The sequence below is a fragment of the Monodelphis domestica genome, chromosome 4, assembly GCF_027887165.1.
Source record: "Monodelphis domestica isolate mMonDom1 chromosome 4, mMonDom1.pri, whole genome shotgun sequence".
Taxonomy (NCBI): Eukaryota; Metazoa; Chordata; class Mammalia; order Didelphimorphia; family Didelphidae; genus Monodelphis; species Monodelphis domestica.
The window spans coordinates 162,402,950-162,547,128 of record NC_077230.1 but is presented as its reverse complement, the minus strand read 5'-3'; the positions used below and the strand labels follow the sequence as shown (position 1 = coordinate 162,547,128).

At 36.2% G+C, this 144,179-nt stretch overlaps 2 protein-coding genes across 2 annotated transcripts; one reads left to right on the top strand and one right to left on the bottom strand.

The window, feature by feature from the left end:
- The first annotated feature begins 25,486 nt into the window (after positions 1-25,486).
- ERMN (ermin) lies at positions 25,487-33,050 on the top strand. The gene is made up of 3 exons (XM_001373422.5): positions 25,487-26,002; positions 26,413-26,490; positions 29,379-33,050. Exons 1-3 carry the CDS (start codon positions 25,759-25,761, stop codon positions 29,924-29,926), a joined length of 870 nt encoding a protein of 289 aa, XP_001373459.3. The 5' UTR covers positions 25,487-25,758; the 3' UTR covers positions 29,927-33,050.
- A 2,185-nt stretch (positions 33,051-35,235) lies between these two features.
- On the bottom strand, positions 35,236-111,507 carry GALNT5 (polypeptide N-acetylgalactosaminyltransferase 5). The gene is made up of 10 exons (XM_056793884.1): positions 109,690-111,507; positions 84,062-84,228; positions 80,729-80,848; positions 78,317-78,452; positions 76,058-76,177; positions 71,496-71,613; positions 70,389-70,712; positions 60,737-60,817; positions 58,196-58,357; positions 35,236-42,428 (listed from the first exon to the last, which is right to left on the bottom strand). The coding sequence occupies exons 1-10, from the start codon at positions 111,150-111,152 to the stop codon at positions 42,288-42,290; spliced, it is 2,832 nt and encodes a 943-aa protein (XP_056649862.1). The 5' UTR covers positions 111,153-111,507; the 3' UTR covers positions 35,236-42,287.
- Between the last annotated feature and the right edge of the window lie 32,672 nt (positions 111,508-144,179).

The window sequence follows — 144,179 nt, the reverse complement described above, 5'->3', positions numbered from 1 at the left end:
TCTTTGGACTGGACTAAATTACTACATTTTATATAATTATAATTTCAAATAGTGAAAATTCAACTACCCAAAACCTCTAAATATAATTCATTATTTACTCTAATCAGGACCTAGTTATATTGGGAAATAAATATAGGTGATAAACAAGAGGATATCAATATAATTTTTAAAGCAATGGACACCCTAATTCTCTGAATGAATCCTATTGCCTTTGGTTCTCTGACAATTGCTGTGGAACCTTACCTATGGTTCTTTATGTCTGAAGTTCTGACTCACTACATGTTTTTGATCAGTTGCTTCACTAAAAATAACATTACTAGCCCAGACCTTGGATATTCATCATTCTTCTGATTCCTGACCCTGAGTGCTCTGCCCAAGGAAGCCAGATCCTAGTTTATCACAAAATGTATATGACTATCAAAATAAAATCTGATGCTGTAAAGAACCCTATTACACAGGAACCCAGAATATAAGATCAATGAACCAAGGTAAGGTAGATGTGCTCAAATAGGTATTGGAAAGATGAAACATCAATATTTTGAGTGTCAGTGAACTTAAATGGCTGGGAATGAAATTTGAATGTACATGAGCTACTATGGGCAAGAATCCCTTAGGAGAAATGGAGTAGTTCTCATAATCAATAAAAGGGTCAGAAAAGCCATACTGGGATATGATCTCAAAAATGACAAAATGATAACTGTTCAAATCCAAGGCAAACTTGTCACCATCATAGCAATACAAGTCTATGCTCCAACAACTAATGCTGAAGGGGTCAAAGTTGATAAGTTCTTTGAAGATCTTCAAACAGAAATAATACCAAAAAAAAAAGACATCACTCATTATAGAAGATCAGCATGCTGAAGTAGGAAATCAAAAAATCATTAGAATAATGGGCAAGTTTGGCCTTGGAGTAAAAAATGAAATAGTGTAGAGACTAATGGATCTTTGTCAAGATAATCTACTGGTCAGAACAAAGATTCTTTTTCAACAACTGAAAAGGCAGCTCTTCATACACATAGGTATCACCAGATTGCCAGTATCAAAATCAGGTTGATTATATTCTTTGCAGCCATAGGTAGAGAAACTCTATCCAGTCAGTTAAAACAAGACCTGGAGCTGTCTCAGATCATGAGCTTCTTATTATAAAATTCAGACTTAAATTGAAAAAAGTAGGGAAAACCCTCTGAACATATAGTTTCATTTGTTGCTCTCTTTCATATTTGAAGAGTACCAAAACAGGATCATTATATTGGTATCAATGTATAGTGTTGGACTATTGCTGATTAGACCAATGCACACTTGGAAGGCTCTACCACAAGTCAGGCACAAAGAACTCGTATGAATATTTAAGTTGGAGATGTCTCTATTTTGCAGGTCTCATGCTCCTTTTGAGCTTCTGAAATTCTGCTTTGATTATGATGTGAGCACACCATATTGGATGATTCTGTACCAGTGTCTTTCATGTCTCACAATTGATACCTTCAGAGTGTCTTTGTAGCACTTCTGAACTCTGTGTGAGTACTTGCCTAGTGTGAGTTCCTGGTAAACTAGTCTTTTAGGCAAACATGTCTGACCTTCAAACAAAGTGGCCAGCCAGTCAGAGCTGCAATTTCTGCAATGGAGTTTGAATGCTTGGCAGTTCAGCTCCAGAAAGAACATCAGTGTCTAATATCTTATCTTACCAGGCAATTTTCAGAATATTCCTAAAACAATCCAAATGGAAGTGATTCAGTTTCCTGGTAGGGTATTGTTATACTGTACAGGTTTCATAGGCAAGCAACAATGAAGTCAGCATAATGGCTCAGTAGACCTTCAATTTGGTAGGCAGCCTAAAACCTCTTCTCTCCAATACTTTCCTTTGGAACTTCCTAAACACTAACCTAGCTCTGGCAATATCTTTCTCAACCTCATTGTCTATATGTACGTTGATGAAACTATATTACCAAGGTAAATGGACTTATCTACAGCACTCAAACATTATCCATTTGCTGGAACCAATGTTTCTACATATGGATGGTGTGGTGCTTTCTAGTGGAGGACCTCTATTTCCTTGCTATTAATCATCAGCCCAAAAAATCAAACAGTAGAGAATCAATCCATATTCTGTTGCATCTCAGAGGCTACACTGAGTGCACAATCATCTGCAAATAGAAAGCCATACACCAGCTCTCCTTCCACTTCAGTCTTGGCTTGTAGCCATTTCAAGTTAAATAATTTATCATCAGTGTGGTAGTTGACCTTGATGCTGTTTTCATTCTCATTGAAGATCAGATTACGAGTCTTTTATTGCAAAACTCGGACTTAAATTGAAGTAGTGAAAACCATCAGACCATATAGATATGATGTAAATAACATCCCTATGAATATGAAGGAGGAACAATGAATATATTAGATTGGAAAAGATCAGTTTATGCCCTATTTTTAAAGAAGGACAATGACAAAGAATATTCAAATTATGAAACAATTGTTCTCATTTCACATACCGGTAAGGTTATGCTTAAGACTCTGCAAGCTAGATTTCAGTGATATGTGAACTGAGAATTACAAGAAGACCAGGGTAGTTTTTGAAGAGACAGAGGAACTTAGAGTCCAAATGACCAACATTTGCTGGATTATGGAAAAAGAAGGGGAGTTCCAGAAAAACAAACAAACAAACAAACAAACATCTACTTCTGCTTCATTTACTACACTAAAACCTTTGATTGTGTGGTTCACAACAAAATGAATCAAGTCATTAGAAAGACAGGAGTGCCAATCATCTTATTTGTCTCCTTAGCACCATGTAGGCTGGCTATGAAGCAATAGTTAGAAACAAACATGGAACAACTGATTGGTTTAAGATTGGAAATAGAACAAGATTGTATATTATCACCTTATTCATTTATCTTATATGCAGAGTGCATCATGTGAAATGCTGGGCTGGATGAATCAAAAGTAAGAATTAAAGTTGCCAGGAGAAGTATCAACAATTTCAGATATGAAGACAGTACCACTCTGATGACAAAGTGAAGAATATCAAGAAACCTCTAGATGAAATGAAAGAGGAGAGTATAAAAGCTGGCTTGGAGCTTAACATAAATACAACTACCAAGATCTTGTCCACTGGTCCCATCAGTTCCTAGAAAATAGAGTAAGAAAAAATGGAAGCAGTGTCAGATTTTATATTCTTGAGTTGAAAGATCACTGTAGATAATGATAGCTACCATGCCAAAAAAAAAATACTTGCTCCTTGGAAGGAAAGTAAGACAACTCTGGGCAGCATACTGAAAAGTAGAGCATCACTTTGCTGACAAAGTTTCATCAAGTTAAAGTTATGATTTTTCCAATAGCAATGTATGACTGTAACAGTTGAACTATAAGGAATGCTAAGAACACAGAATTGATGCTTTTGATTGGGTACTTGGAGAAGAATTTTGAGAGTCCCTTAGACAGCAAAGAGATGAAATCAGTCAATACTTAAAGAAATTAATTCAGACTATTTACTGGAAGACCAAATACTGAAGCCAAAACTTAAATGTTTTGGCCACATAGTGAGAAGGCACTGGGAAAGACTTTGATATAGGGAGACATTGAAGGCAAAAGGAAAAGGTATGGTAGAGGATGAGATGGATAAATAGTATCATGGATATGAGTATGAACTTGGACAAACTTTGAAAGATAGTGGAGGATGGTCCATGGGGTCATGAACAATTGGACATGACTTAACAATAAGCATGTGTATATTTATATGTATAGATACATCCACACACATGCATTCCAGGTATATATATATATATATATATGTGTGTGTGTGTGTGTGTGTAATTATACACATACACATATATTGACATATTCATACCTGTATACATGTGTACACATAACTGGAATGTGTATAGATATGTCAATATACATGTGTGTACACTGTGAATCTTAAAAATGCTCAGACTCTACTTTAGAAGATTTGGTTAAGCTATTCCCCATTTTAAACAATGGAGGTACTTTGTCAGGAATGTATTGAGAACTTTAAAATTACTCCACCCTGCTCAGACAGTGCCTTAGGGGAAGATAAAGTTGCAAATTCTTGATTGAACAATGAAAAGTCCCCAACTCATACTTATAGTAAAGCTAGAACCTTAAGCTAGGTCTATTTTTAGATCTAATACAAAAGGGTACTAAGTACCTATAAAGGTTAAATTAATCACTAAAAGGTCAAGCAACTTACAAAAGGCAAGCTTAACAAAAGAGGTGTGAAGTTTTAGTCTATCCAGAGAAAGTGAGAACTAAAGAGTGGTGAGAACTAAGAATGGGCAGTCCTGTGAAAAAGCGTCTTCTGTGATTGGTAGATGTGAAAATTTAGGGGAGGTGACACAAGAGAAAATTTCTTTAAAAGGAGAATTCAGTTCAGTTTTTTTGGTAGTTCAGTTTGGAAGCTGAATTGGAGGAGGTCAGGAGTTCAGAGGAGGGTCTCTGAACTCAGTTCAGGAGTTGAGGATTTCAGTGAAGGATTGGAGCTTGCTTGGGACGATCTTGTGGTGAGTGAAAAAGAATGACTAGTCTCCCTTAAGGCTCTTTTTCTTTCTTTCTTGGCCTAGGCCCTTTCTACTACTACTACTACTACTACTCTCTCTCTCTCTCTCTCTCTCTCTCTCTCTCTCTCTCTCTCTCTCTCCCTCTCTCTCCCCCTTTAATTCCTTCATTTGTATTAATTAAAATCTCCATAAAACAAAGCTGACTTGGGTATTTTCATATTTGGGAATTTTTCCCATGGTGACCACTTAAATCAAGACACTAACAGTATCTTTACAGTTTGACCAAAAGCTTTACAGTTTTGGCAATTCACAGGCTTGGAAAACCACATTTTCATGGTTAAAATACACACATACAAACATTTTACATACATGTGAAACCTGAGCAGTAGATGGAAAAAGTCTGACATCATATGCAAAGTTCTAGACCTAAAGTGCCCAAACTCTGTAATGGAATGGGGGAGATGCCCTCTTTGTTCACTTCTTGAAAGCTAAACTTGGTCATTATAATTTCACAACATTCAGTTTTAACTTTTTTTGTTCTTTTCATGTACATTGTTGTAGTCATTGTGAATGTCATTCTCCATATAAAATTTCCTATATTTCCCTGTATCAATCACAGTCATCATTTCCTACAGTAGTGCCATATTCCATAATATCCATATACCACAATTTGTTTAGTCAGTCTCCAATGAATGGGCATCTAACTTATTACCATTTTTCTACTTCTAAAGGTATTGCTATAAATATTTTGGTGTATATGAGGCCTTGACTGGTCATCAAGGAGATTCTCTTCTTCAGAATTAGGAAGAATTTGTGATGACTGGAGATAGATAACAAGAGACAAAAAAGTGTGTCTGGATATTCCTGAATCCATGTCCAGTATTCTTTCAAACTAGGTCACATTGCACTCCTTAAGTGTATGGTATGAGAATTATTATTCCCTGTCTAAAGATAAAACTGAAATTAAGACTAAGAATCATAGCATGTGTGAGCTATAGAGGATCTTACTGATCATCCTGTCCAGCAATAGACTATCTGTCCTTTGTGTCTAGAATGGACTTTCTCTTCACCTCCATTTCTTAGAAACTCTAATTCCGCCCATAGGTTAGTTCAAGTTCAGATGTCCCCTTCCATGTGATGGGGTCTAAACCTGGGACCTCAAAGAGTCCCTAGATATAAATAGATTTAGGGACTCCTAGATGGGAAAAATATTACATCTTTATTTTCCCTAACTTCTAACTGAGATTGAGAATTTCCTTCAATGACTTAGTAATGTTATTCTAAGGGGGATCCCTAAGCTTCATCAGACTGCTAAGGGGGTTCATGATGTCTAAAAAGTTAAGAATCTCTGATCCATATGAAGCCTTTTACTCCACCCCTTTCAAATATCTCATATCTATTTTGTATAGGTACAATGTCAACACTTGGCTAGACTGTAAGTTCCTGGGGGGGCAATGACTTATTTGTTATTTTTTTTTTGTATATAATAAATGATTATTGATCAATCAAAAAAATAATGTATCCAAGAACTTTCTCCAATTCAGTAGCATGTAGGATTTTGGAAGCAAGTCTTCTTCAAAGCCTAAGGATCTTTTCACTCTTCCACAGTGCTTAGGCTCAGACTAATGAGGCTGGAGCACAAAAAGTAGCTAAGAAAGAACCCAAAGGAAAATTTAGCTATATCTTTGCCACATCAGTACAAAGGCTTATTTTTCCTTTTTTTTTTTAAAAAAAATAACTCTGCCAGCCTTAACTCTCTATTGCATTCTAGAAAAAGTATTAGCCAGTAAATAGATGATTGTGTTGGGTTGTGCAATATCCTGCTGCCCTCTTTAGTGTGGCGGACAAGCAGATTTTTAACATATTAAATAGTTTAGCTATCAGATTGTTTTCTCATGATGAACAGCAATGGATTAGAACAATCCTTGTTTCTCTGCCCTTGAGGCACATACTCTGTTTAACTAAAGAAATATTGAGCCCTCAGCTTGTCTCAGCCTGAGGCAGCTCTTTCTCCTCTGACAGTGCTTCCTCACAGCGCAGGTTAGTTTGGGTGAAAACATTGGGCCTAGTGATGAGACAATGACTCATACCTGAGTCAGGAATGGGAAGTTGAGTCATAGAATAGCATCCCCTTTGAGCACTGTTCAAATGGGAATATGGATTCTTTTGAGAGTTGGTGGTTGATCCTATACTGTTATTAATGTCACGGGAGCTAACCATGGTGGTATTTTGCTAAACTTACTGAGGGATGTTGCCATGGCCTGTTATCCATAGCTACTTGAAGGCATGTTATCACCTGTCTGCAGGTGGCAGTCTTCCGTTGAGATTCATATACTTTTCTACCATGCAACTGGGGGCAAAGTACGACTACAACTTTGGTCTCAAGCTTTTGGTATGTGATTAAAATAAATCCACCATTCTTGGGAAGGGAGAGGGTAGGAACTGGGTCAAGTAAAGATCTTAAGATGTATCTAATGGCCAAATTCCTACACTGGATAATTGCCTTCTTTCCAAACTTCATGTAATCTGAGTCCTACCTCCCCCCACCTCCTACCCCTAAAGCCAGTATTTCTCTTATGCACCTAGCAAATGACAGAGTTGGCACTCCAAACTAAATCTTATTCTTTCCATTAAGCCACATTGCCCTGGGTCACACCAAGCCAGGATTAAATTCCGGTAGCACACACTGAATGTAGTGTCAGTTTCCATGAACTTTATAGCTAATAATATATTAAATAATATATCCAGGACCAGTGATTTCCTCAGGATAGGAATGTGAACGCCCTCTACTGATGGGGATTGTAATTGATCTTTTATTTATCCTCTTAGAGACTTGCCAGAATTTCAGAGGGGCTGTGACTTGCCCTTGGTCATGCAGCTATTTTCAAGTAAGATTTGAACTCGTCTTCACCAAGTCTAACAATCTAGTTGCTATGCCACATTGCTTAGGAGAATGAAGGAAGTATATTTAATTTCTACCTTAAGCTGTCTTGGAAGTGAGCAATCTAATCACCAAGTGGAGTTTTATCATCCATTTGTTTGCACAACATTGCCCCCCTCCCACTAGAAGTCAGGAAACCTCCATCAACTGTCAGATATCTTTCTCTCAGGCCAAACACAAACTCTTTAAGCAGGATCCTAATATGTCTGAAGATTTATTTCACCCACTGAGAGCAACTGAGGTTTCTCTTGCTTAGCCTGTGATGAATTTTATCTCAACTAAATTATCCTAGGCATCCTAGGAGACATCACATTTGTTCACATTCATATCACTGTCACCTTCTTGGAGAAGCAGTGACTCACAGCAGGGCTATATTTTTTAAAGGAAAAATGTGTTTAATTATTTTGCTTGCCTGTATCCCTTGAATAACAACATGTTGTCTTAAACTCCTGGTGACATTCAAAATAGCTTGAGAGGCATGATGACGGCAGTGATATTACTTTCACCGAGATCCTTTCCTCTAGATGGATTATAAAATGCTTTCAAACTACAAAAAGATGTGTATGCATAAGCAATGACTAATATTATAAATATACACATACATAAACATACAGAGGTACTCTTTTATCCAGTTAACTTGTCGATCAGATCTCTTTGAATATAGAAACCCCCATACTCTCCCTCCTCTTAAATAAATGAAGACAAATTCCACTCTTGAGGACAGATTGGCAGTTGTCTGCCAGCAAGCTCCTATAGAGATTAGAGTAACAATATCCCTGATGAAACCAGGTACATTAAATCTTACTAATGATGACTAAGACAGTGAAACAGCTTGGTTTTATTTGTTGTTTCCCTTTTCTTTACCATTAAAATTGCTCTGAAAAGCTTAAAATACCTGGAGTCATATCCTATACATCTAACAGTATAAATTTGTTCTCAGAAAATAACTGTAGGTTTAACAATGTTACTGGGCAGGTGTCAAAGGGAACAATGTTGAGCTTTTCCTTTGACTGAACTCGAATCTACATCTTGTATATTGACAATGATGACAGTAAGAATGTAACCTCAATTTCAAGCCTGGGCATTTGCTTAAGATGCTTTATTGGTGAAGAGGATTGGTTAATGCTCTGTGGATGTATAGAGGTGGAACTGTAGAGAAGAGAACTGTGCTGTGGTTCCAGACTCTCTTGTGGGAGAGAGCCTTTGGGAAACAGCCAACATGTAGAAGAGCAGCATCTCCACAGCACAGAGAGGATAGCAGGCTAACATTGTAGTTGTCTGTCTTACTAAATGTTGCTCATCTAGGAGAAATGATTTTTAGATTCAATCCACTTTGCTGGTCTCTATGCCTCAACAGGGATGGGGTGTTCCAAGGTATATTTGAAGGTCCCTGTCAAATGCTACTCACATAGATCAGTCAATGAATAAACATTTATTAAACACGACTATGAGTTAGGTGCTGTTCTAGATGCTGAGGATACAAAAAGAGGTAAAAGACAGACTCTGTCCTCAACTAGCTCACAAATAACTCATTAATCTAAGCCCTTTGCAAATAAAAATCAGAACAGTTACTCAGATTTGAATATACCAGAAAATATAGAGTGAACAATATCTCAGCTGATCAAAGACAGATAGAGTCTCTAATCTCTTCTGGAGTGATGGGGAGGGAGATTCTCCAAAGTCTTTAGTGAAGCAAGCTGGAAATCAGGGACATGTTCAATGTGTGCGTTCCTCTACCTATCAAATTCTCAAAGTCCTTCTCTCTCTTCTTTCATATAAGACTGCATCTAATCCTGCTTTTTTTTTTGTAACTTGTTACTATCTGTAAAACCACATGTAAGTCCTTTAACCTCTCAAAGCCTCAGTTTCGTCAGATGTAAAAATGTAGATAATCAAACTTGTACTCTTACCTTTTAAGTTTCTTGTAGGGCTTAAATGAAATAATGTATGTAAAAAGCTTCACAAACCATGAGATGTAATATAAACTAATCAGCAAGCATTCATTAAGTACCTACTATGTGCCAGGCATGGTTGAGTGGATAGAGCACTAGGCCTGGAGTCAGGAAGGACTGAGTTCAAATCTGGGCTCAGACATTTACTACCTGTGTCACCCTGGGCAAGCTAATTTCTGTTTTCTTTAATTCATTGGAGAAAGAAATGGCAAATCGCTCCCAAACCTTTGCCAATAAAACCCTACCGAGTATATGGAACACAGGGTCACAAAGAATCAGATACTACTGAGCAACATGTGCCAGGCACTATGGTAGGTTCTGGGGACACAAATAATAAAAAAAAAATCCCTACTCTCAAAAGCTTACAATAATAATCCTTTAAAACTTCAAGAATCTTAGCTACTAAATCTAAAGGTCTTTACTCAATCCCCATCCTTCTTGACCTTTCTGTAGCCTTTGATTCTGTTAATCAACCTCTCTGTAGCTTTTAGTGACACTGCTCTCTTCTTCTCTTACCTGCCTAAATTTTCTTTCTCAGTTTTTTATCCAAGATCCACCTCTGGGTCACATACACTAGGATGTGCATCTCAATTCTGGATGTTTACTACAGGTCTGTTTTGTGTCCTTTCTCTTATCCCAATATACCACCTTCCTTAGTGATCTCATCTTCTCTCAGAGGTTCAATTTTACCTATAAGATGATTTTCAGATCCAAATACATCCTTCTTCTTTTTCTATATCACCAATTTCCATTTAGAAATCTCAAATTAGATGTTCCATAAGCAACTCAAACTCAACATGGCCCCAAAAGAACTCATTGTCATCTCCTTATCCCACCTCTACCTCCATACCTTTCCTACTTTTGTTTCCCTGTTATCGTCAAAGTCACTCCCATTCTCTCCAGTTACTCAAATTTTCCAACCTTGGAATCATCCTTAACTCTTCACTTAGACTTACTCCCTACCCCCCCATATCTAAAATGTTGCCAAGTCTTATTTCTACCTTTGTAACATCTTTTCTATATGTGCTTTTCTTTCTCATACCACTGGCACCCTGGTGTAGTTCCCCCTCATCTCATACTTCAGTCACTGTTATATCCTTATGGTTGGTGTCTCTGCTGAGTCTCACCCCATTCCCACTCCACCGTCACTTAGTTATCAAAGTGATTTTTCTAAAACATAGCTCTGACCATGTTATTCCTTACTTAATAAAATTTAGTGGGTCTTTGTTATCTCCAAGATCAAATAAAACCTTTTGGCTTTTAAAACCCTTCACAACATGGCCCCATCCTACCTTTCCAGGCTTCTCACTCTTTATTCTCTCCCATAATCTCTATGATTTAAATATAATCAATATCTATTTCCATGAATCATATGCATCACACATTGAGTTGACCTTTTGGTTGTTCCTCACAAGTGATATTCCATCCTCTGATTTAGTCAGTGTCTTTTCATTCTTACCTGGAATGCCTCCACTCTCCACCTCTGCCTCCTGGCTTCCATTAAGACTTCTCTTAAATGCTACTTTTTATTGTGATCTTACTAGTTTCTCCTCCCCATCTTGCTTCCCCATCCCCAGGCATTCCCTCTGAGATTGGCTTTTTTTATACTGTAAATTGTTTTATGTTTAACTTCTCAAGTTGTATCTCCAGTTATAATATGAGTCTCTTAAGATTAGTGACCTTGTTTTAGCCTATCTTTGTGCTCAAGTCTGGCACATAAACCTACAAGTTTGTTGACTTCATGATTTTACTGGCATAAGAACTCCTATTAGTGATGAAAATTACCATTCTTAAATAAAACTGTTGTCTAATTGTTCTGGCTGAAAAATTCAATGACCCACAATCAACTTGGTGATTAGCTTTTCAAAAATATATATATATACCGGTTCAAGAATCTCTATCTCCAATCTTAGACAATAATAATAGCAGTTCATGCTTATAGATCCTTTAAGATTCATGGGGCTATTTTCCTCATATAAATGTTGTATGGTAAGTAGGCCAAAGATATTGCCCCCATTTTAGAGATGAGGAAATCAAGACTCGGAGAATATGAATGACTTTCCCAGGATGGCACAGGTAATAAACATTAGAGCCAGGATTTAAGCCAAGATGTGTCAGCTATGCTGCGTCCTTATTATACTTACTACATAGAAGTTTTTATTGTCCTCTTTCTCCCTCATCCCCAGATTATAAGCGTTTTAAGGTAAGTACTATTCATTTTTAGCTTCATGTCACTCAACCCAAACATGGAAACATATAAATAAATATGTGGTAACCCTAAAATAAATATTTGCTGAATTGAAATGAATTGACTTCTTATAATTCTCATACATTTGTATTCAGTGCTCAGAAATAATGATAATTTTAGATGTGATGGTGATAAATGATTTGATTTTTCAGATAAGAAAATCTTGGAATTATAGGAGTAGTGTAATGAAAGAGTTCTCTATTTGAAGCCACATCAACTAGATTCAGAGTTATGCTCTGGTACTTGCTATTCATGTGACCTTTGACAAATCACTTATTCTCTCCAATGCTCAGTTTTCTCTCTTGTAAAATAAGGAATATTGGTCTACATGATCTCCAGCCTTCCTACCTTAAATCTGTTATCTTCCTGTCTCTGACTAGAGTCTTGACTCTAGATAATTTGCACCGGAAATATTAAATATTTGAGGAATTTTATGACTTAGTCACATTTTTGGAGAAATCTTGCCTTTCTACATTTCACCTATTCTAATATATCTTCAGACAGCTAAGTGGTGCCATGGAAAGAGCACTAGGTCTGGAGTTCAGAAGACCTAAGTTCAAATCTGATCTCAGACACTTACTAGTTATGTGATTCTGAGCAACTCACTTAACCCTATTTGTCTCGTTTGTAAAATGAGCGGTAGAAGGAAAGGGCAAAACATTCCAATTTCTTTGCCAAAGAAACCCCCAACTGGGGTTATGATGAAACTGATACAACTGAAATGACTGAACAATGACAATGTAACTTCAATTTCACTACTTTCTTGGTTTCAGTGATGTCCCTAAGAAAAGACTGGTGAAAGAAGTACACCTTTGTATCATTAAGTCTTCTTTGTCTCACTCTTCCTGCCAAATCCCAACACCATAGGAAAGATGTGATGACATTTTAATTTAATATAAATAACCTTTAGGGGAGGGTTGAATAAATATCTGGACAAAGACTGGGCATAGAAAAACACAAAATGTATCAGAAATTACTTTGGACTGGCCTGGTACTAGTGATACTAGCTCACTGGTACTATTCAAATTTTTAGGCAATTTCCACCATGTTCAATGATTTCATTGATTTCCTGGGGGCAGCTATGAACATTAGCAAATACTGGGATCAAATGAAAATAGAAATGACTACAATATGGCCAATGGCTCCTGCTTGCTGTGGGTCTCTTATGATGTCATGGCATGTCTATACCACTCTAAGAACACTACCCAAACTTATCAAGGGCAAGGATAACATCAGTAACAACACAAACAGCAAGCTAGACAAAGTATTCTCACAGATGGAAGCCATTACAGAAATGTACAAGGACTTTATGGCAAAGATGGAGAAACTGGGGATGAGGAAAGATTCTATAACAGAGACTAACATTCACACTGACAAAGACAAGAACATGGTCACTGAGATAGTAACAAAAACATCTCTGACTGTAGGAATTTGCACAGAGAAATTAATGGTAGATACCCAGACCAATATAGAACCAATACAAACTGAGGGAGCTGCAAAGGCAAAAAAGATCATGCCTCTCAGGGATTTTGCAAATGTTACACAAGATTCAGGGATCCTTCATATGAAAATTCATAAATCTTCCACTGCACAGGATTTAGAAACCCGCCAGAAGAGAATTCCCTGTTTCTGCAACAAACCTTTCAAATGTTTGCGTGAGCTGAAAAGGGCATTCAAACTTTTTGAACCTAGCTTCGAGGATGTAGAAATTTTACTTGGGGAACTTTTTAGACCACAAAAACAGGCCCAATTCCAAAAAAAAAAAAAGACCAGGGAAGATGAGAATTTAACCAGCTGGCTGGAATTTCATATTGTGGCATATTCCTGGCCCCAGAACCTGACTTATGTAAGAAAAGCTTGTGAAGATCTTCCCGAGGCAATAAAATCATTCTGTGTTTGCCCAAATGCATAGGGGAAATTTGAAAGGATTAGGCAGGACCAAAAAGAGCATCCCTCAGTTTACCTGGATAGGCTACTGGAAAATGCTGAGACAAGATAGCACACAAGCCATACCCCATTTCAAAAGGCAGTTCCTATGGGAATGTAATTCTACTCTTAGAAACTTCTACAGACATTACTGCCCCCAATTTGAATCACTTTCACTATAAGAATTATGTGATTCAGCCACATACCTACACCACAAACACACAGAACTGCAGAGGAAGAAGGAACACTTATAGCAAAAATTAGAGGGGACAAAAGAGACATTGAGACAAAAGGAAATAGAGGAGGTCAAGAATTTAGCAACAATTGGGACTTTCCCACAAAAGAGGTCCCCAATACCAACAAAAGGGGCTTGCTAGGAAATGCTTCCTTTGCAATAGAATTAGGCACATAGACATATTTTGCCCTATGAAATCACGTTATGATCAGGGAAACATCAAGGGATCACAATACAACAACTGGTCATACTATCAAAACAGGGGATACGAAAAGAACCAAAACAGAGAAAATGCATATTATAATTCATACAAGTCAAAGTGCTGTGATCATTGCATATTAAAAAACCGAAATGTTCCTGATCTCAAAACAATGCAAAGACTTATCAATGATGGAACAAAGCCCAAGTATTCGACCGTAAGGGAAATTTCCAGAATACCTTATGAAGTCCGGAAATAGTAATACTTAGTGCAAAAAGAGTAAAGGGATGGAAAACAGGGGTTGTCACACCATAGAGGATACTAAAAGAATTGTTGGTGGGAGAAATAGAGTCTAGAGAGGGAGAAATAGAGTCTGGATTGGGAGAAATAAAAAACGAGAACTTAAAACATAGGGAAAAAGAAAACTGGAGAGAGAGTTACAATCAAACATATTAGACATGAAGAACAAAATATTTGATATATATAGGGGCACAGAAGAGAGCAATGGGAAGAATAGAGAACAAATCAAGAAATACTTAGAAAATTTCCTGATATGCAAATATGGATTGGGAATAAGGAACACAGCCATTCTAACTAACTAACAAGTCATTCAGTCAAATCCTGCATCACAAAAGACATATGACCAATGCCAAACCTTTCACTCATTCTCCAAACCCTAGAGGGATGGGAACAAGCAAAAAGCACAGGACAGCCCAAGAAAAATCCAGTTACAGATTCTAACACACAAAAATCCATACCCACAAATCCTGAAGTGCAAGGGCAGGCTTCTGTACAGAGGGAACCAAAGGAGAGTAAACAAAAATCCAACTTAGATCCTAGAGCAAAAGATTTCTTTTCCAAAGCAATAGCTGATTTACAACATTCAGATAACAACATAGAATCAAACATTAATCCTAAACCATCACAAGGGATCACTGAGAAGAATGGGAAAGGGAAAAGCATTGTTCAAAATCCATACCATAAGGACATGTTGTCCCACAGACCAGCAACTTCCATAAACTCCAGGGAGATGGGTGAGGGAGAAATGAAACAAGACCAAACAGCTATACACTCTCTAAGAAGCTCTAACACTGAAAGCATTCAAAAGCAAGTAGTACCTTTATCACACTCTGGGACAGAAAGCCAGAAGGGTCCAAAACTGGATAAGTTATCACACAAATGATCTTATATGGGGCTCAAACACAAATGTACAGGAGGATACATCTGCAACATCATTCCACACAGACAAAAATCAAATCACAATAACTTCACAAGAAGGGGTAGAGAATCAAGATCTAATAGAAGTGGAAACAGATTTGTAAACAGATTTGAAAACTGAAGCCATGGGTCTGAATCAAGAAATCACTGAACAAGAATTATGTCAAGGCATGAATCACACAGAATCATTAAATACAATACTACCAGTTTTGCGAAGCTATTATAATCAAGAACCCTATGTGTGGATAAAAGTTGGAACAAAAGTACAAAGCTTTGCTTGATACTGGGGCAACAAGGTCTGTTCTCAAGTCATTCCCAGGGAACAGCACTATACATGGGTCTGTGACAGTAGCTGGGGCTACTGGGGAAATGCAAAGGGTTCCAAAATTTGAACCAAAGATGGTAAAGCTAGGTCTTTTATCGACTGATCACACCTTCCTACTAATACCTAGATTCCGGGATAATCTTTTGGGGAGGGACTTTCTATGCAAAATTAGGGAGACTATTCAGTGTGTGCAATCAGAGAAAGTCTATTTGCATCTACCCAAGCAATCATCAAAACACTATCCACTTCTATTCTTGGGGCAATTAGATGAAACACCTGATCAGCTGCACATTGACAATCCAATGTTTGAAATCCCCAAAGACATACCAAAGGGCATATGGGATAGACATGCAAATGATGTAGGAAGAATTAAATCACCAGTGAAAATTGAGGTGAAAGAGGGAACACTCCCCCAAATCCCTCAATATAAACTGAGCAAAGAGGACACAAAGAGCATTGCTTCAATCGTAGAGAGTTTATAGGAACAAGACATACTAAGACCTACAATCTCAGAATATAATAGTCCGATTAGCAAGCAAGCAATCAAGCAATCAAGAAGAACAAAACAATACCCATTGAACTTCCAAAAAACTTTTTTTTTACTAAATTAGAGAAAACTATAACAAAGTTCATTTGGAAGAACAAAAGATCAAGGATATCCAGGGAAATGATGAAAAAAAAATGCAAAGCAAGGTGGCCTTGCAGTCCCAGATCTCAAACTATACTATAAAGCAGTGATCATCAAAACAATTTGGTATTGACTAAGAGACAGAAAGGAGGATCAGTGGAATAGACTTGGGGTAAGTGAACTCAGCAAGACAGTCCATGAAAAACCCAAAGATCCCAGCCTTTGGGACAAAAATTCACTATTTGATAAAAACTGCTGGAAAAATTGGAATACAGTGTGGGAGAATTTAGCCTTGGATCAACACCTCACACCCTACACCAAGATGAACTCAGAATGGCTGAATGACTTGAACATAAAGAAGGAAACTATAAATAAACTATGTGAACACAGAATAGTATACATGTCAGACCTTTGGGAAGGGAAAGATTTTAAAACCAAGCAAGACTTAGAAAGAGTCACAAAATGTAAAATCAATAATTTTGATTATATCAAACTAAAAAGTTTTTGTACAAACAAAACCAATGTAACCAAAATTAGAAGGGAAATAACAAATTGGGAAACAGTCTTCATAAAAAAACTTCTGACAAAGGTCTAATTACTCAAATTTATAAAGAACTAAATCAATTGTACAAAAAATCAAGCCATTCTCCAATTGATAAATGGGCAAGGGACACGAATAGGCAATTTTCAGTCAAAGAAATCAAAACCATTAATAAGCACATGAAAAAGTGTTCTAAATCTCTTATAATTAGAGAGATACAAATCAAAACAATTCTGAGGTACCACCTCACACCTAGCAGATTGGCTAACATGACAGCAATGGAAAGTAAGGAATGCTGGAGGGGATGTGGCAAAGTGGGGACATTAATTCATTTCTGGTGGAGTTGTGAATTGATCCAACCATTCTGGAGGACAATTTGGAACTATGCCCAAAGGGCACTAAAAGACTTTCTGCCTTTTGACCCAGTCATAGCACTGCTGGGTTTGTACCCCAAAGAGATAATAAGGAAAAAAGAATTGTACATGAATATTCATAGCTGTGCTCTTTGTGGTGGCAAAAAATTGGAAAATGAGGGGTTGCCCTTCAGTTGGGGAATGGCTGAACAAATTATGGTATATACTGGTGAAGGAATATGTTTGTGCTTAAAGGAATAATGAACTGGAGGAATTCCATGTGAACTGGAATGACCTCCAGGAATTGATGCAGAGTGAGAGGAGTAGAACCAGGAGAACAATGTACACAGACACACTGTGGTACAATCAAATGTAATGGACTTCTCCATTAGTGGCAATGCAGTGATCCAGAACAACTTGGAGATATATAGGAGAAAGAACACTATCTATATTCAGAGGAAAAACTGTGAGAGTAGAAACATGGAAGAAAAACAACTGCTTGATTACATGGGTCGAGGGGGATATGACTGGGGATGTAGACTCTAAATGAACATCCTAAGGAATCACCAACAACATGGAAATAGGTTCTGATCAAGGACACATGTAATACCCAATGAAATTGAGCATCAGCTGCAGGAAGGGTGGGTGGAGGGGAGGGTGGGAAATAAGGTGATTATTGTAACCAAGACATAATGGTCTAAATTGACTAAATAAATTAATTAAAATTTAAAAATAAAGAACAAAACAACACTTGATGGAAAAAAAACATATGGAGAGTTGTGCAATATCTCAGGGAGATCAATAATTTCATAAAAAAGCCCCACACAATCACTCTATCCCCTAGTGCTATCATAGCAGAGATCCCTAGTTCATCTAACTGGTATACTGGCATGGACCTGGTCAACACATATTTTATGGCCCCCCTCTCAAAGGAAAATCTTTTCATTCCAATGGGGGGGGGGATCAAACTCTGCTGGACTCATTTAGTCCAGGGCTGTACTGAAAGTGCATCAATATTTTGCCATCTTTTGAAAAGAATCATAGAATTAATTGCAGGGGATTAATGGAAGAATAAAGGGCTCATTACATCTACAGGGAAACAAATAGCTTATGGGGAAATTTATATCACAACTCTTAGATGCACTTATGTTGTCAAAAGAATTAGCTATAATCCACTGCAAGAGTCACTCCTTTGGCAAAGATAAGATATCCTAGGGGAATAACAGGGCTGACATAACAACAAAATTTGCAGCTAGTTTTGGTCCCATACATATGCTAAACTTCCCTCTAGTTGAAAAGCAAGATATCACACAGGCTTACAAGGAAGGAGAGATTCAGTCATGGAAACAACAATTGGGAGCAAAACTAGTGAATAGGATCTGGATAGCAGAAGGAGGGAAACCCATTTTGCCCAGGATATTATACTACCATCGCTGCAATGTCATACATTCCAAAGGACATTATGGCACTCTGGCCTTGTTAGATGAAATAAAGAGATCTTGGGTAGCTCCAGTGATATCTATATATGCAATAAAAGTATGCCAGGTATGTGATCTTTGCAGGAAATATAACCAAGGGCATTTTAAAAACAAAGCATTGGGGGTAGACTGTTAGCTTTCACACACTTTGAATGCTTGCGAACCAATTATGTCAACATGCCTAGTGACAAAGGATATAAATATGCCCTAGTGATAGTGAAAAATAATACAGCCTTCGTAGTCTGGATACTCCTTAAAGAACTGTGATCAAGCAATTGTTTTTTTTTTTCCTTCTGTGTTTCTACTATGCCCTTTGGGCATAGTTCCAAATTGCCCTCCAAAATGGTTGGACCAATTCACAACTCCACCAGAAATGAATTAATGTCCCCACTTTGCCATATCCCCTCCAGTATTCCTTACTTTCCATTGCTGTCATGTTAGCCAATCTGCTAGGTGTGAGGTGGTACCTCAGAATTGTTTTGATTTGTATCTCTCTAATTATAAGAGATTTAGAACACTTTTTCATGTGCTTATTAATAGTTTTGATTTCTTTATCTGAAAATTGCCTATTCATGTCCCTTGACCATTTACCAATTGGGGAATGGCTTGATTTTTTTGTACTTTGATTTGCTTTGATTTTTTGATTTAGCTCTATAAATTTGAGTTATTAGACCTTTGTCAAAGGTTTTTGTTATAAAGATTTTTTCCAAATTTGTTGCTTCCCTTCTAACTGGTTGCATTGGTTCTGTTTGTACAAAACCTTTTTAATTTAATGTAATCAAAATTAATTTTTTAATTTTTTTCTAACTCTTGCTTGGTTTTAAAATCTTTCCTTTCCCAAAGATCTGACAAGTATACTATTTTGTGTTTACCTAATTTACTTATAATTTCCTTCTTTATATTCAAGTCATTCACCCATTCTGAGTTCATCTTGTATAGGGTGTGAGATGTTGAACCAAACCCAATCTCTCCCATACTGTCTTCCAATTTTCCCAGCAGTTTTTTATCAAATAATGGATTTCTGTCCCCAAAAATGGGATCTTTGGGTTTATCATAGACTGTCTTGCTGAGTTCCCTTACCCCAAGTCTATTCCACTAATCCTCCTTTCTGTCTCTTAGCTAATACCATATTGTTTTGATGACCACTGCTCTATAGTATAGTTTGAGATCTGATACTGCTAAGCCACCTTCCTTCACATTTTTTCATTATTTCTCTGGATATCCTTGATCTTTTGTTCTTCCAAATGAATGTTGTTATGTTTTTTTTTTAATTCAGTAAAAAGTTTTCTTGATAGTTCAATGGGCATGGCACTAAATTAAGTAAATAAGTTTGGGTATGATTGTCTTTTTATTATATTAGCTCATCCTACCCATGAGCAGTTAATGTTTTCCCAGTAGTTTAGATCTAGTTTTAATTGTGTGGAAAGTGTTTTGTAGTTGTGTTCATATAGTTCCTGTGCTGGTCTTGTCAGTTAGATTCCTAAGTATTTTATACTGTCTAGGATGATTTTAAATGGAATTTCTCTTTCTAATTCTTGCTGCTGAGAGTGTTGGAAATATATAGAAATGCTGATGACCTAATGTGAGTTTATTTTGTATCCTACAACTTTGCTAACATTGTTGATTATTTTCACTAGCTTTTTAGTTGATTCTCTAAGATTCTTTAAGTAGACCATCATATCATCTGCAAAGAATGATAGATTGGTGTCCTCATTGACTATTTTAATATCTTCAATTTCTTTTTCTCCTCTAATTGCTACTACTAGTGTTTCTAGTACAATGTTAAAAAATAAAAGTGATAATGGGCATCCTTGTTTCACTCCTGATGTTCTTCTAGTTTATCTCCATTGCAGATGATATTTGCTGATGGTTTTAGATATGTACTGTTTATTATTTTTAGGAAAGGCCCTTTTATTCCTATATTTTCTAGTGTTTTTAATAGGAATGGGTGTTGTATTTTGCCACATTGTCAAGATGATAATTCTGCACAAGATGAAAAGGGGGAAGTTTTAAGAGAAGAATATGCAAAAGAGAGGAAGATGCAAAAGAAGGAAATCTGATTTAGTGAAGCAAGATGCAGCCCAGGTTGGGGAGGGGCAGAAAGGAAGAAACCCAGGATTCCAGGGTGAGAACAGAGGCTGAGTAGAACTCCAAATTGCCACTTCAACTGCTCCTTCAACTAAGAGCCTGACAAGAGGATCTGAGCGGCTGGAGGTTCCCCCCTGGACACCAGCCACTTCCTAGTGATCCCTTGGAAGTCTTTTGCTCACCTCAACATAGTAGACTGGACTTTGGAAGAAGCCATCTACCGAGGAAATCCTTTCCCAGGATTTTCTCCACCTCTCTCTCTCCTCAATCTGTCCTAAACTCCTTAAATTAACCAGATTAGCTCAGGAGTAGGGACAAATCAGCAGCTGACCAGAAAAGGGGTCAAGGCTGAGAGCCTGAACCCCACCCCGGAAAGTTGGGGGGGTCAGTCTGCCTGTCATTAGGGACTCTTGCCACCCACTTTCCTTACCCAAACCTCCAATTTTCCCTTCCCTGAGTGATTCTCTATTAAAGTGTTATTATCTAGATCAGGTCTGCCTACTTTCTGACACCAAAGAAGAGGACTGAAGTTTTGAGGAGAACCACATCTCTCCCAAAAGGAGAATTACCTCAAGACCAGGGCTGAGGAATGAACTCATATGTCAAAGGGAAAAGTGGCAGTATCCAGAGACAGGAAAATCTATCCTACCTCTCAACAACAGGTAAGATCAAGAAGGGAGGCAGTGAGTCTTTTCTCTTAAAACCCTCTCCTCCAGTCCTTAATCTCCATCTCCAAAACCCAGTCTCTGAGGAGACATACTCTCCCCCTCAGGGAGACAAACTCAGGTGCTCTTCACTAAGGGGAATGGAGGGGAAGACCTACCTCTTCTCCTCTCTCATTCTTTCAGCCCTTTCTCTCCCTCTCCCCATTTCACCACCAGTGTAGGAGGGGGTAACCTCCCTTATTGGCCTATATTACAAAAGGTAATGCATTTTTTTTCTTTTTTTGAGTACAGTTTTTTATTTTAATTTTAAAATTTTTTCCATGTTTACATGATTCATTTTCTTTCCCTCCCCTCTTTTCTCCCCACTCCCAGAGGCAACAAATAATTCCACTGCCTTGTACAAATATTGTCACTTGATACCTATTAAATCCACAATGCTTTACTTTCTGTGTACAATGTTCTCCTGGTTCTGCTCATTTCACTCTGCACCATTTCACTGAGGTTTTCTCAGTTGATTTAGAAATCCTCCAGTTCACCATTCCTTATGGAATAATAGTATTCCATCACTACCATATACCACAATTTGTTTAATCATTCCCAATTGGAGGGGCGCCCCCTCATTTTCCAATTTTTTTTTTGCCACTACAAAAGGGTGATGCATTTTTAAAGCAGAATTTTTACTGATATAGTGCCAGACAACCTATTTGCTAGTTATCTCTTTGTTGATATTCTTGTGGTATCTTCACACTTTGGCAAAAAATAACAAATAAAATAAAGTTTTTTCCTGTCCCAAATCTATAGGGAGAGATTTAGAAGCTGCAAATTATTGTCCTGACCCTCATCATCTTATAGGGCAGAATTAAAGCTCCCTTGCAGATGTGAGTACACATGACAAAACATTTGGAATCCTTTCCTTATCTTCAATTAATTTTGGATGTTGAGAAAGCTGGAAAAGCAGAAAAATGTGGCATTTTAAGGAAGCCTCTTGGTAAAGTTAATTGTATTTTTTTTTCCTCATCTGGGCTGTAGGAAGGAAATGAATGGGTAAAGAAAGAGTTAATTGGTAGCCTTTCTATAATATCTAATGTCTATGTAGTTATTTATTCATCTAAAAGTATTAAGATTTACAAAGAATTTTACAAATATTATCTCATTTTAATCCTAATAAAAATCCTTTTAGGTAGGTATAAGAAGTGTCTATGAGCCCTAAGTTCCTTGAGCATCAAGCCAGATCCAGCTTCCCAGATAAATTCTTATTATAAAAACTGAGATCTTTGATTTTTGGTATATGTGTTTGGTATAGTGGATACAGAGGTCTTAGATTCAAATTCTCCAACTGTTACTTCCTGTGTGACTTTAGATAAGTTACTTAATCCCTCCTCGGCCTCAGTTTCCTCATCTGCAAAATCAAGAGCTGGAGAAGAATGTCTCTCACATCCCTTTCAGGTCTACCTCTGTGATTGTGTGTGAAAAGATTTTAGACAGCAAAAACCTGAAAACCAAGTGTGGGCCTACTGGAGGAATGACTAAACAAAATTGCATTACATGAATGTAATAGAATATTATTGTTTACTGGGCAACTGTGGAAGATTATAAGTTGTGGACGAGTTCCCAAATTGTACTGGTAGGTGCATTACTCATGGAGAGTTTGCTACAGCAATGGAGTCACAGGTTCAGACATGTGTGTATGCATATGTGTTTTTGTGGGTATATAATATAAATATAGTGCCATAGGGAAGCTAGGTGCTGCCATGGATAGAGTCAGGAGTCAGTAAGATTCATTTTCCTGAGTCCAGATCTGTTCTCAGACACTTACTGGCTGTGTGACCCTGGGCAAGTTATTTAACCTTGTTTGCCTCATTTTCTTCCTATGTACAATGAACTAGAAAAGGAAATGGCAAATCACTCAAGGATCTTTGCCAAGATGGCAAGATGGGGTTACTAAGAGTCAGTCATGACCAAAAGGACAGATAAACAACAACAAAAACATATATATGCCAGGCACTAGTGATACAAGTACAATGAATGAAACAACCCTCCTTGAAAAGAGCTTAGATTCTAACAAGAATACAACAAATGTATGTATATATACATATATAAAAGATGACACAGAGTTAATAAATCTAAATATAAACAAAGTAGCTAAAAACAGGATAGTTTGGGAGAGAGGACCCTTGAAATTGGGGGGATTAGGAAAAACATGCAGATGATCTCGGAGCTGTGCCTTAAAGGAAGAGAGGAAGGCATGTGGAATGTCCAGGGATGCAAAGATGTCTTCTATATCTCCTTATTCTTTGTGGAACAACATACAGCGCTTTGTACCAAGGGACTTATATAATGATCAACCAAATAAGCAAGTGGATGAATAGATAAAGGTAAGTTGGTTTTAATCCTACAAATGTTTATGAATACCTGGTAGGTGACAAATACTATGTAAGGTACTGGAAAGTTTTTGAAAAGCCATAGAGACTTAGCCCAAACTTTTAAAGAGCAAATAAAATTCTCTACATGCTTTCTATACTTTGGGTACAGTGCTAGACCTGGGGATATAGAGAAAGTCACCTTTCTTAAAGTGTTTACATTCTTTTGGGAGCAAATACACATACATATACAAATGTGTATATGTATGTGTATATTTCTGACATAATATGATATATGATAGAATATTTGTATATACACACATTTATGATAGATACATAGACAAAAATAATAGCTAACATAACACCTTTAAATTTGCAAAGTACTTTATATATATATAAATATATATATATATATGTTCATAAATTTGATCTACAAAATTGATAAAAGATGATTTCTGGGGACAGGCATTAACAAAAAAACCAAAGGTACTTGAATTGCAGAATTTTTTAGAAATGACATATAGTTAAAAGTAATAATGTTAGGGGAAAGACTGGCCAATTTAAAAGTAAAGGAAAATAATGAATTCTGGAAGGGATGTGGCAAAAGTGGGACACTAATGCATTGTTGGTGGAGTTGTGAATTGATTCAACCATTCTGGAGGGCAATTTGGAACTGTGCCCAAAGAGCACTAAAAGACTGTCTGTCCTTTGATCCAGCCAAAGCACTGCTGGGTTTGTACTCCAAAGAGATGATAAGGAAAAAAGATTTGTACAAGAATATTCATAGCTCTGCTCTTTGTGGTGGCAAAAATTGGAAAACGAGGGGATGCCCATCATTTGGGGAATGGCTGAACAAATTGTGGTATGTGTTGGTGATGGAATACTATTGTGATAGAAAAAAGGATGAACTGCTTGATTTCCATGTGAGCTGGAAAGCCCTCCACAAACTGATGCCAAGTGAAAGAAGCAGAACCAGGAGAACATTGTACACAGAGAGTGAAACACTGTGGGACAATCATATGTAATCGACTTTGCTACTGATAGCAATGCAATGCTCCAGGATAGTCCTGAGGGACTTATGAGAAGGAATGCTATCCACATCCAGAGAAAGAACTGTGGGAATAGAAATGCAGAAGGGAAACATTTTATTTTTCACTTGTTTATGTGGGTGTTGGATGTGGGGTTTTGGTTTTTAAAAGAGTATTACAAAAATGATTAATGTGGAAATAGGTATTGAGTGATAATACATGTATAACCTGCTGGAATTGCTTGTTGGATCTGGTAGGGGAAGGGAAAAGGGAGCAAAAGTACATGAATATGTAACCATGGAAAAATACTTAAATAAAAAATTTAAATAATGTTAGGGAAAGAATAGAGCTCTTTTTCTGAGTCCTCCCCCCAAATCTAAGGATATATAGGTGCCTCTATAGGCCACCACCTGTGCATAAGGCCAACACTGTAAGCTGGTTTTATTCTTCAGTGATCAGGAAAAGAAGCTATTGTCTACTCAAAAGCATCTGAGGTTTACTAGAACAAAACCTGCCTGGAAATATTAAGCTGGTTGCACAGAACTAACATGACTTAAGGTGGTCATTCTTTCTGGATTAAAGCTGTGGAACAATTGTGGGTCCTGTTACAAGGGGAATGACAAAGGACTATTATAATAAGGGGACATAACATCTTGGTTCATTGCAGGGCCGGCCATGTTGGAAAGCATTTTCTGCTAACACAAAAGCCTGATTGCTTCAGATGTTTATGTAAATTATAATATTGTTTCTTAATTAGACAAGTGGGAGGACCAAGCAACAAAGACTGTGCTGATTGGATAGTTTGGTGCAAAAAAGAGATTGTTAAGTCTCAGACAAATCCTAGCTTTTTTATTCTGTGTCCTGGTTTGGAAAAGGATACTTTAAGGGGACAAAAAAGCAAAATTAAACATTAGAGAAAATACAGGAAGTTAAGTAGGAAAGTTTACAATTCGTGCTCCTAGATTCTAGAACTTGAAAGGAGAAATAAAGTAACCCATCAAGGGGAGTTATTTCTTATACTTATCCCCAAAAGTTTCCAACTTAGTTGGTCTTTACTGAAAAATCATGACAGAAGTTTCAAAGGAAACCAGTCTAACTGAATGCAATGGGGACGTGTCACCTGAAAAAGAGATCACTGAAATTAGTGATGAGGTTTTCACTTCTGATGGCCTCAGTAAATACCATGATACAGATGTGAATCCCGAAGATTCTTTCTCTGAAGGAAATCTAGACGAAAACAAATATTCTCGAGCAAGCATGATCTGCAGAGATTTGGCTTGGTCTTTGGAAGAGGACAAGCACCGAGAAGGTAAATATCATTTAAATGATTTTTATTATTTCAATTTGAAAACTTGGGGGCATATATGGCATCTTTTCATTTTATTCGAATAATAAAGAATAGCATTTAATGAGAATTTATGGAACTTTTTAGCCAAACAGATAAGAGGGTAAGGTGGTTCAGAATTTGACTACTTTTCTATGTTAACTTAACTATGTTAACTACACAATCAAGGACATCAGAATGGATGTTTCTATAATAAGCAAGGACATTTGAAATTGAATAGAAACTTAGATAAAATCAATTTTTAGTGAAATTATTTGGAAAAAAGAAAATGCGACCTCTAGTCTTAATAACAGAGAGAAACAGTTTTAGCTTTTTGTTATCTTTAGTCCCATTTCAACCATAATAACTCATATCTTCTTGTATCTTAAAAACAGAGGACTTTACTGTTCACAAGAGAATAGCAAGTCTCTCCCTTAAGGAAACAAGAGCTGGTGAAATGACATCAGAGGAAGGTAATGAGAACTCACACTTTGTACACAATATTCTCTGACTGTATATAGGGAACAGCTTTGCATGGGTTATTGGAGGGATGTGTGGGTGTGTGTGCGGGGGAGAAAAGCAATTTAGGAAGTGCATCCAAACTCTTGAGACTGCTGGAGGCAGATAAGTCAGTCATGATTTATCAGTCAGTTCCACCTTAGAAACATCCCAGGGAGTTCAAGACACAGATTGCATGGATTAGTACAGCTGACTGAAATGTTCAGCACTGGTGGTGTATGATATTTGTCCATTCAACTGACATTTATTTTTCATTTACAATCTCAAAATCTGTGCTATACATCCAATGGAATGTAAATGGATCTTTAATTTGGCTTGCCCTACAAGTCTAGAATTGACATATAATTTGGAGTAACTTGTATACTCATAGAATCCTGTGGAAAATTTTGGAGTTGTTGAGGGTCAGCTCTAAATAGTCACATAAATCCTATCAAATAAATATCTTAGGATGATCATTTTCTTTGTGGGTGGGAAGATTAAAAATGCCATCAAACCTGATATTTCAACAAACTCTATAGCTGGCGACACATTCAATCCTCTAGGAGCCTCTTCTGTTTAAGAAGACATCTATATTCAAGGCATGCTCCCTTATAAGTGCACAATAAAATCTATTAAGTAGTTTTTCACAGAAGCTGACTCCCAGCCACCAGCATTTTATCTCAAAGTTGCAGGCAGCTTTTAGAGCCTAGCCAATTTACCCTAATTAATACCTAGGACCCCACAGGCAAAACACTGAATAGACCATTTGTTGTGAAATTAGAGCATCATTTAAAATAGAGATGTGCTAACAAGGACAAGGATGTGATAGTCATCTAAATGTAGTCTACCACATTTTCAGGGGTGAAGCAGCATGGAATGGGCTGCAGGGAGAGGTGACAAGCACAGAACCTGAATGATGACTGGCGATAGAGATTGCTTGGGAGAGTGGGGAAGGGCATGCACTACACTGAAATAAGGAAGGAGGGAAAGCTTCAGGAAAGAAAAACAACAGAAAGGCTCTCATCTTTTCAGAGTTAATTTGAAGGTCTCATATCACTTCTAAGAAAGCAGTTTGCCAGGTCAAGGACTTGGGCAGTTAATTATCAAGGCAATGTGTTCCTAGCAAAACTCCCTTCTAATGACCCTGACTTGTTGACTTCAGACACCTTTAGATTAATTGTAATAATATTCTCTTCCTTATCTTCTTTCTCCCTCAGTTCCAAATATTAAGACTACTTTCACTACAGGAAAGACACATTTAGAGTAGTGTATCTCTTTCTGAAAAGCTCTGTTCAACGCAACCTTATTGGCAACATTATATTTCAATTGACCTTCATATTGGTTTAATAAAATAAAAAAGCAATACTTGTCTTCTTAAAGTAGGTGGGCTCTTGGCATTTCTCAAAATATCTATTTCCTTTTTTAGGGGAATACTTAATAAGTTGTCTTAAGTTCTAGAGGCATGGATTTTTCCCTCTCATCTTTCTTATGGAGAAAAATCCATTAAAATAAGCCAGCAAAGAGATCCGTGTCATAAAATGAGAAATAAGTAAAATGCTAAAAGAAATTCAGAAGAATATAATTTAAAACCATGGAGTAACTTTCTTTGTGAAGAAAGAAGCCATTCTCTAGTTATCCTTATGAGAATGGTTATCTTTTTGCCAGGTATTTGGAGTAGGGGTGAGGAAGTAAGATGAGGAAATACTCAAGAATTCTGATAGGGTCACAGATTTAAAGCTGATAGGGATCTCCATTTTTATCTAGTCTAACCTTCTCACCAGCTTTTTGACTCAACAGGCTCTGACACTGAAATCACCTATAATGTGGCTTCCCTAGAGAGTAGTATTACTTTAAAAAGAAAGAAAGAAAAAAAGGTAGTAGTTCTATTTTAAGCTGAATTGGGCATTGGATGTGATTTTGTGCCAGCTGTCGTGGGTCACTGAAATTATGGATTCCATAATTTTACCTAAAGTAAGAGTGCAGCTGCTTTAGACCCTTGTACCCATACAGGAAGAAATGGGGGTACAGTGGAAAGAGTGTTAGCTCTGCAGACAGAGCATTTAAGTACAAATTCTGTTGTGGATACTAACCTTTGTTATTTGGGACATATCACAACTTCTCTGGGCTTCAGTTTCCACATTTAGAAAATGAGGAGAGGAGAGTGGACTAGATATCTTCTGAAATCCCTTTTAGCTCTTGCTCTATGACCTTATGTTCAGTTATGGGGAGAAGACCTGAAACTAGGGCAGGGTGACTGGGGCTTTTCCACAGGATGCTGAATTTAGAGATTTTTGACAGTCTTCTTAGTCCTTCAACAGACAGAAGAAAAAACAACAACAACAACAACAACAACAAAAACCACAAAATAAAAAAAAAAACAGCTTAGCATCTTGTTAGCAAGAATAATTAGTAAAAATAGGAAACTACCAGATGGTATGTTGGGGTGAGCTCCTTCCCTGCCTGCCTGCGGCAGCCCATAGGGTTAGAGAAATATTTGTTGAATTCATTTGAATGGGGTCTTTGTCTCTCCTCCATGGGATGGTGCTGGAATAGCTTGTAGCTTTTGCACAAGATATATCCTAGTTAATGGCTCTAGTCAGAGTCTCTCAATGGAGAATCTCTTTGACAAGAGATGTGCAAAACCAGTTTTTATCTGAGGAGAGCCCTTCCCCACCCCATTTCTATAAATGAAAACTTTCTTTTTTTCCTGTGGACTTTGATGTTTTCAACTTAAAAAGAATCAATATTATTTCTCCTCCCTTTCCTCCCCAACTAGATTTTCATATCTTTAGGTGCAACAGATAATAATAACTAGATAGCTTAGTATATTGCATGTCTCATCTTCTACTTGATTTTGCTATAGGACTTCAGTGGGAGAAGATTCCTCCATATGGAAAAGTTCAAGAAACAACCAGACTGAAGAAAAGTGGCACTGAAAAGCTTCTAGAAGAAAGAGATGGTGGAATTAGGGGGAATGAGGAATTCCAGGTAGCAGAAATGGAAGATAACTTGGAGTGGCTGGGATCTCAGCAACCCAGAAAAGATGCAATGATGACCAAACAGGACAAAGAAGTAGAGGATGGTGAGCAAGAAATAGATAACGATAATGAGGATGGTGGTGATGATGATGATGATGATGATGAAGAAGAAGATGAAGTAAGATTGATAGAGTTTAAGAAAGGAAATGGAAGAGCTTCTCACTTCAAGGAGGAAGGCAATGTCAGCGAGGACTCCCCTCTGAGCAGCCCCAATTCACAGCCTATAACCCCAGAGGAGCTACCGGCCTTGGGAAAGAAGAATGATATTTCCAGACATACTTATTCAAGATACAACACAATATCCTATCGGAAAATTAAAAAGGGGAACACGAAGCAGAGAATTGATGAATTTGAGTCCATGCTGCATTTGTAATTTACTTCTTTGAGACATTTTGGTGCCCATCCTACCTGAGTCATCTTTTTTCTTATGTATAATTTCATAATAACTGGTGGAAACTTAACCTTCTATTTTTCATTTTTTTTATTTGAAAATTGGGTGCAAATAGTCATAGCAAGAAAAATCACATTTGGTCAGTCTAAATCAAGCAGCATTAGGTTTCTTCACTTACATAACAGGATTTATACAGTCTAAGCTTTACTAACACATCATGCAACAAGTCAAGTCAACAGGTGAATCTGGCAATAATCTGACTGTATAATTGGCAAGGGTAGGAAGTGGCAAAACCAAAGGAAGAAGATGGTTCTTTAAGGATTCTTCTTTATCTTAAAAATCTTTCCAGCTGTAAATCTCAAGAACTTGGGAAGCCCAGTATTAAACTTCAAAAATTTATAGTTGTTGATTAGTACAAATGAAGCACATTGTTTCATAGAACCATGAAAAGAATCTTCAAGGTTTCTTCCTCATTCCCTCAGATTCCCTCCCTTGGTATGAAACTGTTATCTTGGACTTCTGAACAGTGAAAATTCTATATGCCCAGTCCCTTCATGTTACCATTTACTGGGTCCCCTCGCTGGAGGGGCTGAGCAGCTGTCAGCCGGGAGAGTTCCATTGGGTAAATGTTGGTATTATGTTCACCACTGAATCCATCTCATTGTAAGGCTGATGTATTGGGACAGGATAGAAGAGAAGTTGGGCACCAGACCAAAGAGTTGCATTGAATGATTTCACTTCTGTGGGGGTGCTTTTGTTTTGTTTTGTTTTGTTTATCTAGGAAATCTCTGCTAGCCGTTATATTCCCTTCAAACAAAGATGAAAATATTAATATGATTTGAAAAAAAAGTATCTTTAGTATTGCGCCTTTCCTCATTAACATGGCCTTGGGAAATTTTCTAAGCAGCTCAGCCCAATTTTGCTATTTATCATGAGCGTGGCAATAATTACTTTAGCAAGTTTTCAATGTAAGACCAGAGTGACTATTTTCAGTGATATTTTCACTGATAGCTGGAGTGAATAGAATATTTAACTTTTTAATGTTGGGCTGTTCTATTTGCCCTCCTCAAAGTTGTTTGAGGGTCCAGGGTTTGGAATTTATCAGTAAATCAGATAATGCAGTGTGTGTGTGTGTGCGAGTATCTATATGTGAAAGCAGAAGACCTAAAGAGTGCCTCTATTAATTTGTAGATATTTTAATCCTGCTCTTTTTTTTTCACTTGAAGTTTCAAATAAATATCATCCCGAATTTTCTGTTCCATAAAACAAGCATCTATTTTGGTGCTGCTGCTTAAAGACAGATCCTTATTGTGTAAGTGTAATACAGATCTCATTGTTCAACAATTCAACAGTTTGTTTGTCTCCTTTTCAGTTTGAGAAAATCCCTGGGTTGCCTCTACATAGATTCTTGTTTATTTATGTGCAATCAGCCCCCATTCAGTTTGGTTACATTTTTATTGAATTCTTGTCTTAAAACAAAGATTTATATAACATTATGTAACTATATGAAAAATGGATTCAATGAGTATTTGGACAAAATTGATCGTTTTGGTGACCACAATACTCTGCCTAGCCTTTTGAAGAAGGCACCTCTGATAGGGCATTCAAATAGCCTCTCAATAAAAAGTATTTCCAAAAGGCTTTTTAAAGCTTTTGCTAGGGTCAGGCATCCTCTATGGTGTCCCAAGATCTAGGTGCTGATTTCAAGGAGGCTGTTTTAATGAGGTTGTGGATGAAATTGTAGGATCACAGATTTAGAGCTATAAAGGATCTTAGAAGGTAATTAGTCCAACCCCTCTTATTTATAAGTGAGCAAGCATTGGCTGAGAGTGGTTAAAAGATTTGCCTAGAGTAATATAGCTAATAAATGTCTGAGGCAGGATCTGAACTAAGATCTTCTTGGCTCCAAATATTGGGCTCTCTATGGAACAATACATATACAGAAATAATGGAGAATATAACATGAAGAAAGGGTCAAGACAAAGTGCTTTAAGACATTTGAAAAGGGAAGAGTACTTTTTGGTGGGAGTAATCAGGGAAGACTCCACTGAGGAGGGACCACCTGATTTGAGTCTTAGTTGGCATTCATGGGGACTTTTAGGATTGAGTCCTGGAAATGGAATGAGTAGCTTTGTGAATCTGATTTTGGCAATTGGGGGAAATGGCAAATCCAAGTGAGGTCTTAAATTAATTATGTGGTTAGCTTAGGTTCTGAGATACTTCATTAGGATTCTGGGGAATGAATTACCCTCACAATTTACTGTTTCCCTTTATAGCATAGCATAACACTATTCTTCACATAAAAGGACAATTTACTGACCTATCACTGTTATGGTATGAATATGGCCAATTCCAGTAGTAGAATTGGATTTGTATTGAACCATAGCCATATTCATCTTTGATATAAAGAGCGCTTATTTGTGAAATGACATCTGATTTAGGGTAATGTTTGTGGCCATAGAGCAAAGAGAAGTTCACACGGATGTCTAACTTGTAATTTTGTTTTCATTAGCTTTGAACTCTAACCAATAATGATAATGAGCCAAGGACATTTTTTGTCAACTGATGTTCAATTATGAGCTGTGCGTAACTGGTGAATGTTTAATGCTTCTCCAGGTTAACATGGTCTTCTGTTTGAATAGGGCGTGCTTTTTACCATAAATGCTCTTCTACATCACTGTTCACTATAATATAGAACTACTGCTATCTTTGATTAAGGCCATAGATTTTAATGACCCTAGGTTACGGTAACTGATGGGTATTTGACTTCTTTGATCAGGAAACCATAATCTTGGAGGTAAAGTGCCTCATTTTGAAAACCTCAAAGAAAGAGAAGAAATTCTCCCCCATCTGGATCCTTCTGGCAAAACCTGTAGGAGCTAGGGAGAAAAGCTCTTGGTTTCCAATATAGAAGGAAAGTTGGCTCCCTGTGGGCCTGCTGATGTTTCTAATAAAGTTTAGAAACTGGAGCAAATATGGATTAAAAGCAAGCAATGTTTTATTTTTCTGTCAATATAAAATTTGTCTCATCAAATGCTATCATTGAGAAAAGCAGAAAATATCATTATATTAACAGTTCAAATAAAGAAATGCTTTGTTTACCTTGGGTTAGGATATGCTTGTATGTTTCTGAATCTAGACCTGGGTCATTGTGGTTACTCTTTAAGGTGTTCCATAATGCCATTAGCTTCTCCAAGTCATCAGTAAATGATAGCTAGAAAGCAAAATACTTTCTCTCTTTAGAAACATGCCATAACATTTATTTTATATTATTTTTTGAAATTTACTTTCTCTCAATACTAAGTATTGGTTCCAAGGGAGAAGAGCAGTGATAGCTAGGCATTTGGGGTTAAATGAATTGTCTAGGGTCACACAGCTAGAAAGTGTCTTTGGACAGTTTAAAATCTAGGATCTCTCATCTCTAGGCCTGGCTCTCCATCCACTGAGCCATCCATGAACTGCCCTCATATCATTTATTTTAAATAAAAGCTTTTATTTCTGTAAAATTAAATAAAAATTCTGAGACCTTAAATATGTCTAGTTTACCAAATTATGATTTACATATATGACAGAATTCTACTTTATAGAGACTATGAAAATTTATCTTAGAAATAAATTTTATACCTGATTTAAAATACTTAACTTTCTACTCCTCAGCATTAATGGATTTAAACAAATTGAAGTCTGAATATAATTTTCATATGTTCATTTGCAAATTATAACACTTTTGGAATATACTAAAAGAGTTTAGTTTTTTAAAAATTGATGGAGGGGAAAGCATTTCAAATGAGTAATAATGGAAGAATTATGGGAAAAGGATAAATAAAATACTTGGTCATATTATTAAAGTAACATATGGACCCATTCACTGTTCTGTAAATATCAGACAAAATTAGAAAAGTAACAAGACTAAGTAGCAAAAGGGATCACTATTCAAAGAGGAAAGAATACTATAATAAACATACATGAAATATATAAATGTGTGGGAGAGAGCAATGGATGACTAATCTATATAACCAATGAAGACAATGAAGATAGTAGTTATAATTGTTCAAAGCTAATGCCACAGTCATTTATGTGGGAAAATACAATATCAAACACCTGAGAGTATGTTTCTTGATAGAGCAACTGTTCAGGGGCAGAAAACATCTAGAACATTTAGAAATCTCTCACATTTATTCAGGTTGCAAATTATCTATAACTCAAGTCACTGGGACAAGAAAAATTTTGATTTTGGAAATTCCTAGTTCATTTCCAAACTCCCCATCGGTTTAAAGTGGCCACTACCTCCCCAAACCCATTAAAATGTTTACCTATTAACTGACAGCAGAATTTACTCATGTGTGTTTTATCCTCTTAGGGAAAAATAGGCTATAAAATGTCACTGAAATAAGAGCATAAAAGGGTGTTTGTCTGGGCTACACATGGTATGGTTACACAGTTCTATGTCTTATTCTTTTCAAAGAGAGATTATAAGCTTGAGCAGGGATAAGGAAAAAGGGGAAGCTGGCACCATCCTTAACAGAACAGAATGAGTTGGTAGCTGCCTTTCCCTCCAGCCCCACAGGAGCTGGTGCAGAACTACCAGAAGGCTTTGAATCCCTTCATGGTGGAATGAGACCCATGGCCAGAAAGAGCCCTGGAGTTAGTGACCTTGCCAGCAGGTGTGCATAATAAAGGCAGGAGCTTAGAAAAGGAGTAAAGGTTGATGGTCCTGCTCATTTCACCTAGCCTTTTATTTTTGTCCCTAAGCTCATTGGAATATCAGTCAAGGAGCATCAGGGTAGTTGAAAAGAGTCTTGTCAGTGCAGCTTATGTGGAATTTTTCTGGTGTTTCTTGAAAAAAGGTTTTAAGGATATAGACTGGCAAACATGAAATTAGAGGAGTGAGAAGGAATTTTGCAGTCCAAAATCTGATTGTTGACTGGAGCCAAGGAATTTAAGCAGGACCATTCAACTATCTGATTTGGGATTTAAAAATTCTTTGTAACTTCCCTTAATTTAACATAAGAGCCTAAATGAGAAGAAGCTAAGGAAGGGCCTCTTGACCTTGCTCCTTCCTTCTTTTACTCTGTACTAGTTATTGATAAGAAATAATATCTGTGGCAACTAGCCCATAACATCCATATACTCCCTATGATTACCATACATATATGCTTCCCTTTTTCTGTGGCTGGAAATGATGGGGAAAAGGGAATAAAGAATTTTTCCTCCATTTTCTTCTAAAATTCTTTTCCCCTCCCCACCCTTCTTCCCTTGGACACATACACCAAATCACCATTCCACATCTGTTGTGTATTAAGTACTGAAAATGAGGTCAGTCGATAAACATTTATTGTCTACCATGTTACATTGCTGGGACCACAAAGATAGTCAGAAGACAGTCTTTGCTTTTAAGAAGTTCACAGTGTAACGGGGAAACCACATGGAAACAATTGTGTCCCAAAAGCAACATATAGGATAAACTGGAGATCACCAATAAGGGAAGACATTAGCATGAAGGGGAATTTGAGAAGGCTACTTATAAAAGGTAGTATTTTAGTTGAGATTTGAAGGAAGGCAGGAAGGTGAGGAGGGAAAGAGTATTCCACGCTTGGGGAACAGCCAATGAAAATGCCTGGGGTCTAGAGATAGGATTGAGTACCAAAATTTATAAATGTATATGCATATCAAGGCCTGTGTCATTGGTCATGCTTTTGGGGTTACCTTTTAAAGTGCAGCTTTTCCTATATTACACATACATATGTGCATACCATATGTACAAATATATGTGTGTATATGTATTCCATTTATTTTGCCATAATCCAGGAGTTGGAAAAGAAATTAGGATAGTTAAAAGAAATAGGGACTCCACCATCTGCTACACCCACATTTTAATCTCCTGCATGAATGCCCTTGGAAATCATTCCAAGATGACCAGTAAATGGTATCTTCCCCTGGGTCCCTGTTCATCTCTGAAACATCATGTTTTTAGAAATCATGTTTGACTGGAATAATCAAACACCCATGCAGCAGATCAGAGGGAACTGGTTCCCTAGAATCCTTGGGGTGATGCCAGAAGTAAGGCATTTTAATATCTAAGTCAAAATTTCCCCAATTCAGTGACAAAAGTGACAGTATGATGTGGTCCTGACATATGACTATTTGTGGCTGCCTGGATGACAACTGATTGAATGTCAGCAAGCAGAAGTGAAGAGAATTGATGCTGGTGATGAAACAGGATGGCATCAACAGCAGCTGTGTCTTCTTTGAGCAAATAGCTATAGGCTAATACTCTGAAAGAAGAGGCGAAATGCAGTCAGACAGCTGGGCTCTAAGCCAGCTGTGAAAGTTGTTGAGGTAAGTTATGATTTGGTCAAATTATTTTTCCTGGGCATTAGCCCTCCTGCTCCAGGCAACCATCTGTGCAAGGGTCCTTTTGAGAAAATCCTAGAATGAATCTGGGATGAGTCAGGTATTACACTGCAAATTCCCAGAATATGAATTTCAGGAATCGATGGAAGTCTGGTTCCCTCTGTATCTCATTTAAGACATTTGTTTATTCATGGAAATAGTGAGAAGACTCTAATACTTTTCAGCACAACCCGCCTAAAGACAAAGTTATGAGTGATTATAGTCATTGAAAATCTTCAGGTACTCCTATAATCCCTGCCACCAAAGAGGCAGAGACAACTAGTGGAGCACTTGAGCTTGGGAGTTCTGAGCCATGGTGGGCTAAATCATTTGGGAATCTGTAGTGTCCAGGTCTAATATGGGAGACTTCAGGAGGAAGAGGGGAGCTAGGTTGAATAAGGAGGGGTAAACAGGTCAGAAACTAAGTAGGTCAATGCTCTATGCAGCCTATAAAAGAAATTGGGTGCAAGAGAGGCTGCTGTGCTTCTAGCTTGAAAGAGAGAGGGCAACCCAGTCTCAAAAAACAAACAAAAAACCAAATCAAAAAAAAGAAGAAGAAGAAGAAGAAGAAGAAAAGACAAGAAAAAAGCTAAAAGAAAATCTTAAGGTGGTGAAAGTTTAGGGATCAATGTCACTGGTATTAGGTAAGGTACACAAATTTGCTAACCATCAATTTAGTTGCTGTTATTGACTTATTGTCTGAAACAGACCCATAAGGGCCATTGCTGGGAGGGGTTAAGCTTCAGGATTCTGGGATCATGCAGCATTATCATTACCATTTTCCATTTTGGTATGACACTTCCCTTTCCCTCACTTTAATGAAATAAATATTATTAGTGTTTCTGGAAAAAATGTCAATTTACTGCCCTACTCAGTCATTCATCAAACATTTATTAATTGCTCACTCTGTGCCAAGCATTGGGGATTCAAAGAAAGACAACTCATCCTATCTTCAAGGGACAGACTTTCTAATGGAGGAAGCAGACATTCAAATAACTCAGCTGGGGGACCCAGAAAGGCCTTGAATGAGTATCGTTTGAGTCTTGACAGAAGTGAGGGAAACTAAGAGACAGAAGTGAGAAGGAAGAAGAGTATTCCAGACCTCGAGGAAAGTCAATTCAGATGGCAGAGACAGGAAAGGGGGTACAGCAGGAAGTAGGCTAGTGTGGCTAGACTGTAGTGTGTTGTGGAGGGCAGTGAAATTGAAAGGTAGGAAGGGAATGCCAACTAAAGGATTATATTTGATTCTAGAGGTAAAAGAGATTCATTAGAATTAAATGAGTTGGAAAATGGGGTTGGCATGATCAAGCCAACACTTTAGGAAAATCTCTTTAGAAATTGAGTGGAAGACAGATTAGAGAGGGGAAAGACAAGTAAGAAGTCTATTCGAATAGTAAGTGATGATAAGTACCAGGGTGGTTAGCTATGTGAATGAGAAGAAGGGGACATATGAGAAAGACACTGTGAAGACAGAAATGACAAGATTTAGCAACTTCTATTCAGGGTGAGGAAGAAAGAGGAGTCAAGGATAAGGCTGGGTAACTAGGGAAAGGATGATGGTGCCCTCCATAGTGGTAGGGAAGTTGGGAAGAGGAGAGAATTTGAAGATAAAAACAGTAGGTTGTTTTGGACATGTTGAATTTGAGATGTCTAAAAGATATGTGGTGATGTGGCACTGGAGCTCTGGACGTAAATCAGAATTCAATATATATATATATTCATTTCCACCTGGGGAATCATTGAAGATAATAGAATCTATGGGACCTAAGGAGATTGCTCAAGTGAGATAAAATAGAGGGAAAAGAGAAAAGTGGCCAATATAGCTTTGGTGGATTCTCTGAGTTGGTGGATTTGGGAAAAGATCCAGTTAAAAGTAGGAGGAGAACCAGGAGGGAGCAGTGTCACAAAAACCTAGAAAGAATATTCAAGAGAAGGTAAAATCAATAATATTAAAGATTGTAGAAGCCAAGTAGGATAAAGATTAAGAAAGGGTTATTAGATTTACTAGTTAAGAAATCATTAGCAATGTTGGAAAGAACAGTTTTTAGTGAATGATAAGGTTCAGGAACCAGATTACAATATATTAAAAAAGAAAATTAAGAGGAAATAAAACACCTGGTGTAGATGGGGTTCTCAGAAGTTTAGCAGAGAAGTGAGGAGAGATATTTAAAAACTAGCAGGGGTTGTTGGATTGAGGAAGGTTTTATAAAACTTTTTTTTGATGATGGGAGAGACATAAGTGCATTTGTAGTCAGCAGCAAAGGAGGAAGGATGTGTGAGCAGGAATCATAATGGAGCAATCTGCTGCAGAGGAGGGGAGGGGATGGGATCAATAGTGGTTGGGGAAAAGATTGGCATTGACTATGGAGAAGCAGTACCTCTTCATCTAAAACAAGACTGAAGGAGGAGATAGTTGTGGAAGATATCTGAGTAACGTGAGGCAGAGAGGAGGGAAAAAAGGAACATCATGAATGGTCTTCATTTTTTTTTTCAGTGAAGTATGAGATGAGTTCCTCAGGAGAGAAGGGGAGATGATACCATGGGAGAACAGAGGAGAGACAAGGTTTAGAACAGTAGTTATGAAGAATGTGATAGCCAATTGATTAAAGATAAGCAGAATGTTTGCCTTAATGCAATGAAGACCCATGGTAACAAATTTATAGTGGATCCACTCACCCTCTTTCTGATAAACAGACCATAACTTTTTTTCTGGTCAGCTCTCCCCTTCACATACTGTCTTGCCCATAATAATATAAGCTCCTTGAGGGTAAGGACTATTTTGATTTTGCATTTGTTTCCCCAGTATTTAGCACAGTGCTTGGCTCATAGTAAGTGCTTAACATATGTTTTTCATTAATGGAATTACTGTGATAGAATAGCGAAAAAAAATACATTTTAGACTCTACAGCACATGAAAAACCAAATACAAGATGTAGTAAAAAACAGTCCCTTACAGCATTCCCAATGTGGAGTTCAATATAACTTCATATGATAAATATGTTAAGATAAATTCAGGAATAAGGCACAATGACTACATGGGAGAAAATAATTTTGTGCAAAATATCTAAACATCTCAGACTGTGTTTCCGACTGGTTCAAGTCCTTCGGAGAACAAAGTTGAATTTTCTTTGAGAAATCTGCTTTTGGCAAGGAAGCAAAGTCCTATAGGCTGGAACAATAATAATAGCTTGAAATATTTCACAGTTGACTTGAGGTGGTCCAGTGACATGAGACACTCGGATGGCATGTTCAGCTTGGTCAATAACTCAGTGATTCTTTTGGCGACTGGCAAGTACTTTCTCCATATGGCTTCTTGTTTTGAGATGAGTTGTCTTATTTTCCATCCCTTCTCTGTGATTTCATCTTCAGTGTCAATTATTTGAACAAAGTGTTCCATGAAATGAGGAAAACTGACTTTCCTGTCCATCTTTGCTGAGAGTTGTACTTTTGCGTAGTAGCTATTTTAAAAAGTGAATCAGCTCTAAAGATGCCTAGTTTTACTATCAATTCAGTTTACATAGAAGTTCTGCCATCTGAACCCAGAGCCATAACTAGGAATTTTTGTGCCTTGGACAAATTCTGCAAGTGTGAACAATAGGGATAATCTAGTCAAGGGGCAGGGGAAGCATGCTACAGATTCTCATCAGATAGTTTATTTTTTCAACCATCCTTGTTAATAAGGTGCACAGCTCTATTCTTTCTATGCTGCTAATAAACTTCAAGTGCTATTGGGACAGCCAGGCGGTGCAGTAGATAGAGTGCAGTGCCTAGGGTAAAAAAGATCTGAATTCAAGTCTGGTCTCAGCCATTTACTAGTTGTTTGGAAAATTACTTAACCCTGTTTGTCACTGTTTCCTTATATATATATAAAATGAGCTGGAGAAGGAAATGGCAAACCACTCCAGTATTTTTGCCACAAAAAACCCAAATGGGATAATGGGCACAACTGAAATGATTGAACAGCAGCAGCTATTTAGAATAAAATCCTATAAATTCAGAGCTCTGGGAATACAGCCCAAGTTATCCCACCCTACTCATGTCTCTGATCCAAACAACAGCAAAAGCATTATCAGGTGAAAAACAGCCTTGTTTTCCCTATACCTCCCTGAAGGTTTATGCAATTCTTATAAGAATTCTGATATGATTATTTATAATATAGTAGCACACTGTTTGGCAATCCTTCTAGGGAAGCAGTACATACACACTACTGGACCTGGCTCTATCAGCCAACTCTTTGACAATGTCCAGCTCAACTGCTCTTTCTGAACCTCAGTTTCCTCATTAGTAAAATAGGAAGGCTGAACTTTAAACCCCTTTCTGGGGTGTCAAAAGTTTCAGGGGATAGTTGTTTTGGGAACAAACAATGCACAAACATAAATGGAGGAGAAGAATTCATATCTTCTAGCTATCTCTTTAATGGTGTTAGAAATGTACCATGTGTCACTATGTCCATCCAGGATATAATTTAAACTATAATTATGTTAAGTTTCTACAATGGAGTTTTACTTAAAAAAAACAGTGTCTAATTATCTTCAGGAATAGTTGGGTTGTCTATTTTAAGACTTACGTGATTTACCTTGATTTTAAAACTTTTCTATTCCTATATATCTGGATTTTGTATCAGAAGTGCTATAATATAGTCCACACAAAAATACAGGAATGCCTGAGAAGTTCAGAGGCTCAATTTTGAACAAATAAGTATTTCATATGTTATTAGCATTATCAAACTCTCCTGAACATGTGCCTTGCTCCTATCATTTAGAGGTTCACTTAATTTTTCTCTTCATGCTTTCTGGGTAATGTTCAACTCATTCTCCTCTTATTGCCTTTGCTCCAAATGTATTATGGATTTTAAAAAGTCCATTATTTCTCACTCCTCTATGTGTGTTTCTGAGTCATATTGAATTTCCAATTTCAGAGAATTTTTTAAGATTTTGGGGAGGAGTTTTATTTTTATTTTTGGTAACAGAACCTTTTCCTTTTAGAATTCTATTTTCTGTTTCCTTTATTTCCGGTCTCTCCTGACTGCCTACTTAGGTCCCACACTATATTTTGATTTTATGCCTGAGTTTTATTTTTTATTTCTAAATGTGTTGCCACTCAATGTGGAATCATAGTTCTGAAAGAAGAAATTTCTTCCAAATGGTACTTTGGTTCTTTTTAATTCTTGTTGTGAGATCTTTAGCTCTTTTAAATCCATACCACCCCAAAAAGCTATCAATATAGCTCCAGATATTGAAGTGAAATTTGAAGAGTAAAGAGGAATGGGAAGACCCTTTAAGCTAGAGTTTGGTTAAATATTTAAAGACCTCTTCTTTACCAATAATCTAGTTTTATAGACTCATGGCATAAGAAAGGATCATACAAAGCTATCCAGACTTCCACTTGTTTTCACACAACTATTAAACCACTATTAAATATCTCAGACTGATGTAAACATCTGAGGCTATGCCAGTCAGAGAAAATTAGCAGATAAAGCAATTTTTGTTTGACATAAAGAAGGCAGTAAGAAGTAAGTCCAGGGTGTGATTGATCATCTTTGGTTATCATCAAATGCCCTCACAAAACTACCATGTTCACCAAATAGATTTCCCCAGTACCATGAATTTCCTCCACAGAAAAATTCTAGAATTAAATCTAATTTTGTGCCAATCTTCTTGATAAAGCTTGTGGAGTAAGATATTGATGTTCTAGAATAATTGAAGGAGACAGGTAAATTCACTGTTGCCAAATACTGAAGCAGGGCCCCAGGTCAAAGTTGGAAAACAGTCCCCTGAGTTACCATGAATTCACATGAAACCATCCTGTTGTGGCTTTAGACTTTCTTCCTCAAGTGCCATTAAGTGTTCAAATCACCACTGAATAATGTGACATTATTTGAAATCCTTGTCCCAATGTCTAGTGACCTTACTAGATGAGAAAATCACAGTTTGGCTCTGATTTTTCCTCTTCAGACTACATAGTATTCTTCGAATTTCCATTTCTGATACGGATTCATGGAATCACAGGCAGTCACCTTCAGGGTCTTTCCAGAATGGCTTGCCTCCAAGCACCTCAGCTGCTCCCAGTATTCAAGTATAAGGTGATCCATCTAAAGAGAAAGAGGATATGGGAATGAGGAGCCACTAATTCATTTAAGTAGTCAACCTTTATATGGAACTGGAACAAGCAACAAAAACAATAATGACTTTTATTATTCCTTGGTATTTCCCCTATCCATTGTTCATAGGATAAATGTGTGGCCTTTAAAAAAAATAACTTTAAAAGGCTGTGAAGTGTCTATCTTGTATCTGAGCTAACTTCCCTCTGCCATGATACCTGGGAAGGGAAAGATCAGTTCTTTGGTGGTAAAAATGGTAGTTAACTTCTTCAAAAGAAATCCTTATAAAGTAGGATCCCATATATAAAATATGGCAAGATCCATTTCAGCTAATGGAAACAAGACAGAAGAAGCTGATGTTTATTAAATGCATACATTTAGATGAGGGAGGCAGCTTAGTTTCAGTGGAAGGTACTATAGCTTTAGAATTAGAGGACCGTTGTTCAAATTCTACCTCTTGAATTACGGATTTGACCTTGTGCAAATCACTCAACATCCCCCCCCCCCCCCAATTGAGCCTCAAGTTCTGTCCACATCTATAAAATGAGGGGGTTGGATTAAATGGTGTCTAAGGTCCCGTCAAGTTCTATGCCCATGATCTTCTAAGTATGGGAACTATTATGTTTCTATTGCAACTTCTAGCAAAGTTTATATAAGATCCAGCAGGGCAGAGGTTTATATTATCATGCCTCCTCAAATATGGTAGTCTACATCATCCTTGCTCATGGATCTATGCTTTCCAAAATATAACTTCTCATTTATCCATGACAATGGAAAACTAGAACCCAAAGGTGCTCCTATTTGGTTTCAAAATGCTCTTAAGATATTGAATTCAGATTTACCTTTCTATTTATATCTTTTAAAGATGATTAGTACAATTAATTTGCATTATCTGAATATACATTGGCTGACAAAATGTGGGAAAGAAGTGGTATAGGAATGTATTCACTGATGGGAGGAAGTTAGTCTATGGCATTATGATATAAAACAAAATCCTTATGGATCATCCAGATTGGATGTCCCACATATGATATTGAAGAACTGATTCTCCAAGTATTCCTTACTTTACCAACACTCAATTATGTAGGATGGGAGGGGGATCCTGAGCACAGAACCTTAATACCTTCTGTGGAGACAATTTAGATGTTTCTTTCCCAATTGGAACAACCCAATGACCCAGGGAGATGCCTTCTTGATGCCATTTTAGAATGGTACCTTCTCTTATATCATGCAACAGAGTTAATAAATTAATAGTGTTAAAAATCGTGTAGCCCAATAATGCACTGGTCCTAAATGCTAATGAAAACACTTGTGTTTTTGGTGTTCATATTTGGAATTTTATTAGAGATTTTTATTATTTTTACAATTTTTATTATATGTTCTATTTCTATATATTTCTAAAGTATTTTAATATATTGTAATGTCTACATATTATATTTCCTATTATATATTCCCAATTATTTATTAGAAATTCTTAATTGTCTTAATTTTTATTTTCTATGAGGAGATATGGTCTAGGGTCTAAGACACCCTACATTAATATGGTCTTTTGGAACACTATCTGGGCATGGATTGAAGATGGTCCACCTTTTAAAAACAACTTGCCAACATTTATTATTGACTTCTTATGGGATCAGGAGACACCTTATCACCATTCAGAGAAGGCCTCTCCACAAAATATCTCTTGCCCCCACCCACCCAGGATGAGTCATTGGAAGCAGAGGAAAAATTGCAATAGGCCATTGGTAGGTATATTTCCAAAAGTACCCAACAGTAAATGTTCATTAAAGGTCAATGATCTTTTAAATACAATTTGCTGAGATTATGACTCTTTTCCTTCCAGTGTGAAAGGGTAGTGGAGCCCCTGCCTTTTAAGATTCTGTGGCTTACTAAAGGTCATACCCCATGCCACTGGGTGAACTCATACTATCATTTTCAGTCTCTGAGTTTTGAGTTGGTTGTATCAGTCACCAAAGCCTCATTCTTGTTCTGGATCTTGTTTGTTTTGCTGGAATTTGGTCTAGGGATTTTAGTCTACAAATTTATTTCCTCAATTTGATCGTCATATTAGGGAAGGGAAAACTATGAGTTCTTATGAGATCATGATGACCTTGTAATGTGATATTACTTTATGTAGATTTAAAGCAGAAATGAGACTAGAGAATGGCATTTGGCAAATGTACAGATAATTATAACAGCTTTAACAATTTTTAAATGTCATGTCACTATTAAAAAAACCCCAAACTTTTTCAAGTTTTTTTCTGAAAGTCAGAGAAGGAGAGAAAGCTTGTTCATCTGTCAAGATGCCTCTTTTTACATGTTATTAGACCAATGACTGGGATAGGGAATAAGAGCTTTGCTTCAGGCCTTTTAAATTTAGAGGACACAAATATTTAATGCATGAACTTCTTAAGGAGCTTGAAAAACCCAATTATTAACTAGGAGCGGAACAACTGGCTGGTAAAGATATAGCCCCATAAGTTAATAATAAATGTTAGTAAGTGGTTTTCTAAGGTGGACAGTCACCAACTCATGTCCAAATTGCATTCCAAAAGGCTATATTTATGTGGGGTGCCTTAGACCCAGACTATACCTCCTCATAGAAAGAATGTCATAAAGGGTGGTTATGATGATAACCATTGATTCAGGACAGAAGTACATCATAAGAGGTCATGGAGTCCAGCCCCCTCATTTTACACTTGAGAAAACAGGCCCAGAGAGCTTAATTGACCTGTCCAGGGTCACACAGCTAGCTGAGGAAGTATCTGAGTATCTTTATTCCGGGTAATGTACTATACATTTTCTCTACCACACTGACTCAGTTTCCAGGTCAGCCCATAAAGGTCCATCCTAACACATCCTTCATCTAAAGTGTTGTTCCATTGTACTTGTTCTTAATCACCATTTACATCTTTATTTCTAACAGAATTTTTTTTAAAAAAGGAAGTTACTAGGACATGTCCATGTCCTATATTGATAATACCAACCTGTGAACCATAACAGAAATTAAGTGTTGTTCTAGCTCAAGTCTTAGCCACTTGTGCAAAATTCACACAATGAATTGAAAAGATGACGTGAAGGACACTTAACCCAGATACTAAAATTGATAGTTATAGCCCCAATGTGTATATTCATCTCATAACCATATGAAGTAAGAATGATGTTATTTAGAATTTTATTCCAGACCTCTTTGTTGTGGAACATCTTGTGTCTTTATCAAAGGTGCAGCATAACAGCTGAGGGAAGAAGAAAGTCAGATGCCAAATTATAGAAAAAGTGAGATTATTGACATTTTTATACTATTTTCACTTCTGAACTTTAGAGGATTTTTTTTTTATAAAAAGGGTCCTAAGATTAAAAAAGATTGAGAACCTGTCTATAAGAGTCCTCTGATCTATCAGTCTAGTAACTAACTATGTCACAAAAGAAAATGAGAATAGGTAGAATTGACATGACCTGTTCTTGATGAGGCCATTTTGGTGATCCCAATTACCTTTCTAAATGCTCACAAACCATCCTTTTAATCACACATTTGAGAATCTTGTTAGGATTTGAAGCCAAGTTTAGCAACTTATATTGAGAAGATTCTGCCCTATTTCCCTTTTTTTGAAAACCAGACATTGGCCCATCTTTAGTCCTGTGGCATCTCACGTGTTCTCAATGACAGGGGTTCAGCATTCCCATCTGCTAGTTCTTTTCAGTACCGTGATGTGGCTACTTTGGACCTTGTAGCTTTAATTTAATGATGGCAGCTACTTGCTTTCTCAGTTTCTCCTTGCTTACCTTGGTTTGATTACCCATTACCCATTAGCCAAAGATCACTCTCTTTGGCAAAGAGAAATAAAATGAATTAAATAGTTCTGCCTTCTCTCCATTATCCAGTACACTCACCCCCTTCAGCACTAGCCATATACTCAGTACAGTGTCTGTCAAATAGTGGGCACTTAATAAATATTTACTCATTGATTGAATGATAGTCTTCTTCTTTTCAAACATAATTTTGAAAACTCAGAAGATCATAGATGTATAGGTGTAAGGAAACTTAGAGGCAATCTAGTTCATCTCCATTTATTCTACATGTGAGTAAACTGAGCCTCACAAAGGTAAGCGATTTGCCCAGGGTTACACAACAAGTAAGTTTTTGGAAGCAGATCCTTTCAGCTTGTGACCAGATTCTGCTAATACTTGCTTCAAAGTTCTCACTATTCTTATAGGAGCCATTCTTAATTATTTGCCTTTTTACCATTTTCTCTATAAACTTTTAAAATATTGAAGCTGATTGATGCACGTCCAAATGAGTTTTGTACAGCAGTACATTTCTAAAAGGCTCCTGCTAGGTATTTGTGTTTATGTACTTAGAATTTTATACTGGGAAACTTCCTGCCCCTTTGGGCTGACTGTAGAATTTTATGTCATGGAATTCTACCTATCCTTTTTCTGACTCTTTGAGTACAATGATTAATTTCCCCAACTGGTCATATGTAGGAAACAAGAGCTTGATTGCTCAAGGAAGGATATTCTTATGCCTTTCTTTGAGGAGGCAGCACAGCACAAGAGACACAGTATGGAAATTAGAGACAGATGGCCCGAGTTCAAATTTTACCTTTTTAAACATTTTTAATTTTAATTCATTTTAATTTTATTTATTTAAATAATTAATTTAAAATATTTCTCCATGGTAACATGGTTCATGTCCTTTCTCTCCCCGTCTCCCAACCCCCCTCCCATAGCAAATGAGAAATTCCACTGAGTTTTACATGTGTGATTGATCAAGACCTATTTCCATATTATTGATATTTGTACTAGGGTGATCATTTAGAGTCTACATCCCCAATCTTTTCCCCACCAACCCATGTGATCAAGCAGTTGCTTTTCTTCTGTATTTTTAATCCCGCAGTTCTGTCTCTGGGTGTGGATATCATTCTTTTTCCTAAGTCCCTCAGAATTATATTGGATCATTGCATTGCTGCTAGTAGAGAAGTCCATTACATCTGATTGTGCCATGGTGTATCTGTCTCTGTGTATAATGTTCTCCTGGTTCTACTCCTTTTACTACATTGATTCCTGGAGGTCATTCCAGTTCACATGGAATTCCTCCAGTTTATTATTCCTTTTAACAAAATAGTATTCCATCACCAACATATGCCACAACTTGTTCAATCATCCCCAGTGGAAGGGCATGCCCTTATTTTCCAATTTTTTGCTAACACAAAGAGTGTGGTTATGAATATGTTTGTGCAAATATTTTTCCCTATTACTTCTTTGGGGTACAAACCTAGCAGTGGTATGGCTGGATTAAAGCGCAGGTAGTCTTTTAAAGCCATTTGGGCAGAGTTTCAAATTGACATCTAGAATGGCTGGATCAATTCACAACTCTGCCAGCAATGTATAAGTGTACCAATTTTGCCACATCCCCTCCAAAATTTATCCCTTTCCTTTGCTGTCATATTAGCCAATCTATTAGGTATAAGGTGGTACCTCAGAGTTGTTTCGATTTGCATTTCTTTAATTATAAGAGATTTAGAACACTCTTCCATGAGCTTATTGATAGTTTTGATTTCTTTATCTAAAAACTGCATGTTCATGTCCCTTTCCCATTTATCAACTGGGGATAGCTTGATTCTTTTTGTACAATTGATTTAAATTTGAGTAATTAGACATTTGTCAGAGGTTTTGTTATAAAGCTTTTTTCCTAATTTGTTGTTTCCCTTCTAATTTTGGTTGCATTGAATTTGTTCATACAAAATCTTTTTAATTTAATATAATCAAAATGATTCATTTTACATTTTTTAATATTCATTGTCTCGTTTGGTCTTAAAAATCTTTATTTTCCCATAGATCTGACAGGCATACTATTCTGTGTTCACCTAATTTACTTCTAGTTTCCTTCTTTATATTTAAGTGTAGGATGTGAGATATTGATCTAAACCTAATCTCTCCCATACTGTTTTCCAATTTTCCAGCAGATTTTGTCAAATATTGGGGGTTTGTCCCCAAAGCTGGGATCGTTGGGTTTATCATACACTATCTTGCTGAAGTAATTTACTCCCATTCTAATCCATTGATCCTCCCCTCTGTCTCATAGCCAGACCACTGCTTTATAGTACAGTTTAAGATCCAGTACTGCTGGGCCCCCATGCTTCATATTTTTTTTTCATTAGTACCTTTGATATTCTTGATCTTTTGTTCTTTCCAATGAACTTTGTTATAGTTCTTTTCTAATTCGGTAAAAAAGGTTTTTGGTAGTTTTATAGGTATGGCAATAAATAAGTAAATTAATTTGGGTAGATGGTCATTTATAATATATTATCTCATACTACCCATGCGCAATTAATGTTTTTTTTCCAGCTATTTTGATCTAGTTTTAATTGTGTGGAAAGTATTTTGTAGTTATGTTCATATAGTTTCTGTTTTTGTCTTGGCACGTAGATTCCTAAATATTTTATATTATCTAGGGTGATTTTAAATGGAATTCCTCTTTCTAACTCTTGCTGCTGAGTTGTCTTGGAAATATATAAAAATGCTGATGATTTATAAGGGTTTATTTTGTATCCTACAACTTTGCTAAAGTTGCTGATTATTTCCACTAGCTTTTTAATTGATTCTCTAGGATTCTTTAAGTAGACCATCATATCATCTGCAAAGAGTGATAGTTTAGTCTCCTCATTGCCTACTTTAATTCCTTAAATTCCTTTTTCTTCTCTAACTGCTACTGCTAGCATTTCTAGTACCATGTTAAATAATAAAGGTGAATATAGGCATCTTCGCTTCACTCCTGATCTTATTAACAAAGGCTTCTAATTTATCCCCATTGCAGATGATTCTTGCTGATGGTTTTAAATATATGCTGTTTTATTACTTTTTAGGAAAGGCCCATCTATTCTTATACTTTCTTATGTTTTTTAACAGGATTGAGTGTTGTATTTTGTCAAAGGCTTTTTCTGCATCTATTGAGATAATCATGCTATTTCTGTTGGTTTGGTTGTTGATACTGTCAATTATGTGGATAATTTCCCTAATATTAAAACATCCTTGCATTCCTGGTATAAATCCCACCTGATCATAGTAAATAACCCTCGTGATCACTTCCTGGAGTCTTTTTGCTAATATTCTATTTAAGATTTTTGCATCCATCTTCATTAAAGAGATTGGTCTGTAGTTTTCTTTCTCTATTTTTAGTCTGCCTGGCTTTGGAATCAGTACCATATAGGTGTCATAAAAGGAACTTGGCAAAACTTTTTCTTTGCTTATTTTATCAAATACTTGTATAGTATTGGGATTATTTGTTCTTTAAATGTTTGCTAGAATTCACTTGTGAATCCATCTGGTCCTGGGGATTTTTTCTTAGGAAGTTCCTTGATGGTTTGTTCAATTTCTTTTTCTGTGATGGGATTGTTTAAGTATTCTATTTCCTCTTCTGTTAATCATGGAAATTTATATTTTTGAAAATAATCATCCATTTCACCTAGATTGTCATATTTATTGCATATAATTGAGCAAAAATATTCTTAATAATTACTTTAATTTCCTCTTCATTAGAGGTGAGATTGCCCTTTTCATTGTTGATATTGTTAATTTGGCTTTCTTTTATGTTTTGTATTAGATTAACCATTACTTTATCTAGGTTATTTGTTTTTTCAAAGTATCAGCTACCAGTCTTATTTATTAGTTCAATAGTTCTTTTGCTTTCAGCTTTATTAATTTTTCCTTTGATTTTTATGATTTTCAATTTAGTGTTTATTTGGGGATTTTTAAATTTGTTCTCTTTCTAGTTTTTTAAGTTTCATGCCCAATTCATTGACCTCTTCCCTCTCTTATTTGTTGATATATGCATTCAGGGATATAAATTCCCTCCCCCCCCCCCACTACTGCTTTGTCTGCATCCCACAGATTTTTATTAAGTTGTTTCCTCATTGTCATTCTCTTCAATGAAATCAGCAATTGTTTCTTTGATTTGTTCTTTGACTAACCAGTTTTGAAGAATTAAATTATTTAGTCTCCAATTAGTTTTAAATATGCCTTTCCACAACCCCTTATTGATTATGATTTTTATTGAATTATGATCTGAAAAAATTGAATTTATTATTTCTGCTTTCCTTCATTTGCTTGCAATGTTTTTATGTCCTAGTACATTGTCAATCTTTGTATATGTGCCATATGCTGCTGAAAATATATTACTTTTTATCTCTGTTTATTTTTCTCCACATATCTATTAGCTCTAATTTTTTTCAACACTTCATTCACTTTCCTTACTGCTTTCTTATTTATTTTTTGGTATGATTTATCTAGTTCTGATAGAGCAAGGTTAAGGTCCCACACTAGTATGGCTTTATTACCTATTTCCTCCTTAAGCTCCTTTAGTTTCTCCTTTTGAAATCTGACTGCTATACCATTTGGTTCATATATGTTGAATATTGATATTTCTTCATTATGTATAGTCTTTCATCAAGATGTAATTGCTTTCCTTATCTCTTTTAATGAGATCTATTATTGCTTAAGCCTTGTCTGAGATCATAATTGGTACTCCTGCCTTCTTTGTCTCAGTTGTAGCCCAGTAAATTCTGCTCCACTCTTACTTTTACCCTTTGTATACCTGCCTACCTTAAGGGTGTTTCTTGTAGACAACATATGGTAGGATTCTGGTTATTAAAATATTCTGCCATCTGGTTCTTTTTTATTGGTGAGTTCATTCCATTCACATTCACAGTTATGATTACTGTCTGTGTATTTCCCTCCATTTTGACTTCTTCCTTAGGTTCTGCCTTTTCTCTTATCCCTATTAAACTCCCCTCCAACTTTTAGCTGTTAAAAAACATAAGAAAGTATAATGACAATGAGGAAACAACTTAATAAAAGTTTTTCCAGTTTCCCCTCCCTAATGTTACTCCCTTTCTCAGCACCTCCGCTCTTATTGATTCTCTTCTTATGAAAGTGCCTTTTAAACTACCCCCTACCCTCTCCCTCCCTTGTATTACTTCCCTTCCCACCAGTCCATTTATTACTCTTCTACTTCTCTATGGGGCATGATACAATTCTCTGCCCCAATGGATCTGATTGTTCTTCCTTCTTTGAGTCAATTTCAGTGCATGTAAGAATTAAGCATTACCTGTCTCCAATATCTTTCACCCTTCCATTTTATTGGTCTTCTTCCCCCCTCCCCACATGTGCTTTTTTTTAATGAAATATAAATTTAGCCCATTTTGGCTCTTTTCCCATTCATCTTAGTATTATCCTCTTTTTTTACCCCTAGTTATGTATGTATGTATATACATATATATAAATATATATATTTGGACATTTTATCCTATACAGTTTGTCATTGTTCCCTCTAAGTATACTTCTTCTACCTACTCTGATGATAACAATTTTTTAAGAGTTACCAATATCATCTTTTCTTATATGAATTCAAATCATTTGAATTTATTGAGTCCTTTAAAAAAAAGCTGTTGGTTTTTTTTCCCCTTTCTTAATTACCTTTTGGTAATTCTCTTGAGTTATGTGTTTGGGCATTAAATTTTCTGTTTAAATCTCGTCTTTTCTTTATGAATGCTTGGAAGTCTTCTATTTTATTAAATGACCATACTTTCCCCTACAAAAATATAGTCAGTTTTGCTGGGTAGTTGATTCTTGGTTGTAGATCCAGTTCCCTTGCTTTCTGGAATATCATATTCCATGCCTTCTGGTCCTTCAGTGTAGATGCAGCCAGATCTTGTGCTATCTTAACTATTGTTCCATGATATCTGAATGACCTCTTCTTAGCAGCTTGTAATATTTTTTCCTTAGTCTGGTAGATTTTGAATTTGGCTATTCTTGGGCATTGTCATAAATGCAGGAGATGATCTGTGGATTCTTTAATTATCTACTTTTTAATTTTATTCAAGAATGTCAGGACAGTTTTCTTGTATAATTTCCTGTAGAATGATGTTCAGGCTTTTTATTTTATTTTATTTTATTTTATTTTATTTTATTTTATTTTGGTCATGATCTTCCGATAGTCCAAATTTCTTAAATTGTCTCTCCTAGATATATTTTCCAGGTCTGTAGTTTTGTCAATGAAGTGTTTCATATTTTCCTCAATTTTTTTATTCTTAAAATTTTTTTTCATTATTTTGATTTTGTTTTATAGACTCTTGCTGCCTTGTGAAGTCATTTGCTTCTAGTTGTTGGATTCTAATTTTTAAATACTGAATTTTCTCCTTGGATTTTTTTTTATCCTTTTCTTTCTGGTATGATTTTCTTTGTAGGCCATCTTTTACCTTTTTTGCCTCATTCTGGCTTTCAAGACACTATTTTCTTGTTTTAGCTCATGTGCCTCTGTTTCCAGATGACTTATTTTGCTTTTTAAGTTCTTTTCCTAATTGTCTTCAGTCTCTCTTAATTGTTTTTTGAATTGTATTTTGAGTTCTTCCAAGGCCTATGTCCAATTCACTTGAGTTTCTGTGTTTTTGCTTGGTGTTCCTTGGTCTTCCTCTGTTCCATTTGCTCTTTGTTCATTACCTGGATAGAAGCTGTCAATTTTAATTGCTTTTTTCTTTTTCTGTTATTTACTCATTTTCCCCTTCTTCACCCCTGTCATTGGCTATAATATTACTCCTCTGTTTATTTGTTGGATCTGTGGGTTTGGGCTATTCTGTCCTTAAGGGGCTTCTTCTCTGCTCTGCTGATTGACTAAATTAGAGTGATGGAGTATTAATGAGCCCTGAGGTCAGATCTTCCCCAGCTGGCAGCAGAATCTGAAAGATAGCTGGGCTTCCCACCTTGTTATTAAGGTATTCTCTAGTAATTGTAGCCTTCACCCTTGGCGTTTAGTCAGCTGGCTCTCAGTAGAGTCAGTGGGGGTGGGATACTGGAGCTTGAGCTTCTCTGCCCTCTGAAGGATTCTTATCTGCCCTATTAATAAGATTAAGGGAGGGCAGAGATTATCTGTGGGTCTGGATCTGCCTTGAGGCCAAAACCTTGAGAAGTGGGGGGCCAATATGGAGAGTTTGGCCTGTGGCTAGACTGCCCTCTCTGTGCCTCTATACCAGCTGTCTTCCTGCTGGCTGCAGTTAGAGCCCTGAGCCTGGCACAGCTGTGGCAGCAAGACACTCCCTCTGTGCTAGAGCCCTCAACCCCAAATTCCAGCAACTACAAGAGACTCAGTACAGTAAGTGGGAAAGGGGTCTTGGGACCTTCCTTCTTCTTTTTCCTTAAACCCAAGAATTCAAGAATTCAGGCTTTTTGGGGCATACCTTTTAAGTTGAATCCAGCATGAGGGTCCCCTGGCTCTGTCCTATTGTTAGATTTAGTTTTCTGTCTCCTCGAAGCACTTTGTTTTTGATTGGTGTGGAAGGGTTTCCACAGAGGTCTGGACTTTTGTTGCATCTAAGTGGCCATCGTGACTCTGCCTCCCAAATTTTACCTCTGACATTCACTACCTAGGCAAGTCACTTAAAAATCAGGTAGGTGAAATTGCCTCTGAGATGCTTTTTTTAGCTCTATGATCCTATGCTGGCCCCCAATGAGAGGATATGTCAGAAGAGATCCCCATATTAATGATAATAAGTAATTATTTATTTTCTTCTCTATTACACAATCTAAGTTGATAAGATTACTTTCTCCTAAAGTTCCCATCATTTCTAAAGCAATGATCAATTTTTAAAAATCGATCTTTTGCAGAAAAGTATCTTATCAGTTGAGCTATTTTGGGAAGGCCTAAGACAAGACTGTAAAATCTCAGGTTCAGATAGAAGCCTTTCCTGCCCCTCTTAATGCTGATGCCATCCCCTTAAGAATTTTAGCTTATCCTGTATCTTTATTATTTGTAAAAATAGTTATTTGCATCTTGTCTGTCTCACTGAATTGTGAGCTCCTTGAGAGTAGGGACTGTTACTCACCTTTCTTGTATTCCCAATACATGGAGAAATGCCTGGCACATAGTAGACACTTAGTAATTGCTTGTTGACTTGAGGAAGGGCACCACACAACTGATGTCTGATTAATTGATATCCCTTATACTTTTCAAAGGCTTAAAGTTAGATGGCACAGTGGATAGAGTGCAGGGATCCTATGATGTTGCATTTTTTTTCCTTGCATTTGTATCTCTAGTTCACCTTGTATATTATACAATGAAATTCATTGGCATATGGATATCATAGGTCAGGGGCTTTGCAGCTATCCAAAGGTTTTATTACTGCCTGTCTTCTTTGCTACCATCTCTTGTAAGTCATTGGGGCTTTCTACTCATAATATTTTTTTTTCTGCTACTTCTGTTCTATGCTATTCTACTTTTGTGGCATATGCTTTGGAAAATATGCAGTTTTCTCCTTTCCATCCCTTTTAGTCTAAAGACATCAGTTTCACAAGATCTCAGAGAAATTTTTATTGACCCCTGTCAATTGTATTTCACTTCTAGTTAAGCAGCAAAAATTCCTATATTTTTAAGTGGTAATCCATAAATGTTCCAGACACCATCAGTTACCCAACTTTTTACTTCCCCGATTTGCCTTTCCCTTATAAAGTCCCTTCTTTTAATTGAAAACAATGATGAAAATGCCACCTATTTTCTAAAATATTCAGTTTCATGCTCAGAATAATTCTTGGTACCTTCTGGCATTATCATTCATCCCCACATGAATCACCAGAAGTGGGTAGCGATTGTCAGTTTTGAAAAGACTTGGGAGGTTCTCAGTCATATTCTGGATACGTCGTAGATCTCTTTCTGACTCTGTCTGTCTCTCTCTGTCTCTCTCTCTGTGTCTCTCTCTGTGTCTCTCTGTCTCTGTTTCTCTCTCTGTCTCTCTCTGTCTCTCTCTCTCCATCTCCCTCTCTCTGTCTTTCTCTGTCTCTGTCTCTCTGTCTGTCTATCTGTCTGTCTGTCTGTCTGTCTCTCTCTCTCTCACTTTAAATTAAACAGTATATAATTTTAAACTCCCGAGAAGGGAGTCATCACTCACTACTAGTGACTGCTTTTTATTCTGACCATTAAGCGACTGCCTATTTTCTAAGGCTCCTATAAATCCATATCACTCTTTGTAGTAGAAGAAGCTCTCTCAGAAGATATTAACTTCCTCTTCTTTAGTAAAAACCTTATACTCATGTCTTATTCCAAATATTTGGTGATCTTTCACCCTGTTTCTTCATATAATATTGTTCCACCCTCTAACCTCCTGACAATGATGATAATTCCTTTCTGCTTCCAGTTTCTTTGGTCATCTGTATTTTATCTTGAAGCATTTCATTTTTTTCCCAGGAACCTTTCATTCTCTCACCTTACCAAAAGAGGGATTAGCCATCTTCCATCCCTTTAATCTTCTACACCAGGAGAGAAACCTATCTATACTTTGTGCAAAATATCTGCAATTTGTTACAGGGAAGAAATAAGCAAACTATACTATCTAAAGGTCATTGTGGAATTCCCCTTGCATTTTAAACCTGTTGGAAGTGAGATCATGAATTCCCTGTAATTCTTGTTGGTAGCTCCCATAGACTTCTGGCAAACTGATAATTTGTCCAACTTCTTTGCTGTGCTGGCACTCCTTTGCGGGACTTTCCAGTCTCTTCTTGCTATATACTTCTTGACTGCAGTTCTCTCTGATCAGTGACTTGCTCAAGGTCACATAATAGGTGAACTACAGAGCTGGAACTTTAATCAGTTTACCTGGACTTTCCTTATTTTTGTTCTCTTTCCTTTAGTTTGAGGATCAGTAAGCTCTTTTTGTGTCATGGTACTTTGATTTTCCAAGGCAAACTGGGGGCCCCTTTTCAGGATAACGTTTTAAATGCAGAAAATATAATGCATATGATTAAAAAGGAAATCACTTATAGCAAAAGAATAAATATATATATATATATTTGTATATATACATGTATTTCTATCCAAATTCATAGATCCCCTGAGATCCCTCTACAGCCCTTTAGGAGAGTCTATTGACCCCATTGACTTCTGCATTATATTATCTCCTTTCCTGGATTGGGAAATTTGAGGCAAAGATTTGAAGGCATTAAAGCTGTGTATGCAAAAGGAGGCTTTGGATAGGGTAGATGCCTTAGCATGTCCAACTCTATTTGAAGATATCCTAACTCATTTCTATTCATTTAGGCTACCAATGGTTCAATCTATTCTCACATATCTTTTACCACTATCCTGCCATGGTACCTAGAATCCTTGCCAGTTTTAACATTTTTTACAGACCTTCTGGAGAAATGACCATTTTTATTTAAGTCATGATATCTATATAAACTGAACAATTTTGAGTACCTACTGTTTTTCTAACACTCTGATAGCGCAAATAACCCAACTTACATAACAGCAGGGCTTAATTTGTCCAATTAGCTCAGTAATACTTGTCACCCTCACACAGAGTAGGATCTTCAGTGAGGAGAAAACTCCTTCCCATCTTCCTCTGCTTTCCCCTATTCAAGATCCGGTCAGCCCAGGACAACCCTCTAGATCTTTCCTTAGTGATCCCTCATTTTCCACATACAGACTTTGGTTCTCTGTCCTATTTTGTCATAGCCCTCATCAGTTCTAAGTGAGAAGGATGGTAATGGGCAAACCACATGAAATAGTGCCTCATGATGAACTAACCACACAAACTAACCACACAAAAACCATATAATATGAGGGAAGACATGAGATGATGGAAAGAAGATAGAATAGAGGGTAAGAAGACCTAGATTCTAGTCTTATCTTTGCCATTAACTATCTATCTGATTGACTAGCTTTATAAATAAATATTTCCCCTCTCTGCATCTCAGTTTCCTCATCTGTAAAATGAAAGGGTTGAATTAGATGATCCTTGAGGTCTCATACATCTCTGAAATTCTATATGAGTTTTGAAATGAGGGAAAATCAGGAATAGCTTTGCCCAGCTATAATATGGCATCACAGTAGACAGCTGGAAGATTTCATGAATAAAATGGATGCTTGGCAAGGGTGTCAAAAGGAGTGGGTGAGTACCCAAGACAAATTTTTTCTAACTTCAAAGTTTTGTCTAGAGCTGGTCTCAGTCTTTTTTTTATTATCAGGAAGGCATGTGAAAGAGATGGATGGCTACAAATGTGATTTCAGGAACATCAAGAAACCTCCCTTCATACTCCTTCACCCTTAGAGTAAATGTCTTGAAATTCTATCTCTAAGAATTATTTCCTTGATTTATATCTTTGTCACTCTTACAAAACAATTAATCCTAAAAAAGGCAACATGCAAAACCTGCCCAAATATTTGTATTTATATTTAATATGCACGTGTATATCTGATACTTCTAGGGAAGAAAAGAGTGGGGAGAAAGTATGAGAATCCTCCGTACCAGTGGAAGGCTAGATAAGGATTAGGGTATCAAGGGGCACTAAAGAGAAGGCTGGCCAATCCCATTTACTTCACAATTTAGAGTAAAATGGGCCCCTGAATGTCTTAAATTATTCAAAAACTGCTTCTAAGAGGTCATTTTGGAACAGGTGGGACCTCCATTCCAGCCTATCCATCCCAATATTATTTTTGTTATTGACAAAGAGAAATAGTTATTGGAAACAAAGATGATGATGACAGCAGGGTGATGGATGGAATGTAGCTGCAGCTGGAATAATAGTTTTTCTCTGGATAAGTTAAGGGGAAGAGAAGAAGGACTAAGGCAGACATTAAAAGCGTATATATTTGTGAATCTTTATAGAGCCTCCATTATTACTAAACAAATATAAATCACACCAGAGATTCTACATTTGAATTTACTGAAAGCTAAACAAGTTTTTTAAAAAACAGGCATAACTATTCTACTTACCTCTTCAGGATGAAGGACTCCCGTCAATTTGTGTAACCATCTCAGCTTGTTGTTTCTGTTATCACAAGGAAATAGGCTCAGGTCTCCTATACTAGGGACAGGTGCTAAGCACCTGTCTCCCTGTTTAAGAAGATTTAACCAAGTGTAGTTGAAGTGTTGGGACTGTAGAAATAATTAGTAGATCACAATTAGCATTAATTACTATCACCAAAAAGTTGGTTTTGCTCCTCCATCCCCATTTCTCAATATAACTAGTTTTTATTTGTCCATAAAAGTATGAACTGGTAAATTTCCCAATGCCTGGATTCTTCCCCAGCCCCATTATCATCTGTACCAAGTATTCTAATGTCTACACAACAGATGTTAAAAAGCAGTACCAGATTAATGAAACATAATGCTGGGACAGAGGTTCATCTGTTTAATTCTGATTATATGTTTTACCTGCCACCTAGGTCTGTCCATATAGTACATCCCTGATTTGCACTAATTTGCATGGCTAGAAAGGGTTGCATTTCCATGCTATAAACTTTGACTATTCCAGAAGTCCTTTCCAACTATAACAGTCTATGATCCTAAAATAGGCTGGTGAGATTCCTTCTCCCCCTTATTGCTGCCAAAGCTTTAGTTTAGTTTCCTTTCTCTATACCCCAAATGACTTCAGTAAGGGAACTATTTATCTTTGTAGATTGTGCAATGTGAACAAAAAGGGGAACTGTCTGGTAAGGTTATGAATTGGTGGTAAAAGAGTGTTGCTCTTGGCTTCAAGGACAGAAAGGAAGGGAATTTTGGATGCTGTGAATCTCACATATCTTGGGATTTCCATAACCCATCATGCTCTTGAATTTTTTGCTGTCTGAATTATAGCAGAAGGGTTAGTTAGTTAGTTACTTCATTCACCAATGCTGGTCTTGGGCATAGGTCAATCATGATTTCTTTGCAAATCTTTCCTCTTCTACTTTAATGAGTAGGAGCTATTTGCAAACTGCTTTCTTTGATTTCTTATCCCTTCTGTTTCCCTTTAAGATCACCCTTCCAACCCCAGTTCCATTCTCCCCCCAATTCAAATTCCAGGAACAATCTTCTCTGTGAGAAAGTTTCAAGTGGACTCCAATTAGAAGAGTTTATAAATCAAGGCTCTTCTTTCCCAGATTCCATAAGAAACAACCTGTACAAGGGTCAGGATCTTTTTATTGAGAAATGGGAATAGGTAAAACCTTTCATGGAAATTTTAAAATCCAGGTCAAATGCCAGAAATCTAGAGTAAATGGCCCAATTGCACCTTCAGTTGATAGGGATGGAATGGGGAACAAAAGAAGTCAGGATCTCCTTGGGATACCTACAAAAGATTGCTGTTAGGGAAGCCATCATTGGAGAAGATTGAAGGTCAGAATAAGACCCTAACGTCTGGTAGCAACCTATTTTTTAAAATTTATTTAGAATATTTTCCCATGGTTACATGAGTCATGATTTTCCCCACCCCTCTTCCCTCCCCCCTCCCCGAGCCAACAAGCAATTACTGGGTTATACATGTATCATTGTTCAAAACCTATTTCCAAAGTATTCATATTTTCAAGACAGTGATCTTTTAACACCCAAACCCTGATCATATCCCCATTGAACCATGTGATTGATCATATGTTTTTCTTCTGTGTTTCTGTTCCCACAGTTCTTTTGCTGGATGTGGATAGCATTCTTTCTCATAAGTTCCTCTGAATTGACCTAGATCAATGCTGTAGCAACCCATTTTAACTAATTTGTTTTGCTAATTCAATATTGAGCTTTTGTCTCTCTTGAAGAAACTTAGTTCCTCAAGGCCCTGGGAAAAAGTTCCAATCATCCTGCCCTAGCTGTTGCTCTGAGCATAGATCATGGTAATGAAAATCTCAGCAATCTTTCTAGATTAGTGTTTAAGAGGGGGCTTTGTTGGAAAGAGAAATGAATTGCTCTGGGAATCTTGTACTGGGAAAGGATTTTTGTTTCATGGAGTCCCAAAAGTCTAAAGACCTCATTTCACCCATATTTCTTCTGACCATTTCTACCTGTGGATCAAGGATGATTCTAGTTTACTCCTAGTTAATTTACTTTGTAACATAAAGCAGAATGATTATTAGAGGCACCTAGCAGTCTGTGTTAGGGACAGGGAAAAGATGTCATTCTAAGTTCCCACAAAGAATCAAGAAAGTCCTTGACCTTTCTCCAACCTACCTTCTTTTGGCAGAATTTATAGTAGGGGATTCCCATCATGACTCAGGGTCTGCAGAAGGGAGTCAGAACCTTGACAGCAACTCCTAACCACTTGACCTGTGTGTTAATGGTTGGGACACCGATTTTTTGTTGAGACACCAATTTTTTCTCAACTGCTAAGGAACCTACTTAGGACCAAGAGATGTGCTCCCAGTGGCTATGACCTAATGGCACTTAGTGTACACATACATGGGACCTAGGGTGCACAGAAAGTCAGTGATTCATTTCTCTAAATGAGTGAAGAGCTGTGATCTATCCATCCCAGTAAGCATTATAAAAAACCACATTACAGCATACCTTGCTACCACCATCACATTCATCCAGAACAGCCATACCGTTCTCAAGGGAAATACATCTGCCCAAAGCCACGTTAATTATCTAGAAAACAAAACTTAACTGTGAATTTAGAAAAATCAGTCCAGAGAATAACACAGACATGTGAGTGCCACAAGAAAACACCTGGAGTATAACCTTGTGATGAGGCTAACAGGTAGCTAAGTGAATTGTTTAGTGTTATATGTTTTGACTGAGCAGAGACTTAATATAATCTAGCCAAAGTACAGCTGCAATCTGTCAGCTTAAGCTTGGTGATTCAGCCCCAGAGCCTACAAAGAGAAGCTTTTAATTAACTCTTGCTGAGGATGGAGAAGAGAGCATGGGCAAGAGGCTGGATAGAAAATATCTTTCTTCATCTATCGTTCTTTTGGTGCATACATTGGAAGTCCCTGTACAGATGTGCAATTTAGCTAACCTGATAGTTACAGGTTCAAGAACAAAAATGTCCCCTGGCTGCTCTTTCCAAACTATTCAGCTACGGATTCAAAGCTCTATGGGCTCCTTTAACCTAGTAACAAAAGGCAAGTCAGGCTCTTCCTAATGTCTCAAGTTAGAGAAAATTCATTAAGCAAGGGTCATGAAAGCTAATACAGAGTCATGGCCCTAGTTTATCCTTTGGCAGGTCTTTGGCTTGAAAATAGATTTAAAGAAATCAGATGAGGCAGGACCTCATTCAATGTAAAAAGGGCTAGTTTCCTTTGTTTGCTCCTTTGCCCCTTGCTGGTTATGAGGCAGCTTGGAGGTGCAGTGTATAGTGTTGGATTTGGAGTTAGAAAGACTTGAATTTGAGTCTTCCCTCTAATACTTCATAGCTGTGTGACCCTAGGCAAGTCACTTAAACTCCCAGTCTCAGTTTTCTTATCTGAAAAATGGGGTTGATAAGAATACCTACTCTTGGGGGCAGAACCATTCTCCACAGTCTCTCAGGCTCTCAGCCTAGGTATTATCTTTGACTCCTCATTTTCTCTCCTTCCCCATATCCAAACCGTTGCCAAAGCCTTTGTCACATCTCTCATGTATTCCTGTTTTCTCTTTTGACACTTCCCCCAACCTAGGGAAGGCCTTCATCTCCTCACCCCTAAACTACTGAAATGGTCCACAGTTTGGTCTGCCTGCCCCAAGCCTCTTCCCACTCCAGTCCATTCTCCATTCAGCTGCCAAAGTCATTTTTTTAACTGGTCTGACTCAATAAACTGCTGTGGGTCCCTTATCACCTCCAGGATCAAATTCAAGATCCTCTGATGCTCAAAGCACTTCAAAATCTGGCTCTCTCCATACCTTTCCAGTGTTTTTATACCTTCTCTCTATGTATGTCCCTCTATGCCTGAATCTTGTCCTCCTGGTTGTTCCTCAAACAAATCTCTATCTTTGGCTCCAATCATTTTCAAAAACTGTCCCCTCCATGCCTAGAATGCTCTTCTTTCTCAATTATGTCTCCTGGATTCCTTCAATTTCCAGCTAAAATCCTATCTTCAATAGGAAGCCTCTCCCATCATAAGACCCTTACCTTCTGTCTTAAAACCAATACCACATATTGTTCCAAGGCAGAAGAGCAGTAAAGGCTAGTCAATGAGGATTAAGTGACTTGCCCAGGGTCACTGAGCTAGGAATCATCTGAGGTCAGATTTGAACCCAGGACCTCCCATTTCTAGTTCTGGCTCTCAATCCACTGATCCACTTAGCTATCCTCCTCCTCCAATACCTCATGCCTTGATTTTCATGCCTTCCTTGTTTGCACATAGCTGTGTGTAATTTGTTTCTCTCTTTAGAATGTAAGCTCCTTTGGAGCAGGGACTTTGGCTTTCTTTCTTTCCCCAGTGCTTGGCACAGTGTCTGGCATATACAAATGCTTACTGCCATATATACTTGTGGTGAAGACCATAAGAGTCAGTATGTGTAAAGCCTTTTGCAAACCTTAAAATGCATTATAGATGCTGGTGATAACCTTGTTTCTGAGGGGACCACAGTGAAAAAGCCCAGGATTTAGAATTGGATGCCTAGTTTTGAATCCCAGCAATGCTGCGTGAGCTTGGGCAAATTGGTTAACCTAATTTCTTCATTTGAAAACTTAATTTCTTCATCTGAAAAATGAGGGGTTAAAGTAGGTGATTCTTGAGTCCTTCCTTATCTTCAATCCTATAATCCTATATTGTGGAAATAGAATCAACCTGTTTTAGTAACTGACTGGAGATGAGAGCTGATGGAGAATGAAAACATCAAAATGGCAATTGCACTCACAGAAATTGAGAAGACAAAACCAGGAACAGGGTTTTAGGGAAAGATAATACGTTCAGATAGGGACAATCTGAGTTTGAGGTGAGAGATGTAGAAATGGAGCTCAAAAGAGAGACCAGAGCTGAAAAAAGAGCATTGGGGTTTACCAGTGTTGAGGGAATCATTGAAGCTGTGGAAGTGAATCAGGTTGTCGAAGGAAATTATAAGGAGGGATACCTCAGGACAGAATCCTAGAATATGTCCTTCAGGCTCATGGATTTAGAGGTGGAAGAGACATCAGGGATCATCTAGGGACCCTAAAGTTTCTTATTTAGAGATAAGGAAACTGAGGCCCAGGAGTTTAAGTAACTTGTCCAAAGTCTCAGAGGGAATAAGTAATTGGGTCCTCTGTACTGTCTATAGGTATTGGAAAGAGGTAGTGAATTCATTTGCAAGATAGAAGGATACCATAATCTGGAAAATTTGTTTTTTCCTTGAGACATGCTATATGTTTTCTCCCATATTAGACAGTGAGCTCCTGGAGAGCAAAGATTGTCTTTTGCTTTCTTTTGTATTCTCATTGTTTAGCTCAGTGCCTGCAACATAGTAAATGTTGAACAAGTGTTCATTGATTAAATTTATTTTTATTACATTCTCATCTCTTCACTCTCACACCTTGCCCCCATGCCTTTATTTTTCTGTAATATGCTATGATTGAAAACTTAACTGCTAGAAGTATCCATTTTTCTTAAAATCTCACTTCCCTGTTGGTGACACCATTGGTGGGGGATCAATCATATATGTCTGGGTAAGACTCTCAACCCTACCTATAACATCTTTATACTCTTTAAGTTCTTGGTCCCAAGCTGGTTTAGTTTATGGACCAGGAAGCTAGTTCTCTTGGGCTGACTTAGCATGGAGAAGTGGCTCCTGGCTTGGTGGATTGTTGAGGGTCAATCTGGTAATGGCAGTACTCTTGAAGCCCCAGTATGGTGCTTGATTTAAAGCCCTATGATGAGAGAAGGTGCCCTGACCAGATAGAAGAAGGGTCAGCTATTCGGAGGAATGACAAGAGGCTGTTAATGCTGGGAATGCCAAGGCTGACGAGCCACTTCTCTGTAGGACCATCACTAATCCTCTTTCCACTGTAACCTGGAGACCATTGCCTCCCAGACCTTGACCTGATATGCCTTCCCCAGATTCCAGTCACTTCCTTTCTACTGTTCTTTGTTTGCTGCTAAGTGGTACAGTCAGATATTAGACATGAAGATAAGAGGACCTGACTTCACCCCAGCCACTTAACTAGCTGAGTGAGCCACTTAACTTTTTTGGGCTTAATTCCTTCATTTGTAAAATGAGGCAGGTCCTTCTGATTTCTTTCAGTCTTGGCTTCTTCATCTTTAAAATGAAGAGGCTGACCTTGATAGTGTGTAATTAGGATTTGCTCCCCAGAAACTCTCTCTCCTAGCACTCCATCTTCCTTTTCATGTTAAGTTTTGTGGAGCTCGGCCCTTCTCTCTTTGTTCACCTGATGTCAGCTATGGAAGTGGATTTTATGCCAGGCAGGAGAATCTACACACATGAGTCTACTTTTTGTTAGATAATTAGGTTTGAACTACTATTTCTTTTAGTTTATTTTCTTTCTACTTCAAGTGATTATTAGTAAATTTTATAAAATATAATACTTGGAATTATTGGATATTAACTGAAATCTTACATTATGTAATTAGGATTTGCTTCCCAATATTCCATGTTCCTTCTTATGTTGTGTGCTAATGTAGGGAGGATAAAAGTTTTGTGGAGCAAATCCTAATTACCAATAGTTTCTCTTATTAATTCATTCTCTGATTTATTCTATCTCCTCTTGAGATGACTCTACTTTGGGGCCTGTTTTCTTGGGGAGCCTTTGGTCTGGACCACAGTTTCTATGTTCTGCTCACTCTCTGGAACACTCATACAGCAACCTTGACCCATCATAGACTGAGGATTTTATCTAAGAGGTTAAATGACTTGTCCAAAGTCATAAAACTAGTATGAGATTTGAGCCTAAAACTCCTAAATATAAATCCAGTACTCTATCTAATGTGCCTATTGTAGAGAGAAAGTAAAGCACAGTACAGCAATTTTCAAAGTGCGGATCATGATTTGGGGGGGGGGGTGTCCCTGAGATCCCTTTAGGGAGTCTACAAAGTCGAAATGATTTTCATAATACTACTAAAATGTTGTCAATTGAAATGCTCCTCCCTTTTCCAACTACATATCTATGTGAAGGTGGATTTTCTTCCTATACTTTAAACAGAACAACATATCATGACAGATTGAATGGAGAAGCAAATATGAGAATCCAACTATCTTCTCCTAAGCCAGACATGAAAAGGATTTGCAGAAATTTGTAAAATAATGCCACTCTTCTCACAGATTTTTTATTGTTTCCAAAAATAGTTATTTTTCATTAAAATGTTGATGTTAACATATAATGGGGTTATTATTTTAAAATGAATTAATACATAAATATTTTAAAAATTGATTAGTTTTAATTTCTAATGCAATAAATATTGATAGATAAAGCCAACATAAAAAAAAGGCTTTTAGGGAACCCTCAATAATTTTTAAGAGCTAAAGGAATCCTAAATTCAGAAAGTTTGAGAACCTCATCAGTCTGGGGACCTGGGTGCTAGTCCTGCCTTTGCTAGTAGTTAGATGTGTGACCCTGGCAAATCAGCTCCTCCTTTCTCAATTTCCTTATCCATAAGAGGAAAAGATTTGATGATATAGCCTCTCACGTCCCTTCCAGCACTCTGATTCTTTGACCATTCTTCTATTTGGCCTTTAGATGAGCGGACCTGGAATATGTCTAAATCTCCCAGTAGACATTTAACTCCACAGCTATTATAGAGAGATTATTGTAAGCTGGTTAACTAGTAAAGTTTGGAGAAGGAATAGTAAGCTGATTTAGAATTGAACCTATTGATTTATCAAGGATTTCTTCTAAGCTAACCGAGGAGGGCAAAGAAAAGAGACAAATTACTTTTCTGGAAACTACTGACATGGAAATTTGATTATAAACATAGAACAATGAGAAGGATTTGGGCTGTGGTCTAGTGAAGGGCAAATTGATATAGCCAGGCTGGTATGGTTTTGCTTGGTCCTAGGACTAGAAGGAGTGGGAAAGGATTCTAGTGAATTTATTAAGTCCCCCATCTTTGAAGGGGGATGATCTTTACTTTGCTTTCTTATCAGAAATTCATTTTATTTCACTGAGCCTCAGTTACCTTGTCTCTGAAAGGGGAGTAATAAATCACTACCTAGATGCTTCATAGGGCTGTTGTGAGGAAAAGAGTTTTGGAAATTTTAGGAAGTCAGAGAAATGGAGTGTTGTTATTGCTATCCTGCATGGTTTCTCCCATTGTTTTTTGGCATATTTGTGAGAGAAGGGCAAAGAGAAAGGAATAATTTGTTGCTTCACTTGCCTTTATCTATCTCTCTTATCTAATTATCTAATCTTATTTATCTATCCCTCATATGGTAAGAAGGAATCAAACACTCACTTTTCTGCAGTTAGAAATTTGGTAAGTCAAGAAAAAAAGCAAACAAACCCATTTCAATTTTCCTCAGAATTCAGGTCACATTATGAGAAGTCAGCATAAATGCTATATCCTAGAACCACAGAATTTGGGATCTGAAAGGAAACCTGGAGGTCATATTCTCCAAACCCTTACTTCAAAGATGAGGAAACTGAAGCCTAAAAGAAGTGACTTATCCAAGATCACTCCCAATGGTCAGTTAAGACTAATAACCAGATCCCGTAAGGAAGTGATCTTTACATGTGACAGAAGCTTGAACTGACATAAATGCAAATATTCCAGTTCTTTGTTTTTACTCAAAATAGGCCATCAAAACAATATTTAAGTAGAAAAAGTCATATTCTTACTTTTTAAAAAAGCATCATTGGTTTTTGCATTCTCATTGATGGGCAAAAGGAAGAAGAATGCAAGAATAAGAAATGGCAGGTAGAATTTCTTTGCTTGGAATTCTTTAATATAGAATATCCTGGGTGAAGGGCTTGCTTAGAAAACAGAAGAATAGTATTATGATTAAAGAGGAAAAATAGATATACCTCCCACTGGCCAAGATCTTTACTTAGAGAAGAGAACATAGTAACTCCAAGAAAAGGAGATTTCTGGGAGAAATGTATAAAGGAGAAAAATCTTGAATTATTGTTTCATTTTTGTTATATATGGTTTGTACATTCAGGCACCATTTTCTAAACTTAAGCCTCTTGCCTGGAAGACATAGAACTCTAGTGTCCTCTGGTGGCAAAAGCTCAGTAATGTTCCTTTGGCATGATAGAAACTAGATTTTCTTTAGAAATCGTGATGGATGTTAAACTCTTCATTCAGGGGACCTAAGACACTGGCTATCTGGTGACACAGCAATATATGACCTTTGTTACATGATCAACGCCATCATGTGAGGAAAATGGGAAAGTTAGAGTCATGATCTATGAAGTCCTGGTTCAGAGCCTGTTTCAAAATTACAGGTGAATTTTTTTTTTTGGCTGCTATTACACCATTTTATTTGAAAAATGATCATTGAAATAGCTGCTCAAGTTTAAGGCTGCTTCGTACAATATGGGGATTTTTTTTCTTTTGCAAAATAGCATCCAGATAAAGGACAGAAACCTGCAAGTCCTTATGGCTTATTTGTCTTCTGTTTATTTTGTATATGTTCATTTAGATATTTGCTGTCTTCCAGATTTGGAAGGCAATCTTTTCAAAGGCAACGATTATGTCCTTTTTGTTTCTCTGCTCCCAGTGCCTGAAACAGTGTTTGGCATATAGGAAACATTTAATAAATGCTTGTTAATTGATGGATGTTAAGTTTGGGCAGGTAGATGGTGAGGTGGATGCCGTTGGTCCTAGAGTCAGGGAAACTCATCTTCCTGAGTTTAAATCTAACATCAAATACTTATTAATTGTGTGGCATTGGGCAAATCACTTAACCTTTTTGCTTCAGTTTCCTGATTTGTAAAATGGGCTGGAGAAGGAATTGCAAAGCATGGCAGTATCTTAGCCAAGAAAACCCCAGAAGGGGTCATGATGAGTTGGACAAGAATGAAAAACAACTCATCAACAAGCTCATATTAGATGCTCTTTTATATGTGTGAATAAACCATAATGTAAACTTTTAGATCAGATGAGCTGCATACAGTAGAACAAATTTTCAGAACTTCCCCTCCATTTTCCTTTACTGCTAGCAAATTCCTGGGCATTATGGTAGTGGTGGAGACTTTCTGGAGACTCAACCTTTGGAGAGAGTCCTGGGACTGGGCAGGGTAAGGAACTTAGCCAGGAAGTGAGAGGAAGAGAGGAAGGTGGGCTATAGAATTTGTGTATTATGAAAAGCTGAGTAAATTTATACCCAAAGAACTAAAATGATGAGAAGCACATCTACATTCCAGAAAATCTCTTGGAAAACTATAAGGCACTTACAGAATATAAGCTATGCTTAGAAAGAAGAATGCCATTGACCAGGAGGTATGGTGGAACTTTCACATTCCTTGATATTGAGAAGATAAATCACTGTACTCAGGTCCCAACTTGGATAACTTTCTAAAACAAGTAAATTTTCTTAAATCAAAGTCCACAGAAAGAAAGAAACAAACAAAGCCCCAAATATTTGAAAATACAAAAATAAATTAAAAGTTAAAAAAATGTAAACCTGACTGAGGAAGAATCATAAATGCTTGGTGGCTTGATGATAGATTTAGAGCTTTTAGAAAGGACATTAGATGCCAGCTATAATAGCTCCTTAATTTTGCAGATAAAGAAACTTAGGACCAGAGAGGATAAGTGACTTATCTGAGGTCAGATGAGCAAGTGGCTGAGTGAGGATTTGTAATGGCTTCTAATATCAGCATGTTTTCTCTCACAGGACACTGCCTCTTGAACCTTGGCAATATGTTTAGATATTCTATGTTTCTTCAATGGGAAAGGAATTTAAAGCATTTAGACCCAGAGATATTGTTAAAATAATTCTAAATCACTATTATACGTAATGTCTTTTCTATATATTTCATCCTTTATTGCTTATATTTCCCATCATGGATTCTGTGCTCTAGCTAAGTTGGGCTTGTTCACATCTTTCATCATCACCATCATCACCATCATTACCACCATCACCATCACCATCACCACTACAAGCATTTATACAGTAGTTTAAGGTTTGCAAAACCCTTTATACTTACTATATTGACTCATTTGATCCTCATAGAAGTCTTATGAGATGGATATTATTATTAATTCCAATTTTACAGATGAGAAAACAGGTTGATGGATGTTAAGTGATTTCCCCAGGGTCACAACAACTAGTGTCAGAGGCAAGACTTGAGCTGAGATTTTCTTCATTCCAAGTCTAGCACTTTATCCACTCTACCACCTACTTAGTATTTTTGTCCTCTCTGGAGTCTAAAATGTGTCTTGGTATCCCTTCCCCTACTTGCAAACTCTGCTCAAAATGATCTCTTTCATGAAGACTTATCTAAATCTACTTCAGTTTCAGTGCTTGAATACTGGACTTCTTTTTGTATTAATAAACATGATTTCTAGATAGTCACTTGCACTTTCTTTTCTGTGCAAATATTGGTTCAGTATGCACATATTTTTATATCGTTTTTACCTTTTTTCCTAATTGGAGGTAAGTTCCATCAAGGAAAGAACTTTATCTTTTGATCCTCTATTATATCCCAAATCACCTACTAAAGTCTTTTACCAATGCCTAATCATCCTCATGATAATAATATAATAATAAATATATATATAATATATATAATTCTTTAAGGATTACAAATATTTACCTATATTATGTCATTTGATGCTCAAAATAACCTTGGGAGGTAAGTGTTATTATCATCCTCCTTTTGCAGATGATGAAACTGAGGCAGAGAGAGGTTAAATGATTTGGTCAGGGTCACAGAGCTAGCAACTATCTGAGGGCAGAAATTAAATTCAAGTCTTCCTGATTTTAAGCCAGTGTGCTATGTACTTGTACCAGCTAACTCGTTTTGAGAAGGCTAAGCCAAGGAGAGGCAAAATCTGGAATTTCCTGCCAACCTAGAAGAGTTTCAAGTACAGTTCTGATGGACTCTGTATGGATTCTGTCTTGGATCAAACATCTAAGTTTGGAAAGGTTCATCATATTTTTTGCTTTCCTAACCCATGAATATTTTCTATTGTGCTTTAAATCAATAGAGGAAGAAGATATATGAAAGAAAGTCATTGATAGATCTTCCTGCTATGACAAGTATAATGTTCTTTGGTGGGCACTCAGAACATTTCGGTAATTCTGACTGGACCGTGCTTAAATGCCATAGCATAATCTTATTTTAATTCAGACTTACCACCCCACTGGCTTTCACAACAGGAGCTTCTATGTCTGGAAAGACATTCTCTAGGTACCACTTGAAACTTCTGCACCCCAGTTTTTTCCGGAGTTCTCTTTGTTGAGTGAGATTTCCAATAGTCAGACTTTGCTCCAAGAGATGGTGACCGTGGCCATAGAAAATCTCTTTGTATTCATCTAACCATACTTCAGCCACCCGAATCAAATTTCTCTCTATGGTTTTAATCCGATTTTCAGGGAAAGAGTACGGATTGTCTTTCCTGAAGATGTGGCCCACTCGGGAACAGGGAATGATTTCAATTTCTCCTCCACACATCCACACCTGGGGCAGGGGGATGATACAAATTTGTCATTCAGTGGAAAAACATATTAAAAAGGACAATTATTTAAAAACAACTGATGCTCATGATATCATAATATAATAGGAAAACAAAATCCTTAATAAATACACACTTCTGTATATCCCAAATGTACATATTTTAATGTATTTCGAATTGATTTTATACATTTTAGAATCAAGGCATGGAACATACAATTGTTTAATAAATGTTTTTGATGATGATATGCAATTCTCAAAAATCAATAGTTGATTACAATCAAATTTATAGGCTTAATTTTTAGGGTACAGATAGCATTAGAGCATTATTATAATTCTATTCTTTGGGCTTATGCTAAGTGGCCGTTCTATAGAAACAACCAGCTACTCAATGGATCAGTACCTTCAAAACCTTCATTAGGGTCCAAGATGGATGTCAGTAGAAAACAAACAAATAATTGTATGCAGCATGTTTATTTTGTATTATATACAGGGCTCAAAACATTTTATACTGGTTGGAAAAAATCTGTATTCTACTTCTTTTTCAAGATGCAGTCACTGAAACACCAGAAATGAAAGGACTTTCCTAAAATTGGCTGATGGAAAGCAGCTTTGCTCCCAGTTCCCAAACTAGCATACATTAGCATTAATACAAGTCAAGGACTCCTGATAAAGTTTTGAAATGTCTTTTCCTGCAATCATTACTTCTTTCAATAATATCACAAAGACGAACCAGATAAAATCTTCCAAAATACAAAACTGGAAATGTTGGGCCATACTTGGCAATACCTTGAATGAAAGCTCCATATTTTCGCCACCCCAAACCTCAAGGCCAGGATCATATGTTCCAAGTTCAAAAAAATATTTTTTATCAATAGAAAATAATCCACCAGCCATGACTGGACACCTAAAAATTAAAGGACTGGTTTTAGACTTAAATTATTTGGAATATGAAGAAACCTACCATCCTGACAATAGTTATGCTCAGAATAAAAACCTTGGGACAAATTAATAACGAACTCATTTAGGATATTCTATTATGGTGGCAGGTGGCTACAATAAAGCCCAGATGGGTGTTCTGCTTCCACTATGTATTTTGTCTTTAAGGGCCCTGAAATATGCTGTCTGACTGAAACACTGGATGTGCCAAGATAGGGACCCTTTGACCTTGACTTGGAGGGATTTCTTAGTGGACCCTAATTTATTTTTTTGTACTTGGAAAATAGCAGTATTGATTTTCAAGGATGATAAGAAGAACATCAACAAATCTAGCCTGGGACACTTATTAGCTGTGTGACCTTGGGGAAATCATTTAAACTCAGTTTGCCTCAGTTTCCCCAACTATGAAATTGGCATAGTCATAAGTACCTGTCTTGCAGATTTATTGTTGAGGAGTAAATAAAATAATATTTGTAAATTGTGATTAGTATAGTGTCTGGTACATAGTAAGCAGTTTATAAATTCTCATTCCCTTCCCCCTTCCTTAATATCTTATGTTTTTGTGATACTTTAACGTTTTATAAATGCTTTCATCATTCTATATCATTTATCCTTACAACATCCCTGTGAGGTACTAAAATAGAAGCAAAGATACTAATATAAATATGGCTATAAATACTCATACAAATTGCCAATGATGTATTAACAAGTAAGCATCAAATATCTGACTCTTTTGTATTTGTTTGTGGAAAGGAAGGGGTTAACTCAGGATCTGGATTACAGAAGGGTTTTTTGTGGTTTTTTTTTGGTGTTGTTTTAGATCCTTACCTTCCATTTTGGAATTAATATTGTATATTGGTTCCAAGGCAGAAGAGCTGTTAAGGCTGGGCAATGGGGGGTTAAGTGACTTGCCCAGTGTTACCACATCTAGAAAGCATCTGAGGCCAGATCTGAGAGGGTTGTGACTCTCAATCCACTGAGCCACCTAGCTGCCCCTCAAAGTTTTTCTTAAGGAACCTAGAAGGTAGAGTACAGACAGCAATTCATCTGAAGAACATTCCCTTCCAAAGAGCATTCCCTTCCAAACTACCTTAAAATAATTCCTCAAATCAAATTTTCAAGCTGTAGAGTCAATAAAAAATCATGGTGAAACATTCTTTTTCAGTCTAAGCAGCTTAGAAGGTTGGTAGGAGAGGTCTGTGACACAAGGGTTGGGACAAGCCCAGAACACTTCAGGAGCATTGAAGTAGGAGGTTGGAAATGGCTGTGACAAGAACAGCAGCATCTCTGGGAGTTCTCATCCTGGAGATAGTTAGAGGGTTAGAAGACTAGTCAGAAAGAGATTACAGGGGACTGCTTGCTAGCTCTGGGTGAAGCTGACTCTGATTGATGATTTGGTTGCCCATAAGAAATTCTGAGTTATAGTTCCAGGGCAGAGAGGGGATCTTCTGATCAGTCATGAGGGGGCAGGGAGCAGCAATGATCATTGGATCCAGTTCCAAGGCTAAGTGGGGCATGAGTACTTGTGGCTGCCAGACTTTAGAAAGAGACCTGGTCCCAGTTCCAGGGCTAATAGGACTGCTAGGGTTTTCAGTTTCCACAAACCAGCAGCCCTTTTTGAGTAAAGATCAGAATAAAGGTTGAGAGAAGTAACCACATCTCTCCTAGGATCACATCACTTTGGAAGCACCAAAAACTTGCCAAACTTCCAGAATTAGCTTTGAAAACAGCAGTACAAAAAAGCCTGAAGCTTGGGACATTGCCTCTTCATCCTCAAGTGAGCAGAGTCCAACTTTAATATAAAGTTCAAAGACAAGAAATAAGGTATATTAATAAGAAAAGAATAAAAAAGGAACATGACTATAAAAATCTACTATGGAGGCAGGAAAGATCAAGATATAAACTCAAAATCCAACAATGTGAAAACAGCTATAAGCAAAGTCTCAAAGAAAAATGGTAATCAGACCCAAGTTCAACAAGAATTCTTGGAAGAGCTGAAGAAAGAGATGAATGGAAGAAAAATGAAAATAACTCAAGAAAATTACAAAAAGAGAATAGTTTGGTAAGAGAGGCACAACAAATTCACTGAAGAAAAACAACTCATTATAAATAGAATTGACCAAATGAAAAAAGAGGTACAAAAGCTCACTAAAGAAAATAAAATAATTAAAGGTGGAACCAAGATGGCAGAATAGAGGCCAAGAAAGCTCGAACCTCTCTGAAAATCATCTCAAACCAACCTCAAAATAACACTTCAAAATGAATACTGAAGTAATACAGAAATAAATACAGAAATACAGAAACAACAAGGGGACAGAGTGAAGTACCTTTCTTGCTGAAAACAACTTGGAAGGTAGGCAGGGAGAGTCTGGCTACCTTGAGTGAGAAGGGAGTGGAGCCTGTAACAAGATCTCATAGCCCACAGTAAGGTTGCACCAAGGAGTACTAACACAAGTCAAGATTAAGTCCCACCCCACACCAACTACTCCAGGTTCTGAACCTGAGTCCAAGCCAATATCCATTCCTATTAAAAACACCAGTAAGCTTAAATGATAAGTAGTATCTGTCTAAAACTGTCAGCAAATATCATCTGCAATGGAGATAAGTTAGAAGACTTCTCAATAAAATCAATAGTAAAAAAGGATGTCCATTATCATCACTATTATTTTATGTTGTGCCAGAAATGCTAGCTTTCAAAATAAGAGGGAAAAAATGGAAAGAATTAAAGTGGGCAATGAAGAAACTAAACTATTACTCTTTGTGGATAATATGATCTGACATAGAGAATCCTAGAGAATCAACTAAAATTTAGTTGAAATAATTAAGAACTTCAACAAAGTTGCAGGATACAAAATAAACCCACATAAATCATCAGCATTTCTAAATATTATCAACAAAGTCCAGCACTAAGACATAGAAAGAGAAATTCCATTTAAAATAACTACAGACTATATACAATATTTAGAAATATACTTGCCCCAGAATTCAGGAATTATATGAACACAATTACACTTTTGAAATGTTGTCTTTCAAAATTGTTTTCAGAATGTTCAAATTTATGAAAAATAAGAGTCATTCTTAAGTTAATAAATGGCCATGGTTGTGAACAAGCATTTGTCTTTTTTTAAAAAAGATATTTTCCCAATTACATAAAATAACAAATAAAATCAGATCTAAACAATTGGAAAAATGTTAATTGTTCATGGGCAGGCTGAGATGATATAATCAAAAGACAATTTGACATAAATTAATTTACTTATTCAGTACCATACCAATCAAACTACCAAAAACAATTTTATAAAACAAGAAAAATAATAACAAAATTCATCTGGAAGAATAAAACATAAAGAATATCAAGGGAATTAGTTTTTTTTAAATATGAAGGAAGGTGACCTAGCAGTACCAGATCTCAAATTGTACTATAAAGCAGTGAGAAGAATGAGATCATTGTGCATAGTAGAGCAAAGTTGTGATGATGATCAAGTCTAAAGACTCAGTTCTGATCAATACAATGATCTAAGATATTTCCAAAGGACGTGTCATGAAAAAATGCTATCTATCTAAAGAAAAACAACTGCTGTGAATTCTGAGTGAAAATTGAAGTATAATTTTCTTGCTTTTTTTGTGATCTGGCTAATATGGAAATAGGTTTTGCATGATTTTACCTGTATAATTAATTGATATCATTTTGCTTGCCTTCTCAGTGAGGAGGGAAGTGGTGGAAGGGAGGGTGAGAATTTGGAACTCAAAATTTAAAAAGAAAAAAAAACAAAGAAAAAAAACCTTTAGCACCTCCAAATATCTAGGAAAACATGACCTTGTGGAGAAAATTATATATCAGAACTTCCTCATCTTTCATGAACTGACAGATGACAAATTTCCATCCAACAAATACAGAATTTAAAATATCCTAGGGAAGTCAACCAAGAAACTGTATTGGCATTAAACCATTATCATTGACTGAAATAGTCTCTTTCACACCTGGATAGGACATTGATTCATAAAAACTTAAGAACAACATTTTTCAAAATTGTCACCATTCCAAATACTTATATTTCTTAAGCTATACATAACAAAAAAAACTTTCCAAGTCCAGGCTGTCAGAAAAGACTTACTAGAGTCTTAAACAGCTAAATTTTAGGGGGGAAAAACACTTTAAGTTTAGAACTGCACTAAGCATTTTGAGATACCTCATATTTAAACTTGTTCATGGAAAACAAAATCATGTTGGAACCTGTAATAACCCTGTTTGTAAAAGTGCTTAGCATAGTATATGGAATATATATATGCTTAGTGATAAATTTATGGAAGGCTTTGGAATAAATTGGCACATCTTGTTTCTCCTTAATTTGCTATTTCAGTGTCTCTGAAAGCCCCACTTTGCTCCCATAGCCTTAATTTCCCATTCTTACCTTATTATATCTGTTTCCTTTATTTTATTTTGTTTAATGACATCAGGAGGAATCTTTTTCCAACTAAAATTCATAGGCCACACAAAGATGCCTCTTTGAAAGTTGTCCACTGTCATGTAACTAAGAAAGAGATAAAACAAGTAAAAGTTTGATCATATATGCCTCACGTTATTCACATCACAGCCCTTCTGCTGACTTCTTAGCAGAGTTACTTACACACAAGTGAACAATCAATATTTGCTGATTGAATGAACTAATTGCCCAAGAACAAGATGTTGGACAAACATCACCACAAATCTTTCAATGGCACAATGATAAATGAATGCATGGATTCTTTGTGCCATAACAATCATTTAGTTGTGCTACTCACTCGGCTTTTCCCCAGCTAGCCTGTTCATGTTCATTACCTCTATTTCCTCACTTCTTACTCCTCCATGCTTTGCATTCTGAATTCTTATGTCACTATTAAACTAAAATGACACACTCTAAAGTTATCAATGATCTTGAAATGGCCAAATCTAATAATGATCTTTTCTCAGTTCTGATCCTTTTTGATTTCTTGCTGCATTTGGCACAGTTGATTACCCTCTCCTAAATGTTCCTTCCTCCTTAAATTTTAATGTCAATGTTCTCCTCTCACTTTATTCTTCCTCTTTAATTTGTTCATTGACCCATTATCCATCTCACATTCTCTAACTATAATGTATTTAATGTCTCCTAAATTTGTCCTTAGATTTCTCTCTATCTCTCTGTCTCTGTCTCTGTCTCTATCTCTGTCCCTCTCTCTCTATCTCTCTATTCCTCTTTCTCTGTCTCTCTCTTTCTCTCTGTCTCTGTCTCTCTCTTTCTCTCTGTCTCTGTCTCTCTCTGTTTCTCTCTGTCTCAATCTCTGTCTCTCTCTGTTTCTCGCTCTCTGTCTTTCTTTCTCTGTCTCCCTCACTATATACTCATCTGCTCTCAAGAATTTAATTATAGTTTTTATATGCTGATTTCTAATAGAACTAGTTTATTTTCCACTTCAGTAAGCACATCACCATCTTAATTGCCTATTGGATATTTTAAAGTAAATATACTAGAGACATCTCAAATTCAACACATTCTCTTTTTTCTCAAACCCTCCTCTCTTTAGAACCTCCCTGTTTATGTTGAGGGTACCACATTGTTATAATTTTCCAGTTTATAACCTAACTCATTCTCCTTCACCCCACATATCTAATCTGTTTCTAAATTTCAGTATTTTTACCTCCACAGTAGCTCTCAATCTGACCCTTTTTCTTTATTCATATAGATGTTCCCTTAAGTCAGGTTGTCATTGTATCTTGTTCAATTCATCTCTCTGCCTCAAATTCCTCAATTTCAATCCATCCTGAATATGACTTCCAAAGTTCAAGGATAATATATAATATATAAATTTCCCTTTTTGTCTTTAAATCCCTTTATGATATACATTATTTTCTTTTCCTAACTTTGCAGTAAAACCAAAATAGATTTCTTTCTATTCCTCACACATAATATTCTACATCTTGTCTCCAAGTCTTTCCACATGTTTATTATATAGAATCTATTTCTTCCTTCAAAACGAAGCTCAAGCTTTTTTTTTTCATGTAGTTTCTTTCTTGATTTCTCCTTCCCCCAGATTCTAGGGCACTTCAACTTGTATTTAACTACTTTGAATTAATTTTATAATTATTCTGCCTGCCTTGATTCCATATGTACAATATACATAAATACATACATATGTTGTCATCTCCCATACAATATAAACTCTTTGAGAGTAGAAATTATTTCATTTTTGTCTTAGTAGTCTAGCACCTAGCACAGTGCCTGGCATATAGTAGACACTTAATAAATACTTCTTTAGTAGGATTGTCAATATAAATTATTTTCCCTTTTCACCTGTGATCAATGTTTGCCATGAATGGAACCTTATAGGCTCTTAGATCCAAATGGCTTAAGGAGAAAGTGCTAGAAAATCCATTTAGCCATGAAGGCTAGAATTTGTTAGGATATGTTTATAAGATTGGAGTAGGAGTAAGAGGAGTTCAGAAATGAGTTGGATCAGTAAGTTATTTAATTTTTCTTTGCTCAAAGATATTCCCTTCCTCCAGATTGTTCTCAGTAATTTCTTATTTGGCAGGATGGAGATTGTATTTACTAGATTTTTTGCAAAGGGTTTAATATAAGGAGCCTAAATTGTGTACTTAGACACTAGTGGTCTGTACCATAATGGAAACATTCAGTGAAATGTCATGACATTACCTTAAATCCTTGTCATTGATTATTTCAATAACTGGGCAGGCTACTTTCTTTCTGTTCAAATAAACTCTTTCTAGGAGAGGTTCCAACCAGCCAACATTACATTCCACATGAGAATCTAGGAATGTCAACACATCACCTGATGGGCAGAACAAAGGTATACAGTTTAGGGTAAGGTCTCCCTCCTCACCTGTGGAATAAGTTAGAACTTGGGTCCTGTCAACCATAGCTTCTTACACCAAATTCTACTCTTTCCATTCTCCTATTTAGCTTGCCATTGCTCCACTCCAATCTTACCATCTCATTTTGCCTCTCTACAACAAATCTTCTTCATTATTAGAATGCAATAACCTATCCAGTGGAACTTTAAATTTCCTACCATGGGACAATTCTCTATCCTGGATCAAAGCCCAAATCACCTGCTCTAGTCATGGCTCTTCACTCCCCCTCCCCCCAAATGACTTCATATTTGATTGTATTAATTTGTCTCTATATTTTGTTTCCCTCCAGTAGGAGGTAATCACTTTGACACTAGGAATTGTTTCATTCTTCTCTTTGAATTGTCACTACCTAGGACATCACACATTAAATGCTTGTTGGATGAATGAATGACTTCCTAAATGGACTTCCAACTTTTAGTCTCTCTCTTCTTCAGTCCATTTTGCACAAGGCTTCTTAAACATCCAGTATGACCACCTTATTTTCTGCTTAAGATAGTATCAATTATTCTCTATTGCTTCTAGGATGAAATGCAAACTTTTCAGCTTGGCATTGAAAGCTCTTCATAGTATGGTTCCAAATACCTTTCTAAATTTATTTCATATAACTCCTTTTTAAAAATTTTGTATTCTAGCCAAACCAGGCTAGTTGCTGTTTATTCAATTTGATGTTCAGCACAGGTTGTTTTGCATGCCTGGTATGAACTCTCTCTTTTCCTCCATCTTGTAGGATCCCCTTCTTTTCATCAAAGCTTAACTCAGACACCATCTCCTATCGGAGACCTTTACTGTTTTCTTATTAGTTAGGCTTTCCCCTTCTTCAAATTTTATATTTCTTTGCCAATTAACAAATGTTTATTAAATTAACAATTAACAAATGTTTATGAAATACTATGCATCAGGCACTGTGCTGGGTCCATGTGATACACATACCAAAAATAAAACAATTCCTTTTTTTAAAAAGCTGACATTCTGATTGGGGTGATATGTAAGAATATAGAAAATGCATACACAGAAAAAATGATAAAGAAGTTGAATACAAGGTAGTTATGGAGGGAAAGTACTAACATTTGGGGAATTCAGAAAAGGGTTCATGTAGGAGGTGGTGTTTGTTCTGTATATTGAGGCAAGAGAGGGATTCTATGAGGCAGAGGGAGACCATTTCTGGCATGGGAGATGCTTAGTGCCAAGGCAATGAGACAGGACTGCTGTTTTTGTAAGAGAAAAGGCCTAATTAGTTAGATCACAGATTATGGAGGGTGGTGTATTATATAATGTACCTAAAAAGATGGGCTGGGGAGAGGTTGAGCAACTGAGTGCTTATGTGGGTGGAGAGAGAGTGATAAATCAAGGAAAATGTTGGAACCTGAAACAACAGTAGTGCCAGCAGTAATAGGGAAGTATGGAAGAGGTGACTTTGGGAGTTCTTTTTTATACAAGCAAGTGTGAGATTCCTGTGGGATATCCACTTTGAAAATTTCAGTAGGAGTTAGGTGATCCATGACTGAAATTCTAGAAGGAAACTGGGGCTGGATATATAAATCTGTAAATAATTACACAGAAATGATAATTAAACCCATGACAATCGATGAGAATGAATTGAGAGGTAAATGGAATAGAGTTCAGGATAGAGGCTTAGGGAATGCCCATAATTAGGAATCATGAAGGATGTGACTACAAAGGAGACTGAAGAGGAGCACTAAGAATAGTGTCCCAACAAAATACAAATGAAAGTATCCATCCAAGAGGAGAGTGTCATCAATGTTTAATGAAACTGAGAGGTCAAGAAGTATAAGACTAAGAAATAACTGTGCATATCTGGGCTTTATTTGCCAATGAAGTCAGAGCTGCTGGCTCTCTTATAGTCTATCCTATATAATGGGGTCACCAATAAAAGCTTAGGTTTCAGTAGCACCTGGACCATGGATTGTGTATCCATAATTCGAGATGAAGATTTGCTTACGTAATTGTGGGGAAGTAGCAGAAGAGAAGTATGGATCAATTTACAAAGTAAACCCATGAGTAGACTGAGGAGAAAATTAATTATGTGACTATGAAGCCTTCAGAGTCTTGTGGCAAGGAATATAATTTGACTAGAGATATCAGAAAGAAAGAGGTGTTCTGATACCAGAAGCCCTACACTTGACTCCTAGGGCATCCTGTCTAGTTGTGAGAACAAGAATCAAGAGCCTCTTACCTGTTGCGATCTGTGCTCCTGCCAGTCGGGCTCTTATTAAACCATGCCTTTCTTTGAGATGAAGTACTCGGACTTTGGGAAACTGTGACATGTACTTATCCAACTGGTCTTTCAGGTAATCTAAATTGAAGAGGGAGAAAAGGAGAAGATATTTATTTCAGTCTGGCTTTGAAGCTGTGACAAGTCCAAAAACTCCTGTGACATTTATAGGAATAGTTACATTTTATTCTCTTGACTAGATTTTTGCCACTGATGTCATTTCTTTAGATAGACTTTATCAAGATGCTGTTTCCTTTCTTTAAAATCCCCTGTGTTTGGTTCATCAAACAAGTTGAGGTTCCTAGGATAAGGAATTTAGAGCTGAATGAGACCTTAGAATTCATCTCACCAGAATCTTAAATTCATTTTTATTTCTGAGGAATTGAACTCCTAGAGAAATAAAATGACTTCTGAGAGTTTTATAATAAGTGGTAAAGCTGCAATTCAAGCCCAAGACCCTTGATTTGAGATCTAGTATTTTTCTATTGTAATTTAATTACTCAGGTTCAACTTTTACAAAAATTGTTGAAGAATTCTCATTTAATGAGGTCCCATTCCCATTGTTTTCTGTGGCAATGAAGATGGAGGCCAACTCATTTGATCAAATACCAACGAAAACTGTTGATTGGAATGTTAGGGGATATCCTTCCTCTGATACATTCAATTCTACCTTTGAAGACTTATTCATTCTACTTCATCTTGGCACCTTTTAAAAGTCCATGGTTCTTGGAAAGAGGACCAGGAGGAGGCACATGAGAAAGAAGGAAGAGAAGGAAGAAGTGGAAGACAGATATGTAAAGGAGGAGAAGAAGCAGAGCTTGGAGGAGGAGAAAGAGGAACATATAAAGCAGAAAGTAAAGCAAAGGAGAAAGAGGAAGAAGACGAGGAAGAACAGAAGGAGGAGAAGGGAAAAGAGAAAGAGAGAAAGAAGAAAAAAGCAAAAGAGAAGAAAGAGTAAGAGGAGGAAGATTCAGCTGGAATAGACCATTTTATGAGCCTTTGTCATCAAAAAGGGAGTGTACTGTCTCCCTGTGAGGAAAGCTTCTGTTTGTACTTTATGATCTATAGGTTTTGTTGAGAATTTGGCTGTGATATTTTTAGGAGTAACATGTTGAAAAAGCCATATATGGTGGTATACTGGTAAATGTTTAACACTGACTCTGAAGGAGAAGGAGAAGGAGAAGGAAGGAATGAAGAAAGAAAGAAAGAAAGAAAGAAAGAAAGAAAGAAAGAAAGAAAGAAAGAAAGAAAGAAAGAAAGAAAGAAAGAAAGGAAGGAAGGAAGGAAGGAAGGAAGGAAGGAAGGAAGGAAGGAAGGAAGGAAGGAAGGAAGGAAGGAAGGGAGGAAGGGAGGAAGGAAGGGAGGAATGAAGGAAGGAAGGAAGAAAATGTAAGCAGGGCACATTTGAAAGTTTAATCTGCAGAGTTAACATTTTCTCCATAACTTTATTAAGTCTACATGATCAATAAAAAAATAAGTCAAACATTGATTTGCTGATTTCTGACTGACATAGATAATTTAATAATTGGCTCTGCAGCTGGCTCCAGTACATCCTTGCGGTGTCATTTATCATTCTAATAATAAAAGAATGTCATTATGGAAAAAAGGAAGCTACTTTGGGCTCTGCATTTCTATTAAGGTTCACCTTCAACTTTGTATTTACCAAAATTTGGAGTTGTTGGCTAGGGTCTGTGGATATCTTAAACAAGTTTTGAATATATCTGTCACTGTTGTATCTGTGAATTCACAGAAGTACCCATGGAATGATGGTACCATCATACTCATCAACTATTTGGCTACAACAGAAAAGATTCACAGTTTTGGGCAAACCCAAACTCAACAGGCAGATAGGAATCCTTAGCATGTGATACTAAGAAACTGGGACATTGCAAAGAATGCATTTCCTCTAGTCTATATATTTTCTTTAGAAGAGGAAGTATCTATGATTTTGTTTATGTAAACATCTCCCTTCATCTGAAACTCCTTTGTATTTTGTAGTTTTAGAGCTGCTCAATGCACTGTGAAGCTCAATAATTTGTCTATGTACCTAGAATCAGAATGTGCTAGAGGGAGAACCTCTCAGGTCTTTCTGATTGAAAAGCAGACTCTAGCTACTAATCCACAAAGTCTTTAAATAAGTAATTAAAATAGTTATGACATTTTAAAAATGCATATTAAATGACTTGTTTGTATTCTAGATATAAGAAAGGGAAGAAAATGGACAAATCAGCAGGATTTTATGCTCTTGTCCAAAAGGAATTTGGAGATTTTGTCACTTAGAGAGGACAGTGTCTACTGGAGTCACAGAAGGAACAGGAAAAAGAAAGAACAGAACCTGTGAACTCATATATATATCTATATATATCTATATCTATATCTATATCTATATCTATATATCTATATATATATATATATGTACATATACTGTGTGACCCTGGACAAATTACCTCATTTACCCAAGGCTTAGATTGCTCATTTGAAAAATTAGGTGGTTGGCCTGCATGTCCACCAATGTCCCTTCTAAGTCTAAATCTATGATTCTATGATCCTTCTGTGATACTGGCCTAATGCAGTCACCCATTTGGAAAAATCCAGAGAAAATGGAATGTTCTACACAACTATAGCAACAAATTATTTCGTATAAGCATTGTGTTGATGTATAACAACCACAGAAAAGAATATTCCAGTCTGACCATTGACAGGACAGAGCCTTCCTGCTCATAGCAACTCAAAGAAGAGTTCAGATCTCAGGAAGCCAGAGGTAGGGCCCTCATGTTCCTTATGTGACTCCAGTAGACACTGTCCTCTCTAAGAGACCAAATCTCCAAAGAGAGAAAGAGAGAGAGAGAAAGAGAGAGAGAGAGAGAGAGAGAGAGAGAGAGAGAGAGAAAGAGAGAGAGAGAGAGAGAGAGAGAGAGAGAGAGAGAGAGAGAGAGAGAGAAGGTCCTCAAACTCCAAATCCAATGTTTTCCCTACTTTACTGAGGTGGGCTGGTTTAGAAAGGAATTCATATCCCAAAACAGTAAAAAAAAAGTTCAGTTGAAAGGAAAGTTGGCATCAGACCACACACAGTTCAGGGGTACTTATTTTCAGCTAACCCACTGAAGTCCTTAAACACACACTGTTACCACAAGGTACTAAGAGGAACATAGCTTTGGTCATGTTGCAGCTTTTTGGCTTGATTAAAAAAATAACACCATATTTTCACCCTGTTGACTGGACCTACCTTCCTCCCACTCTCCCACCCCAGTGACACATTAATTTGTGAGGATTTAGGCTATGTGATTTTGCTACCTTTGGTGCTGAAGTCATCCACTAGGAGAATCTCTTTAATGAGGTGTGGAGGAGAGCGATTGAGGACACTGTGAACAGATCGAAGAAGAGTGGACCATACCTCATCCACAAAGCACATGATGATGGAGGTGGTGGGGAGATTGTTGTGAACCAGCTGGCCTGTACACCTAGATGGATGGTCAACAATACAAGTCCAGCGTTAAGTGAGGTTGGATGTTAGTGTTACACAGCAGATTAAAAAATGAGTCAGATAAGGGCAGCGTAAACTTTGCTGAAGATTGGGTCACCTATTTTTGTTATATACAAGCCAAGGCATTAGAAGCAAAATAAATGTTATGTAATTGTAAATTATTTCTCTCCATCTATTCCTCTATTTTTCTGTCTATCCATCTAGCTTTCCATCTATGTATTTATTAACCTATTTACATAACCATTCATTCATTAATTCATTTTTCCTTCCTTCCTTCCTTCCTTCCTTCCTTCCTTCCTTCCTTCCTTCCTTCCTTCCTTCCTTCCTTCCTTCCTTCCTTCCTTCCTTATTTATTTTATCTATATATCCATCCATCTATCCATCCATTTAATCTGGGTGGGTTCATCCCCTCCTTAATCAGCCTGATTTCCCCTTCCCTCAGCCCTAAAGGCTTACCACAATGATGCCAGACAGTATAGATGCTCTCCTAACCTCAGTCCTCTTGCATTGCAGAATTCCTGAGTTCAAGGCATGCACCAGGGTCAGCTTCATCAATAGCAGAGACTACAGCCATGTACCACTACATCTAGATGGGCGATTGACGGAAACTGAAGATTGTAAAATTATAATACTATTTTAAAAAATCTAAAGCAACAGGTCACATGGCATAGTGGAAACTCCTGGGTTTGGAGTCAGAAATTCTGCAGCTGAGGCTGAATTCTGCTACTTTTTAGTTAGAAGAAGGCCTTGAATAGGTTATTTAGTTTTTCTGTATCATTACATTCATGTAAAATGAGTATTATAATATTTAAAGCTAAAGCCCTCATTTTATGAGTGAGAATAAAATAGATACTTAGTAAATGTTTATTGCCTTAAATGACTTTCCCAGGGTTACACAGAGAGTCATAAGAGCAGAGGCTTGAACCCATCTGTTCCTACTGTCTTTTGATCCTAGTTCTATTTGTGTTGCTTCTTATTATTGGGGAACAACAGAATGAGTACTGAACTGTTCAGAGCTTCCTAACTCCACTAGGCTACCTATTCCTTCTATGACCCTGGAGCATTCATTTAAGGCAGCAAACAATCAGATGCTGGGCGTGGAGTCAAAAATTTCTATTTGCAAGTTCTCTCTGTCACTCCCTGGCTGTGTGATCACAGGCAGTCCATTTCTGTTCCTTTCTTTGGGTCTCAGTTAATATCTACAGTACCTGTCTCATAGGATTGAAGTTCAAATGAGAAAATTATGTGTAAACCATTTTGCAAACTTTAAAATGCTATACAAATAGTTTTAAAATTGTCAAAAGATCAAAAGATGATAAGTCTGAGCTATAATGTGATGATCATTATGATTATGATTATTATATTATGTATAATACTATACTATTCCATATAATAGCATACTATTAATATACTCCTTGTTTTACTATGAATACAAGCCATGAATTCTTCCTGGGAGTAGAGTGTGAGCCACAGGATGGCATTATGACCTATTTTAAATATAAAATATTAAAGCCAGTCTTTGCCGTTGAATGGGTCCTAATTGGTACTCTCATCTGCAGTTTCGACAACGTCTGCCCAAGGGTATTTTCTTTCCTTTTCTTTGCAGGCAAGCAAGCATATGTGTACAGCAGTATACATAATTACCAAGTAATTAAGCTGATGTCTCCTTTGCAGCCCATCCAGGGCTGTCTCACGGAGACTACATCTGCTTCACGGTAGCCACCCTTGAAATTATCTTGATTGGTTGCTCCCAAGTGAGAACCTGGTGCTAGTGTATGCTCTGGCTGCCGCGGGTCTGGGGCGTTTTCCTCGTCTTGTGACTTCTGCTACCTCTGTGCTGGCACGATGCCATCTCCCTGCCTTGACTGGGATCTATTGGACGGCAGCTTCCTCTGGTCTGCCAATGTGGCTCTTGCTCCTTTACCATCCAGGAAACACTGCTCCATCCACCAGAAAAACCAACCACTGGTGTTTAGAAAAGATGCCTTTATGGGGTCGGGAAACTCAGTCTGCAGTATGTATTTCTTGTTGGTATAGCAATGACTCTAGCCTACAGGCTGAGGCTGTAGGGTGCCATGTCTGTCCTGGGAGGATGGCATGGTAGGGTCAAGAGAGCAGAGGGCTGCGAGTCAGAAGATTTGGCTTTCTACTTATTTAACCTCACTGTTCCTCAGTTTCCTTGTCTATAATGCTTGTTCTCACTACTTCTAGAACAAAAATGAGCAATTTTGGAACTGGGACTCAGACATTTAATAGTTGTGTGACCCTGATGAGTCACTTAACTTCTATTTACCTCAGTTTTTTTTTTTATCAATAGTAAATGGAGATAATAATATATTTACCTCTACCGGTTGTTGTAAGGCTCAAATGCGATATTCTTAGAGCATTTGGCATAGTGTCTGGCATACAGTTGGTGCTTTATAAGTGTTTACACTTTTCCCTTCCATTCCCCTCTGCAGAAAGTAAGACAAAGCATATCTTCGGCAAGAACTTACTTGGTTTCAAATACAGTATTTTTAAGCACTCAACTCTATTCCTGGTACTCTGTTGAGAAGACAAATACAGTGAAGGTTCCTTACATTCCAGTTTACTTTTCTAATGGGGGACAACAAGTACTTACGTAAGTATTTGCAGAAAAAACCCCAAAAAATGAATAAATAAAAAACAATTAAACACAAACTAGGACACTAGCAGGTTTTGGGGTCAAGAAAGAGGTCGTTTTAATTCCAACCTTGCTAGTGCCCTGGTCTATAGAAGCTGAATATTGAAGGAAGCAAGGTAGGCTAGGAGGAAGTGGCGATGGGGGATGGCCTTGGCAAAGACACAAAGTAGGGTATTAAGTGTTCTGTGGGAGAACACAGAGAGAAGGACAATTTGGCTGAATCACAGAGTGAAAGAAGGAGATGAGGAAAGATAAGTTGGGCCAAGGCTGTGAATATCTCTAAAAGATCAAGAATAGTTTCTGTCTGTTCCTAGAGACAAAGGGAAGCCATTGGAGTTGATTGAGTTGGAGGGCAACATGATCCTATATTCCCACACCTGAATGTAATCACTTTGGGAGGTGTGTGTAAAATGCTAAATCTGAAACCAACATTTGGCCATGTGGGATGAGGAAGACTAGAATTGAGGGATGTTGGGAGGAGGAGTAGGCTAAAGGAGAAAGATCATTTGAGTCAGGTGAGTTAAATGGAAAGATTTGGGGGAAATCCAGTTGAAATGTCCAATAGGTCAATTGGAGATGCCAGATTAAAGCTCAGGGAAGAGATTTAGTAAATCTGGTGGTAACTGACAGTGAGATGATAGTTAAACCAAGCAGGGTTGATGCAGTTGCAGGCAGGGAGTGGGAGGCTTTCATTTCTCCCTCTGACTCACTTCCTACAAACTTCTCTTCTTCTTCACCAGGACCTTCTGTCCCACTCTCCCCCATTTTTCTCCAGTACTTACCTCCCTAGCTGGTGTGAGTGCACACACACATGGCAGACATCCTCCCTTGCATGCACAGTCCGGATTAAATTTAAGATGAGTGAGGACAAAGCATTTTGGAGAAAAGATCCTGAGGATGGTGGCAAGATTACAAAAGATGAAGGAATGAGTGAAAAGAGAGGAAGTGGTGGTCTGGAAAGTGAACTGTTTTTCTTTTCTTTTTTTTTTAAAGAGTTTGGCCAAGAAAGGGAAGAGAGTTCAAAGAGATAGGAGTGAAAGTTTTTTAAGACTAGGAAAACTTACACGTGTTTAAAGAAAGGATTTACTAGTTTATGGAGACCTTAAGATTCTTATGTTTGGAAAGAGGATGGAAAACTCTGAGATATTTCAAGTCCTCTGCTGGAGAGGCCACCATCAGAGTTGGGAATAGGGTTGGGTCAAATTAGAACAGAGTTCATTCAGGGTACAAAAAGAAGGCAGAGTTGGGGAAAAGAAGCAAACCATCTGGTAGATTCTGATGTTAACTAATTAGTTCCGTTAATTAGCTGCTAAACTGTGTTCTCTCCCTACTAAAGGACTACAAGTGTGTCAGCACCTTCTCAATTTCACTAGTGTAGGGCAAATTCAGAATTGCCTCACACTTTTATTTTAAGAATCAAAATAAGAAAACATGTAAAACATTGTTAATCTTATAAGGAGCCTTAAAATTTTATATAAATGTAAACTCTAATTTTCTTTAAAGCTATCGTCTTTCTAATACATATCTGGCTAATATATATATATATATATATATATATATATATATATTTAAATAAAAATCTTCCAGTGGATCAGCAAATATGAGTATAACATTCCTTTAAACTTCAAAAGATTTAGACTTAGAAGGAACCTTGGAAATGATTTAATCTCCCTCCTTAATTACTCATAAAACAAGAAGAAACTGAGACCCGAGGTCAGTAATAGCAGGAGAATGCAAAGCCAGGTCTTTGGACTCCTAATTCAGCTCTCTTTCAAACAGTCCAACAAATCAATATTTCAGAAACTTACTATGTGCAGATCCTACCATTAGCGTTTGTCTCCTAACATTAGCCTTAAATACCAGCACAGCCTAATGCTGCCCACAAAGAATCTTAGAGAGGGACTTCTGAAGCCATCTGGTGAGAAACAGAGCCCATTCTCTCTCAGTACAACGCATCTCAATTCAAAGGAATAATCTGAGTGGTCAAAAGCTATTTTTGCCTAGATTTTGCCTCAGTTTCCTTGGGGCCATGTTGCTGCTCTCCATCATTCTGTAACATAGCCATAACTAGGAAATTTTGCTCTTGGGGCAAATACTGAGAGGAAACAACACAAGTAGGTCCTTCTTTGGTGGGGAGGGGAAGGCAGAACTTTGATGCAATAGAAAGAGTGCCAAACTTGGAATTAGGGAGACATGAGTTCAAGTCAAATCAGAGACATATTAGCTGTGTGACACTGAGCCAATTAACCTTTGTCTGTTTCAGTTTTTTCATCTATAAAAATGGGATAACAATATCACTTTCTGGGGATAAAATAAAACATTTATAAAAGATTTTGCAAATCTTAAAGCACTATATAAATATCATATTACTAAGTGCTAAGTTTTGTTGTTTCTATGTTGGTAAAAAACTGCATACAAGGTCAGAGTCCCTTAAATTTGGCATTCTAGGACAAAACTCTGATTTCATGACAGCTCTGATTTAGAGCATTTTAGTGAATTGGTTTTTTTTCTCCAGTCTCCTCAAGTACCTCAAAATATTAGTAATCCAGGTTATTATATAGTTCATTGGATGGAATTCCTGACTCATTGCCCCCTGGCAATATGTGACATTATTTTAAGCTAAGAATGATCCTTTTGTGCTAAGGCCCAGGATGCTTAACAGAATCAGTTTCAAAATCACTGACTTTTAGATTAATTATGCTCTTGAATCATAAACTTTTGGAATTGGGATTGTTCTAAAAATCATCTAACTCAATTTCCTTATTTTACAGAGAAAGACCTAAAGCCCAGAGAAACTTTTCTCATGGCAACAATCCCCAGGGCTTTTTGAAGTAATTTATTCAACTTGCTGATATTGGCAGCTTATAGTTATTTCTTCAATGTCATGATAATGCACATCATTCCCAAACTTTCTTGTGGTTACATGGCTTTTTTATTCAGATAAAAAATGTATGCCCAGCATTTATCTGTTAGAATAGCAACCAGCCAAATCATAAACTACTTTATGGGGTTATTATTTCCTAAAGAACAGGCTCAATAATTTCTTACTCTATAAATATGGCATTCTTACCCTTTTTTGTGGATCATGGATCCCTTTGGGAATTTGGTGATCTCCTTAGAGTCATGTTTTTAAATGTATAAAGCCCCAAACACTGGATTACAAAGGAAACCATTACTATCAAAATGGAACTATAAAAAAAAGTTCATGGATCTGATGTTAAGAATCCTTGTTGTAAACCCATAGCATATAATATTGTAGCACACAGTCCTATTAAAATGTTTGTAGATAAGAAATTTGTCTTGTTTGAGAAGGGTTCAGACAGCTGTGGTTTGTGAACTAGTAGAGAATAAATATTCATTCCTACATTCATTTATTCAACAAATATTAATTGCATATTTGAATGCAAGAGATCCTGTGTTAGGACTAAAGCTGAAATCAACTGTAACTTTGTGGAAATGGGGAAAGATCAAAAGTAACATCATTTCCCCTGTTAATAGACATACTATAACTGGATGACCCTCTCAAAAGTAGTTTCTGAATCTGAAATGATCAAACTCATCATTTATCAAGAGACTTTGAAAGTGACACTTTCAGCTCTCCTAGATTGCCTACACTGAATGCTAGGCAAGGAATAGCATTTGAATGTCGCCTATCAAATAAAGACAGCTTAAAAATCAGTAGATTTGAGGGAATGATAACATTTTCTCCCACTTTTATGAATTTTTCATTTTATTCCATAACAGTCAAAATGTGATGTCTGGGTCAGGTCTCTGTCTTCACTTGCTTGAACAAAAGGTCGATGGGAAGATTTTCTCAACTTCTATTTGCAATTCAACTAGAGCCTTGATGTGGGGCCTTCAGGGGACCTTCACTCCCTAAGCTCTAGTATCTTCAAATGGATCTTGAGGAGAAAAGAATGTCTTACTGAAGAACTATACCCAGAATTAAATTATTTTCTCTAAGACCTTAAAATTATTGGTACTTTCTTCCCCAGCCATTGATAAGAAGAAGGTATAGTTCAATAAAAGAATTTCTTTTTGTCTGAATAGCAACTCATTTAGAAAAGTTTAGCCATAAGTAAATCCCTAAATATACAGATCCATGTTTTGTAAAAATAACTTATTAAAAATCAACCTGTGCTATCGGGTTTTAGAAACATGAGTCACTTGAATCACTTTAACTTGAATCACTTTACAGTGTCTTGGTAATGGTCTACTGAGTGAGACAACAGTGAGACTAAAATTGGGGGGGGTAGATGGCACAGTACCACCTTACATTACTAGTTTCTGTTTTGTAATCCTCTGCCAGTTTTCTCATCCTGATGGGGGCTGAAATCCCCCTGGACTCCAGAGGCAGGCACCAAATGACATCAGTCCAGACTCCTGCATGTGTCCAAGGCCATGGGTGCTTATGGGAGCTGGAACCCCTGAGCATCAAATGATTTCAGCCTGAGCACAGGTCCAAGGGCAGGGATGCTCATCAGGACAGCTGGCTCTTGCCAATGAATAGCCATCCTGGGATATTCCATTAGTTTTCACCTGTAGAGCTACTTAGGGGCTCCTGTCTATCTCCTTTAGTCCAGCCTAGGGGATAGAGACAGAATGACCTTGTCTTTTTCCTCTATACACAGCCTATCCTTCACTACTCCTGGGGAAGGCGACTCCATCCACAAAAAGAAGCAAGGACTTCACTTCCACTAGCTGGACCACATCTCCTCCATAACTTCAAAAAAAAAGCTTTGCCTAAGATGAACAAATCTTGAATGGCAAATTCTTTTGAACTGAGATTGAACCTCCAAACACACTTTGATCCCTACAATAACTCAATGAAATAGAAAAATGAACATCTTCATAGACTATATGAAGAAACTCTGGTTATAGTAGACACAGTACTGAAAAAGTGTTAATAATTCTGGCTCCTGGATTTACTGGTTACTCTGAGCTGTTTGATCTAAGTCACATTAACTTCTCTGAGCATTAATTTCCTTATCTCTAAAACTGAAGAAGTAATACATCACTTAAAATATAATATTATAGAAAAAGTCCATACCGACATGAAAGTGTTAAATAATTATTAAAATTAATTGAATGGTTCAAGGTCATGTAGCTAAAAATTGGCAAGGGCAGACCTAAAACCTACATCTCTTGCCTACTAGTACAATGCTCTTTCTGTACTGACATACAAAAGCATATTCAGTAAGAATCATATTGACTTTTGATGATTATTTGACAATTGTTTGCTTTGGTGGAGATAATTTAGTATAAAGGATATGGAGTCAGGATCTCTGGATTTAAACTCTTGTTCTAGTATTTACCACTTGTGTGATCTTGGGTAAAGTTATTAGTACTCCCTGAACCTCAGTTTCTTCATCTATAAAATGAAGGAGTGGGACTAAATGATCTTTACCATCCCTTCCAACTCAATCCAGTTCTCCCCTCAATAGGATAGAATCCTGGCATATTAATATTTCTTAGAAATTATCTAAAGAAAACTAAGGAATTCTAATTTGTAAGGAGAGAAGGTATTCCAGGCATGGAAAAAGGTTGTGCAATGGCTTTCAATAGCATAGAAGCTAGACATGAAATACTGAATTTTTGTTACAGCAATCAGGACAGATGAGTAATATAAAACAATTTATAATCTCTTGTTTCATTTTGTATCATTTTGCATATTTATTTACTTTTTCTATGAAGCCCTTATTTATATATACTCGTCAATGGAAGTTGAAATGTGTAATTTAAAAACCACTCATTTTATTGAATATGTTGGGCAGTTTTACTGTGCTGTGACAATTGAGCTTAGAACTCTTATTGTCTAGAGCAGAGAAGCACAATTAGCAAACATGCTGAAGAGGTCAGAGATAAAATTAGGTAGAAGAAAATAGTTAGGCAGAGAAAGATCAGGAAGGGAGAAACTTGGCAGATTTTACAGTAGTTTTAGGCAATGACTAATGTGAAATCTGGTCTTTGTTACACTGTGTGGCCTTTGAGCTTGTTCCCATCCCAATCTCTATGCAGCTAAGTACCAATACCCACCTTCTTTGAGTTCTTCACAGCTCATTGTTACTGGGAGTTGAGAAGAAGGGTAGGGATAGAAGGAATGAGAAGAATGTAGGGAAGAGGAGAAGAAAGAGTCGAGAATCACAATTTTAAAGTTTATTTCCTTTGAGAATAAGGACTATACAATCCTTTCCTGTTCTAAGATATCTAATATACTGTCATGGGAAATAATTTTTAAGAGATTTCATCAGTTAGTATGGAAGAGAAAGAAGAATAATTAGAATTTAAGATTACACACATCAACAGATAGCAGTGGAGAATATCTGCCTCCCACAGGGTCTCACAAACAAGCTGACTTCTTCACTGCCTATATCTTGAGGTGTGACTTTCACAGAGGGCAACAGTGCAGTTGACTGTCCTTTCCAAAGGACCATAGGATGAGAGTTTCTAATATTGGGGCTATAAGAAACATTGGGGAATATTTATTGCAGTGCTTTGTAGGACAGCCTGAATTCTTAGAAGTGAGAGTAGTGAATTTTGTGCCCAAAAAACCTGAATTAAAAACTTCTGCTGTTTATTCCATTTGAGGCTGGGGCAAATCACTCCCCTACCCTCAACCTCTAGTTTCTCTCTGGATAAAAGGAAAATATTGATCTTATTAATTGCTAAGATCCCTTTGATTACTAAATCAGTGACCCAATGAAAAGATTCTTAGTTCTTGCATCTTAAGACACTAGGTTCAACTACTGTGGAATGTTGGGAAAGTCACAACTTCCCTGTGTCTCAATTTCCCTTCTGTTAAATGAAGAGTTTAGACTAGTTGACTTCTAAAGGCCCTCTCCAGTTCAAAATTATAATACCATTATTTATTATTGTTGAAAGAGGATATTTATGATTTTTCTCTTTTTTCAATGAAACTTGCTGTTTGATACATTATGGGCAATATTCTTCCTTGCCTGCTTCTTTGCCTATTCAAGCTACATAGATTTCTCCATCAGGGTCCCTGGCTTCTAAGTGGGAGCTCAAGGCAGAAGTTTGACATTCTCATAAATTAAGTCAATCAGCAGTCAGCATGTCTTTATTAAATGCTTATTACATGGCAGACACTGCTTTGAATGCTGGAGATACAAAGAAAGGAAGGTAAAGAACAATACCTCCCTCAATGAGCTCCTAATCTGATAGAGGAGACAGCATGCAAACAACTGTGTACAAACAAGGCAGAAAGAGGATAATGAGAGAGAATTTCAGAGGGAAAGCACTATGATTAAGGAAGACTGGGAAAGACATTTTATAGAAGGTGGGAATTTAGCTAAAGTTTGGCTTAAAAGAAGCCAGAGGAGCCCAAGGTACAGATGAGGAGGAACAGATTTCCAGGAATGAGGGACAGCCAGAGAAAGTGCTCTGAGCCAGAAGATAGGAGCATCTTATGGGAGAAACAGTAAAGATAGTATGGTATGCAGAAAGGAGAAAGTATAAGAAGATTGAAAGGGGAAGAAAATGTCAGTTTGAAGGGCTTTGAAAGCCAGAGGACTTTCTTATTGATCCTGGAGGTAAAAGGAAACTACTGGAGTTTATAGGAATAAGGGGTCACATGGTCAGACTGGCTCTTTAAAGTGATCATTTTGATAGTCAAATAAATGGTGGATGAATTGGAATGGGGAAAGACAGGAGGCAGTCTCACCCATCAGTCAATAGCCTAGGCATGAGATGGGGCAGCTGTGAAATTGAGATTTGAACTCTGGACTCCATTCCCCAGGAGTCCTTGCTAGCTCCCAGAATGCCCTCTAATCTCATTGAATTCTCACCTGGGATGAGAGCAAGATTTTATTTAAAGGGTCTTCCCTGTAGGCGGGGTCTCTTTACTTCCTGTCTCTGCTGGCAAACAGAAGCGCCTCATGATGTGAGTGAAATTTTGGGTGGGCCTTATGGCCCACCTGGCACGTGCCTTTTCTTACTTGTATAGTCTTAAATCCTTAATCTGTAATAAACCTCATAAATATAATACTCCTTGCAGAAAGAAACTAATTTCTACCTGCCTCAGTCTCCCCTAAAGTTTAACTGTTACACAGCTAGGTAGGTGGCACAGTGTATAAAGAGTATCAGAAGAATCATCTTCCTAAGATCAAATTTGACTTCAGACATTTGCTAGCTGTATGACCCTCATACATCATTTAACACTGTTTGCCTCAGTTTCCCCATCTATAAAATGAGCCAGAGAAAGAAATAGCAAACAACTTCTGGCCTCAGACACTAACAAGTTGTGTGACTCTGGGCAAGTCATTTAACTCTATTTGTCTCAGTTTCCTCATCTGTACAATAAGCTACTGGAGAAAGCAATGGCAAATCACTGAGTATCTTTGCCAAGGAAATCCCCAAATAGGTTACAAAGAGTCAGGCTTGACTGAAACAACTGAACAACATGGATGATGTCCTGTACTAGGGTGGTAGCAGTGTCAGAGGAGGGAAGTAGGCCAGTTCCTTCATATCAGAAGCATCTGGAACATTAGGGTTGAACTTGGTTTCTGTGCTCCTACCAAAGTAATCTGACCTTATGGGACTTGGACAAAATGCTCTGAAATTGAAAGCTTCTTCTACAATAATTCAAATTGTTTTCTCACTGGAGAGAAGTATTATTTGGACATTTTTCAAAGTTACTAATGAAAACCTCACTTTGGCTGCATGAGGAAGAAGCCAATTATTGATGTACAGTTGTATAGCCCTCTTTGGCCTATAATTGAAACTCTGGGCAAAAAGAGTCTGGAGGATGAGCTTAATTGGTTCACTGAGTAGCTTGCCAGGGTTCCTCAGTATGGCAAACATCAAATTAAGTAATCAAGTTCTGTGATGGCACATAGAAGTGGTAGGAAAGGCATGGTGCCACAGTTTATTTTTTTAAGTGTAATTTTAAAACCTAAACTCTGGCAGCAAACATCTATTTAAACCTACTTCCACTAAATGTAGACTTAAGAAAGCAAACTCTTAAAATAGGGACCTTTTCAGGATGACATCTTGACTCCAGCTGTTGGCCAGAAGAATGATTTACTCTCCGTAAAGATGGCATTTCCAAGCAAAATTTCCCTGGTTTTAGTGGACAAGACTGCCTGTGTTTCACTTCACTGAGATTATTTTTTTTCCTTAGTGCTGAATGCAATGAATTCCAGTAATGAAGAGCAAAAACTATCCTTGGCTTCCAAAGCAAAGGATTAGATAAGAAAGTTTTAGGAAAAGAGGCAGTGGTTGTCAACTCTAAGGGACAATATAGTTGTTTGGATGGCGTCTCCCTCACAAGAACATGCATTCCTAGCACTTACCACTTAGCATCATGTCTGGAAAATGAGTGCTTAAAGAAATGTTTGTTGACTGACTGACTTATACAGTGTCAGTCATCTGTTTAACAATATGTGATTGTTTTCCATTACCTATGAGGTGAAATCTTTCCAGCCTTATCTCATACTACTTCTTTTCATGTACTCTGTACTTCAGCCAAATTGGATTACTTGGTGTTTTTATAGACTTTGCACCTTTTAGAATCTGTCATTTTGCTCACCTTCTTCCTTGTCTAGAATCCAACTTCTTATCTCCAATTCCTTCCCCATCAACATGCAAGCTTCACAGCTCAACTCAAATGTCATCTTCTCCATGAAGCTATCTCTGACACTGTCAATCTCCCCTGGACCTAGTACAGTATATTGTATGTGTTGCATACAGATGTCATGTTTTATTATTTTCTATTATGGTCTATTGTACATATCTTATCCCCCTAATTTATCTCTGTCCAATCAAATTGCCAGTATTCTGCATGCCAAAGAAGCTTAATTTGTTGATGTGAATTAGTTAGATTAGTTTTAAGTAGAAACTCTTCATCCTGGATTTAAAGGACTTCCCAAGTCTCACCATATCTTATCTAACTTATTATTATATAGTAAGTCAATATATGCACTAAATGAATGATGTAATTAGAGAATCATCAACCCCCACTCAAAATGTTTTTCCACATTTATCCCTTATTTTCCATTTTCATTGTCACCTCTCTACCTGAGACAATTGATTCATGAAGAAGTCTGCAGTAATGGGCCAATTTGGCACCTTGCCTCTAGTCTCCTCATACAAATCAATCATCATACACACTAGGATTAATCCTTAACAATGAAGCAGAAGACGATTAGGGTACTTTTCTGCCCAGAAGAGAACTATTTCCTTTAGAATTTAGGAGGAATTAAATAGTCAACACTGCTATGGCAGTTGTTTTCAAAACCCCAATTTGTTGCAATGAGTTTGAAATATTAGGGAATAATTTGAGCACAAGAGGAATCTTGTTTTTGCTTCTGCTCAATTCCATCCCTGAGAAACAGTCAGAATGAAGAGAATTGTATCCAGATAAACTGAGTCCTTTAGGAACACACAATACACACCCTAACTATTTACTAGCTACACACTACCTTGTGTATTCTCCTATGAGGTTGTCTATTCAGTCTCAACTTACTCATTGTGACTTGAATGACTACCAGAGTTGTACTTGGCAAGGCTGCTCTCTAACCTCACATCACAGACCCACAACAGTGGCAAGAAGCAGAGCAGCAGCCCAAAGCTATGGACAATTACACTAGTTATTATAACGGTTATGTATTTTAACCATTTAACACATATAAAACTCTGCTAGTTAGGGCCCAACATTTTTTATGTGTCACTGATGAAGATTTTGAGTTGTATCCCTAACCCCATTTCCTCCATAAGCACTGTGGGACTTGAAAGCAAGAAGGAAATTGCTACCCATAACCTATAACATTTATTCAAGAAGTATTTTTAAGTGCTCCTACTATATGCCAGAATTTGTGGTACACGCTAAAGAGAAAAGTACAGGGAAGAAACAGTTCCTTCCTTCTAGGAGTTTACATTATAACAAGGGAAAAGGCATATGTAACTAAACAGAAAATATATACAAAGTAAATACAAGATAGTTTGGGGATTATTGGTGTGTTTGTGGGATTAGTGACTCAGAAAAGACCAAACATAAAAGGTGGTGCTTGAGCTAAGTTTTAAACGTGGAGAGAATTCTAAGGCTGGTTTTTGTAGAGGCAGAAAAGCTAGAAACCAAAATGCCAACATTTCCTGGATTATGATGAAAGGACGGGAGTTCCAGAAAAATATCTGCTACTGCCTTTTGGGTACATTAAATCCTTTGACTGTATGGATCACAACAAAATGGGAGCAATCTTTAAAGAGATATACTAAATCATCTTACTTTTCTCCTGAGGAACCTGTATGTGGGTCAAGAAGTAACAGTTAGAACCAAACATGGATTAATTGATTGATTTAAAAGTGAGAAAGGAGTAGAGTAAGACTGTATATTGTAAATATACAATATATATACAATATAAATATGCAAAATGCCAAGCTGGAATTAAAGTGCTGGGAGAAATAGCAACAGTCTCAGATATATAGTTGACTCTGTTTTGATAAGAGGAAAAGATAAGGATGTAAAAGTTTGTTTGAGGCTTAACATAAATAAACTAAGATCTTGGCAAATGGTCCCCTCACTTCCTGACAAATAAAGTGATAAGAAATGGATGTGGCATCATATTCTATATTCTTAGATGGTGACTGAAGCATGAAATTAAGATACTTGCTCTTTGGAAGAAAGGCAATTGCAAATTTGGACAATATACTAAAAAGCAGAAAAATCACCAGGTTATACAAAGCTATTTTTCCAAGCAGCAATATATGACTGTGAGAGTTGGACTATAAGGAAAACTGAGCTCTGTAGAACTGCTGCTTCTGAACTGTCATACTGGAGACTTTTGAGAGTCTCTTTGATAGCAAGGAGATCAACTCAGTTTTACTTAAAAATTAATTCAGATTATTCATTGAATTCAGACTATTCCCCAAATACTGATGCTGAAACTTACTTTGGCCTCAAAACAAGAAGGTAGAAATTAATGGAAAAGACCTTGATGTTAGGAAAGATTGAAGGCAAAAGGAAAAAGTGATGTCAGAGGATGAGATGGTGTCATGGAAACAATGAACATGAACTTGGATAGATGTTAGGAGATAGTGAAAGACAGAAGAGTCTGATGTACTGTGGTTCATGGAGTCATAAAGAGTTAGATTTGACTGAATGATTGAACAACAAGAAGGAAAGGATTTTAAGTTAGATGGGAGGAGGAAATGCTTTTTGGGGTATATTTAGAAGTACAATGAACATATGGAAGAGTATGCATGAAGGCCAATAAATAGAATAGTTTGGCTTAGTCTCTGAGAGTCTGATGGAGAGTTAATGTATAATCCAAAAGGGAGACACTGGAACTTATTGAGTCAGGGAGTATTGTGGTTTAATCTGTGCTTTAAGAATATCATTTTGGCAATTGTGTGGAAAATAGATGGGAGAGGTGGAAGAATGAGAGGCACTTAGGAGGCTATTGAAATTGTTCAAGTGAAAAGTAATGAACGCCTAAACTAAGATGAAGAGAAGTGTACAGATGAGATGGAAGATACTCAGGGATGAGGGTGAGGGAGACTGAAGTATAGCAGTTGACTCCAAGACTATGACCCTGAGTGACTAGAAAATGATAGAACTTTCTGCAGAGACAGGGAAAGTAGCAAAATGTATAGACTTTGAGGGGAATATCACAATATCTGTTTTGAATATTTTGAGTTTGAGAAAACTATGGGAAATACACAGTAAGCAGCTGGTGATTCAGGACCAGAGTTCAGAAGAGAAACTAGAAACCTTTACAATCTGCCTTCAATTATTTACCTTTCCAGTTCTATTTTACATGATTCCCTTTTATGTACTCTACAACCCGGCCAAAGGATCTGGACCTGAACTCATCTCCACCCTGGGTAGCCACTCAAGTTAGTTCTGAAACCTGGCATAATTATCCTCTACATCTTTGCCTTTTGGAATTATTCTCTTCCTATAAGGCTAAACTTCTGTGCCAATTCCTCAATGAAACTTTCTTCATAGGATCATAGGGTTGGAGTTCGCATTGATCTCCAAGTTCATCTGGTCCAAGCCTCTCATTTAGTAGATGGGGAACTGATGCCCAGAAATGTTCAATGACTTACCCATGGTCACAGAGGTTATAAGAGGTGGAAATAGGATTTGAAGAGTTCCTCTAACTCATAGTTCAACATTCTACTTAGCCCCTCAACAGGCATTTATTAAATACCTACTGTAAGCCAGGAATTGTGTGAAACACTAGGTTTTTTTTAAATGTACTTTAGATCTCATCTTTATGTATTATAATAATGGTAATGATAGTAATAATAATAAAAGCTTTAAGTTTTGCAAAGTGCTTAAAAATATAATCTCATTTTATCCCATAGAAACCCTGAGAGGTAAGTGCTATTATTGTTATCATTTCTATTTTACAGATGAAGAAACCAAGGCAGACTTCAGTTAAGGGATTTTCCCAGGGTCACAAGATAGTAAGTATCTGAGGCAGGATTAAAATCCAAATATTCCTCTCTTCAAATCTAGTACCAACCCACTCTCTTACATGCTAGTTACATGCAATTACATGCTATCCATAATCATACTGTATATATTCTGTGCACATTTTATTATATATCTGTAAATATATTAGTGTTTACACTCTTGATAAAAAGGAACATTTTTTTAATGAAGACATGTTGTCTTACTCTCTTTTTTACCTTGAGTACACTGTACCTTGTTTTATTCTTCTGTACCTGCCCTGAAGACAGGGTCTATTTTTGTTGTTCATCATAACAATATTTGTAGTGTCTAACATAGTAGGTCCTTAATTTTTTTTTTTTTTGCAGAAGGGAAAAAGTAATGGACCTATAATTTTATTGGTATTGAGGAACTCCCAGGTAGAAATTCCCTCCCCTGAGAGTCATCAGAGACTCAACTATCACTTGGAACCTTAGAAAGTGTCCTGGACCACAAAGATATTATGTGATTTGTTCAAATGTATATCTGTGTCAGAGGTAGGTCTTGAACCCAGGCTTTGAATCCAAGATTGATCCTTTTCCCTAGTGGTAACAAATTCAAATTGAAACAGAACCATGTAGTCATATATTGACTTAGAAAACCACAAGTGATGATGATCTATGTTTTATTTTTATTTAATTTAAAAATATTTCCCAATTAAATGTTAATCTGATTTAGGCCTTACTCTGTAGTATTGTGGGTCGATTGCAGCCCACAGACTGGGTTTTTGTCACCTCTGCTCTACCTAATAAATCAAGCTGTCTCTTAGGTACTCAATAATATTGATTTAATTGAATGGAATTCTATAGTCCTTCAGGAATCAAGCTGATGATTATGCCACATTAACATGATTTTATCAGGATTATTATACACATGTGTGTATATATATGCAGATATATATACACACATACAGAAATAGATCCCACAAAGTATGGTGAAACATACACATATACCCTCATAAAGCATTTAACACAGTGCCTGGAACATAGTAAGCACTGCATAGGCATTAGCTATTAGCTATTATTTTATATAATGGTGATAGAGAGCTGAGTCACTCTGATTACAAAACTGGAGTCATGCAGAAGAATGCAACCACTCTAGTCTTGTGTTTTCCCATTTATAAACAAAAGGTTCAGATTAAGGTGCCTCCTGATTTTCTGATATGTGCTATGCTAATCCCTATTTCTATATCTTCAATCATTCTATTTGCCACCACTTGAAATTCTTTGCCCACACCACTGGCTCCCAAATTCAAACCATTCCATAAGCTTTTCCTGGTTATTATCCTTTCCAGACTAGTCCTAGCACTTGGTAACTTTTTCATGAATCCACATGTAGGGAGAACAAGAGCTTGGCCAGCCAAACCCTCTAACTTATGCCTTCCTATTCCACTGAATTATTCAATCAAAAGACAACACATTCCCTTGTGTTATTCTCTAATCATTTTTTTCTGATTAAATCTTTTCCCTTCTGGCAATGACTCATTATACTCATTTTTCTTAATAGTGAAATAGGCAAAGTAGTCTTTGATACTCCTTTGCCATTCCTATGCTCTTTCTTGATGTCCTTGTGTATCCTTCACTTATATGTGGGATTTACTTTTCTTTTAGCTACCTCTGAACTAATTATCAATTGGTATTACTCCTCTCCTTCCAGATGCAATAGAATCCATTTTCAATACCTTAACAGGTCGGTTGTGAAAATAATATGGTCTTGAATGATAGATAGGCACTACATTTATGATGTCATTTGGACAGTGAGAGAACTCTTGCTACAAACACAAGTTAGCATCTTCTCTGAAATTGATCATCTTAAGGAGTTGCCTACAGTACTGTGAGGTTAAGGACCTTTCCCAGGATCACACAATCTGTATTTTTCCTTTATTATATTATTTATTTTTCAGAGGCTGATATATACAGAGATTTGAACTCAGACTTCAAATCTATCTCTTTATCCACTATGCCATCTGCTTCTTGATTTATTAGGGCTAATTAGAGAAATGATTTGCTCCTTCCTTAAGCAGTGAGATGCCAGTGAAAATACTTCAGTGATCTTGGCATGAAGAAACCTGTAGAATATGTCCTTCTTTCTTCTACCCTTGAAAACTTGTCATATGGCAGGTTGCTGGAAGACTGTCTGGCCTAATGGTGTGCTTACATAAAGGAGGGAACTTCGCTATATATTCTGATTATTTTCCTAAAAAATCTTAGCGTACTCTTAAATTTGGAGGCAACATCCCTGGATGGAAGAAACCTTGATTGTAAGGGTCCAAGGAAGTAATTTTTATTTATCTTTCCTGGACTATATTTCACTATAGCAGAGGTTTCTGATATCAGAGGGTCCTTAAAAACCACTTTAAGGTTGATACCTTAAATGAATGCCCTTTCCATGATTTGAAATGTGTTAGTGTCTCCAGGCAATAGTTATTCTTACCCCCCCCCCACTCCTATTAAACTCTTTTCCTGCTGTTTTACTTAAAGTGGGCAGTCTAAAGCTTTATTAGGAAGTTTATCAAAAGTAAGGATTTGGATCTGTGTTTTATGGTATTAGTACAGAACTGAAATCATATCATAGGATCATAGACTTTTACCTGGAAGGAACCTCAGAAGCTGTCTAATCCAAATCTTTCATTTTACAGTTGAGGTAACTGAGGCTAATTGGAGTGGGGTGCTCTATTTGGGGTCATACAGGAAGTAATAGTGCCTGGATTAAGTAATTTGACTAAGGTAATCGGAAACAGAGACAAGATTTGGACTCAGGTTCTTTTAGGGCCGAGGAAGTATTCTTTCACCTGTAACACATAAATCAGAAGATATCTCATAGAATTTCAGTTTGAAGCTTCTTTATGGGACTTTTTTTAGTGGTCATAATGAAACTAGAAAGTGCTCTGTCCTGGAATCTAGAACAAAAGAACCTTCAAAAAAATCTCCTCAAATTCTAAGGAAATTGGGAGGAATTATTTAGGAAATATTTGTCATGTTCAAAGATCTCTACATATTTGCTGCCACAAAAATGATCTTTTACATGAATGTTCTCAAAATGATGTACTGAGGTTTCAAATGATCAAATACAGTGATCTCAGATAATCGAAACTTCAGGTGAGCCTAAAGAGCAATGGAAAAACGTACAACAGGCATCAGTAGACTATAGCATGGAAAATAACAAAAGTTTTCTAAATCAGAACAAGTAAGAGAATAATTTAGAGACCCAATAATCTAGGAGTATAGATACTGAGGCTTAAAATTATTATTGGACCCTAGCTGTATATGTTAATCCCTTCCATTGTGAATAGTCCAGAATAACTGCCTCTCCTCACTTGCTGTCATCATTTGGATGGGGAGTAGTTCTCTTACTCAGAGTTCGTTTTCCCATAGAAACAATGTTACAGAGAATGGTTAGAAGGTACATAATTGGTTAAGAAGGTTTTTATGGCCTGATTTGGGAAACTAAAAACTATGCATTAAGTTGTTTTTATGGGAAAATGTATTCTATGTTTCTGAGAACCCACTTGTGAAGGAACTTTGCAACCTATCTATAAATGAAGTACTCTTTTATATGAGAGAATTCAGAAACAGACTTATTTTTCTTATCCTATATAAACACTGTTTTGGTAATCTAATCTGTAATAAGCAAAACTTTAAAAAATTATTCATTTGCTTTGCTCTAATGCTGAATAAAATTCAGGGGTGTCAAAAAAGGGGTCTTACACATTAAATAAAAATGGCTCAAAATGCCCTGACTTGTAATGCCCCAGCTTGTAAAGCCCCGTAACAAGGAATAGGTTTTGACTTGAAAGAATATCTGGAACTAAGTTGAGTCATTTTAAGAATAAAAATGAGGTAATATTTATAAAAAAGATCTGCATGGGGGCGGTTAGGTGGCTCAGTGGATTGAGAGCCACATTTAGAAATGGGAGGCCTTGTGTTCAAATTTGACCTATGATACTTCCCAGCTTTGTGATCCTGAGCAAATCATGTAATACCCATTGCCTAGTCTTTACTGGTCATCTGACTTAGAACCTATACACAGATAAGGGTTTTTTTAAACCCACTTTTATTATTATTAGCTATTACTGAATACTTGTAGTAGATATTCTTCCCTTATGTGAGAATCATAAAGATATTAGAGATGCTGAATAGTATAAGCACCAAATAATATCCCCCAAAGTGAAGTGACTATATTTCAATCAAAATGAAATGACTTTCGGAATTTCTAAATGATTTGTATTTGAATAGTTAGACCATTATTCAGTTAGATAAAAGATCAAAATCCATACCAAATTACAAGAAAAAAAGAAACTATGGTGTGAGGTTAAAATAGCTTTAAATTGAATAACCTAATATGTGATTAAGGCTTACCAAAAAAGGTTAATGGATAAAAGAACAACAACATAGATTAAATTAATTTTCCAAGGGAGTTTAACTGTTACAAATTGGTCACCACAGTAAAAAAACTAAATGAGGTTAGAAATTGTATTAGTAAAAAGTGACAGCAGTTGATCTCCCTATAAAGGGTATACAGATGTTAATCAAAGATAACAGGAATTTAGAATGTAAGTTAATTTGTAAAATCTTATGCAATAGGGTTATGGAAGCTAATAAATCTCATAAAAGTAATATATAATAGAGAAAAGATATGTTTGGCATGAGATCACCCTAAGAGAACTGATTTCTATTAAGAAAACATCTTCTTTTTCCATCAAAGATAGTGGAGCTATCACATTTTGATTCATTGACCTCCAATATTAGCCATGAAAAAATAAAATAGAACTACATAAAGACAATAAATCTGTCTGTAAAAGATCAACTCTATACAACGGATGTCTGTACTAAAATGTACACATTTTTGAGTCGATTAGGGAATTTAAATTAAAGATATATGAAAGCAGGAAGTGTACCAAATGTCTAGTATATTTGCTTATTACCAAAAAAAGGTGATCAAGAAAATATCATTACTATTGAATAATATGCCTACTTTCCCATCTCTATAAAATGTTGTACGCACATTTATTGAGGGCAATCTTAATGAAAATGAGATGATAACAGCTGGGCTTTGGAAAATGATATTTTTATGACAGATCACATGTTTATGATTGTAATTGACCAGCAGCACAGAAAATAGCACAACTCACTCACTCTATTTAAGGTTGTTGACTATGAAAAAGGATTAAATTAAATAGGAATAAACATTATCTTAAATGCTAAAAGTTTAAAAAAAGAGCACAGAAATATTTATAGCAATTATTTTGTTGTGAGAAAGAACTGGAAATTAAGGGGATGTTCATTCATTCTGGAACGGATGAATAAATTAAGGCATATGAATGTAATGGAATACTATTAAAAATAATTTCAGAGAAGCCTAGAAAGACTATGAACTGATGTAGAGTTAAATGTGTATATACAGGAGGAATAATTAATACAATAACAACAATAATGTAAAGGCAAACAACATTCAAAGACTTAAAAACTCTGATCAAAGCAGACCAACCAAAATTCCAGAAGATGAAATATACTATCCACTTCCTGATAGAGAGGTGATGGACCCAAGATACAAACCAAGATATACATTTTGGGACATGGCCAATAAAAGAATTGGTTTTTGCTCAATTATGTATTTTTTTTTAACAAGGGTTTACTTTTTTCCCAGTAGTGGCAGGGGCAGGGAGAGATCTATGTAGGAAAGGAGAAAATAAATTCTCATGATTAAAATAGATTCAATTAAATACAATTATAAATGTAGTCTTAGAGACTGTCCTCCATTAAAATGTCTACCAAGTTTATGTTAAAATCACATATACAATATATCTTGAAAGATGAAATGACAGAGATATTGTCATTGCATGACCACCTGATTCGTAATATCAGCTAGGAGAAAACCTGGAGATATGCTCACCAAAAGTATTTTTCATTATCATTGAGGTAATCTGGAATATGGTTCAAATGGAAGAAAGATTCACTTCAGATTGTGTGTTTCTTCAGATGTTCTTATTTGTAACTGGCATTATGCTAATTGTATTAAGTCTGGAAACTTTGCTAATCCTCTTAAAATATTCACTTTAATCCTCTTAAAATATTCACTTTAAATTTTCATTTAATTGGTCACATAGGAAAATAGAACCTTCTATAGAAAACTACTAAAATTCAGAAGGAAAAATTAGGAGGAATTATGTTTGGGAAATCATATGGCATGTTCAAAGATGCCAAGATGTCTGCCACCACAGAAGCCTAATTCTTTAACACCAATATTCTCCTAAATGAAATTCATAATTACTTAAAAATTTGTCTTAACTAGCCACATAGGAAAAAACAAGTGGATGAAGAATGTTTATTGCTTACATTGATACAATATGTAGTTGGATTGGCTGTTCCCTGAGCTGGTTCATACATACATATATTTCTGTCAGACATAGTGTATGAACAATGATCTGAGTCCATAACTTAATTGAAAGAAGATTGGTTTGATTGCATCTAAAGAATTATATAGATATTTTAATGACTCCAAGATTTTTCTTCATTCAAAAATTCATGGATTTTTTTTTTAACACCAATGTATTTCTGGTGAGAGTATATGGGTATAAATTATCAGATACTATAATCTCAAAGGAATCATTAATGCAGATCATTCAAAAGGCAATTATGAGTGTAAGTAGGCTAACACATCTTAAAAATACAAAGCTGTACACAAAAATCAGAATAAAAGAAATGATTGAAAGAATATACCATCAGAAAAGGAGTTGGGCTAATCATTTAAGAAGAGTAATGGATAATAGGGGAAAAGCTTGCTTGTTCCACTGGTAAACTTTCAGTGTCAAAGACCTAAAAGGAGACTCTTAGCAAAAGGATTCCCTATGAAAAATTCACAAGGAGATCTAACTAAAAATTGCACAGGGTTAAAAGGCATAGGTAGGCTGTAATCTGCACTTTTGGATGAATTGGACACTGATGATTCATGAAGTATTGAAATAAGGCAGAATCTTAGCTATTATATTAGATTAAAATGTCTTTGTTTAGTCTATAAGCTGCTTGAAGATCTTGTCTATTGTTCCAATTTGTGAAGTACTTGAGGATCTCATCTAAGTGTGATTAGAATAATCATCTTGTCTTTCAATTCTCTTAAATTTAATTGTCGAGTAATGATTTGAATAATGAAGTTCAATATGATTTGTGTTGTCTAAATCAGTGATTTCAAACTCAAAAAAGAGATGGGGCTCATTAATCTGTAATTCCTACATGCTATATATTAACTTATTTTTAAAACTTCATATTTATGTTCTATTGTATTTTTCTTTAATTTACTGTTTATTTCAGAATTACATAATAATATGACAGACTATACTTTTGTAAGATTAAAATTAACATCTAATAAATCCAAGAATTATATTCTATGAAGTTTATTAAAAACAACTTGAAGTAGAAAGAAAATAAAACTAAAAGAAATAGAAGTTCAAACCTAATTATCTAACAAAAAGTAAATCCACGTGTGTAGATTCTCCTGCCTGGCATAAAGCCCGCTTTCCTAGCACAATAAGGGGGGAAGGGAGAGAAAGGGGTGGAGCTAAGTAAAATTTATATCCTCCCTAGTTAGCATGTAACATGAGAGGGAACATGGGAAGCTGGGATTTAGAGCTCTGGGAAGCAAATCCTTATTACACACTTTGAAGTGTTGCAGACAACATGAAGCCCACAGGCTTATGTTATCTAGGGTCTAGTTTATGGTTTAGTTAACTGGATTTATTATTTTTTAAAAATAACATTGTCTACAATTACAGATAGAGGGCTAGAAAACTATGAATATCCTTATACTCTGCAATACCATTTATGGGTCTATTTATCAAGGAGATCAGGAAAAAAAAAGAAAAGAACCAAATGTTCCAAAATATTTATAGCAGTTCTCTTTGTTGTGGCAAAGAACTGGAAACTGAGGGGATGTCCATCAATTGTGGAAATACTAAACAAATTGTTATATGATTGTGATGGAATAAAACTAAAAGAAATAGAAGTTCAAACCTAATTATCTAACAAAAAGTAAACCTACGTGTGTAGATTCTCCTGCCTGGCATAAAGCCCGCTTTCCTAGCACAATAAGGGGAGAAGGGAGAGAAAGGGGTGGAGCTAAGTAAAATTTATATCCTCCCTAGTTAGCAACATGAGAGGGAACATGGGAAGCTGGGATTTAGAGCTCTGGGAAGCAAATAATTATACCTTAAGAAATAATGATCAATTAAGAAAAAACTTGGAAAGAACTACATGAGATAATAAAGAATGGAAGAAGTTGAACCAAGAAAAATTATATACATCTACAGATTTCATATCTGAAGAATGATTTGTGAATGATTAGATGCAGAGAATGAACTGAGAAGTGGAAACACCAAAGATAAAATCTATATATTTGGGGGGTGGGGAGGGAATTGCTGAACTTTTAAAATGATGTCCTGTTTGCTTATCACATTTAATTATCTACATAGATATAGATGAAACTATTTATTTGATGTGTACTTTTAGTATCTCTTATACTGTTATGCATTTTATAGACACTCATTAAATATTTTTTGGACTAAGAAATTTTCCGGACATTGTTTATTCTATATAAACATAATCTTGAAATTCTTCTTTTTCTCCTCTCTCTCCTTAACTCTATTTCAAAAAAGTCACAAATATTCTCTTGCAAAAAGTATTAAAATGAATTTTCTGCTTTATCTGTATGCAAGATTGGCTTTAGAGGTAGTCCTTCAATATGATTTGATTTTCAGGGATCAGGGCATAATAGTAGTTACTGAAAAGTAAATTTATGTAATGCCTGAAAGTTTGCAAAGCTCTTTTCACAGGATTGAACTCAGGTCTTTTTCTGATTCTAGTTATATCATTACATTCTTTTCATAACCCTCTGTTCTCCTTCTGATCCTTAAATACCTTTTACCAGCTCCTCAATGCCTGAAATTCCAGAATCAGACATTCATTCCCTTGTTTCCTGCATATTTCAAAGAAGTGGTTAAAAACACAATTAAATTTTCTTATGCTTATTGTGAATTGGTCAAATCTCTTTTTTTGATAGGAGGAAGAGGAAAGAGAGCATGAATTCATTTATCCCCTCAGGTATAAAGAGATTAAGCAATTGGTATAGAAAGGAAAGATAAGGTGTACTTGTTCAGTAATTTTGACTGGAGTCATCCCTACCAATGTAGAAGATGGCAGCCTTTTGAGTCTACACTGGCTAAAAGCACTTTGGTTCTCTAAGCCATCATAGTACTGACTTCTCACCCATGGAAAATCTGCTTCACATAAAATCCCATAAGTTAGGATGAAGAGAAAAGAAATGAATCTTACCCAGTAGGCCTTGTATCATCAATGGCTCTGTCTAATGGGATCAAATCACTAAGGTAGACATTGAAGTTTCCTTCTTTCCATCTTCTTTTTACCTCTTTCTCCTTCCCAAGCGGAACTACTACAGGGTTTCCAAACTGGCCTGGTGCTTTGGGATCTCTTGGAGAAAGGGTGACATCAATGTTCTGCACTGGATGCATTCCAAGGTCTGCAGGTAAATGTATTTTCTCCCCAGTTTGATTCTGTATCTTAGATTGGGTTTTAATGGCTATTCTGAATCTTAACTCTGAGCCTCCAGTCGGGGTTTTGTTGGTTGAAGGCACATCTACTTTGTCTGAAGAGTCTAAATGGAAAGATGTCTCACTTCTGTTCCTTAAAATGTGTTTTCCTTGATTTTCATCCAGTGTCTTAGGAAAAACAACTATTGAGTTGTCTCTGGAATTGGGAACCTTTTTAGGCTGCGTTTTCATTTCCTCCTCTTTGGTTATAATCACAACATGGCTTTCAGAGAAATTGAATTTCTTCCCAAGGTCCACTTTAATCCCATGATTCATTGGCAGGCCTTCCAATCTTGTTTCATTTACAGATTGGGTTTTTATGTGATCTTTGTTGCCAGTGAACTTAGGTCGGGAAAAGTTCCTGACTAATTGATCCTTATTCCCATTTATTTCTTTGGCCTGAGTCTCACTTTTGTTAAATGCTATGGTTTCTCCAGATTTGGGCACTGTTGGGTCAATGTAGAATTTCCTACCTATTTGCTCTCTAAGTGCCTCTGGTTTGGAGTCAGCTGGTTTAGAAGCAGTAGTCCTTTTGGAGCCCCATTTATTCACCCCATCAGATGCTGTAGACTTGATTGTATTTTTCTTCAGAGGCGCCTCCTGGTTGGCTTGGGAAGGTACTTCATGTGCTAATTTTACCAATGAAATTTCTTTTGTTTCTAAGAGTGGAATTTTCTGGGACCTACTGGAAACATTTTGTTTTCTTTCCATCAGGGCAAATGAGCTACTAACTCTGGAAGAGTACTCCCTACTTCTCTTCCTGAGGGGAAGGGAAGATGGGGGGAAGCTCTTCGGATGCCCTAGTCCCCACGTAGAGGCTGTGTTTCCTTTTGCAGGGACTTGCTGCGTGGTCTGTCCCTGCCGAAGTTTGTCTGCATGGTCCTCAGCCTTCAACAACGTGTTCTCGTTCTTCCTAAAGTTCTCTCTGCCCCATTTCCCCTTTTCGGATCCTTTCAGGGGACGCCTGGTTTCCCTTCTGCTGCCGGGGGGCATCTTCTCTCGATCTCGCAAAACTTTGAATTGTTCTCGTTCTTTCCGGATGAGGTCTTCCCTAAGAACCTTCGTGTTAATCTCACTGAATGAAAGGCGGAGAGCTGCCATGTCAAACAGCAGCCAAATGACAGAAGCGACGAATATAAAAACCAGAGCTCTCCTGCTTCCTCGGAAAAACTTCCAGATCTTGTTCATCGTCCCGGGGTTTGCCCCGAATCTTATCCTCCCTGCCTGGGCTGCTTACCTGGAACGGAGAAGCAGCAGCAGCGGCTGTAGTAACAGTAGCGGCGGCAGCAAAAAAGAAGGAAAAAAAAATCAGCCCCCCACACCCCACCCCCCTCTCCTTGAAACCTCAGCAGGAACGGCAGTCCCGGGTGGGGGGTGTGGGGGGGGGGAGCTCAACTCCTGCTGCTGCTTGTCAGTCTCTGCCTGCGTGGCATTTCACAGCAGACCATCTATGCGTCCTTAGCCCGCCCTGGTTAAAGCCCCGGTAAACATTGGCATTAAGTCACTGAGAGAACAGTAAATTAGTCCCACCGGAGCTTCCGGTATCTCTTGTCTTTTTGAACTGGTGTCCAGGTTCTGACAAGCCCAGGGGAAAGTTGGGGTTCAGCTGTTTTTTTTTTCCCCCTCCCAGTCCTCATTCTTCAAATTGTAACTCAACACCATTTCACATACGGAAACCATTTCAATCTATTACTCAGAAAACCTTATGCCACTCTCACCTTCCAAACTGGGTAACCTTTCTTTCTTTTTCTTTCCTTTCCTTTCCTTTCCTTCTTTCTTTCTTTCTTTCTTTCTTTCTTTCTTTCTTTCTTTCTTTCTTTCTTTCTTTCTTTCTTTCTTTCTTTCTTTCTTTCTTTCTTTCTTTCTTTCTTTCTTTCTTTCTTTCTTTCTTTCTTTCTTTCTTTCTTTCTTTCTTTCTTTCTCTCTCTCTCTCTCTTTCTTTCTTTCTTTCTTTCTTTCTCTCTTTCTTTCTCTCTTTCTTTCTCTCTCTATTTCTTTCTTTCTTTCTTTCTCTCTTTCTCTCTTTATTTCTTTCTTTCACTCTCTTTCTTTCGCTCTCTCTCTCTCTCTCTCGCTCTCTCTCTCTCTCTCTCTCTCTCCCTCCCTCCCACCCTCCTTCCCTCCTTCCTTCCTTCCTTCCTTCCTTCCTTCCTTCCTTCCTTCCTTCCTTCCTTCCTTCCTTCCTTCCTTCCTTTCCTTCCTTTTTTTTCCCATTTTCTAGTAAAAAGTGCAACTGTACTCATATGCTTGTAAACTTGCCTTACTCTCTCCTACTTTTCAAGTTTCTTTTTCTTGGGTACAGTAACTGGTCTATCTTAAGAATGAGTTATGGTCTATAGTATTTCCAGTTCCTGAAGTAAAAGCATGAAACAAGAAAGGAATTGAACTTTAATTGTAAAGAATGATTTTCTACTCTTCTGAAGAACCTTTCTGTGGAGGGCAGAATAGTAGTACTTTGCATATTAGCTAATGGGTTTTTTAAAAAACAAATATTTATAGAATAGCTCTTCTTTGTGAAACAAAACAAACAAAAAATAAAACTGAGATCAGCTGCAGTGTTTAGAACAATTTTTTTCCCCCAAATGAGACAAAACATCATATGCTACAACTATTGGACTCTCTCTCTTTGCTGCTAGTATTATTAATAGAGAATTGTATATATATCTCATTTCCATAGACAGGTGAGTAGATGGGAAATGTAGTCTTTCTATACCTATGTAGTACATTTGAACATCAAATGTTACTTCATTCATTAGACTTAACCCTGAGAGATGATAAGTATTGTTATGGTAAATCTGAGTAAATGTTCCTTAAGTCCTTCTCCCCATATACCCTTTGCCCCAGACATTCTGGAGCAGATTTCCCTTTATTTTTGAATAGCTGATGATGTAGCTTCTGAAACAGCTAAATGGGTCTCTGGAATATGCTCTCTGGAATTTAAATACCAAACATTCTGAGAACCAGAAAAAAGGGAGAGAATTCTTGAAGGAAGTCTATCTGCTTTCTTTACAATCATAGATGACTAAAATGATGTAGGGATGAAGATAGAGGCATATTCATGGATTAAGCTGATTCTTGAAATTTCTATTTTATTGAGAGATGGTGTAGTGTAGTGGAAAGATTTGTTAGAATGTTAAATCTCTGAATCATAGATTCGGACTTGAAAAGGAAGTTAGAAATCATCATTTTTTAAACAAGAAAAAATTGAGGCCTCAAGAGGTCATAGGATCACAGATTTGGAGTTGGAAGTTGGATTTAAGAAATCATTTAATCTAATCCTTTCATTTTAGAAATGAAAAAAAAAAACAACCGGGTCCGGTGTGGTGACTTGCCCCAAATCACATAAATTTAGTGTTTATGGACTTTGTTATCAGAAGACATGCTCAGTGTCCAACCCTGCCACTTATAACTGTTTGACAGTGGACAAGTCATTTAAGTTATCTGGGAACCAGGTTCTTCATCTATAAAATGGAGTCAATAATATACTACTTAATCTTACAGGATACTTATGAGGAAAGGGCTTTGCCAAAGGCAAAGAGCTATATATTGTGGGCTACTATTGCTACTATGGACAATGGAGAGTTGGTTCACCATATTCAAGCGATCACTAGTCAGTGAATGAATGATTATTGAGCTTTCTGTGTACCCAGAAAAGAGAAGAAGGACTTAAGTCCTCAGAAAATTTTGCAATCTTGTTGGAGAAATAATAAAATAGCTAGCATTTATATATAGTGTTTTAAGATGTGAAGATTTTATTATAAATATCTCATTTTATCCTCAAAACAATCCTCATTATTTTCATTTAATATAGGAGAAAACAAGCAAATAGATATTGTTAGGGTCCCAGTGGATGACCACCCCAAGAAGCACATGGAGACAATGCAATTCTGGCAAGAGGAAGTCTTTATTACTAGCGCGCTAAGGGAAGCTCAGCCAAGGAGTTCCAGGGAAGCATAGTCAGACTGGAGTTTAAATAGGTTAAAGCAGTCATAGTTGGGTTACTTGATGGGGGATAACAATATTTTTGGAACATTCTCTTAATTAATGATTTTGGCTAGGTTAGCATAACAGGTGGGTGATGTTGGACAGATGTGAAAGGTGGGTGATTGTTGGCATACCCAGGGGCCCTGTAGGTTCCTAAGACTTTGCATGGAACATTCTGTTGCAGAACATTCTGTTGTCCCATACAGAGTTGGGGGTTAGTTGATTATTTACTACATAAGAAGATTAAATGTCTACTTGGTTCACATAGTAAGTATCTGAAGCAAGATTTGAACTCAGGTGTTCCTTCAGGTTGAGTGCTCTATCCATTGGCCATTTAGCTTCCCAAGTATAATCCTCATGAAACATCCTAATAGTCAAATTATAAAACATTTTGCTTTCCTTAGAGTAGATATATACATTCTTACCCCCGTTTTAAAGATGAGGCACCTCATGAGGTTAAATGACTTGTTTGAGATCATTCAGCTAGAAAAATGGCAAAACTAGGACTTAAGCCCAGGTATTCCCACTTTCTACATGACACCAAATAGCTTCTACTCAATTATCCAAGAAAAAAATAGGTGTTACTTTTAGTCTCTGATATTTGTGCTCTGAATTTACAACTACATTGTAAATGCTGGTTAAAATCTTTTGAACAGATTAATGTGTTACCTTGAAAGGTATAAGAAAGCACACTGCCACCCCCCTAATCAGCTATTTGCGACCATTTTACTAAACAACTAATGGTGATCCTCCACTAAATTGACATTCATTCATTGAAATCCTCCAAACTCAAATTAGAGGAGATTGTTAGAATCCGTTTTGCATTTGACAGCTATAAATCTTAATGTAACTGCTTGAAATGTATCCTCACTATTCTGTGTTCTCTTGATCTTCAATGATTTCTTTCTTTCTCCTTGGTTTTCCTATACTCCTAAAACCAACATGATTTATGGGTAGCCAGCAGAAGAATATTCTATGTTTAGTAGAATGAAGAAGTAAGAAGTTCTGTATTTGACACTCAGCTCTATTATGAACATGATTTGACTTTGAGAAAATGATATAACTTCCCAAATCGGGTCTCCAGATATGCCAGTTTTAAGGTTTAGAAAAAAAGGGGGAGTTGGGCACAATGGAGCATAGAAATATGGGACAAAATAATTTCCATGCCAATTCAGAAAGCAATTCCAACTACTCAGAGAAAATTTGGTAAGTATAACAGGGAGAGTTGTAACATTATTCATCAAATGCTAGCCCATAGATCATCAGAGACCTGTAAAGAATGTCTGCTGTTCTTCAGGATTCCTTTTATCCTTATGCTAGCTCTTTATTTGTTTCTTCTTTGCTGGAGACATCTGATTTTGAATTTTCATCAATGGGTAAGAAGAAATTAGAAGTAAAAATAACAAACAAATTGTAGCATTCCATTGCATGATTTATGAGCTGGCCATGTGGTCTTTGTTCTAAGATATTGGAAAACTCAGGCTGAACTTACCCATGCCTCTATCTTGTATGTCATTAGCATCTTAAACCAATATGTTGTTTTAAACACTATGTGTTGTTACATATGTATTACATACCTCACAGTCATTACCATAATAAAAGAAAATAAGGGCGCTGCCCCTCTCTCTCTCTCTAACCTGGCTGCTGGCCATATGGATTGCTCCTTCTCTGGAGCTACTATGGTCTCTAAAGATCTTCTTTGTTCTTTTGTTTCCCTCTCACCTATGCTCTGCCAGCTATTCCTATTTAGGAAGGCTCTATTCCACGAGTTCTTTGTTGTTCATATCTTCCTTCACAGAAAACCCTATAAAGGAAGATATCAAAGGGACAAGCACCTTCCCTTATTACAATTGATTTGTCTGTGTCTCCCAATTTATTAACCCTTTCTCCCCACTTCTTTCTCCTCCTCAAGTTACCACCCACTAGGAATTCCTTTTGTGCAATGGTTGCTAGTCAGCCGTTGTACAAATCCCACTAGACTTAGTAAAGTTTAACTTGAAAATTATCCTAAGGTCTATTTATTTGTCTTTTGTCTTTGGAAATGTTGCAGGATTGCCATTGCTGAGGGTATTGCTATTCATGTTGCCACAAGTAAAGCTGACAGGGATATAGTTTGTACGTAGTACTTCAGAGTTATTAACCAGTCTTTCATGTTGAGTATTGTTTTAGATCAGCATTTTCAAAATGTGGTCCAGATATTCTTTGGGGTCCCCTTTTGGGGAGTCTGACAGGTACAAATATTTTCATAATGATATTAAGTCATTTTAATTTTTAATATGATAAATACTGCTAGATATAGTCCACATAAACAGAAGTTCTTTCAGTGAGTCCTCAATGATTTTTAAGAATATAAAAGAGTCCCAGACCAACCAAGAAGTATGAGAGCCACTCAGTTTTGGAGGTGAAATTGCTTGAAGTTCTGCATAAATTGATGAGAATCACTTCAAAGATTTAGGATGGTATAACAGAAGGAAAAAAAAAAAGCAGAGTCAAGCCCTGGGTTCTATCGTAGCTGTGCCACTCATGTTTGCTTTCTGTCCCTAAGAAAATGACTTAATCTCCCTTTGCTTCTGTCCTTGCTTGGAAAATTAGGATAATAATATCAGTACCAGCCCTATATACTTTTGGAGGCAGTATAGTATCATGTGGAGGATCCTAACCTGGAGCCTTTGAATATATTTTAAAATATTTTTATAATTATATTTCAATATAATTAATTTCCTTTGTAATTCTCTACATTTTCTTTCATTCATTTACAAATATCATTCAGAGCAGGGGTTCCTAGGCTTCATCCCATTATCAGAGGAGTACATAACATAAAAAGAGACCCCATGGAAGAGTGGGCACAGAGCTGGGCCTGGAATCAGGAGCATCAACATTTGAATTTTATTGGAAACAATACTTGCCCTGGGATTCTGAAGCCAGTCACTCTCATCCTCGCTTTCCTCAGCAATGAAATGGGGATGGTAATAGGATCTACCTCACAAGGTTATTTTAAGAATTCGGTGAGAAAATGCATAACATTTTTGTACATATTATAGTATTATATAAATAGTATTTATTATTGTTCATGTAATTATCTTATGGATAAAATGAGATGTGACGTAAACTATTTTGGAAAATTAAAAGATATGAAACGGTATGTAAGAAATTGTCAAATACTTTCTCAGACAGGTTAGTCTGATGTTTGGTTTCCTTGTTTTTAACCTATTCTGTCAAAAGAGATTTTGACACAATGTTAGATTAGATAAGACAAGCAAATTAAACAAATAAGAGCCTTGCCTTTTGAAGAAGGAATTTATATTCTGGTGGGGCCTGAGGAGGAGGATAAAAGCTTGAAAACAGATAAGTACTTATAGGATAATTTGAACAGAAGGTTTATAGGAGAAGATAACAGAGAAATGGACCTTGATGGAAGCTGGGGTTTCTAAGAGGTGGAGGTGAGAGGTGAGAGGGAGTGCATTCCAGCCTTGGAGGACAGGCAGCCTATGCTAAGGCACAGAAAGGAAGATGGAATGGCAATTTTGGAGAACAAGTAGGCCAGGTAGAAGGCATGGAGGGGAATCATGTGTAAGAAGCCTGGAAAGATTAAAGCAGCTAGATTATGAAAGACTTTAAAGGCCAAGCTAAAGAATTTGCAATTTATCACAGAAGCAAGAAGGAACCAATTAAGTTTTGTGAGCAGGGAAATGACAGTCAGTCTTGTTCTTCAGGAATTTTATGTTTCTAGCTGTGTGGAGGATGGATTGGAAATGAGAGAGAAATGTAGCAGTCCAAGTAAGAGAGTTTTACAACAGTCTAAGGAGAGAGGTGGTGAGGGCTTAATTTAGAACATTCACACAAATGCAAATACAAAATACGATATAAAAATAAACAATGTAACAAGGAAACAGGAAGGAACAGGGTAGGAAGCAGGGACAAGAAGGGGGAATTAATTAGAAGAAAAGCGCATGCTATGTTTTTTTTTTTAGAAAATTAGAAACTGAGGGAATGTACATCAGTTGGAGAATAGCTAAACAAGCTGTGGTATGTGATTGTGATGGAACACTACTGTGCCATAAAAAAGGATATGTTAACTTGGAAAGGCAAATAAAGGAGTTGGCAGAGTTGGCTTTATCTTCCCCCCCCCTCTATTTTTTATTCCCAATGTTCACAAATCCAACAGAACAAGCATTTCTATCTAAAGAAAAAGAAGATACTGCCCAAATGAAACCATATTTATTTTTCTTCATATCTGCATCCCATCTACTTGTGTCCCAATATCACATAAGATATCAATAGAGGGTGCAACAGTCATATAAATTAAGATTTTCATGTTTTATCTTCCTATTAATTTTCTGGAAACAAGAGTCTCAGTTTATCATTCTAGTATTAGTTTTTTTTTTTTAATGTATATGATGTTCTCCGGGTTTTACTCATTTCACTGTTCATTATCTCATAGTTCTTTCCAGGTTTTTAAAAAATCAGTGTGTTCATCACTTTTTTTATGGCACAGTAGTGTTCCATCACAATCACATAGCATGGCTTGTTTAGCTATTCCCCAACTGATACACATTCCCTCAGTTTCTAATTCTTTTACCCACAAAGAGAGCTGCCATAAATATTTTGGAACCTGTGGTTCTTTTCTTCTTTCCCTAATCTCCTTGGAAAACACACCTAGAAATAGTATTTCTGAGTCTAAGAGTATACAGAGTTTTATAATTCTCTGCATGTAATTCCAAATTGCTTTCCAGAATGGTTGGATTAATTCATAGTTCTACCAACAGTGAACAAGTGTCCTTATTTTTACACATCCCTTCCAACAATTGTCACTTTGTCCTTTTGTCATTTTAGTCAGTCTGGTGGATGTGAGAGAATATCTCAGAATTGTTTGAACATGCATTTCTCTAATCAATAGTGATTTGAAGTATTTTTCATATGCCTATATGTGGCTTTGATTTCTTTATCAGTTTTATCTTTCATCCAAAGGCAATAAAATATAATCTCATGGGACACTTAATCATCTTGTATTATAGTGTTTATGATAAGAATTTTCAAAAATACCATCATGAAAATCATTGCAACTTATGACCAGCATCTATTACAGAGAAAGAAGAGGTAGAGAAATTCTATGAAGAAACCGATAAAGTACTCTAAATTAAATCTACATATACTTTGACAGTAGATACTGGAAAATGAGGATCATGAATAAGGTCTGAGGGAGTCCAAAGATTTGTAGGCTACACAGAAGTCTTATACCTATAACTGCATGTTTTCTTCAAGGAAACATAGACATGGAAAACACCAAATAATATCACAAAAAATGAAATTGATTCACAAGCAGAAAATGACTTGTTATAGATGTGGAAATAATTCCTGAATCAATTGTTTGTGTATTGTCAGCCCAGCTTGTTAGAGTAAAGATAAAAAATGGAACAAAGTAAGAAGAAAGAAAACAAAAGGGATGGAGATGAAACAAACTAACTTTGGCTTATTTAACCAAGTGATTGCTGATGTAAAATGGAATTTATATGAAAGAAAGGAAATAAAGACAAAAACAATTTCCCATACCTTAACTTTGGTAAATAAGTTTTTAACAGAGACCAAAATGGCCTTAAAAAGCTTTATGTAATAGTAAATACTTTAATTTCTTGCCACATGTAGAGATGTAACAGCCAAAGGCAATACCTGTTTAAAAAATAAACTCAATTTCAAAGTCTTATTGAGAAGAATGACAGAAAGTTATGAGCAGTAGAACTTCACAAAACAGAGAGAAGAAATGGATGGTATAGTCAATTTAAACAAAGTTTAGTGAGATACTTAACTTTGTAAAGTCATACCAGGGACATTTAGAGATGAAAATAGAACAAAAAAAGAAAAAAAGATCTGCAAAGATTTCTGTAAAATTTTCTGGTTTTTTTTTTCCCTTAACTACCAAAGAAAATAGAATTACCACACCTGGACTCTAACATCACAGGCCTGAAGATACTTAGAGAGGAAGGAGAAATATCAAGATGCAAAAAAATTAATTAGCCTAAATATAGATAGAGGATATCCATATTGGATCATCACAATTGTGATGATGTTGAGGGATTGATTCACATTTGAAAGTATAATCATAACAAAGGTATAGAAAAAAGATTGGTCTTTATTAATACAAAAAGTAGACATCTGAGAAAAAATCAACCACTACCAGAATCTTATACTTCTACTTTATTACCTATGTAGATTTTTAGGAGAATAATATATTTATTCAATGAATGATTCCTTGATAAGAGGGAAAGGCAGACTTTTTGAACCATAGTCCACACTGGGCCACATCTCTGTGGTCCAGATATGTTGTTTATTGGTATAAGGAACTTTAAAAAATGTGTTCATTTATTTGTTTGTTACATGAAAATACCTAGTTAATTCACTCCCTTTTCCTCCTCCATTTATTTGACAAAAAGATATGTGTATTTGTAAAACTTTGTATTACTTATTTCTAATTTTCTGGAGGTGGAGATATATAAGACATTCTTCAAACAATATTTCTTTCGCTGTATATAATGTTTTCTTGATACAGCTCATTCCTCTCTTCATAATTTCATGTAGTTCTTTCCATGTTTTTTCAAAATTAAGTTACTCATGAATTTCTTAAGGTGGAGTAATATTCCATCACAATCATATGCCACAACTTATTTAGTTATCTCCCAATTGATGGGCAACCCTTCAGTTTCCAATTCTTTGCTACCACAAAGCCAGCTGCTGTAAATATTTTAGAAGATATAGGTTCTTTTCTTTTTTCTCTGATTACTTAGGAAACAAACCTAATAGTCGTATTTCTGGTTCAAAAGGAATACACAGTTTTGTAACTCTTTGGGCATGATTCCAGATTGCTTTCCAAAATGGTTGACTCAGTTCAACAGTTATACCAATAGTGTTTTTTAGTGTCCCTATTTTCCCATATCTCCTCCAATTTTTGTCATTTTGCCTTTTTATCATTTTAGCTAATCTGGTAGGTGTGAGATAATATCTGAGTTGTTTTGATTTGCATTTATCTAATCAATAATGAGTTAGAGTATTTTTCACATAATTATATAGTGTTGATTTTATCAAAAATATCTGTTGAAATCTTTTGACCATTTTTTAAATTGGGGAATGGTTAATATTTTTACATATTTGACAATGCTCTTGATATATTTTAAATAAGATAAATTCTATCTAAGAAACTGGAAAATTTCCCCTCCAACTTACTGCTTTCCTTCCAATTTTGGCTACTCTATTTTTATTTGTATAAAACCTTCTCAATTTAATATATTTAGCATTATCCATTTTACATCTCCTAATGCATCTCTTTTTAATTCATGAATTCTTCTGTCCATGAATCTGATATGTAATGTTTCCCCTTCTAATTTGCTTATGATATCTCCATTTATGCCTAGATCATGTATACATTTTGATCTTATCTTGGTAAATGGTGTTATGGATTTATTTCTAGTTTCAGTCAGACTGCTTTCCAGTTTTCCCAACAATTTTATGGAATAGTGAATTCTTATTCCCAAAACTTGGATCATTAATTTTATCAAACACAAGGTTACTCCACTGTTTTACAATTGTTTGTTGTGTCTCTTCTATTTCATTGATCTACTTTTATATTTCTTAGCTAGTACCAGATAATTTTGATAATTATTTGCTGCTTTAAAATATATTTCTAAATCTGGCACTACAAGGTCACCTTCCTTTGCATCTTTATTTTTTAGCAATTCCATTAATATTCTTGAACTTTTGTTTTTTTTAACAAATTTTGCTATTATTTTTCTAGTTGATTAAAATAATGTTTGGTAATTTAATTTGAATGGCATTTAAAAAGTAGATTAATTTAGGTTGGATTGTCATTTTAATTATATTGGCTCTACTCATCCATAAAAATTAATATTTATCAAATTAAATGTTTTATATCATAAAAAGCATTTTATAATTATATTCATGTAGGTTATAAGTTTGTTTTGGCAAATATACTAATAGGTATTTTATTCTATCTGTGGTTGGTTGAAATGGGTTAACTCTTACTATCTCTTCTTCTAGGACATTGTTGGTGATATGTGGAAAGGTTGATGGCTTATGTGGGTGCATTTTATATCCTGCTACTTTGCTAAAATTATTGATAGTTTTAACTAAATTTTCAGTTCAATGTTAATGATTTTCTTTCTCTCTCTCTCTCTCTCCACACACACACACATCATCATCATCATCATCATATCATCTGCAGACAAAGCTTTATTACCTCTTTGCCCATTCTGATTCCTTCAAATTATTTTTCTTTTCTAATTGCTATATTACTATTTCTAATAAAAAATTAGATAATATTAGTGATAATGGGCACCCTTGTTTCACTTCTGATCTTACAGGGAATGCTTCTAACTTATCCTCTTTGCAAATACTATTTGCTGAGGTTTTAAGTATATACTCATTATTCTGGGGGGAAATCCATTTATACTTATGCATTCACAGGTTTTTCATAGGAATGAGTGTTGTATTTTGTCAAGAGTTTTTTCATTGTCTATTGATATAATCATATGATTTTCAATTGTTTACATAATCAATTTTGTTAATAGCTTTCTCATATTAAACCATCCTTGCATACCTGTTTTGCCATTGTGTATAATCTTTATGATATATTGTTGAAGTCTGCTGACTAATATTTTATTTAGGATTTTTACATCTATATTCACTAATGATATTAGCCTATAATTTTCTTTCTCTATTTTTATTCTTCCTGGTTTAGGTATCAGCAGTATATTTGTTTCATAACAGGAATTTGCCAGGATTCTTTTTTGCCAATTGCTCTAAATAATTTATGTAATATTGAAATTAGATGATTTTTAAATGTCTGTTAAAGTTTACTCATAAATCCATCTGGTCCTGATGCTTTTTTTCTTAGAAAGTTCATTTATGGCCTGTTCAGTGTAACCAAAAAATAAATGAGAAAGAAGTTAGGGAGGTAAATTAAAAAAACTTAGGTATGCTATGCACGATAGATATTTAGAGAGAATTGAATGAGAATAGAAAGAAATATACCTTTTTCTTGGAAGCTCATGGTACCTTTATAAAAATTGATCACATATGAACACAAACACTTTATAGTTAAATGCAGAAAACCAGAAATATTAAGTTCATCATTTTCAGATCATAATATAGTAAAATTATATTAATAAAGGACCATGGAAACAATACAATTAATTGAAAATTAAATAAATAAATAAGATAAGGCATTTATTACTATCAGGGCACCTAGGTGTCAAAGTAGATCGAGTTCTAGGCTTGAGATAGAAAGATCTGGGTCGAAATCTGGCTTCAGACACTTACTAACAAAGTGGCCATTGGTAAGCCACTTAAACCTGTTTGCCTCAATTTCTTCATCTGGAAAATGAACTGTAAAAGTAAATGACAAAGTTTTACTTATAGGGCAAAAAGAGGAATAGTGTGAACTTGACAGATAAGGAGCTACAAAGAACAATCAGATTGGAAGATGCTTTTTCAGATTTTGTATTATAGGGGGGGAATGGTCTGGTTATAGGGCAAGACTCAGGGAAATCTGGTTTGTACAAGGATAACCTTTGGATACAGTGCTGTAATCTTCTTGCTAGTAATTTATTTAAAATTGTTCATCAATATTCATCAGGAAAAGTGGCCTGTAGTTTTCTTTCTCTGATTTGACTTTCCTTTGTTTAGATATCAAGATCATATTTATTTCATAAAAGGAATTTTGATGGGACTCCTTACTTAAATGCCAAAGACATTATACCTTCGCATGCTGCTGAGTATGCTTGATTTATTTAACAGAATTAGCATCTTATCTTTGGTTATGGCACTAATCCTCTCAGATATCTTTGAAGGCAGATTCTTAATAACTAATTGGTGATATTATTGGGGTCTTTTATCAAGCAATAGACCCAAGCTATAAGATAGCTGACAGAGAATCGCATCAACACGTGGAAGGAATTCAGTCAAAGGAAATTGAATCCAGGAGCAGAGCTCCAATTTCTGGAAGAATAAAAGGAGAAGAACAAAGCAGAATCGCATTCTTGGAGGATCTTGCATTGAGAAGAAAACTGAGACAGGGACACAAGTAGAATGTAGTCATACAAGAATCCAATTATTTGAACTAGTATAGTATCATAGAATGTCCAGATGTAAAGCATTCTTCCTGGGATAGGATTTTCTGTTAAGACAGTACTAGACCAAATTTCTTGAAGGTTCTAGTTAAATGGTTTAGTTGCGGAGTTTAGAGTGATTTAAGATTGCGCACCAAATCAGTTATCATAGTTTTGGTGATAGAGAACAATTCCTAAACTGTATTAAGGAACCTTCCTCCTTACCTATATTAATGATATCACAGTTTTCAGTTCCTATTTTTTTAATTGTTTTTATTTGGTCAATTTCAAACCTTATTCCTTGGTTACAAAAATTATATTCTATTCCTCCCTCCCCTCCCCCACCCTTCCCATAGCCGAGGCACAATTCCACTGGGTATTACATGTGACCTTGATCAGAACCTACTTCCGTGTTCTTGATGTTTGTACTAGGATGTTCATTTAGGGTCTATATCCCCAACCAAATCCCCTCCACCCATGTGCTCAAGCAGTTGTTTTTCTTCAGTGTTTCTATTCCCACAGTTTTTCCTCTGAATGTGAATAGTGGTTTTTCTCATCGATCCCTCTGGGTTGTTCAGGATCACTGCATTTCCACTAATGGAAAAGTCCAATGCATTCTGTTGTACCACAGTGTATCAGTCTCTGTGTAAAATATACTTCTGGTTCTGCTCTGCTCACTTTGCATCACTTCTTGGAGGTTATTCCAGTTCCCATGGAATTCCTCCACTTTAATATTCCATTGAGCACAATAGTATTCCATTACCAACATATACCACAATTTGTTCAGCCATTCCCCAATTGAAGGGCATTCCCTCATTTTCCAATTTTTTACCACCACAAAGAGTGCAACTATGAATATTCTTGTACATGTATTTTTCCTTATTATTTCTTTGGGGTACAAACCCAGCAGTGCTATGCTGGATGAAAGGGAAGACAGTCTTTTAGCTCCCTTTGGGCATAGTTCGAAATTGCCCTCCAGAATGGTTGGATCAATTTACAACTCTACCAGCAATGGATTAATGTCCTGACTTTGCCACATCCCCTCCAGCATTCATTACTTCCCTTTGCTGTCATGTTACCTCAGAGTTGTTTTGATTTGCTTTTCTCTGATTATAAGAGATTTAGAACACCTTTTCATGTACTTATTAAGAGTTTTGATTTCTTTGACTGAAAAGAGTGTGTTCATGTCCCTTGCCCATTTATCAATTGGAGAATGGCTTGTTTTTTGTACAATTGATTTAGCTCTTTTTAATTTGAGTAATTAGACCTTTGTCAGAGGTTTTTGTTATGAAGATTGTTTCCCAATTTGTTGCTTCCCTTCTAATTTTGGTTATATTGGTTTTGTTTGTACAATACCTTTTTAATTTGATGTAATCAAAATTATTTATTTTACATTTTGTGATTTTTTCTAAGTCTTACTTGGTTTTTAAATCTTTCCTTTCCCAAATATCTGACAAGTATACTATTCTGTGTTCAGCAAATTTACTTATAGTTTCCTTCTTTATATTCAAGTCATTCACCCATTATGAGTTTATCTTGGTGTAGGGTGTGAGATGTTGATCCAAACATAATCTCTCCCATACTATTTTCCAATTTTCCCAGCAGTTTTTGTCAAATAGGGGATTTTGGTCCCAAAAGCTGGTTTCTTTGGGCTTATCATAGACTATCTTGCTGAGGTCACTTATCCCAAGTCTTTTCCACTGATCCTCTTTTCTGTCTCTTAGCCAGTACCATATTGTTTTGATGACCACTGCTTTATAGTATAGTTTGAGATCTAGTACTGCAAGGCATTTTTTTTTCATTATTTACCTTGATGTCCTTGATTTTTTGTTCTTCCAAATGAACTTTGTTATTTTTTTTCTAATTCAGTAAAAAAGGTTTTTGGAAGTTCAATGGGTATGGCACTAACATCTTTAGACGTCTTTTTTTTACTAGATTGACCAGTACTTTGCTTATTTTCTTTGTTTTTTTTTCAAAATAACAGCTTCTACTCTTATTTATTAGTTCATTAGTTCTTTCACTTTCGATTTTATTAATTTCTCACTTAATTTTTAGGATCTCTAATTTAGTTTTCTTCTGGGAATTTTTAATTTGTTCACTTTTAAGTTTTTTTATTTGCATGTCCATTTCATTGACCTATGCTCTCCCTAATTTGTTAATATATGAACTCAAGGATATAAATTTTCCCCTGAGCACTGCTTTGACAATTATTAATTGTTTCTATGATTTGTTCTCTAACTAACCAATTTTGGAGAATCATATTATTTAATTTCCAAGTAATTTTTGATTTGGCTCTCCATGTACCCTTACTGATAATTATTTTTATTGTATTATGATCTGAAAAGGTTGCACTTATTATTTCTGCTTTTCTGCATTTGTTTTCCACATTTTTATGCCCTAATACATAGTCAATCTTTGTGAATGTACCACATGCTGCTGAAAAGAAGGTCTATTCCTTTTTGTCCCTATATATTTTTCTCCACATATCTACTAACTCTAATTTTTCTAAGATTTCATTCACATCTCTTACCTCTTTCTTATTTTTTTTATTTGATTTATCTAAATTTGATAGTGGTAGGTTCAGGTCTCCCACTAGTATAGTTTTACTATCTATTTCCTCCTTCAATTCCACTAGTTTCTCTTTTAGAAATTTGGATGCTATACCATTTGGTGAATATATGTTGATTACTGATAGTTCCTCATTGTCTATATTCCCTTTTATCAGGATGTATTTACCTTCCCTATCCCTTTTAATCAGACATATTTTTACTTTGGCTTCATCAGATATCATAATTGTGACTCCTACCTTCTTTCTATCAGTTGAGGCCCAATAGGTTTTGCTCCAACCTTCAATTCTAACCTTGTGAGTGTCTACCCGCCTATGTGTGTTTCTTATAGACAACATATGGTAGGATTTTGGATTCTAATCCACTCTCCTATTTGTTTTCATTTTATGGGTGAGTTCATCCCATTCACATTCAATGTTATGATTGTCACTTGTGTATTCCCCAGCATTTTGATATCCTCTCCTATTTATGTCCTTTCTTCTTTTGCTATATCCTTTTAAACCAGTGGTTTGCTTTTAATTAATTCCCCCTAATCCCCTCCCTTGATATGCTTCCCTTTCTGGCCTCTCCCTTTTTGTTCCCTTTTTATTTTTTACGGTCTGTTAAGTTCCCCCCCCCTCTCTTTTTCATCCTTTTTGTACTCCCTGTCCCATACCCCCCTTAGTTTTCCCTTCTCACTTTTCCTATAGGATAAGATAGAATTCAAGGCCCCAATGCATCTAGATGCTCTTCCCTCTCAGAATTGATTTCATTGATAGTAAGGTTTAAGTATTATCTATTAGCACTCTCTTCCTCTCCTTTTTATAAGAGTATTCTTTCCCTCCCCTTCCCATGCATATCTTTGTGTGATAAAGGTTATCCTGTTTATTTTATTTCTTCAAGTATCTCTTGGGCCATCTTTGACTCCCCCATCCCTTTTTCTTTTTTTGCAAATCATCTTATAGCAATTAATATCCCAATATCTTCCTGTGAATGATTCTTCTAATTAGTATAATAGTGAATATAATTTTTGAGAGTTACAAATAGCATTTTCCCATATATTAATATAAATAATTTGAACTTATTGTAGCCCTTAAAGAAGAAAGTTTGAATAAAAAAAAAACATTTTTCCCCTTTTCCCTCTCTTTCTTATTTACCTTTTCATGTTTCTCTTGATCTTTGTGTTTGGATATCAAACTTTATACATAGTTCTGATCTTTTCTTTACAAATATTTGGAAATCTTCTATTTTGTTGAATGCCTATATTTTCCCCTGGAAGTATATAGTCAGTTTTGATGAATAGGTGATTCTTGGTTGAAGATGCAATTCTCTTGCCTTTCTGAATATGATATTTCAAGCCTTGTAGTTTTTTAGTGTGGGAGCTTCCAAGTCTTTTGTGATCCTGATTGATGCTCCTTGGTATCTGAATTGTCTCTTTTTGGCTTCTTATATAATTTTCTCCTTAACTTGAAAGCTCTTGAATTTTCAATTACATTCCTTGGAGTTGTCTTTTAAGGATTTAGTGTAGAGGGTATTATATGAATTCTTTCAATGTCTGTTTTTCCCCCTTGTTCAAGAACATCAGGACAGTTTTCTTGGATGATTTCTTGTAGTGTGATGTCAAGATTTTTCTTATTTCTGGCTTTTCAGGTAGACCAATGATTCTCAAACTCTCTCTCCTTCCTCTGTTTTACTGATCTGTCATCTTCTCAGTGAGACATTTTATGTTTTCTTCTATTTTGTCAGTCTTTTGACTTTGCTTTATTAATTCTTGCTGTTTTGCAAGATCATTGTCTTCCAGTTGCCTAATTCTGGATTTTAAAGACTGGTTTTCCTTTTCAGTTTGGTCTATACTGCTTTTCATGGCTTCCAACTGTTTCTCTAATTGGGAGTTTTTGTCCTTTAAACTGTTAATTTCTCTTTGAACTATTTCCTACTTTTCTTGTCAGAAAGTTTCCATCTTTTTGATAAGCTCCTATTTAAATTCTTCAAGATCTTGTGGACAATTTTCATTTTGGGGGGAATGTTTTGGTGCATTTATTTGAATTTCCTCATCTGTTTCCTCTGTAGTCTGGGGTTTTCCTCTGTAAAAATTTTCCAGTGTCAACCCCTTCTTGTTTTTCTTGGAGGGAGGTTGTTATTCCTGGGCACTATTTGCCATCACTGTGGAGGTTTTTCCTTTATGCAGTTAAGGAGCAAGGATTTGCCTAAGGCAAGCTCTCCAGTGTCTGCACCTTCTGCTATTTGCTGCCCTTCTCTGTGCTATCTTCCCATGAGCGCCCAATGGTCTGCACTCTTCAGCCTGCTGGGGTTTCAGATCTAGCTGCTCTCAGGGGTAGGTCTCTGGTGGTCTTAGTCAGCTGCCAAGGACCTTGATGTGTCCCTTGTTCACTCACTGATTCTGGCACAATGGCTCTGACTCTGACTCCGTAGGTGGGGTGGGGGAGGGTAGATCAGCTCACATTTTGGCGGGAGCTTTTTCACCCCCTTATAGTGTGGCAATGCCCAAATCCCATGTACCTTCAATGGTGAGCCCTACTGTAGAGTCCCTTCATTCATATGATTTGGGGTTTTTTGGTCTCTTAAGGTAGTCTATATCGGTAGGTGCTGAGGAGAGGAAAAGTCCTGCACTTAGACTGCTGCCATGTTTACCCATAAGTCTCAGTTCCTAATTCTTTATAGCTATTTGAAAGTTATGCTTCTCCCATGTGGCTATTACTAGAACAAAATGTATCAGAACAGTGGATTTCTCATATGACTGGACTTAGGATTTCTGATGTAAATAATTTTGGAATTCTTTGATCAGAACTTAGAGTTATTTATTTTAAGGTGTAAGATTATTTCCAACCACCAGGGAATTGCTGAAGAACAGCAAGGAGATATGCCTAGACTGAAAATGATGGGAAAATATTCATCTTTGTGTCCTTTATTTTTTCTCTTATAGTTTTCTCTTCCATCACCACTCAATTCTTCTAAAGAGGAGTGTTGCATTATCAATGTGCTACATAATAAAAGGAAATCCAGATGAAGCACATAGTCTTTTTCCCCCCAGCACCCCTTTTATCTGTCTATTTTCCTGTTTCTCTCTTATGTGTTTCTCTTTCTCCTGTTTCCTTTTTATCTTCTTTTCCCTATTCTCCTTTCTTTTCCGCTATTCTAATCTGTATCTCCATTATTTGTAACTGGGAAAAAGCCCTATATAACCTTTCATCTAAATAACAACAACAACAACAGCAGCAGCAGCAGCAACAACAACAACAACAACAACAACAACTGACATTCATTGATATGGAACATAAAGATTTTAAGACTTTTTATTCACTAACAAACCTTTAAAAATGTAGCACAAGTACTCTCTATGCTTGACTAATGAGAAAGCTGAAGTTCAGAGGTTAATGACTTATCAGATCTTACAGATAGTAAAATTGAAAACTAGAATTTGAACTTATATTTCTTCTGATTGCCAATTCAACAGTTTCTAATAAAGCACACTATCTCTTAGTGGATCCACAGTTGTACCAGAAGGTATAATTCTATTCCATTGTGGAATGTTTTCTTATCTGTGTCTTAAGGTTAAGAATTATATTCTGAATCTATATTGTTAATTTTGATAAATTTGTGTACTTGCATTGATAAATTTCTTGTAATTACACATTTTCTTTTTTATTTAACTTTTAAAATGTTTTCAATTACATGTAAAAATTATTTTTGACAATTATTTTCTGACATTTCATGATTTTGATTCTCTTCCTCCTTCCCAATCTCTCCTTTGAGGCAGTAATCTGATATACGTTATGCCACTGCTTTCAAGCTATATATATTTCCATATTCCTCTTGCCATGACGGAAGACACATATCTTATATATATATATATATATATATATATATATATATATATACATATACATATATATATATACAATAAAAAACGAATGAAGGAAAAAATGTGAAAGATGGTGTTCTTTGATCTATAATCAGACTCTAATAGTCCCTTCTTTGGTTATGGCTAGCATGTTTTATCATAAGTCTCTTGGTGTTACTCTGGAACCTTGTGTTGCTAATAACAGTTTAGTCCTTCTTCACAGTTGGTCATCATACAATATTTCTGTTACTGTATATCCTATTCTCCTGGTTCTATTCACTTCACTTTGCATCAGTTCATATAAGTCTTTTCAGGTTTTTCTGAACTCATCCTGTTCTCCATTTCTTATGGTACAATAGTATTTCATTACAATCATATATAGTGCTGTTTGAGGATCAAAGAATATGAATAGTTTAATGGCCTCTTGGTTGTGGTTCCATATTATTCTTGAGAAAGGTTGCATCAATTCATAGTTTCACCAACAATGTGATAATTTCTTAATTTTCCCATATTAATTGGTCTTAAAGCAACTTGGCAAAGTTCTCAACTTATCAAAATTAGTTACTTATTCAATAATATTATTCCTAATACCTCCAACATTTGTCACTTTCCTTTTTGGGCATATTAGCCATAAATGGATCTGAGGTAGTATCTTAAGAGTTGTTTTAATTTGCATCTCTCTAATCAATAGTGATTCCAAGCATTTTTTCATGACTATGTATAGTTTTCATTTCTTCATCTGAGAATTGCCTGATCATATGCTTTGACCATTTATCAGTTGGAGAATGCTTTATATTCTTATAACTTAGACATAGTTTTCTGTATATATGAGAACTGAGGCCTTTGTCAGAGACACTTGCTATAGAAATTATTTTCCCAATGTTTTGTTTTCCTTCCAACCTTGGTTCCATTTGTATTGTTTGTCCAAAACCTTTTAAATTTAATGTAATAAAAATTATCCATTTAATTTTTCATTATGTTCTCTTTGTCTTATTTAAATACAAATTCCTCTCTTATCCATAAGTCTAATAGGTAAACTTTTCTGTGTTTCCCTAATTTGTTTATGTTATCACCCTTTATTTCTAGATCAAGCATTCATTTTGATTATAGTTTGGTGTATGTTGTGAGATGTTGGTCTATACCTAATTTCTTCCACATTGTTTTCTAGTTTCCCCAGCAGTCTTTTTCTAATAGTGACTTTCCTACCCAATAGCTTGCATCTTTGGGTGTTTTGAACTCTAGGTGGCTATGGTCTTTAACTGCTATGTGTTGATTGCTTAACCTATTCCATCAATTCATTACTCTCTTTCTGAGCAAGTATTATAATATTTGGATTATTACTGCTTTATGGTATAATTTGATATCTCCTATGTTCCTATGGCTAATTCTCCTTCCTTCATATTCTGGCCCTACCCCCCATTAATTGCCATGGTATTCTTGACTTTCTGTTTTTTCAGGTGAATTTTTTTTTCTAGTTTTAGGAACTAGTTTTTAGGTGGTTTGGTTAGTATGACATTGAATAATTAAATTTATTTAGATAGGATTATCATTTTTGTTATATTGGCTCAGCCAGTACATAAACTAGGAAACTTCTTTATGACTCATGGAGCCACTAGCCTCCACTTACCTAATGCTAATCTTTACAAAGTTATTTTCTTCAGTGAGCTTTTATATCTTTTTTTTTCATTTGGCCATACTGCTTTTTTAGAGTTATTTTCATAAGTGAAACTATAGCTTTTTTTCTTCATCATTTTACAAACCCTTTTTAAAAATTCTTTTCTTCAGGGTAGTTTTGTATCTCTTTTACCATCTATCCAATTTTGATTTTGAAGTAGTTATTTTTTCTACTATTTTTGTACCTTTTTTATAAGTTGTTAATTATCTTTTCATAATTTTCTTGCATTACCCTTGTTGGGTAACTTCTTGTTGGATAAACTCATTCTTATCTGAAATGGTTCAAAGAAGAAAGAATATTTGTGCATATTCACTGTGTATAAAATACATATCTTAACTAATAAGAAAGTAGGAGGTGAATAAGGAAAATTCTTGTTGGACTTGTGTCCAATTTGTATTTTTTTTTTTTTGAAACTTGACTTTTAGCCTTTCCCTCTTTTGAGGGATCTTGATCTTCTTTTTCATCATAGTAGGGTTTGGGTTTTTTCTTTCTTTTCTTTTTTTCCTTTTAGACATTATTTTATTTGGTCATTTTCAAACATTATTCCTTGGAAACAAAGATCATTTTCTTTTCCTTCCTCCCTCCCACTACCCCCACCCCATAGCCAACACAGGATTTCACTGTGTATTACATGTGTCCTTGATTCAAACCCATTTCCATGTTGTTGATATTTGCATTATGGTGTCTCTCCTCATTCATGTCCCTTCCACCCCCGTAGTCAAGCAGTTGTTTATCTTCGGTGCTTTTACTCCCACAATTTGTCCTCTGCTTGTGGATAGTGTTTTTTTCTCCTAGATCCCTGCAGAATGTTCAGGGATGTTGTATTGTAACTAATGGAGAAGTCCATTACATTCGATTGTACCACAGTGTATCAGTCTCTGTGTACAATGTTTTCCTGGTTCTGCTCCTTTTGCTCTGCAACACTTCCTGGAGGTTGTTCCAGTCTCCATGGAATTCCTCCACTTTGTTACTCCTTTTTGCACAACAGTATTCCATCACCAACATATACCACAATTTGTTCAGCCATTCCCCAATTGAAGGGCATCCCCTCATTTTCCAATTTTTGGCTACCACAAAGAGTCCAGCTATGAATATTCTTGTACATGTCTTTTTCCCTATTATCTCTTTGGGGTACACACCCAGCAGTGCTATGGCTGGATCAAAGGGCAGACATTCTTTTATCGCCCTTTGGGCATAGTTCCAAATTGCCCTCCAGAATGGTTGGATCAATTCACAACTCCACCAGCAATGAATTAATGTCCTGACTTTGCCACATCCCCTCCAGCATTCATTACTTTCCATAGCTGTCATGTTAGCCAATCTGTTAGATATGAGGTGATACCTCAGAGTAGTTTTGATTTGCATCTCTCTAATTATAAGAGATTTAGAGCACTTTTTTCATGTGCTTATTAATAGTTTTGATTTCTTTGGCTGAGAACTGCCTGTTCATGTCCCTTGCCCATTTGTCAATTGGAGAATGGCTTGATTTTTTGTACAATTGATTTAGTTCTTTATAAATTTGAGTAATTAAACCTTTGTCAGAGGTTTTTATGAAGATTGTTTCCCAATTTGTTGCTACCCTTCTGATTTTGGTTACATTGGTTTTGTTTGTACAAAAACTTTTTAATTTGATGTAATCCAGATTATTTATTTTGCATTTTGTAACTCTTTCTAATTCTTGCTTGGTTTTGAAGTATTTCCCTTCCCAAAGGTCTGACATGTATACTATTCTGTGTTTGTCTAATTTTCTTATAGTTTCCTTCTTTATGTTCAAGTCATTCACCCATTTTGAATTTATCTTGGTGTAGGGTGTGAGGTGTTGATCTAAGCCTAATCTTTCCCACACTGTCCTCCAATTTTCCCAGCAGTTTTTATGAAATAGTGGATTTTTGTCCCAAAAGCTGGGATCTTTGGGTTTGTCATATACTGTCTTGCTGAGGTTGCTTGCCCCCAGTCTATTCCACTGATCCTCCTTTCTGTCTCTTAGCCAGTATCAAATTGTTTTGATAACCACTGCTTTATAGTATAGTTTGAGATCTAGGACTGCAAGTCCTCCTTCCTTTGCATTTTTTTTTCATGATTTCCCTGGATATCATTGAACTTTTGTTCTTCCAAATGAACTTTGTTATGGTTTTTTCTAATTCAGTAAAGAAGTTTTTTGGTAGTTCAATGGGTATGGCACTAAATAGATAGATGAGTTTGGGTAGGATGGTCATTTTTATTATATTGGCTCGTCCTACCCATGAGCAGTTAATGTTTTTCCAATTGCTCAAGTCTAGTTCTAGTTGTGTGGAAAGTGTTTTGTAGTTGTGTTCATATAGTTCCTGTGTTTGTCTAGGGAGATAGATTCCTAAGTATTTTATTTTGTCTAAGGTGATTTTTGAATGGGATTTCTCTTTCTAATTCTTGCTGCTGAGCTGTGTTGGAAATATATAGAAATGCTGATGACTTATGTGGGTTTATTTTGTATCCTACAACTTTGCTAAAGTTGTTGATTATTTCAGTTAGCTTTTTGGTTGATTCTCTAGTATTCTTTAAGTAGACCATCATATCATCTTCAAAGAGTGATAACTTGGTCTCCTCCTTGCCTATTTTAATGCCTTCAATTTCTTTTTCTTCTCTAATTGCTACTGCTAGTGTTTCTAGTACAATGTTAAATAATAGAGGTGATAATGGGCATCCTTGTTTCATTCCTGATCTTATTGGGAATGCATCTAGTTTATTCCCATTGCAGATGATGTTTGCTGATGGTTTTAGATATATACTGTTTATTATTTTTAGGAACGACCCTTCTATTTCTATGCTTTCTAGTGTTTTTAATAGGAATGGGTGTTGTATTTTTATCAAAGCCCTTTTCTGCATCTATTGAGATAATCATGTGATTTTTGTTGGTTTGCTTGTTAATATGGTCAATTATGTGGATGGTTTTCCTAATGTTGAACCAGCCCTGCATCCCTGGTATAAATCCTACTTGATCATGGTGGATGATCCTTCTGATCACTTGCTGGAGTCTTTTTGCTAGTATCCTATTTAAGATTTTTGCATCTATATTCATTAGGGAGATTGGTCTATAGTTTTCTTTCTCCGTTTTTGACCTGCCTGACTTTGGAATCAGTACCATGGTTTGGGTTTTTTTATGATCAGGTTTTAATTTTTGCTTTTTGCTCATTTTTCTAGTCTATTTCTTGACTTTGAACTTTATGTTAAAGTTGGGCTCTCCTTACCTGGGGGTAAACTTCAAGCTTTCTTGAGTTGCTGTTTTCTGAACAACTTCTGGAGTTTTGAAATTTTTTTGTGATTTCAAAGTGGTATGATTCAAAGAGAGGTACAGTTACTGCCCTCCTGGTCTGTGCTCTGGCCCTTACTCAGGAAGGGTCCCATTGCCTTTTTTCCTCAGGACCCTTCCTCCTTCATGACCAAATGCACTCCTTTCCATCCTGAAACTGTAACTCATTTGTGGATATGGGAAATAGAGCTGTCAAGCACCCACTCCTATACCCAGTAATAGCACAGGGGTTCCTCATAATCAGTTTCTGACCAAGTGTCAAATCTCCTTATGTGTTTTTGGACTGAAGGCTCCACAACTAATGTTACCATCATGTGTGGTCTGGGCCAACTAATACCCCAGTATCATAGACCTCTCTTTCCAATCACCTAAGTTGTGTTGGATGGGGAAAATGTTTCACCCTCTTATTTTGTTGGCTCTGCCCCTCCAGAATTTAATTAGAGGCATTATTTTGAAAATATTTGGAGGATAATATTGAGAGAATTTGTCTGTAATAGTTCCTCTGTCATCTTTATTTTGCTCCAACCTCTGCTTTATAATAATTTTATCAGTGATTTAGATAAAGGCATATGAATTTTATATATATATATATATATATATATATATATATTGGTTCTGCAGATGACACAGAACTAGGATGGATGATTAGCATATCAACTAACAGTTTGAATTGAATCTTATGAGATGAAATTTAAAAGAGATCAGGGTAACTTACACTTGTGTTAGAAAAATCATCCTTACAAGCTTAAGAACATGGGGAAACCATAGCTAGATAGTAGATTATCTGAAAAAGGTCTAGGGGGTTTTAGTGTTCAAAATGAATCAACAATTACATATGTGTGAAGTGTGAATCAGACTTCCTTTGTCTGGCATCAGCAACTTCTAAATTGATCAACAAAAACTGAAAACATCCCTATTTAACACTTTGTAAGCCATCAAGTAAGAGATTTCACAAGCCATGTACTTGGAGAGCTCCACCCTTTTAACCCAATCCATAAGAAATTTGTGAATCCTATGATAAGAGCTGACACCTTCAGAGGATGAGAGGTATGAATCCCACAGACACTGCCCTCCCTGGGAAGTACTAGGTAATCTGACCCCTGTGAAGAGGGGAAGGGACAAAAAGGGGTATAAAAATCCTGATCTTCTTTGGTTGTTGTGTTCTTCAGCTTGAATCTTCAGTTTGGAGAATCTTTGGCTGGTGAGCTGCCTCTTGGAGGTGTCTGTGGACTTGGATTTCAGCTTCAACTTGGGACCTTGGCTCTTGGATTGTTTCTTGTGTGAAAGAATAGCTGGCCTTCCTTTCCTGGCTTCTGTAGAGAGATTAGTTCCGGAGAAGCCTTCCCCTCTTGGAGGAGGTTACTTGGGTGGAACACCAGGTCCTCTAGTTGATAGTTAACAAGTCCTACTGGGCTGAGCCAAGCACCAGAGCAATATTCAGTGTGATAGACTAGACATCTTCTCTACCCTCTTTTAGTATTTCTCTACTTTCACTCCTTCCACTTGTTTTCTGTAATACAATAAAATAAATAAATCCACAAATAAATAAATAAATAAAAGCTACTAAAAGTCATTTTGACTTGGGCTATAATATTTTTGAATTAGCGACCACAATACTAATTTGGAATTCTCACATATTTAGTCAAACCCTTAATTTAATTTCTTACATATGGAAGGACAATAGCCAAAGCTGTCTATTGTGTTCAGTTGTGGTTGCCATGGTTAGGAAGGATATGATAAAATGGAAAACTTCTATAGAAGGATGACTATGATGGTTAAGAGTCATGTGATATTTTATTAAAAGAACTAGTGATAAATTGGAGAAGAGAAGACATAGGGTGAGAGATAATAGCCATTTTCAAGTACTCCAAAAGCTATCTGGGAGATAGGATAGAATAAAGAACTATGATTAGAAGTTGCAAAGAGCCAGATTGATGTTTCAGGTAAGAAAAATCTTCTGTTATTTAGAGCTCGCCTTTGGCAGAACAGAGATCTCTTTAAAAGTTTTCAAAAGAATACTAAATGATCACTTGTCAGATAAGTTATAGATTTAATTCATATGAAGGAATGAGTTGAATTAAAAGTTTTAGAGGTTTCTTCCAACTCAGATTTTGTGATCTTATGAATGTTTTTGTGAATGGGCAAAGTCATATTTGAGACCTGGTATATTTATTTCTTCGATGAATGAAAATTTACTCAGTAGTTTTCAGAGTCCATCCTGATGGATGAATGTATTATTTTTATTGTATTGATGCTTACAATCATCTGATATTTTATTGCAGAACCATCTGGTAGCTTGCAAAATTAGCCAATCTAAGACTTTCAAATCTGTGAATGCCTATCTACCATAGCTGGAGTTACCCTTCAAATGTTTGTAAAAGCTCTGTTCCTGGTTGTCTTTTCTGAGAATCAGACACTGACAATAAAGTATGTCATCATTTGAAGTACTTTGAAAATTTCATATGCAAACTCCTATGTATGCCAGTCACATCCAGATAGGTGCTTTGAATTCCACAGGCACTTTTAAAACCACCTAGGTGTTAGTTCAGGCTCATTGGACCTGCTCTTCAGGAGTATGAGAAGCTTCCTCTCTGAGGATATGCTTATTGGCTCTAGGGGATATGTGTGTGCTTGGGAGCATTTTTGTGTGCTCAGTGACTGCTCTGTTTGCTTTTGTTATATTTGCTCAACTGTTATCTGACTCATAATGATGGTGGAAGGAAAGAAAAAATATTAAAAATTCTCTTTCTCAGAAAATAATAATGCTTAAAAATGAATCACTATTTCTAAAATCAAAATTAGATTTTGGAATTAGAACCAGCCAACATGAGGAGGGCAGAACCAAGATATACATGGCAAAACCATGCAAAAATTCCACCCAAGCATGTAGGTTTATTTTGTTTTCTCTGCATAATAGCTCCTCTGATTCAATGTAATCTAATCCAAGAGGATTTTTCTTCTTTCAAAGTAAAAAGGGTCTTAAGAAGTCACTATAGAAGTCTTCTCAGTAGACTCTGACTTAGTCAGAACTATAGAATCTTAGACCTGAATGGAACATTGGAGAGTACTCAAAATAGAGACCTAGAGAGGGGAAATGATTTGTCTAACATCACAAGGCAAATTAGCAGCATAGACAATATTAAAATCCTAATTTCCTAATTCCAAAGGGTTCAAGGTTCTTCCCAGAACTCCAAAGCCTGGATATCAGTAAGGCAACCTCCCTCTGCAAACATATCATAAAAATGGGGACAGGGAGGTTGGAAAATATAACCTCTTTACTTAAAGCAAACCAATGAATAGCACTAAAACACAGATGGCATTCTATAGACTGAATACATTATGACTAATTCCTAAAATTTAAAAAAAATGTTACTTAATTGAAAATGGCTGAATAGTTTTGGTTACCTTTGAGAAGCAGTTTATCTTTCCTTTATCGTATTTGGATTCTGGCTAAAAAAAAATGTCTCTTTAATGGTTGAGGGAATTTAGAGCATGGTGTTCTTTAGCGAGTCTATTGGTGGAAGTAGTAGTAATAGTAGTAGTAGTAGTAGTGATAGTAGTAGTAGTAGTAGTAGTAGTAGTAGTAGTAGTAGTAGTAGTAGTAGTAGTAGTAGTAGTAATGGCACTAGCAGTGCTATTAGTGGTGGTACCATGACCACATGGCAGTTGTATTGCTTTTATGACACTATTCCTCTGTGCCCTAAGCATGCTAAGAAATGCAGTCTTTTCTTCCATCAATTATATCTATTATATCTATCATTTGTATATAGGAAATGTAGTTCTTTCAACCAATCATGCAGATTCTGTCTGCCATTTGTGTATTCTCAGATGAGTCACTTGACCTCTTTGGACTTCAGTTAGTTCATCTGCAAAATGGACAAGATAACTCAAGAGGCCTTGTAACTCTAAAAATTTTGTTTTTAATTCCTTTTCCCTGTCTTTATCCCAGCCCTTAGTTTATCACAGACAATAAGTATAAAAAAGTGTCCAAGTGCATATTTTCTACAACCACAAAATTTTCATTAGATTATCCTTATTTAATGTTGAGGTAAGGAGGAAAATAATGCAAAGTGCACACCAATTGTTTCCAGAGCAACATTATTTTAAGCCAAAGGAATGATTCTAATGCTGGGAATTTCAGTCTCATACTTAAAGGGGAAATATTTGTGGATAGGCAGACTTTTCAATGCCTATCAAACTTTGCATTTCTGGACAACCCTTATATTTTCCCTCCTTTCACCAGATCTTGTATAAACACTGATCATATATTCATACTCTTTGCTACTTTGAAACCTATAATTCTATACCCTACCTCTAGCCGAAAGAGGGACTAGAGATAAAAGAAGAGAAGGAGAAAAAGAAAGCAAAGAGTTGTGGGGAGCATTCTGAGGATAGTTCTGATATATTTTTGAAGTCAGAATGAAATAAAAACTTTCCAGAAAAGAAATGGACTTCTGGTTTCTCTCTTTAACCAACCTGTTGCAGGCAGAATAGTCAAAAGAAGTTACAATGAGCTGAAATGATGAGAGGAACCTTGATGAAACTTTTAATTTTCCAAAATCCTAGAAATGGTGATAGAAAAATGTTTTGAGCAAGGCCAGGAGAACACTGAATGAAGAAAAAGGTAGCTTTAACTCAACAAGCTGAACATTTTCCTTGGTGAGAAATGTAGCCTTTTTTTAACCTTTTAAAATGGAAAATTAAAAAGAAGTGACAAACCTGAAAATTTTGGGCAAGTTAGAAATGAAACCAAAAGAGAAAAAGAAGAAAAAACAAGTTCAGATTAATCTGTCTTGTTTGCAGTTGGTACAGAACATGGATTATGCTTACATCGTTACATATTTGCTGAATTTTTCAGTTTCTTAGATTTAGAATGGCTGAACATATACCTAATTAGAAACTCAGAAGAAGGAACTAGATAAGGAATTTGAGAGCTAGGTCATAAACCCATTTCAAAAATACGATTTTCCAATGATGAGGGACTTCAATTATCCAGACTCCTTCTGAGACTATGTTCTTTTGAAAGATTAAATAAATTTAATAATTTAACCTTTCAAAAGGTGGAAGGAATGACAAAGGAAGCTACTGTTATAGATCTTATCAAAGTAAAGAAAAAGGAATCCATTGCTAGAGTGGAAATGATGGGAACTTTAAGGCAAGTGATCATCACATCTTAGCATTCATACTGAAGAAAAGTTGGAAATAGATTAATCAATCAATAACATTTATTAAACATTGTATTTGGGAATATAAAGACTATAGATTTAGAGAAATAAAATTTGGAAGGGTTCAAGGAAAGAATAAATAGGAAAGACTAGTGTCCTGAAAAGGGGAAGTAGACTCAAGAAAAATCGAAAACTGTCAAGAAGAAAATTCTATTATGGGAGGGGGGGATTCATTTTAATTAAATAAATGTTTCTTAAATAATCACAAGGTACAAGACATTAAGAAAACAAAGACAAAACCAAAATTGTTTAACTTCTTTGGAATTTCTCCTTTGTCAAATTAGGTGATCTGTGTAGGTCCTCTAAGCTTTAAAAATGCTATTCTCCGAGTGCTCAAGGTGTTTTTTGAGGGATATTTCCCAACTTGTATTGGGTTTTAGCAGAGTTATAATAAGAGTGAGAAAGTAAGGTTTTCCTGACACATGGACCAAATAATGGTGTGAAATTAGGACCAAAGGCATGATGAGGAAGCTGGCTATGATTGACTTGACCTAGTCAATATACAACCACCAATGCTTTTGTCTTTGCCATCATCATGGCCCAGGGAAGTGGGAGATGGGCATTTCTTCTTTTCTTCTTCCCTCAGGTAATGCTAATATCAAGATTTTGGGTAGTTCTTCCCAAGGATGATGCCAGGAGGACATGCCTAGGAGAAGCTAGGTCATTTGTCTCTTTAATCTCTGGGACCAGGTGTCCTCATCTTCATTCTGGCCATGTATATAAAGCCTCTCTGCTCTTTCCCAACTCTCTTTGAGAATTGTATTGATATCACCATTTCAGTTTTGGGGGAAAAATATATTGATGGAATATTATTTTGTTCCACCCTCCATCTTTGTGACTTCTCTGAATATAAGTCCTTTTCCTTGTCACTTAATGCCATTTACCTTGGTTTCCTTATCTGCAGAATGAGCAGGAGAAGAAATGTAAGCTATTTTAGACTCTTTGCCAAGAACACCCCAAAGGGGGTTCCAAAGAGTCTGAAACAATGATATAATAATAGTAACAAGGAAATATGGACAGTTAGGAGGCATAGTAGATAGTAGATCATTCTTCCTGAGTTCAAACCTGACTTGACATGTAGCAGTGTAACCTTGTGCAAGTCACATAACTGTCTGCCTCAGTTTCCTCATCTGAAAAATGAACTGGAGAAAGAAATGGCAAACCACTTTTGCCTAGAAAACCCCAAATAGGGTTGTGAAGAATTAGACACAGCAGAACAACTGTTCCCTAATATATGTGGTGTCTTTTCCATGACAATATAAGCTTCTTGAAGGCAGGAACTGATTTGATTTTGTACTTGTGTTCCCTGTATTCATCATTGTGCTTATTAATAAGTAAGCACTTAATAAATGGTTTCCATCTATTCATTCATATAAATTGAATTTATATTTTAATAGCTAAAATGAACATTATATTCTAAGGTTTACAACGTTTACACTATTTCATGTGATCATTACAATAGATTTGTGAGGTAGGTACTAATAACATCATTTTAGGTACGAGGAAACTAAGGTTCAGGTAAGTTTTTGTTCAAAAATTTGCATTTATTTTATTAAATATTTTCCCAGTTACTTGTAAACTTCTTTAACATTCATTTTTCTAAATTGATGAATTCTAAATTATTTTCCTCCTTCATCTCTTTCCACTTTCATGAAAAGGCAAGCAATTTGATATTGCTTATGAAAGTGAAGTCATATAAAATATATTTCTATATTAGCCATGTTGCAAAAGAAAACATGGACAAAAAAACCTCCCAAGAAAAATAAAGAATGTAAAAAAGTATGCTTCGGTATGCATTCACACTTCATTAATTTGCTCTCTAGAGAAGGATAGCATTTATCATCATGGGTCCTTTGGAATTGTCTTTGATTGTTCTATTGATAAGCATTGCTAAGTCTTTCACAACTGATCATTATTATAATATTGCTTTTACTGTTTATAAGGTTCTTCTGGTTCTGTCCATTTTGCTTCAGTTTTCATCAGTTCACATGTCTTTGCAAGTTTTTCTGAAATTATCCCACATCATTTTTTGTATATTATTACAGTATCCCATCACAATCATATACCACAACTTGTTCAAACATTCCCCAATTTTGCCATATCTACTCCAACATTTATTACTTTCCTTTGCTGTCATGCTAGCTAATCTGCTGGGTATGAGGTGGTATTTTGGAGTTGTTTGCTTTGCATTTCTCTAATTATAAGAGATTTCGAACACTTTTTTTGTGCTTATTGATAGTTTTGATTTATTTATCTGAAAATTGCCTATTCATGTCCCTTGCCCATTACTCAATTGGGGAATTACTTGATTTTTTGTACAAGTGATTTAGTTCCTTATAAATTTGAGTAATTAGACCCTTGTCAGAGTTTTTTGTTATAAAGATTTCCCCCCAATTTGTTGCTTATCTTCTAATTTTGATTGCATTGGTTTTGGCTGTACAAAACCTTTTTAATTTAATGTAATCAAAATTACTTGTTTTACATTTTGTAATTTTTTATAATTCTTGCTTGGTCTTAAAATCTTTCCTTTCACAAGATCTGACATGTATACTATTCTGTATTCACCTAATTTATTTAAAGTTTCCTTCTTTATGTAAAAATTAAAATCAAATACTCCAAGTATTATATTTAATAACATTTATTAAATATTTATCTTGAAATATAAGGAAGTTAGGCTAGGAAAAAACAAGAGCTGCTCCTCCCTCCTCCACATGGATCCAGAGAGCACGTGGGGGGAAAAGGGAAACTCAAACTCACTTCACATAAGGAGACACACAAACAGGAAAAGGAAAGGGGGGTTGTTGGAAATGTAGTCTCTAGGGTTCAAGATTTTAAATCAATACATTACCCCTGTCATACTTTGGGAGACCAGTCTCCCCAATGGATCAGGAAAACATAGCTAACATAACTTGGACTAGAAGTATATACAAATATTACAGTTTTTAGAGGGAAATTACAATAATTTGGTGATAAGAGGAAAAAAGGGAAAAGGAGCAAAACCAATAATAGGTTCATTGACAAAAAGGCAATTAGGGGGCAGTCTCTTTTGGCATGAGAATGTATATTCAAAAACAAAAGCATTACCCCCCCCCAGTTTAAATTCGCCATATCTTAAAGTTCACTCTGGATTTTCTGGTACAGTGTGTGTTATCTATAGGCATCTTCACGGAGCCTTCTAGATTTTGAAAGGTAGTCTCTTGTTCTAAATTTGGCTCAAATTCAAGTCAAAGTTCACAACAATAGCATAGTCTGCCCTGAGGAAAATAATAATACATTCTCCCACCTCGAGGGAGATACAGGGATGCATGTAGGAATTACACAGGGATACAAGGTTGAGTCATAAGGTATATGAATCAAGTATCAAAAAAACACCAAGGAATCAAAGAAATTAAAATTAGAAAAAAATAACTTCTGAGTCAAATAAAAAATATAAAAAGAAAACTTGAATAAAAAGAAAAAAAATCTGGGAAGAAGGGAAAAAAAGAAAAAAAAGAAAAATATCAAAACCCATGCAACAGGTTC

What these genes read in the sequence shown, in the direction of transcription:
- ERMN (XM_001373422.5), top strand. Translation starts at nt 25,759, where the DNA reads ATGACAGAAGTTTCAAAGGAAACCAGTCTAACTGAATGCAATGGGGAC. An exon ending in AGAGGACAAGCACCGAGAAG is followed by an intron (nt 26,003 to 26,412) that starts GTAAATATCATT and finishes TCTTAAAAACAG; the next exon opens with AGGACTTTACTGTTCACAAG. An exon ending in TGAAATGACATCAGAGGAAG is followed by an intron (nt 26,491 to 29,378) that starts GTAATGAGAACT and finishes ATTTTGCTATAG; the next exon opens with GACTTCAGTGGGAGAAGATT.
- GALNT5 (XM_056793884.1), bottom strand. Translation starts at nt 111,152, where the DNA reads ATGAACAAGATCTGGAAGTTTTTCCGAGGAAGCAGGAGAGCTCTGGTT. An exon ending in GGATGACTTCAGCACCAAAG is followed by an intron (nt 80,849 to 84,061) that starts GTAGCAAAATCA and finishes TCTTCAATTTAG; the next exon opens with ATTACCTGAAAGACCAGTTG. An exon ending in ATATGGAGCTTTCATTCAAG is followed by an intron (nt 70,713 to 71,495) that starts GTATTGCCAAGT and finishes CCCCTGCCCCAG; the next exon opens with GTGTGGATGTGTGGAGGAGA.